Source organism: Telopea speciosissima, chromosome 9, assembly GCF_018873765.1.
Source record: "Telopea speciosissima isolate NSW1024214 ecotype Mountain lineage chromosome 9, Tspe_v1, whole genome shotgun sequence".
NCBI lineage: Eukaryota > Viridiplantae > Streptophyta > Magnoliopsida > Proteales > Proteaceae > Telopea > Telopea speciosissima.
The window spans coordinates 7379759-7523937 of NC_057924.1; the positions used below are offsets into that span (position 1 = coordinate 7379759).

Consider the following 144179-nt stretch of genomic DNA (forward strand, 5'->3'; position numbering starts at 1 on the left):
CTACTTTTCTTACTTTCTTCCAACAGAAGTGGAAAAAAAAAGGGTTTATTCATGGAATGGTTAGTATAATTCAATGAAACTGATGAATCCCCCACAAGAAGTAAAGAGGTTTATTAAAAATTGGGTCCACTGGCTTGGAGTTTCAGATTCTGAAAACTATTTGCTATTTGTCTTACATAGACTGGTATCTATCAACTATAGTACCATTGAAGTGATGCTTGAAGAAGAATGGAGTTTGGAAGAATTGTTTGGAAGCAGTGTCTGCAATAAAATTTCAACCTCACATTTCAAACTTAGTCAAACATATATATGTACAATTACACCCACGTTAGCGTAGAAAAGAACCAGAAGATCCCAAAAGAACAAGAAGAAAATTTGGTAAGAGAGGAAATGGATGAGAGGAGGCCAGCCAGACAATAACACAATCAAACCCCAAATTTTATTTTTAGTTCTTCTTCGTCTTCTTCTACCAAGCAATTCCCCCAAAATCGCTTAACTTGCTAAAAGATTGCTTGCCGAGATACACAAGAAAACCACAATCCGATTCTGCTTCATTCACTACTCGTGGAATATCTTGTAGTCCAGTACTTCTCAATCTCCTCTGCTGTTCTTCCTGGAATTCTCCCAGCAATTAGAGACCATCTGATATCAATGAAACATCAAATTGGGTAAGAAAAAACAGAGGAGACCCATTGGCATCTTTTTTGAGTTGAGAGTTCAGATTTTAGACTCACCTCTCTCCAATCAGATTATACATTCGAGCAATTAGTGTTTCTTCATCTTCTGAGAACTCCACCTTTGAGTCTTGACTACTTTCCTCTGCAACAAATTCAAAACCACAATCCCACATGAAAAAAATTATCAAAAACCCAAAAACAGGAGATACATCACAAAGGACGAATACAGATTTCAGATGGGTATCTTTGAAATCCAAATTAAAATGCCAAATGAGCGAGTTTTACCTCGAGAATCCACGGAAGTATCATCAGAAGAGTGATCCAAATCAGCCATTGATATAGAGAAGAGAGAGAAGGGAAAAATGAAAAAAAAAAACTAAAAACTCTCAAATTAAGCTGTTGGATCAAAAAGAAGAAGAAGAAGAGGTGAAGGAGATGCCGGTGTCGTCAGGGCACTAAGGAACTATTAATAGTGATGGACAGAAAGAGAGATTCCCTAAAGTCTTTATGAGATAAGAACGGAGGGTGAGACTGGACTGAAGACTGGTAGTTGCAAGCAAAAGAAAACAACGGCAGAGAGAGACAGAGAGAGAAGTAAAAGTTTGATAGGTGGTTGGAGCTTGAAACGGTTAGTTGGTAATTAATATATTATTATATAAATAAATGGAATATAATAAACAATAAACGTTTATTCTCCAGGAGACAGAGAGGATTTGTAATCACCTTTTGATGTCGCTCACGTTCTCATGTATTAGATCAAATGAGACAAAAGAGTTACTATGTAATCTAATCTGTACTCTTTATCACAAGAAAAATTTTCAATTACTGTTCATTATATCTTGCAATACCCAATTATAAATGAAGGGAAAAAACAAAGAGGGGTACCTGGTGGCGTGGCCTGGGTGGCTCATGTGCTTGGACACAGAAGTGCATGAGTGTACCACACTCCACTCATGGAAAGGAGGAAATCCCACCTAGGACGATGTTTGTGCGTGTGCATGTAGGCTCCAGAGGCCTAAGCAGCGAACTATTTTCCTAAAAAAATATCTGGTAACTACGATTTTAAGTATCAGTATTGGATTGACCATATATTGGTATCGCTAGTATTCCATACTAATATTTGACTGATTCTATCATGGTTGATCATATGGTATTGGAAACCGGATTGGGATCGGTCTTAGGCAGATATCGATACGGATCGCCCTGAATAGGTCTAGATTGGATGGAATTGTCCTTGTTTGGTCATAAAAATTTGTTTTTATTACTTTTTAATCCTTGGATCATACCAATAGATCAGTATCAGATTGGTCAATATTTGAGATCAGCTGATATCGACTGATCCAAGTGAATCGACAGATCCAATCCTGAGATTACAAACCATGGTTCCAATTAAGGGTGTCAATTTAGAATCAGAATCTAAAATCGGCTGTTTAAAATTGAATCGAACATAAACAACTGGTCATTTTTGTTATGAAAAAAAAAAAAGAAATATAATTAATAATTTGGTTCCGTTTTAGAGTTTAAACCATCAGTTTGAATCAGACCAAAGCCGAATAAAAGCCGATCTCGAATTGAATAAAATTAAATCAAATTGAAAAATCGAAAACCTAATAGGTTGAACCGAAATTTTAGTAGTGTATAAGAACCAAAAGAGCGAATACCCTGAAAACCAAATAAGAACTTGAATCGATTCGGTTATGTTTTAAACTATAATTTTTAAATATATTCGATTTCAGTTTATACATCGAATGAGTTTACCAAAAAAAAAAAATCGAATGAAAAATTGAAACTGAACTGATTGACACCTTTAAATCCAACGAAGCAAATCTAGTGCCCGCTTGATAATCTTACGGGTGTTTCTATTCTGATATGTGCAGAGAAACAACAAAACAGTTTTTTCATTTTCTGTGCTGAGAAATTGTTTTTGACCCGCTTGGTAAACCTAATCTTGGAAACAAGCAAAACCCCTTTTTTTTAAAAAAAAATAATAATAAAATTAACAAAAGGATATTTTTGGCACACTTTTCCAATTTTACAAAGAGCATAGTGAACAAATATAGGAGTTTTTATCAGACACATTTTTCCAATTTTTAGCAAAGAAACGACAGAACATGTCCAACATGTTCTCTCAAAAGTCTTCCGAGGAGCATAAAATTTTGATTTATGTTTCCAAAAATAGTCAAAAAAAAAAAAAAAAAAAACTTCGTTATCAAACGATTTTTAGGTGTTTTTCCATTTCTCAGAACAGAAAAACATCAGAAACTGTTTCTCGTAAAGTCATCAAGCAGTCTCTCTACAATTCAACAACCGGTAAAAAACACTTATTGTAATTTTGAATGTATTTTATACAATAGTACAAAAAAACAAATTATATTTTTTATATGTTATTTTGTATTTTTATTTTTACTTTTTAGAATTTTTCTATTTTTAAAATTAATATTTTTTTACCAATATAATAGTCGATCCCAAAAAGTGATTTAGACTAATCATATCAAACCGATTCAATTGATGCCTCTACCAAATTACCAATACCCACGGTTCTTCATTTCCTGATCGGTCAAGGTCGAAATTGATTTGACACCGATCTGGATTGGTCAAAATCGGCCTGGATGTGACAGATTTATCCTTATGATTTTTGTTACTTTTTTACCCTTTAATTGTATCATTGGATTGGTATCAAATTGGTAGATTTGGGACCGGCCTCAGCCGATATCTATTCGACCCAGCCAATATCAACCGTTCCGATCCAAGATTACAAAACAAACCAATATCTGTCCCGATACTGATAACTACAACCCTGTAAATAATTAAGTACTAAGTAAGTAATAGGGAAGGTTTGATGGCGGTGTTATCCGAGGGTGCATTCACTCTCATGGTAAAAAATTGGAAAGTGACAATCTTGAAGTCATTCCATGCTTGCAAGATCTGGCCAAATCATCGGTGTTATTAATTCAACCAATCATAGACAATATTAAGTATGTTTTCTTTTTCTTTATTTATATATATATTAATTTTCATGTATTCCTAGGGCTGCAAATGATACAATAGATACCTTAGTAGGAGCGCTCAATCTATTACGGATAAGACTGTTTGGCCCAATTCCGATCCTTGTTTTTCTGTAACATTGATTGCAGTCTTACAAATGACAGTTGTGTGATCTACTCCAATCAATAGATTCATTTCCAACAAAATTTTTTTTTTTTTTTTACTATAAATAAGTGAATGCATAATCATATAAAAACAATTTTCTTTAATATAAGGAAAAAGGCCGTTTTTTTCTCCACATCTACAGATCTACCTAACCAACAAAGATTATAAGCTGTGGCTGTGAATTTGTAAGCAATAAATGCCAAAGCGTCCAAATGACATTGAAGCTTCTACTATGGAATCACACCAACATCCCCATTACCACAAGAAATACCAAAACTGTGAATCCATCCAAACACCACCTCAACACAAAAAATATTAAAAAAGAGGTTTAGTGGACTTTGGAGCCCACCTTTGGCCCTTTCAAGTCTCTGCCACAACAAGTTCAAGCTTTGGAAGTATACGCCCACTCTTAATCCTTTTTTTACTTAAAGCCCGTGAGAGACTCCCCGTGAAGGTGTGGGTCCCTTAGAATCTTTAATCTATAAGAACTAATTAGGTTAACGTTCAGTAGGGCCTAGAAGCTCTCAATTCGTGCGTGGTGCGGAGGTCATGTACGAACCCAGGAGGATTTAGTCGGCCTAAAGTCGGATATCTCTCCTGTCTCCCAAAAAACAAAAAAGAACTAATTAGGTTGTTGAACCGAAAATCGAATCAGTCAAACCGATCTAACCTGATAAAAAAAATCTAAACCGAATCAAACCAATTTTCTATTGGACTAGATTAATTTGATTCGAATAGAGATAAAATCCCAAAAGTCAGAATCTCCATAGGACGTTTAAGAACACAATCAAATAAATAATAGAGAATAGGGATAGAATCGCTAACCTTATTTAGCATCCATAGTGACGATGATCGCAATAAAAAATAAAGACCAAAGATCTAGGTGCTTCCCCTCTATTCTCAAAGCACCTAGATCTTTGATCTTTATTTTCTACTGTGATCATCGTTACTATGGATGCGAAATAAGGTTAGTGATTCTATTCATGTTCTCTATTATTTATTTGATTATGTTCTTGAACGCCCCATGGAGATCTTGACTTTTAAGACTTTGTTCCTATTCGAATCAAATTAATCTAACACAAAAGTTCCAATCCAATGGTTATGAAACCCAATTAAAACTTGGGCTTCATTCAATCCTTTCTTTTAATCACTCAACAATCTAGATGGTTGGGTGGGGAAAAACTTCATCCTTTCTTCTGTGGAAAACTTTAAACTTTATCCTTTGTTCTATTATTTTTTTTTTCCTTAAAAAGATTTGAAATTATAATAGTGTTTATCGTTCAGCTACAGCTCTGAATGCGGCTCTGCAATCTGCACGTGGTTACCCCTTCAACACAGATCAGACATGTGGGTTGTTGGCGTGTCCTTTTCCAAGATCTCATTTAAGACATAATATATTGGGAGGAGAGAGAGAGAGAGAGAGAGAGAGAGAGAGAGAGAGAGAGAGAGAACTAGGGTTAGGGTGTTTAATCAGTGATTCTAGAGTCAAATGTTCAGCTAACTGCATTCTTGATTTAAGAATGCTCACATCTTTTAAAAGTATTCTTGATCTAGAAATGAAATTCTTTTGGACATTTCATCGAACAATTCATGGGCAAATCTTAAATGTTGCTGCTATCTCCCAACAAACTCTAGAAGAGATGCGTGATGACTCTGATGCGTCTTGACCTATAATGTCTATGTAGACGGGAGGGAGGTCATGTGTTCATCTTCATTCGGGAACTTAGCTCCCTAATGCATGCTAAAACACTTTTTCGATATTTTAGCATATGTTCTTGATCTAAAATGCATTCCAAAAATAACATCAAATGCAACCCTAGTTATCCACTATGACAGGTTGGAATGTATTATAATACCAACTAGAAGTGGTCCCATTTTACGAATTATTGCCTCTCCTTGATTAAAAAGTGGCACAGATGAAGTGGAGGAAGAATCCACAAATATGTTATAAGTATTGCTTCTAATAAATGCTCATTAATAAATTCACTCGGGTCTATCCTCTGCCCTTGAAGCATAGAAAGGTACAAGTCCAGTGTGTACGTCCACATGTTAATCGTGGAGCCAACTTATCAAATGTAAGTATGTAACCCTAGTTATGTTTTGTGGAAATTTAGTTGACAAGTAGACTCCAAGATCCCCTGTATGTAGGTAAACATGGAATATGTATATCGATATGATAAAGTTTTATGATTGAAATATGACAAATATCCAATCCGGACCATTCTTTAGGTATCCAAGAGTTGTTATTAATTACAACATCATCTTGTCATGTGAGACAACAAGATGTACTATCCAAACAAGAATCTTTGGAGGGCCACTCAAACATGCTTATACTCTTAGGCTGCGTTTGGTATGTATTTTAGGTCGATTTTTTGCATTCTTGAATAATAAAAATAATTGTTTTTATTGCTCGAAAATGTAAAATTGACCTTGAATGCATTCCAAGAATACATACCAAACACAACCTTAAAAGATGTGAAGTTCTAGACACAATTTTATACCCAAAGACCACAAAATAAATTCCCAAAACTTTTAGAAAAAAAAGAAGAAGATATAATCCTAAAACTAAGTTTGCCAATACCCAATTCAATGGTCATCTAGCAAGACTTAAGATAAATGTTTGTCACTTGATTCGCTTTTTAAAAAATTTGATGTCTCGGCCTGATCAGACCTAATTAGGATAAGCCAAGTTTTGTTTATTTTTTAAGTATAATAAATATGTGAAAATTAATTAAAAAATAAAAAAAAATCCATAAAATATGAAAAGTACCAAAAAATGTGGGAATCACATATTCTTTCTCATTGTTTTATGGATTGATATTTTCCACATGTTTTTAACATGAGATAATAATATTATTTCCTGTATGTATTCATTATTTATTTCTGATTTGGCTTTTGATTATCATTTATTTTTTCCATAATGCACATGTTTGTTGAGGACATGCAAATTAAGGGTCTCAAGGGATTAAAAAGAAATGATTTTAGGACTATTTAATTGCCGGATTTTTGTCATTTTTGTAAATCTATCTATTATTGAAATGCTATAACTTATAAGATAACGAATATTATTGATTTATTTTGCTTCAGAATCTCTATTTTATAATATCAATGTCTGCCTTGGGAAGGCAAGATGACTTGTCATCCACTATCCAACCTAACTACATCGATTTCTGTAAAAAAATAAAATAAAAAAATTATATTACATGGGGGGAGAGGGAGAGAGAGATTACATCGATTAAACAAAAAAAAGTTAATTACATTGAAAGAGAGAGAGAGAGATATAGTCAATATGAAATTTATTTTTTTGGTGAATTGCATGAAACAATTTATTTTCTTAAGAAAATTTTTGGTGAATTGCATGACACAATTTATTTTCCAAATTATGCTTTTAAGAAAAAAGAACTTTGCCAGATAGTAGTGGTAGCATGGAACCTGTGCCCAAATACAGGAGTGCGTAAAATTATTACTCCATCCCCATAAATTCTAAAATCCCATCTATCGTTTATATCTCTGCATGCGCTTTTATTTGCCCATTTGTTGTTGCAGGGGCCATACGATCAGACAACGATCTCTTGCCCATGTGACCAATATATAGTTGACTACTTGACTGTTTAGTAATAATCAATAGATGTAATAATTATAATTAATAAAAACATGCTTGTATCAATCAATTTTTCTTTTATTTTTAATAAATAAAAATAACTTTAACAAAAAATGTATTTTTGAAAAAAATGATTAGATTGATTGAGTTTATAGTGATTCAGATAAAAAGACCAAATCTTATTTGATTTGGATTATACATGATCGACTCTTTTCATTTTTCACCTTGATGAATCTACATAACTCTTGACCAGATTTTTCAAAAATTTTACTCCACTTGGACAACTCACTCAAGTAAAAACATGGTTTTCCAACTATGTTTATAACTATTCAAATAAGTGCTTATTTTCTTAAGCAATAAACTATAATTTCTACACCTTATAGGAAACAATAGGAAGCTTTTTCTAAACTCTTACTTGCAAAAAAATAAATAAACTAATAAAAAACCCAAGAGACCAAACAAAATTTGAAATCACACAGGTCAGTAATTTAAATAGGAGAGTTTTCTACTGACACCCCTTAAGGTGCCAAATAATTTATAATTTTACTTTTATGCCTTTTTAATATAATACACTTTGTTTTTAATCAGGGTAAACTCTGTCATGTAACATGTATACTTGAAAAATGTATAAGACAATGATAGATTTTGATAATTACATAAGGGGAAGAGATTCGTGCATGGGAGCAGAGCAACGACAATGTGTTTAATGGGGGGCTTTTTATCATTTCAACTGGGCATTTATGCCCATCGAATGCCCATGCAGTTGGTTGCACAACCATGCATATAACCTTTTGCCACTACATATTGACAAGTAATTTTCAAATAATATTTGAAAATCCTTATTTAAACGACTTTAAGAAGCTTTAGGATGAAGACAAAAGGCAATGAAAATGTGCCAACTTCTAAATACACCTATAAAGGTGACATTTAGGCTACATTTGGTAGGCATTCTTATTACCCAAAAAAAGGTAGGCATTCTCGAAATACCTTTTAAGTCGATAATGCATTCCAATAATTCATACTATAAGATCCTAAATACTTAAAGTATTGTTGGATTGTTCATTCTCTTTAACTATGATTTAGAGTTGAGATCTTCAAGGGTGGGTGGGGTGCCCAACACCCACGAAATGTTGAGGTTAAGAAGATGAGATGATAAATATATGTTAAATAAATAGTGGGACTAATTGTTTTAGATCATGGGTGGAAGACTAAAGCTGCGTTTGGTGTGATTAGAATGCATTATCAACCTAAAATGTATTCCAAGAATACATACTAATTAAAGTCTTTTAACACGCCCATTAAAATAAGTGCTTGTTTTTCAAGCAAGAAACTATATTTTTATATATTTTAGCAAACCATGGGAAGCATTATAATCTCTAATCTGCAAAAACTTTAACTAGAAAGAGCATTTGGCTCTTTTTCCGATAGCTCAAACAATCGGTCTACCGTCTAATTGGTCAACCTTAATGGACAGTGTGTGATAGAGAGCGCAAGCGTACCAGAGTATGTAAGACTCAAAGTTTAAAGAAGGTTGTACTTTTGACTTCTTCCAAGAGATGTGGGTTCTCCTCTTGCCTCGATTACTCCAAGGACTTTAAATTATAAAGACCAAATTGCAATGCACGAAAAAAAGAATAGTCACAAGACCAAATGATAGATTTGAAAGAAAGACCAATAATTTCTATTGATTTCAATACTGGTACATACAAAGGACATACCACTAAAGGAAAATCAAAAGAAGAACTTGACAGATAGAATGATCGCAATGGTCAGATAGAAGATTATACTAAAGAAATAAAAATTAAGCTAAAGAAAAAAAAAAAGATAAGTAAAATAGCGGGTTTTTGATTGATCGAGAGATGCCTTCCTTTGTTGCTGACATTCTTTGTAGTGTTTGGTGGTTCCTGAGAATTTTCAGTAACTTCCACTCCTCATTTTGAATTTGAATTTGAACATTTTAAGTGGTTAACTAACTACCCACAATCTCATACCTTCTTCATTAAATGTAACCATCTTTCCAATTTGTTGTTCAAATTCAAAAAGAGACCCATGCATGATACGTGCAATGCACAATCTTAGAGTATACATAGTATTAACATGGTGTTACATTAGATCATTAGGGTGTAAACAAAGAGAAATAGAGCAACAACTACTTTAAATGGAAGCACCATGCAGATGGACAAAAATAATAAGTGCACAAAAATGGTCCAAACAAGTCTTTATTCAATGAGCACTTATTCCTATAACCTAACTCTCGACCCATATGCCGGCAATTCTCGTTGATTATAACTACTAATCCAATATCACCCATATCATCTTGTCGTCTGAATTTTTTTCCTCTCTTGTCCGTTGTCCGGACATGACCTAACCTCCTACCCAGATATACTGCTCGGATAAGGTTACATCATCATTTCACGCCTTCATGTGAAAGGATATTATGATCCTGTCCAGACAGCGGACCAGAGAAGATAACGAATTCCTTCGCCTACACTCAATTCTACTATTTATTGCTGATGGTCCTCTCAAAAATCTCAAATACAATATGTACGTGTACGCTTCAAGTACAATTAGGGAATACATCTATGATCTATCCTTTTTTTTCTTCCATAAAGGCTCTTTTGTACTTGAAATTGCAACAGATGAGACAGATATCATCACCAAACCTGTACGTATGGGTAGGTCATCCTAGTCTCCGCTAATTAGCCTCCACGTATCATAAGGACGTGTCTATTGGTTTCGGCTGAATCAGTTTCGGGGGTGAGAACAGGATCATAAGGAACCAAACCAACAAGGGATGATTCGATTTTGGTCCGGTTTATTTTGATTTTTTCTTATCGGGTTGTTATGGTTTTGATAACAGTTTTGGTCTGGTTTAATATATATATATATATACACACATAATTATGGGAAAAACCATTATTAATTCAACTAGTTCCATAATACCCCAAACTGAAGCCAACCCAATACCAAATTGATTCGAATTTTAGTTTTTCGATCAATTTGACCGGTTTGTTATAGGGTTTGACACCCCTAACATATCACAATGATTAATAACTCATTATTGAGTAAATTGAAAATTTTCATTAGGAACCAACTCAATCGGATTATTATCTTCTCTGGTTGTCTGTTTGGAACAGTTGTCTAGTTCCTCTCATAGGAGGCTGAAAATGACGACCTAACCTCCTGTTGGAACACATTGCCTGAGTGAGGTTAAGTCGTAATTTTTGCCTCCCTATAAGAGGAACTGGACAACTATACCGGACAAGACAAAAATTCCAACCCAGTCAGCTTAGGTTTTTTTTTTTTTTTTTTTGATATTAGAGTCAACCTAGGTTAAAAACTCGGAATTGGGTATAGATTTCGGCATCCATCCATTTCGACTTGGGATGAGCAAAAATTGACTAAAACAATACAAAATGGAATCATAAAGAAGAGGCAAAGATCTTTGATTTTTCAGAGGTCTTATTCCCAAGCCTTGTAAATTTAGTTACAAGAGGCACGTTTCCTTGATTTAAACTATTTTATTCATTAAAAGAATAAAAAAAATGATCAGAAAGGAAGATCTAAGTAAATTCATGATCAATTCCCTCCCCCCCCAAAAAAAAAATTTAAATTAATAAATAAAATTGAGAATCAAGCATAATCAGAATTAAGAATGGTTGATTCCATTCCGTTGACTCTGATCCAATTTTTTTTAACCTTGCAATTGTATGACCAAGTTTTATCAGGGCGAGCAACTTGAGATCCGATCAATGATAGTGGTGGTTGCTGATCCACTCCCAGATTCCAATCCTAAATCCTTGCTGTATAGACCACCCTCCCTAGTTCCCTTATGAGCATTGGCCTACACTGTCATAGTAGTGTCCTCATTTTTTTTTAAATGTTTCATGCCGGAATTACTGAATTTAGGGGGTGCAAGTTTGGCTTTATGAGTTCAGGCCAACTTTAGCCTTCCCTTACCACGAACAGAGCTTTGGTTGGATTTTTCAGCCTTGAGGGTGAATTATGGTTGGATTTTATAGACACGAGATCAGGGCTGATTCAGGGTTACGGCATTAGGTTAAGCCCGGTTCAACCTTGTTTTAGGTTCTATTTGCAACTTGCATGCATTTTTAGGATAATTAGATGTTTTATCTTCTATTTAAATGTTTTATTAGTGAATGGATTTATGTATCTTTTTTTTTTTCCCTTTTAATAGTAAGGTGAATTGATTTGGGTTAAGAATGAAAAAGGATAATTCTTGAAAGTAGTAGGGTCAACCACGGTCAGGGCCAACATGTTTGGGCCTGAGTTGAGGTTTTTAGGGGTTGAGGTTTTTAGGCCCTGAGTAGGGGCTAAGGCGGGCCTGGGCTAATTTAAAGGGATCCAAGGTTGGGTTGGGATTTTAAAAAGCCCGGTCCAACCTGACCTTGTTGCAGACCTAACTGAATTAGAAAAGTTAGGTTTGTTTGTACATCGCTGGAGTGATTCTTTTGATTTTTGCTCTTCGAGATCAGTTTGGGAGCGGAACTATGTTAGCCAACTCCGATTCAATCTTATGCTCCCACATATCAAACTAGTCCACATATTAATCTTAGAACAACATTTGAAGAACTAAAAATAAAAGCTTTCTACATTTCTACAACAAAAAAAACCTATTGATTTCGAAATATTGATCACTAGCAACATTTTTAGAACAAAAAATGGATGCTCTGCATGTTTCTAATCGATTTTAGAACAAAAAAAAACCTATTAATTTCAATAAAACCTGACCCCAATTCCTTTCTCTCTCTCTCCCTCTTTTTTTTTTTTGATGAAAGTGTAATCACACAAACCACACACCAATCCCAAAAGGTTAACCACTCTCTCTCTCCCTATTGATTTTGATAAAACCTGATCCCAACTCCTCTCTCTCTCTATTGATTTCGATAAAACATGACCCCAACTCCTCTAGCTCTCTCTCCTTATTGATTTTTGTTAATCGGATCCGGGCTTTGGACCCGATCCATGGCGCCCATGTGGGGCAGCCTGACCCAACCCGTGAGTAAGGGGAGAGAGTCGCTCACTTAAAGTGAACGACTAAGTGAATGATTCCCTCCCCTCCTTTCCTATTTAGAGTGAAAGACTATAAAGTGGTACCTTATGGTTTTGGCTATACATAGATGCTCCAACCCTGAGGCCCCATATCATTAACAATGGAAACCAATTTTTCCCTCTCTCTTTACCCTCCAAGTGTTTTCTTGGGATTCCATATCTTTTCAAGGATTTATTGTGTGGAATTCTTCTTCGTGGAGAAACTTTTCTAGATATTCGAAGATCGTGAAGGAGATCGTTTGAGCTGTAAAAACTAGTAGCCAAATCTGTACGAGAACCTCAGCTACTGCGTTCAAAACCTGACCCCAACAACTCCTCTCCTCTCTCTCCCCGCCTTCCCTTTCTTTCTATTATGTGCCCTACACCTCTCTTTCTACTATGTGCCCTACGCATCTCGAACCCCTACCCTCTCCCCTGCCCCCATCCCACTAGGGGTGTCAATGGGTCGGGTTGGGCCAGGCCTCCGTAAACCCTGACCCTAACCCTAGAGGCCTTAACCTAAACCCTGACCCTGACCTAGCCCTGGCAGGGCCAAGAAACCCTCAACTCTGACCCGACCCTGCCGGGGTTTTCCCTAACCCGACCCGACCCTGCCAGGTAGAGGCACAAGAAGAAAATGAAGACCGACAGGACAGTTTGTGTATGCAGACGAGAGGCTGTACGTGAAGACTTCTCATTGACGAAGAGGTAGTGAAAGGGAAAAACTTAGGAGCTGGGTTTCCATCTTGTGAGCAACCAGTGATGCAGAAACAGAGGTTCCTTCTGGTACTTCCAGATTAGATTAGTTAGTCACTGCGACTGTGTGCAGGTTTTGATTTAAGTACTTACTTCCCCATTGATGATGAGACATGGCGAACCCACTGCAGCCATGTCTTGCGACACGAGTTCTGCCACTTGGAAACACCCATGTAACCCAAGCACACCACCCCACCACAACCTCCGACCATCTCTGTGCAACCTAATGCACCCATCGACCACCCACCGTTGTACCCATCAAACTCTCAATTGTGCACCCCAACCCCCACCACCGCTGCAACCTCCGATCACCCTTAGCTCAAGTATCGAGGAAGGAAAGACGAAACACAGAGAGAGAGAGAGAGGGAGAAGAATTTCACTTTCGAACAATTTCGAGCCCTAAAAGTCAAACAAAGGAAATAATCTCCTTTTTCTGGATGCAAATTGGGGTCATTTCTACATTGCATTTTGATCTGTAGATCAAAAGTGGAGCTATAACTTATTATTGTATTTATGGGTTTCAGATTTGATCATTTAGCAATTTTAGAATCTGAAAAACAGAGAAGGGTATAATTCAACGTCCTTATTAGTGGGATAGTAACGTTTCGAAGATTACTATTACCCTGATAGGGTCGGATCAGGGCCGGGCTAAGCCCAGGGTCTTATCCTGAACCCGACACAACCCTACCAGGGTCAGTCAAAATCTCAACCCTGACCCGCCCTTCGGGTTGGCAAATTAGGGTCGAGTCCGGGCAAGGCTCAGGACAGGTTCGGGCCAACCAGGCATTAATGACACCCCTACATCCCACCCTACCCTCTCCCCTCCAACAAGTCCACGCTCTCTCTCTCTCCTAATTGTACAAGAAAACCTTTGGATATTTGGCAATAGCCGAAGATCAAATTCTTCTCGAATATTGCAACAAATGGCATTTGCTTTCTAAATGACATGACAAAGAGCTCAGTATCAAATCCACCCCACCTCTTTATATAGAAGAGCATAAGCAAAATTCTTTACCGTGCATTTATCCAAACATCAACTAAGCTCCTCTTTTTTTTCTTGATAAAAAGGAAAATCACATTAATTGAATAGTTCATCATACATTGTTCCGAAGAGTTAAATAATCTAACATGTAATGCTAGATTATGAGCAGGCCGAATTAAAATCCTAGACTGTTTAATAATAGTTACAGTCCAACATAAAGTTAAAAAGAGACTGAATATTGAAAAGCAGATTAAAAACATCCCCTCACCATGGGTGGATATCCAACTAAGCCCCTTCTTGATCTTGATTCATGAAGACAAAGAGAAAAAGAAACAAAAACCCATTCTCCCCTTTCCAGAACCTGGTTGTAGAAGACAAAAAACAGAACCCAAACCCAATGGGATTTAGTTTTCGGCAAAGCTGGGTTCTGCTTTGTGGATAAACACATTAGTACAATTTTGGAGAAAGGAGAAAATAGAGGAAAGAACAAATCTGTAATTTGTTATCTGTGAAATCAATAAAGATCATCTTCATAATTAGTGCTGGGGGTGGTAGTACCATTGCAGCCGCGATTTCCCTAACCCAATGCTCTCTGGTACTTGCTGTGTCCGCAACCATTCTGGTAGTGCTGCACCTCCGTTAACATTTCCCAACCCAACCATTCCGACAGCGCTGCACGTCGTTACTGACCCTGCACATGTGCAACTATCCAACTAACTCCAGCAGGTATCAGTCAGATCAGATACAGTAGCAGCTGTTTATCAAATTCCCCCCTCACAATTCAATTGTAAAAAAGAACAGCGGTTTATGGGTTTGAACGGCTCTGTTTTTGTTTTTTCGTCTTTACAAACTCTTATAATACCCATTTTTTAAAAATATTTACAATGTTCAAGAGCCATTAACATTGCATGAACAAACAATTGGTTAGTTCGGTACAATTTCAATCCTTCTGTGAATATTCACATGATCATAATGAATGCTACATACAAATTTCCTTCTCCCTCTATGATTAGTTTATTCTCTCCCCCAATTTAACTAGCACACAATAATATGATCGGTGGGTTTGTTACAGCATGGATATGGGATGAAATAGAGAAGACAATCACTTGCTACTGCTTTATACATAAACACATTAATACAATTTTGGAGAAAAAAGATGATAGAGAAGAATAAAAAAGTTTCCAAAACGCTATTATTTTACTCTCAAAGCACAGTCTAGCTAAGCAGAATATATACATAAAAACAAATCAATTCCACAACTAAGGCCTATGATTGACTCGCAGAGCAGAATTGCAACAAATCATAACCTTAAAAAGCCATATGTAGCTACTGTAAAATCAGAAGGATACCAATACTACTTCCTACAGATCGACTGTATCGATCAATGTTAAATCTATCGGTTACTGATACAACCAATTCAGTACCAGTACCTAAATCCATGGTACAAAGCCTCTGTGTTCAAGAAGTACAATTCCCAGAAACATGGATATATGCTCAAGAGCTCATGTCTGTGCGAGTGCATAGTAGACCAGGTTCGGGTAAGAAATTTACATGTCTTGAACAAACCTATACATGCTTGCAATCACTGTTACTTGTGGTGGCATCACAATGTTCTGAAACTACCATGACAATCGCCCCGCCACCACCACATCACCAAAACCATAAACAGGAAAGATATGAAACAATTAATTTGCGAATAGGTGGATAGAAATAACTTGTATCCTCCGATAGCTTGTTATTATAAATATAGACCACGGAATAAACCATAGTTTACACACATTACACAAAGTAGCTTGAGGAAGATGAACTAATAAAGCGTCAAATGTAGGGTACCAAGTCATTTATGAGCACACACATCTAGTAGTATTGTAATATATTCTGAAGTCCAGATACTAGAGTTCTTGCTTGTCATGCAGAAACACATTAATAGATGGGGATTAGTCTGACTGCCAATGCCTGCTAAAAGTTCTGCTCAAAAACCATGAATCTTGATGTGCTCCTTCTTCACAATGCCAGCCTGTTGACCCAAAAACAAGAGAAGGGGACTGATCAGTAACTATCCTAACTTGTACATGTGGCAAATACAGTAGCAGTAACAACAATTGTCCACATGGTGGGAAGGAAGGATCACCTGAACAAGGAATGTGGAGACATTCTTCCTCTGGTCACCTTGGAGCTGAATTACCTGCAGCCACATGTAACAAACTATCCGTAAGATAACAAGTCATCACTAAATCTAACAGAGGGGTAAAGAACCATTAAGGGATCACACCAACCTGGCCTAGCTCTGGGTCCTGGACGACAGTACCATTGCAGCAGAATTCCTTCTTGAGGTCCTTGAGGATCTTATTGTAGCTAAATTCTTTCTTTAAACCCTGCACAGTAGTCAGGCTTTTCCTACCATTTCGCTGTTGTATACGGACATGCACATATTCTTTTGACCCAGCACCTGAGTCCTCAGCATTTGCCTCTGCGAAAGGATCTACCTCGCCACAGGGGGAAAATAGGGGATTAGCTCAAATATATATTTACAAATAAGAATCCTTACATAAAAACAAATAACACAACCCCTAGATATAAAGAACAATGTTAGATGAAGGAGAATACATACCGAAGGCAGTAGGAATCTGGACGTCGAGTTCAGACATGAACTTTGGTTTTTCGAAGTTTAGTAGTGACGAATGAGACTTTCTTAGTTTTCAACTAAGGATTTGTTCCGAGATGGAGCTGTAAAACTAAATCCATCAGATCCCTGGTAAATAAAAATAAAAATAAAGGAACAGGACTATACCACAACTTAAAAATCATTATTTCAAGTTCAAAAGGTTGGAACATCAAGGAGGGAATTTTTTTTTTTTTAATGCTTAAGCATAAATCAAATATAGCATCCACTAGTAAGTGTAGCAAAGCATCGAAAGTAAGTGTAGTATCACAGTATGGAATGGTTGGAAAGTTCTAAACAGCAGGAACGATTTTGAAAGACCAAAATTTGACAAAATTGCCATAGTTAACTCAAGAGTATATCAGTATATGTGTGGGTGGGTTGGGGAACCTAAAAGGTAAGTGAGGATACCAAAAACATACTAAAAAGTATTTTTGTTGATTTTGGTAGTGAAAAAAAAAAAAAAAAAAAAAAAAAAAAAAAAAACCCAAAAACACCAGTACAGTTGTCGTCAGCTATACACAATAGTTCATTTTCAAAAGGTGGGGTGACAAGAACCTATCAAGGAAAGTAGAACACACACACCCCCTCCTCTTCCTTACTGCATAAGGTACAAAATATGGGTGTGTCGAAGTTATATATAACTTAAACCCCACAAAAAATAAAGTAGATTAACGCACACCAAAAATTACACTGAATCAAGAGCACAGCGATCTGAACCAAAAAATATCTGTTTTATATCAGTCAGCAGCAAAAATAACACAGAACAAGAAAACCATAAAAAAAATTTTTGCAAGCAAATAAGATAAAATCTACACAAGGAATCGACCTATGAATACAAATTTCAATGAAAGTAACGAAGATAAATCTCGTGTAGCAGAACAAATAAGATAAAACCTACACAAAGAAGCAACCAATGAATTAAAACCTATTCCAGGAATCAACAGATTTATTTCTAGATGAAACCCAAAAACAGTCAAACGTCTTCAACAAGAAGAACTGAAAAGGAATACACCTACATCATAAAGCGAAAATCCATGTAATGGAACCAAGCATATATCAATTACCTACAAATCAAATATTTAGAAAAGGCTTTGATTCCAGAGAAACCAAACATGGAGAAAAGAGGAAACGATCAACAAGAATAATACTCTCAAACCCTAGAAAACAAAAAGATTAGCGCAAGAAAACCCTAACATACAAGTACAATCCTTACACGTATAAAAGAAAAGAAAACCATAACACAAAACAGCTGAATCGAACAAGAAAAAAAAACATGGATGGAAAAAAGAAATTTACAAGAAGTTCAGAGAAAGGAAGTTCAGATCTTCGAATATTTAGATATAAAATATCAATTAAAAACGAAAAAAAGAAACAACCAAACAATTAGCCCAACGACAATGAGAGTAGAGCGACCGATACCTGAAGCGAACGGGCCGAAAACGAAGACGAAGAACAAGAAACCCTAAATCGTAGAGAGATTCGAGAAAAGAAATTCGCGGAGAAAAACAGAGATAAGATAGGTAAGAGTGGTTGGGGGAGGTTATGGACTTTATTTATATGGTAGAGAACAACTCTCAGGTCCTAACCACGCATCAACTATATTTTGACGGCCCAGATTCGCTTGGATAAGCAGTGTAGATATTTTTGCCACGTGTATATTAGAACGGTTGAGATTGTTTCAAGACAAGAGAATGATATACCGTGCGTTGTACGCACGCTTGGGTCGTTAGGAGTCAAGACTGCGACATTATCTTGTTGGAGGCTTCTGTATCATCGTGATTCACTGCATCAAATGTCATACGTGTCCCACTTAGGCTTTGTCCAGAAAGGCTGGGCCATGCACGGCCACTAAAGTCTAAAAGGTTAAAAGGGCCGTGAACCACATGGCCTGTGATGCATTTTTATACATTTTGACGTAAGGTGCGCTCACCCAACGTTCTACGCCTCATTTCAACGCTATCTTTATTTTGGAATCTCTGGTGTGTACCGTAGATTTTTTTGTTTGGGGAAGTGTTCTCGGTAGGGAGTGTGGCCCTGCACGTACACGGGGGCCAATGAGAGAACGTGTGGAAGCATCAAGGTGGCTGAATGTCTGCCTTACATAGGGGCAGGGAGGTTATGTTGCCATCCACTATGCCTGGGCGTGGGTGATACACTTCTTCATAGAAAAACTTTCTCTTTTTTTCATTTTTAATTTTGTATTTTAGAAGAATCTATATGCTATCGGTCTATATTAGTAAGATGTTAAATATAAGGGAACATGTTTTCTGTCCAAAAACATGGCTTGTGCCAGTGCAGGGGTCAATGGGAGAGGCATGAGGGGCATGCTAACTTGACGTCATTCTCACCTTCCTCCGGCTTATCACTGGTAGTCTGTTCAGCGTTTCAAACTCAACGGTGGCAACTAAACACGAGGGTTTTGCTCGTTGCGAGACTAGCATGCAGAAGCACCATTGGGGGTGGGTGATCATTTTGCCCCATCTTGTGTCTGGTACAAGAACCAGGCTCCCAAACATGCTTCTTTTTTCCTAAATATAAATTGAAATTGTTTATAAAAATCTAATAAAACCATTAAATTGAAATTATCATTTTTGGGCTTGGGTTGGTGAAAGAATGTGCATCTGATTAATAAATGGTATAGCTTGATTTTAAACCGTTTAACCATTGGGTTTGAACCATTTACAAACTGTTAAAACGATTATATTTAATTCAATTCAATTAAATTGTTTACACCAAGTCTTCATAATCTGGTAAGTGCACATAGAATTTACACTAGACAGTACACATTGAACTAAACTGAATAGAACAATTTAACTTGAAATTGAACCATTTAACACCATTGTATATTGAAATCTTAATTACATGCCAACCAATTGCAGACAGCAAAACAATATACTTAATGAGGAGAGAGAAGGGAAGCCATATATCCAAGGTTTAAAGTATCAATATTGTATCGTATCGGAGAGACACAAGATACACTAAAGATACGTATGAAAATGTTTAGGATACATGCAAAATATAGTTTTAAAACATAAAACACTATAAATAGAATAAAATACTATAAATAAGTAATATTTAAAATATATCATGTATAAAGAAAAGAACAAAGTACAACGAGACAAGGGCATTCAATTGATTATGTTTATAGGATGAAGTTTCTTACTCGTAGTAATACAAAAAAATTGTCATTTTTAATTTGGGGAAGATTTAGGGTTTAGATATACACCTCATTGAAACAAAAAAAATATTTGATGCAATCATTCAGGTCGCTTTTAACTAACCTCGTGATCTATTGGAAAAAAAAAATACATTAAAAATCAATATTTGAGTAAAAAATTCAAAGTTTTGACAGAAAATTGTTCTTGAACAAATCTGGTTTGGTTTGGTTCCTTAATTATAGTTTGTTTAATTACCAAATGATGATGAAATCAAAACTATAGAATTGCTTTTGCCAGTAGAAACAAAAAATAAAGTTGATTATACCAATACAAAATTGATTACAATGCCTTACCAAAGTTCTTGGTAAGTATTTTGAGTCATTGATCGAGTTATATAGCTTATAAGAGATGTATCGATCAAGTGTATCAATAATAAGTATCACTCATATCAGGACATGTGTCAACCCTACACAGTTGATACTATTTTTAGGTATTGTATCAGTGTAGTGTCATATCGTTACCCTAAAAATTAGATATGTATCAGCTAGTATTGACGGATACGTTAAAATACTTAAAACCTTACATATATGTAATGAAAGAGACGGGAGAAAAGTATACCCTGACAACATGTATTTCCTTCTCTCTTTGCTTTTTTGACCATGTGACCCATGTGGATTATATCATTTCTCACGCTTCCATTGGTGTGACATGGGATATTTTCCACCACACTACTTCATGGGGGAACCCTTCTCCTTTTCTTTTTAAATTAATCTTGATGGTCTGATATACGTTTCTCAAGATGGTTCATCATCTTGAGAATCACATAGATGTGTGTTTTTCACCAACTGACTAGTTGGTTAATTATGGATCTTATGGATTGGCCATGTAGCACATTAAAGACTCAAATTCAATCAAATAATTTTTTCAGTACAAGAGAGGGGAAGCAAGAGAGGTGAGGGAGGGGAGACTCTTTTTTTTTGCGCAAAGTGAAAGACAGAAAAATTGATCACTTAATCTATTAGGTTCTTGACTAAGACATTATGCCAAAGAACTATACTAGCTGAGGCATTGAGTTAACTATGGAATCACCTCTCTACATGGAAATCCAAACTTTTAAATTTTAAACGGTAGAATGTTTTAGTCCAGCCAGTTTTAGCAGCTAGCCCTATGTACTGGATGCAATGTTTTCTCTTTTCTAAAAATGTTTGTCTTAAACTTGATTCTTCTATTTATGCTCGATTCTGTATACCCAAACATTCTGTTGGTCATGCTACCTATCTTTTTTCAGTATCTTTTTATGTATACTATTTTTCTATTGGCATTGGTTGTGCGTGAATGAATAGCCCTGTTATCTACCCAAAAAAAAAAAAAGGTAAGAAAAAAGGACAGCTTAGGCTATTGCATAGAAGAAAATTTGCAAACCAAAAAATATGGGGGTTCTGGGATTCGATTAACTGAAATTTACAATAAAGCTCTGATAGTTAAGTTGGCTCGGAGGTTTTTGAAGAGTGATAAGGAATTATGGGTGATTGTTCTAAAAGCTATGTACTACAAGTCCATGTTTTCGTTTGGAAAATTATCATCTCAATTTGTTTGCTTGTCAATTTCCTCAATTTCCTCTAATATAGGGAGATGGACCCCACCTAGGCAGTGTGTTCGGACAGGGGGATAAGGTGGTCATTTTTTACCCCTATTAGATGGAATTGAGGACATTGACGAGCAGGTAAATTGAGGGGATAAAGATCCGTCTTTGTTTAGTGATGTTGTCCTTAAACAAAAAGGGTCTTGGGGGTGGAGTAGTTTGGTGAGAGTTATTCATTTACTTTGCAAATGTTGTTTACATTAAAATTGGGAATGGTTTGGAGACTAGATTTTGAAATGACCCTTGGATTCCATTTGAGGGGGACTTGAGCCTACCCTTCTAAGATCAGTCGAATAGGAGAGATGTGAAGGTTAGTGAATTCATAATTCACAGCTAGCTCTTGGAATCAGCTGCTTTTGTGTAGTATGTCAACCTTAAATTTTGTTTCCAACATTTGTAAATTCATCCACTCAAATGAGAATTGTGATGATAGGTGGATATGTGTTCTATCAAGGTCATGGTTCTAAGTATCGATATCGTATTGCCCGTATCAGGTGATACGTATCGGTTTTGTGAGTTATCGATATCGATACCGTGTCGATATCGTATCGATAGCACGGTACAGACAAGAGGTGAAATGGTCTGAAAACTCATTTTTTAAGGAAATCAAGGAGTAATTTTGTCCGATACAGTCGATCTAGGCCGATACCGTATCAGTAGCGTATCGGTTTTCTATGTTACCAATAACCGTTCCGATACCGTGCGCTAAAACCATGATCAAGGTCTTTAGGGATCTATTGACCAACAAGAAGGGGTCAAACAGTGAATTTGATTATCTCTAAATGAATCTTTGAATCTTTGATGCTATTAAAACTAAGGCTGGTTGGGTGAGTTTATTGATTCACATAAAACATTTTTTGTTGTTGGATTTGGTTTTGGTTTCACAGGTGACAAGACAGAAGCTGAAGTCAGGGGCCTTGATCAAGGACTCTTAGGAGCGGTAAGGAAACAAGATGATGTGGTGCAGGTTGTAACGGACTCTAATACTTTGGTGTCTCTTCTTTTGAAGAAAGACTGTGTTGTGTGGCACTGGGGTCTTGTAAGTTTCTTTTAAACATTTCTCTGTTATGTGATAATTTTAAACAAGTTTCTTTAAGGTGTGTTGAGAATAATATAGTTAAGCTAGCTAGTTAGGTTCTTAGTTTCTCAAGCTAAGGATAGGAATCTATTCATGGAGGTAGAAGATGATGGAGGTATCTTACCAAAAAAAAAAAAAAAAAAAAAAAACATGATCCAGGTAATTTTCTTTCATCTTTGTTCAAGTTTAATGAAGTTTTTTCTTCCATTAAAAAAAAAAAACTATGTAGAATCTAAATTGTTGAACCCCTTCCCTCTCAGTACATCCGAAACCGGCTGTCACGATGACAAGAAGTCATTCTTTGAAAACCCTATCCCGACTAATCCTTTGCGAAGCCCCATTTGGATTCATTCTCTTCGTGGAATCGCTACTTCACCCTAGCATTCATCTCTCCCAGACTTATCCTCTTCATCGAATGATTAAGTAACCCTAAATTTTGTCTCACCGGCCCAGACTCATCATTCCCTACAAAACACCCCTAAAGGATGCTCCGTTTGGGGTATAATTCCATATTTTTCTCTCAGTGAAAATCCGTTTATATATGCATCCCTAAATCCAACCATTTGTCATTCGTTGTTTCAAGTTTCAAAAATGAATCAGATGTAAAGACGAAATGGGTGAAGCAGCATTTGGAATCCATGGGCATAAGGTATATGGGAGATTGGCTTTGATTTATAAGTGAGAGATTATTGGATTAGTGTGTCCATTAAACCCTTTTTTATTAATAAAGTGTTTGTTATTAATTTTTTATGCAGGACATATTTTGTTGGGTTTGGGCTTGTAAGTTGTTCCATGGGGTTTTCACCTAAAACGGTTCTTGGCTAGGATTATGATTGGACATCATATTCATACGGCCATCACATTGTATGTCGTTAGGAATGAGATTTCGGTACATAAATGTGAGTACACATATTGTGTTTGTATAGTGATATTCCCAGGTACATTGAGAGGGGGGTGAATCAATGTCTTTAACAACTTTTCATATCACACCCGTCAATTTTTGTTGATAGCACACAAACACATACACTTCCACCTCACTACCATAGATGTGACTAGGTCTACCGGATAGTGCACAACCATTCTGAAAGCCACACACTTCAAGGAAATGTAAAGCATTCACAGGACACAAAAAATTACATTGTTCGGCCAAGATGCCTACGTCCATGGAGGAATACCCTATTAGGGTTTTGTATTTTCCTCAATACTCAACTCAGGTTTTTAATCGCTACAATGATTCAGGAACTCCTATCCCTACTTCGGTTTGTGCAGACAACACAAACGAGAGCAATTACCCCTTCTCCAGATAAGCACCCACTTGAATGAAGTAACAATTTAATAACAATCATAAAAAAGAGTAAATCCCTCCATTACACTGATAAAATATTGGTTTTCAGTTCAATCTAGGTTTTCATCACATAAACTACCTAAAACATTCAAGATAAAGATTTACAATAAAGAATTACCTCTTGCAGAGTAACCCAATAATCAACAACACCTATGGAATGATTTCAGAACATTGCACGCTTCCCCACGTGTACAGAAATCAAGAAAACAACACTTTCTTCCTCTTTTGTGCAAATCATCTTCTTCTTTTTTTTTTGTAGATTTTTATCACGTTTTTCTTCCTCCAAACGTGTTCTACTCGTTTCTCTGAATGCACAACACTTTGCGACTCATAAAACGAAGTCCATGAGATGTGGCTTTCCAAAGTTGGATGATCCAAAACAAGAAACCAATAGTATAATCCATAATTATGAAGATCACTTGTGATAAACCGCTTCACCACATCACGTCAAAGTGCTTTGACAAATCTAACTGTTGCTGACATCAATGCTGCTTCAAAACACGGTTTTTTTTTCTTTTTTATGAGAAGAAAAAAGCACAAGCTTATAAGTTATCAAAGCCAGAATTACAAGCATTTCTAGTCAATTTTCTAGCATAAGCAACACACATAATTGCTTAGAAAAGCTAACATAATTGCTGATTGTCGCGCCCTCCATTCTTCCGTCAACCATCTCTCCTTTGTTCATACATGGAGGGAGGCCATTGCTGATAGACTAGCAACTGTTGGAGCTACCACTCAGACCTCTGGTTTTTGGGATGAATTCCCCCCTTCCTGTATTTCTCTTGATCTGTATGCTGATTCGTCTGGAATCTTGTTCCAGCATTATTCGTTTACCAAAACAACAAGCATTGATAAGAAAATTCTACAAAATGTTTTTTTTTTTTTGGGGAGACAGGAGGGGTATCCGACTTTAGGCCGACTAAATCCTCAATATTATTTCTTCTTTAAATCAGCAACCAACCAAAATGGAGATAATGGAATCCAATTCAACTACGCCCTGTACATGTGCTTTTCTCCGTGAATCGCACCCATATGAGACTTTGTGTACACGGCCAATTAATAGCCTAGCGCGAGCATTAACTCCGCGCCATTTATTGTGCTTCATCCGATTTACATATGACCATTAAATGCCAATCCAAGCATAAAAAAGATTCTAGAATCAACGTTTTAAGCAAAAAACGAGCTGCAGGGTTTAACTTCCAGAGAGCTTATTAAATTAAGATGGAAAATTCGGCTAAGTCATTTAATGTCTCTCATCTTGCTTCTGTTTCGCGCGACTTCACAATAATCGCTGTAACTTCCTCGTCCAAACTCGAAATCACACGATTCAAAATGCATCAAAACCACAACTCGACAAACTACAAATTTTATTCAGATCATTCTGCTTAGTTCTTCTTGTAACCATTCCGAAAATAGCTCTAAATATGATGCAAATGTGTCGACCTATGTAATTCCCATTTTTGAAACACCAAACCATCACCTGCTGCTTCTAGTCTTCACTAGCTGCTGTATAAGGACATTATACATCACCAAACACAGGCCCAGGTTCCTCTGCAACTCTGCCAAATTACTGAACTGCCCTTGCCACTACTATGTGATTGTGAGACTTCACCAACACCTCCGAAACACTTGAGCATCAACAAAACTGATTGTAATTGCAAACAATGACAACCTACACTCCAGTGGACCAACATATGGAAAAGAATCTGATAACAAACTCGCATGTGTTATTGCTAATTGTGAGGACGAGTTTTGTACCTATCAATTGATCTTTGATATGAGAGATCCTATTTGTTGCAATGTAGTATCACCACGGGTTTTGGTGAGCCAATGAGTGACGTTCTATAGACTATATATCGGTGCACTGGACACGGGGTCCCATACTGTTCATGAAAGAGATGCTTAACATGAAATTCACTGTCCTTAATTGTGGAATATCAATAAAAGAGAAAGTCTATGATTGATCACACTGAAATCTGGTACCAGTAACATTTTTTTAAATTGCTTACAAAGTTACTTTCGAGTATGAAAAATAATATTTTATTTATTGAAATTTTTTTTCGATGACCGATCATAATCATAGAATCTCTGATAGAGACTTGTACGATGAGCAGGGGTTGGGTAATATTCATTTACATGCCCTATAACTCCCCCAAAGATCTATGAACTAGCCCATGCTTAACTAGCCAGGTAGACAAAGGACCCTGCATGTTTTTTATTCCTCCCGCATTTTTTTTAAGTATTTCACATTTACGATGAAATTTATGAAGATTTACCAGCAATTTGTTCTTCTGCATAGAAGCATCGTGCGGGATTTAATGATTCCTAGGAGCAAATTTATCCTTTTAACTTTAACTATTCGGTCTGATCATTTTAGTTGGTAATGGTAATAAAGATAATAACAAATAAAAAGGAATTAATGGCTTGAACTGTATATCAAAGGCCGAAGAGAGAAGATATCAGAAAAATTAAAATTATTGTTAACCAAGGAAAAGAATTCGTACGTGGTAATAACAAGATATACTTTGACCAGAAAAACCCATACTCAAAATATTATATTTTTTATTATTTCTATTTCAAATACGGGTTTTATCAGTAAAGCGAAATCAAATGGATTCAATTGGAGTTTTTTTGAAACATATCAATAAGCTAGACCCATACTGCGAGTTGTCTCATGCCGTAAAAAAACCCAAACATTCAAGAAATCTGTTGCCTTGAAGAGGACTCGAACCTACACACTCTTTAGCACAAGATTTTGAGTCTCGTGTGTCTACCATTTCACCACCAAGGCATCTTGTGGGATATTAGTCAAGTGAAAGTCTTATGTGCAAATTAAAGAGTTTAATTGTGCATGACAATTTTGGAAATATTGATTGATTAATTATATTTTTATTTTTGACAACAAATAAAATATTATTGAATTATATGATTGATCATAATTAAAGAGAAAATAATCTAGATTCTTTTTTTTTGGTAATAATTTCTTTTAGATTCTAAATCTTTCCTATTTGGAAGCGAGATTGTTGGGTACTTGGAAAGATTCTCTTCAACCACAATAAATAGATACATACACAGTTTGGGAAACTATGTTGAGCATAGGAATCCCACTTGAGTGGGAATATAATATAAAAGAGGAGGAGAGGGAGGGGAGAGCCAAGTTTTGTCTAGTCCCTTCTCTCTCTCTCTCTCCTCTTGAGTGTGTGTGAGTAGTGAGATTGTAGGGTTTTTGGAAACCTTAGGTTTTGGTGATTGTGATCTTCCCTGTTGTTTTTTGGATTGAAGATTCAATGTCCCTCTCTCTCTCTCTCTCTCTTTCCTCTCTCTTGAGTGTGTGTGTGTGGGTAGTGAGATTAGGTTTTGGTGATTGTGATCTTATCTATTGTTGGATTGAAGATTCAAGGTATTGACCACTCAATCTCTTTCTCTGTTTAAGTTGAAAGAACTATTATCTGGAGAAGGAGCAACATCTGTTATTCTCAGGTAACCTACGTTTTCCGTTTATTTATTTTTTGTTATGAGAAGAGTTCTCAAACTTAAATGCAAAGGTTCATACTCGATCCATTTCCGCTGCGCATTCGGGTAACCCAGTTGTTTCCCAACATATTGATTAGATAACACACACACAAGAGAGAGAGAGAGAGAGAGAGAGAGAGAGAGAGAGAGAGAGAGAGAGAGAGAGAGAGAGAGAGAGAGAGTCAATTTGAAAATAATTTTTTTGTGAGTTACAAGAAAAAAAATTTATTTTCCAACTATACTTTATTTACTCAACAATCAAGTAAACAACTATGTATTTAAAAAAAAAAATGATTACTCACTGAGATTATGGTGACGGGTAAAAAAACCAAGTCTTATTCAACTCGGATGATTCATGATCTAGTCTTGTTAGTTTTCACCCTTACCAAGTCTACAAGATTCTTCACTAGGTTTTCCAAAATTTTAATTCGACATAGGTGACTCACCCGAGTTAAAGACTTGTTTTCCAATTATGGTTCAAAACCTGGTTTCTCTCTCTCTATATATGTATGGAGAGAGAGAGAGAGAGAGAGAGAGAGAGAGAGAGAGAGAGAGAGAGAGAGAGAGAGAGAGAGAGAGAGTTATTGACAATGCCATTTTCCTATCTTTAATCAGATGGTCATGCTCTGTGGTGGCAGGTTGTGATGATAAGTAGCAAGGGAAGAAAGAATATGTGAAGACCCTGTATGCTGTATAGCCTGAAGTGATGATGGCCATGGGCTTCCCCATTTGACACGCTCACATCTAAACTAACTCCCGTAAACGCAGCATACATGACCAGTACTCATCAGTGTTCACCACCACCACCACCACTCCCTTCACCGTCATCATCACCTTCATCACCTTCACCTTCTCCTTCTCTTTCTCATCAAAACAAATCCTTAAAAAAACTTTGATCTCTCTCTCTCTCTCTCTCTCTCACTTCTTATATTTCTCCAAAACAAAAGATTGAAAAAAGAAAGGAAGGAAAGATGAAGTTGATGATAGAAGCATTGACAGGGACACTATTCTACATTCAAGTGGAAGACAATGCGACAGTAGGTGATCTAAAGAAGGAGATTGAAACACAAGAGAAGCTCCCTAAAGATCGTCTCATACTTCTTCATCACTTCCATGACAATCATGAACATGGTAATCCTCATAACAATGATCATCAAAATGGGCTTTTGATGATGATGATGATGATAATGGTGGAAGACACATTTTCCCTTGTTGATTATGGTGTTAGAGATGGATCTCATATTCATCTTTGTTTCAATACCCTTGATGATGATGATGATGATGATGATGATGCCTCATCTCAATATCATCTCTTATTCTCTGTTCCTGATTCCTTTATTTGGTAACTCCATTTAAGAAAGAAAAGAAATTAAGAGCAAATTAACCCTGTAACATTCTTTCTTTTTCTTCCTTAGTTTACCATAAAAAAAAATTAAAAAAAAATAAAAAATAAAAACATATACAAAGTAAATCCCGTAACTTTTTTTTTTTTTTTTGTCAATGACGCCCTACAATATGTGATAGCTTGACTCATAATCACAAGATTTGGATCCATTGAATGGGCTCACTAATAAAGCAACACAATTTTAGCTCCCAAATGATCCTCTTTGCTTTCCAACAGGCCGTACTCAGTGCACAAGGCTCCCGCGTTTAACAGGGTCTGAGGAAGGTCAAATGTACGCAGCCTTACCCCTGTTTCCAGAGAGGCTGTTTCCAAGACGTCTTGGATCCGTGACCAAGTGTTCAGCAAGTGAGCACTTGACCAACACACCAAGCACGACCTTCAACAAAAAATAAAAAATAAAAAAATAAAAAAATAAAATTGATCTTCACCATGAAATGTATTCTTCATGTACTGAAAATTTTTACCAACACTAGAAAATGGATAATATATAGGCACAAATCACCATTAGATGTGTATTTTTCCTTCTCATGATTGGATAATTGATGGAGTAATGAGAATCAAGTATGATCTTTGCCTCTTTTGTACCAATTCATCAGATGGTAAATGCGGATTCATTAGAGTTACCACAATCCAATACATACTTTAAAATCACTTTAGTTGTTCAATTACATATTTTTTGGGAAGCAGTTTTCTGTACGGGAGTGTGGCCTACGCCAGCACTCCCATGTGTCTATCTCTTTCCTCCTTAAAACAAGGGGACAGAAGTGTCTTTTCACATGGGAGGAGAGAGACAGATCGACTCATGGGAGTGCTAGCTTAGGCCACACTCCCGGACAAAGATCTTTTTCCCATATTCTTATAAGTTCAAATATATTAGGAAAAGCACATATTGGAGAGAGATGATAATTATATTAAGGATGATGAAGAAGAAACATGTTTTCATCTAATTATTTTATACCATAATGATCCTAACCTAGTACTAAAATATGAGCGCCATTGAAATAGCTAATCTTTTTTCTAAAAACCTATCAATTAATGTCTTCAAAGGTAACTAGCAAGCAATTGATATTCAATATCCGCGACTCACAGTTCCTTTGAATACGTATAAAGAATCCCCATTTTCGACTCCATGCCAACGGAGGTTGAAACTGTCTCGCATGATCCTTTGTTTGTGGATAAAGAAATAGTCATCTGCGGGTAAAACCTTACCATCCAACAATATTTTCCTCAACTCATTGATAGTAGTAGTATCTTTCATCTCCAATGGAATACTCGCCGAGTTAAGCAAACAAGAAGAAGTTTGGACCAATACACTCAACCGTTTTGAGGCAGGCTCAGTTGTTGAACGATTTGTGGTTTTCAAGAACCCAATGATTTCTGATTGATCACAAATGTTATACTCACTTAAGCTTCGGTATTCGTCTCCCATCTCTATGCCGGAGAAGTACAACATTAATCTTTTGATCGGAATACCATCAATTATATGGATTTTCTCCTTCAAGCTTCGAACAGTTTCTGTTTTGTCCACCATCATATGTATCTTCTTGGATGACGTTTTAACAGTAATTTGGATCATAGTATCAGACTCTGTAGGAGGTGAAATGGTAAGATCAATTTTGGTGCCTTCAAACACAATTGGGTAATCTTCCATGTCAAGCCCATCAATTAGTTCCAATCCATAAACAGATAGTGTCTGGAAAGCAGCTGGAACACCCAAGAGCTGTTCAATCTTTTGCTTCACTTCAAGAATGGTTTCCTTGTGATCCACTTCTATAAGGAACTCCCCTTCACTCGTCGCAATCATGACCCTCATTGTCATGACAGTGATTAACCTGTTCATAAGTTGCAAAGGAAGATGAGAAGTAGAAATGAACAAACATAGTGAGCCAAAGGGAGTTAACAACTTACATAGAAGAAGAGATTTTCGCATTGTTAGTTAAAAAAATGATTATACAGAGTAACTAAGGATTTAGAGGTTGAGGAAAGCTTTAGGAAATGCAGGAATTTCATGGAATTACATTATTAGAAAAGTTTTCCAAGTGTTCATAAGATGGAATTTCCACATTATTGCATAAAATATCAGATACCAATAAGAAATTATTCATAAAAATGACAAAAGAAACTCATCAAGAGATAGGAGGAAGGCCAAATGTGAGATAGAACCTTGAACAAATATGGATGAATCAATTAGGGAACTAAAAATTTACATCCACAGAAGGGTTTTAGGATTTAAATTTTGATAACTAACTCCCCCGCCTTATCTTGTTAGAAGTGAAGAAGGGGTCAATTTGAATGTGAGAATCATGCCTAAAGTATGATTGGTTACTCTGTTTTTGTTCAATTCCTCTGCATGAGAATCGTTTGGTTCATTTATATCTTATGCCTTGTATTAATTAACAAAGGGACTGTATTACATGTGTGATAAGCATGTCGAGAGATCATTTGAAACAGATTGTACTTACTGTCGCTTTGAAAAAATTGTGCTACATTAAAACGGTAAAAAAAAAATGAAGTTACAAATTATTTAACATCTTGAGGAGTGTCAATAAGAAAATCCCATTAAGAAAAGAATCACATGAACATTGTTGCAAAGGGTTCATAATCGAATGGCTGGATTTGAGTAGTACCCTCATACTTTCGTTTGCTTCAAAAGCTTCACCAAACTAAGATTTTCCCAGTTTGAAAGTTAAAAAAAACCAAGTGTAAATTTTGGGCAAGTAAGACCTAAGCTGATGCTGTTGCATTTAAGATTTTAGGTATTGGTATCAGGAGATGATATTGATACGGATCGAGCCGTATTGGGTGTAAATTAAAAGATGGATCACTTTTTGGCTGATTGATGTAGTAGATATCGTGTAAGTTGGCGCAGGCGTGCACACATGCACACACGTGTGTGTGCCAAGTTGTGGCCGAGGTCGGGTGTGGGTCAAAATATATTTTTTACATATTGTCAGTTTTTGACACCGATTTTGCTCTTCTTCCTTTCAAGTGCTCCTGTTCTCTGAAAGTGTTAGAGATACTGTTCTGATTTTGTTTTCGTACAGTCATAGTTTTTGTCTACCAAAATCGGTATTCGTATTTGAGTATTTTACTAAGTATAGCCATTGGTGATTGGACTCCCTATATGTAATCACATTTATTTAGTATTATGCAACCTATGTGATTTGAGAGTTGTTTTATCTTGGAGAGGGTATAGATGCATGGTCAACCTGGATTGTAGAATTGAGGCATCTAAAAACCTTAATGATTTCTACATATGACTCAACTCTACAACCTTCTTCTTCTGTGATACAAGAGGACGTATCTTGGTGCAATGATTCTTTCTACATCAATTTGTACAAGATCATTTCGGTGATGCACAAATTTGCATAGTAAATAGATAAATCTTATACTACTGCCCGTTGTATTATATGGACCAACAATCAAACTTTCCTTACTATTCTTATGCAAAAAAATTATGCCAAATGCCTCTTTAAAATAAAAATTTCTTTAACAGGCACACCTAGTTTTGTCACTTGAACAGTGATGTAGAATGAGACCTAAGCTGATGCTGTTGCATTCAAGATTTTAGGTATTGGTATTAGGATATGATATCGATACAAATCGGGCCAGTATTGGGTGTAAATTAAAAGATGGATCGCTTTTCGGCCAATTGATGTAGCAGATCTTGTGTAACTTTTGGGAAAGTGAGACCTAAGTTGATGTTGTTGCATTCAAGATTTTAGGTATTGGTATCAGGATATGATATAGATATAGATCGGGCCGGTATTGGGTGTAAATTAAAAAATGGATCACTTTGTGGTTGATACATCTGATCCATATCGATCTCCGACGATACCTTTAATGTTTTTGCCCCAGTTAAATACATCGGATTTGCTAGGGTCTTTGCGGGAATTTAGACATCCTTATCGCTAGGTGTTAGGTGTTTGCCCTAGCTAGATTACACCATGTCGGTATCATTTAGCCTTTTTCCAAATTGCAAAGTGACAAACATTGATGCTTCCATGAGATTTAGAGTACATTAAATCCATTTTTTTAAATATTGCACTACACACCTATTTCACTAGTCAAATTTTTACTGTAAATATAAAATGAAAGTGCCTCGGCAGCAATTTGGATCCTCTACTATCGAGCTGCTCGGCAGGACCGTGCTGCCCAGACACGGTGTTGCACGTAATGTCCGCCTTACCCCTGCCCAAACGCCTTGCTTGAGTGGGGGTAAGGCGGTCATTGCACGCAGCACAGTGTCTGGGCAGCACGGTCCTGCCGGGCAGCTCGGTAGTAGAGGATCTGGATCCCCTCGGCAATGACTCCAAAGTGACAAAATTGTGAACATCCCATTAATAACATTCTTATAACTTTATGAAGGGAAAAGTTTGGGTATGCTAGCACCCTATATGTCTATTTCTCTCTTCTCCCCTTTGAAAGGTAAGAGAGTCATTTCAAAGGAGGGAAGAGAGAGATAGACACTATGGGTATTAGCATACGGTATACCGCTAGCATATCTAACCTTTTCTCTCCATAAATTTGATGGGAAAGAGAACTCTACCTGGTTACGTGTGGTGTGCCGCCCTTGAACCCAGAAACAAGGGGGTCATTTCACGTAGCCCTGTGTCTGGGCGCAAGGGCCGCGCACCAAACGCAACCAGGCAGCATTCTCTCACCCTAAAACTAAAGCAGTTACGTTCATAATTGACTCGATAGAACTTTATGGGAAAAGGTTCTTTGAGGCCCAGGGCAGGGTAGGCTAGTACACTATGTTTCTCTCTCTCTCTCTCTCTCTTCAAATGAAACGAATTCGCTGCCCCTATGTATGATTTATTTAATCGCAACTCATTGGTAGACTCCCCTATGCCCCTAGCTCAAAGAACCCTCTCAAGAACTTTACTTGCTCCTCCCAAGGAAAAGAAAGGAAGGGGGGCAAGGGTTGTGAAAAGAGGTCATTGAATGGAAGAAAAGCTTAAGGAAATCTCAAGGTTTTGATGAAAGAAAAACTTTAGTTAGTCGGCCTGATGCCAATCAGCTGGTTGAACTAGGCTAGCTATACTCGAACTGGCTACCAAAACAGTTTCTAGTTCTCCTTCAGACCCATGGGTTCATTAAAACAACAGTTAAATCAGACACTAAAATGGTTAATTGTCAGTTTTGGTTTCCAAAAGCAATGGTCTATCCATTCTTTCAACACTCCTGATTCAAGAGGTTCAGAGCGTTGTTAGATCCAGTTGGGGGACAGAATAAGAGGCTTGATTTTTTTGGGTACAAGCTGCAATGGGAGAACATTGTGATAGGTTACCTTTAGAACAAAAGAAACAAAGTAAGACAAGAGTTCATGTTACACTTCAAGTTGACAGGTTAAGACTCTTGGCTTACTTACATTCAGGGAACATTTGGAAAACAGAGGAGAGATGGGTGAGTAAGAAAAACCAATCAATTCCCTCCCTAGAATGAACCTGAGTAAAAAAGATGCTCCAATTAAGGAGGAACCACTGCATGTACCTTCAGATGAGTATGGTTGTGGAGGGAGCTCATAGGGAAGAAGCAAGAGAATTACTTCACAAGATGAATCTATACTCTGTTTTCCTTCTTAATAGAGATTGTAACCAGTTCTCTTCTGTACCCTCCAGCATTTTGTGATGATTGGCATATAACCTGAACCCACATAAGAATCAGCTTTATACTAGCAAGAATTGAAAGCTCCTGAAAATTATATTAAGATAAACCCTCTTACCTTTGAGGAACCACCATTATCAGTGGAAGATGGCAAGAATAGCACCATAGCTGAAATGATAGACAAAAGATCATCAATCAATAAACGAAAAGGTAGTGCCACAGAGGTTTGTTTGGTTAAGATGGCATAACTACATGCTTAACGTATGTAACATGTCATTATCTGGTTAATCTTCGAAGATCTCAACAGTTACGAAATTGGTTTTACTTCTAGTGTTTCTTCAATTCTTATTTTACTTCTTCACTCACATTTGTCAGATAGGGTTGATGTTCTTTTTTGGTCAAAACTATCAATTTTAGGCTTAACTACATGCTTAAGGTATGTAACATGCCATTATCTGGTTAATCTTCGAAGATCTCAACAGTTACGAAATTGATTTTACTTCTAGTGTTTCTTCAATTCTTATTTTACTTCTTCACTCACATTTGTCAGATAGGGTTGATGTTCTTTTTGGGTCAAAACTATCAATTTTAGTTTTATTTTTCCAAAGAAACAGTAACCCTGATGCAAAAGGAGGCTTCAGACGATTTAAAACTTGGCATGGTAAAAAATTGCATAATCTCTAAGAGGAGATTGTTGCTCATGTTGCATCAGGGTTACTGTTTCATTGGGAAAAATAAAACTGAAAATGGATAGTTTTGAGCCAACAAGAACACGAATCCCTTCTGACAATGTGAGTGAAAAAGTAAAACAAGAAATTGAAGAAATACAAGAAGGAAAACCAATTGCATAACCGTTGAGATTTTCGATGATTAACCAGATCATCACAAGTTCGATACCGTAAGCATTTTAGTTTGCCATCTTAACCAAAAAAAACTCTGTGACACTTCATTTTCATTTATTTGTTGATAATGTTTTGTCCACAATCCACGTAAACTTACTATCTTACTTGAGAAACAATTAGATGACTGATGCATAAGCTTCGCAAGATATCTTACTTGATAATTCAAATCAATCCAATAAGAAATCCAAAGAACAAGAAACTAGAGGAGATTCATCAGTTACTTAAGGAATATCAGCTACCAGACAATTTAGAAAGTTCAAGGCATATAGGATAACAATGATCCTGAATAGAAGGCTAAAAAAGTGTCAGGTTTGAGAATGGGGAATGATTAAACCATTCAAATAAGGAAATTAGACTATCAGAGCAATGAACTAGACACAATATCAAGAAATCAATTAGAAATTATGCATATAATAACAAAACAAATTAACTCATCAAGAGATAGGAGAGGAAGGCCAAATGTGAGATAGAACCTTGACCAATATGGATGAATCAATTTGGAAACTAACATTTACATCCATAGAAGGGTCTTAGAATTTAAATTTTAATAAATAACTCCCCCCAACCCTATCTTGTTAGAAGTGATGAAGGGGTGAATTTAAATGTGAGGATCATGCCTAATGTATGATTTGCTACTATGTTGTTTTGTTCAATTTCGGGTGCAATTCCTTTACATGGGAATCGTTTGATTCATATATACCTAATGTCTTATGATAATTAACAAAAGAATCACATGAACATTGTTGCTGCAAAGAGATCACACCCAAATGGCTGCATTTGAGCAATACCATCCTTGGTTTTAGTGCACGGTATCGGACCGGGTATCGGTTACATGCAAAACCAATACAATACCGATATGGTAACGGCATGGAACAGCCATATCGGATACAGTTACCCCTGAGTTAATTTAAAAAAAATGATTTTCTTTATTGTTTTACCCCTTGTCCATACCGCTTCACCGATATGGTATCGGAATCAGTGACTTGCAATACCGATATGTATCACCATATCCAGCGATACGATACTGATACCTCAAACCATGACACCATCAGACTTTCATTCGCTTCAAAAGCTTCACCAAGCTAAGGTTTTGCAATTTGTTTAAAAAAAAGGTGTAAATTTTGTCAATTGAGACCTTAGGTGGTACTGTTGCATTAAGGTTACAGGTATCCGTATCAGTGTCTAGATTCGTCTTGGCAGATACCAATATGAATAAAGCAAGGTATCGGGTGTAAAGGCGGATACATCCGATACATATTTGGTCTTCGGCGATATCTATCCGGATCTTTGTCCCTTCCAGTTCCCTACCCGGCCCAGTTCCCCTAGTGCTTGTAGTAGGGGGGGTGCAATGATCACCTTAACCTTGCCCGAACACTCCGCCCAAATGGGGTCCACCCCACTTTATTACAGGCATTGGGGAACTGGGCCGGGCAGGAAACTGGAGGAGATAATTTTCCTATCGTTAATGCTCTGCTCCAGTTAAATACACCGGATTTGTTAGGATCTTCTCGAGACTTAAGTTAGTCTTATCGATAGGTGTTAGGTGTTTGTCCTAGATGACACCACCTTGGTACCATTTAGGCCTGTACCAAATTGTCAAGTGACAAACATAGATGGGATACATTAAATCCATTTTTTTAATAATACAGAACATGTCTTACTACTCAAATTTTAGCTCCAAACAAGAAACGAGGATGCCTTAGCAGTGGCTCCAAACTCAAAAGTCACAAAATTGTGAACATCCCCCTTTAACGAATAACATTCTAAAAATTTTATTTTAATGACAGGATTTCCTTCATGGACAATATAAGAAGTAATTTGCATGCCACAACAATGATAGTTTGAAGAATGAAATCGTTCGCATGGAGTTTTACATGATCAGAATAAAGAAAATGTCAGTATGAGTCCCACGGTTGGCATAGAATTTTTATTTGGTCCTGACCTAAATAACACCAACCATGGTGCCTCTAAGACTTTCATCTTCTACTTATCCTTCCATCTCATTCCATACCCTCTCGTATATGTCCATGCACCCCATTGTATCCTGTGCACCCTCGTGGTAATCTCATTGTTTAATTTTCAATTTTTTTATTTTTCCACTTGACAAATTCAGATTGGTCTAAGATTTGGCATATTGAACAAGGGACCATTGGTCTACCTATCTATAAAATTTCTGTCCCATAATGGCAAATTTAGATGCCTGTTAATGATATTCTTTTCTTAACATCCTTAAGAGGAAAATCAGTACTTTTCTTCAAAGACATCTTTTCCCCATATGATCTCAAGGGTTTCAAACATCAAGGTAGGGCTTGAGAACTTGAAAACATTGTGAGAACTAAAACAGATTTTAGCATGAAACGGGTGTGGTTGATGGGAAATGAATTGTTTTGGGTAGGGCTGCAAATGGGAAAGATGTGATTGGTGTAGATAAGATTGGTGTATGACCGCTGACGGGAAGGGTAGGATTGGGTAATGGACTTCCCCTTACAACCAATGACGGATTGAAAAACAGTATCATCCATATAGGATCCACATTTTTTAAATATGAGAGATGTCAAAATGGATCCCACTATCACCATAGACCGGTAAAAAATAGTCTTTGCTATTACTGTACCAGCCTTAGCCTAAATGAAATTAAACAATTACCTTTACCTACAAATGAGTGTGAAGTAAGATAAGCATTAAATTTTACAGTCCTATTTCTGCAAGAGGAAAAAAAAGCGAGAAATTTACACATACCTCCCTAAAATAAAACCTAATTATAAATTCACCCATGAGTTTTGGATATTTACACATACCTCCCCTGAGGTAAGGCCTAATTCACAAGACCCCCTTTTGTTCCATCAAGTTAAAGTTCACAAACGACTCAATAATTTTATGGGAAAAGGTTCTCCGTACCCCAAGGCAGGGTAGGCTATGACATTTTGTGTGTCTCTCTCTTCCTCACATGAAATAACCTCACTGCCCCCTATGTATGATACTATTTCATCACACCTCATTGGTAGGGCCCCTATGCCACTAGCTCTAAGAACCCTCTTCAGAACTTTAGTTACCCCTCACAAGGAAAAGAGAGGAAACAAGGGTTGCAAAAAGAGGCCATTGAATGGGAAATAGCTCAAGGAAATCTCAAGGTTTTCTCCCCATTTTTTATGGAAGAAAATCTCTAGTTAGTCGGATCAGCCGGTTAAACAGGGCTAAAGGAACTGGCCATCAAATCAGTTTCCGGTTCTCATTCATACAAATGGTTTCATGAAAACAACAGTAAAACCAGACACTGAAATGGTTGAATGTCAAGTTTGGTCTCCAAAAACTATGGTCTATCCATTCTTTCCACACTCCTGATTCAAGTGGTTTGGAGCCTCGTCAGACCTAGGTTAGACAGAATAAGAGGCTTGACTTATTTGGCTACAAAGCTGCAATGTAGGTTTACCCTAAAACAATAGAAACAAAGTAAGACGAGTTCATTTACACGCAAGTTGACAGGTCAAGAATCTTGGCTTACATACAACTTGACCTGTCGTGGCCATACTTGACCATAGACATCCTTCTTGCTATATCGTCTGTCCCATGACCAGGGAACATCTGGAAAAAAAGAGGAGATGGGTGAGTAAGAAAAACCAATCAAATCTCTCCCTTGAATGAACCTTAGGGTAAAGGATATGCTCCAATTAATGAGGAACCACTGCATGTACCTTCAGATGAGTATGGTTGTGGAGGGAGCTCATAGGGAATAGGCAAGGGAATTACTTCAGAAGATGAATCCATACTCTGGTTTCCTCGCCAACAGAGTGTAACAAGTTCTCTTCTGTGCCCTCCAGCATTTTGTGATGATCCACAAATAACCTGAACCCAAAGAAGCAGCTGCTTTATACTAAACAAGAATTGACGCTCATGAAAATTTTATTAACATAAATCCATTACCTCTGAGGAACCACCATTATCAGTGCAAGAAAATAGATAGCCATGCTGTTTAGTGGAAGATGGCAAGAATAACACCCCTAGCTGAAATTATTGACAAAAAGTCATAATTCAAAAAATGAAAAAGCAGTGCCATAGAGGTTTGTTTGGTTAAGATGGAAGAACTACATGCTTACTTTATGGAACACAACAGAACTTTGAGAGGCCCCATAAAAGGATGCATAATGGGAGGTGCTTTGTGAGGCCTTTGTGAAATTTAAGGAGCAAATAGGGCATCCCAACTTTTTTTTTTGTGGGGGGGGTGGGGTGGGGGGGGGGGAGGTTAGAACAATAGAAAGAAAAAAAAGGAAAATAGCAATAGAAGCAAATTATAGCCATGTTTTGGGGACATAAATTAGTTGCTCAAGGCAGTAATGAATGCATACAGAGAAGGGGGGGGGGGTTAGAAATGAAATTTTAGGAGATGCAACGCTGTCTGATTTCTATAACCTAAATTTACAGTATTACCATCTAATCAAGAGGTGATATTGATTAGATCGAGATACAGGAACCAAGCACATCCAAAATTGCATTAAATGAAATTTTGGAGCTAATCTAAAACGACCACTACTCAATGCTGGCCCCACCCATGCGGGGTCCTGGGAGGGGTGAGTTTGGAGTCGATCCTAACCTTTGACATTTTTGCCCAAAGTGGCCACACTCAAGACTCGAACCCCGGCAGCCTGAACCTTTTACCGTTGCTCCAATGATTTAATCCGGTCCATCTGAATGCTAACATGGTGTACCACCTCTTGAATAGTCAATGGCTCCAAGGTCAAACTACTTAAGTGTTACCATCTTAGCAAGAGCCTGACATGGCAGGCACACACACACAAAGAGAGAAAGAAAGAGCAGGATCTTGGAATTCTCCAGCTCTCTATCACTTGTTTATAATATCACAATCTTTAAACCATCTGATTTTATTGTTTTCTGCATATGAGGAGTTTAGTAGGGCTCTTTGAAATGGTCACCTCTTTAAGAGGGAAAAAATGAGTATGTACAATTCCTTCCCCCCCCCCCCCCCTCCCCCCTCCCCCCTCCCCTTTTTTTTGGTTAATTGAAGGGAAGAGGATGGGACCATCGCTTCTGTGATGGTAAAGGCTCAGGCTGCAGTATGAAGGACGCAGGTACAAGTCTAAGGATTGTGCAAAAATTGTGGAAACTAGGACTGACCACAGTCCACCCCCACCAGAGGAAGAGAAGTGGAGGGAATCAATCAAGTAAAATGCAAAAAATAAATAGACGAATCAATAAAGAGAAAAAGGGGGGTTTTGGGCATGTCAAACATGAACTGGTAGAAAGTTGAAATCTAATGTGTCAAAACATATAATAGTTCAGAAGAATTCATGCACTATGGCTTTCAGACATGTCAGCACTTTGCTCTTGATTGTCCGCTTTCAAACATTATTGTCATGGATATCTTTTATATTTTTGGGAGGGTTTTAATGGTGAAAGAGGAAGTGAAGTGGAGGGAATCAATCCCATGTACGTGCTGTGACAAGCAACAACAGACTTTACCAGTAGGACAAGCTGGCACCTTCAATTGTCATGGATATCACATTATTAACATTAAAGTCAATCACGGTTGACAAAAATATCATTAATTACAATGCACATTGAAGATCTGTGGACCAAATATGCAAATAGTCATACTTAGCTTCAAACTCCATCTGGAATCAGAGAGCGGGAGAAAGTTCAAATTGCATAGGAGTGCCTAGTTTGAAGGAAATACCTCGTAAGAACGGATCATGAGTTGTGAATTATTCTTCTGCAGTGCACCCCATGCTGCTTTGCTGAGATTTGCTGAAGTAAGTAGAAACCAGCTGTTGCAAAGTCAAAATTCAAAACTTGCATGATTTAGGAGTACCATCCCTGCTGAAATGTAAATATGAAAAAACAAAAAAGGAGACGGCAGGTTAAAAATTTCTTACGCAATTTTTTGACCACTGTATCGCGTATATGTCTTAATATGAGGCATTGCACGACTGTGACATCAAATAAACGTAGTAGTAAGTATCATTATGCAAGGATAAGCCTATCTAACAAATTAGAAATGCTGCATTCAAACTCTTAGTCACTGAAAATTAAGGACAAAGTCAATCCAATTATGAATGAAGCTTCACCTATTTAAGAAATTAGAAATAATACAAACTCCCTACATCTTCCACTGCAAGGATATGCCAGAGTGACACATGGCATTTATACCAAATTGCTAAAACAAAGTTGTGTGTTCAAATTCCCACCACTTTTTGGAATCACATTCCTAGAATTAAATTCACAAGATATAGGATATGAAACAAATGGATTTTTAAAGGTGTTGAACAGAGGCCCTAAAACTGCAGAATTCAGAAATTCAGCCAAAATGTCAACTAAATTTGGAACACCTCCAACTAAATGCAAATTTGTTTTTTCAAGCACTTCATGGTGGTTGAAGGAGAAAAATAAATAAAAGATGCTCCGAGATGCTGGCCATTTAGGAGAAGAACCCTTGAGTTTGAAGTCGAATGGAGATGGGTTCAAAGGAGTTTCAGCGGGAAATCTTGTTGTAACACTTTGGGAAAGCTAGCCTTTTCTACAACATCTATCATGTTTGGATGGAAAGGGACTTAAGAAGATGGTCCAGGAACTCTAGAACATCAACAGAGCTAGGATGCCATCTCCTTTGATGTCTGGGGACAGCTTGATCTCCATGTTGGATCTTGCATGGATACCCCAAGGAATAGGCATGGTGTTCTCTCTTGGGATCTTCCTATCCGACTTTCTGCAGTTGGTGATTGCTTGTAATTTTTCTCTTCTTTCCTTCTATGATTCCCTTATTTTGGGGATCTTTTCTGTATTCTTTGAGCACATTGAACATAATTTATAGGGAAAATATCATCCCCCTCCCCTCTAAGTATCCATAATATCAATCCAATCCCCAAGTTTTGAATAATGATAACGCCCTCCCCTACTATCCCAAGATTCTATCAACCGTATCCTAACTGTTAAAGAAGGCCGTTAAGTGATGATGTGGCATGTACAAAATTTCTAAAACCCCAAAATACCCTTAATATTATTCTATTCCCTTTTTGCCCTCCCCTACTTTGCCTTTTGCATCGTCTTCTCCCATTTCCTCTTGTTCCTCTGTGCTACTGCTTCTTCTTCTTCATCCGCCAGCAACTCGATCGATCCTTATGCTGAAACTAGGGTTAAGGCATGTTCCGAGCAATTTCTCACCAACCTTGATCGTATTGGAATCACACTGACCGATCCAGATTCCGATTCTGGATCAAATTCTAAGGGTTGATAAAGGAATCACATCAATTCGAAGTTTTTAACTTTTAAACCATGGGGATTGAAGAAGAAAATGTGGAGCCCAAATGGAGCAGGTGGGAGCGTAAGGAAAATTTGAGGGAAACATGTATTGAATCGATTCATAAAAAAGATGAGGCAAAAACAGAAACCCCACTGAAACCCATTTCCATCCATTCCATTTCTAGTCGAACCTGAAACCTCTGCAACGCATCTCTGTTTCCTATTTCTTGAAACCCATTTTGATTCCACTACCACCGACCCACTTTCTCCTTCATTTTTCTATTTTGTTTTTCTGTTTTTCTAAAAAATCCCACCTAAACCCCACCGAACCCTCTCCCATTTTCCATATTCTTCTTCTATTTTCCGGTCGTTATCATATCCCATTCTATTTCTTCTTTTTTTTTTTCTACTGAAATCACTTCTCCCACTTTCTCTTCCCATCCTGGTTTTTTTTCCTTTCTTCCATCTTCTCCAGCTCTATTGACCAAAACCCTTAACCAATTTCTCATCGTATCCCAACCACGACATAACCAATTCCTTCTTCTCTGTCACCGCCAACAACCGCTTCACTCTGCTCCACAACTTCAGCGCCTCATCGCCAGCGTATCAACATTACTGAAAACAGAACATTACCTATAACCAAGAACAAAGAAAGTAAAGGAAATTTTGAGGGAAACATGTATTGGATCGATTCATAAAAAAGATATTAGAAGATAATCCGCATCAGTGCATCACTTTCTTCCTCACACTCACACGCACAGAAGATTTGTGTTCGTAAGAGACGCCACAGGGTTTTAGGGCTTTATGAAGGAATGAATGAGGAAGGAAAGGGGGAGTGAGTTGTTTGTTATACATACGAACTAGGGTTAGGTTTTCCGAATTCTTATATCAACTTCCCACTTTTGCCCCGTGGTGGTGGTGGCGGTGGAAGAGGATCGGAGGCGGCAGTGGTGGTGCTGGCGGAAGGAGAAGAAGAAGAAGCACAGAGGAAGAAGACGACGGAGGGCAAAAAGGGAATAGAATTTTAAGGGTTTTTTTTTTTGGGTAAACATATTAAGGGTATTTTGGGGTTTTAGAAATTTTATACATGCCACATCATCACTTAATGGCGTTTTTTAACTATTATGGTAGGTTGATAGAATCTTGGGAAAGTAGGGGAGGGCATTATCATTATTCAAAACTTGGGGATTGGGTTGATATTATGGATACTTAGAGGGGAGGGGGATGATATTTTCCCTAATTTATATTATCCGTCGGGGAAAAAAAATAAAGGAATATTTTAGGAGAAGTAAACAAAGATGGAAGCTTTTATATTGGAAGAGGAAATAACAGAAGTATTCACTGCCTATAATGAACCATGATCCATTCTCAAGCAATAAACAGTTATTTGTGTTGGCTAAATTCAATGTGAATGCACCCCATGACAAATCTATTCACAAAGTATTGGTCAAGACTTAATGGCAACTCCTTCCAGAAAGTTCGTTAATTCATTAAGACCTCACTGGGTCTATACCAGAGGACTTAAAAGTCAAAAAAAGAGGGGGCACTATAACCATATGATGTTAGACTGAAATCTATTTGTCCAGCCCTAGCTGTGGAAAAATAATTAATAATTACAGTACCTGCGGCCAGTGTGAGTAGCTTTCCATTTTGCCCAATACTTTTTTAGGAAATCTTTCTCCACATTCTTCTGAGGGCTCGGGATAGCGTTACCAGCTGCATATCCCTGAAGACCAGAGATCTAAACTTCAATGAAGAGAAGCCAAGACCAAAGCAAAGAAGAGATTAAAAAACCTAGGTACATTGCATGCATAAGCATATAAAAGATTCAAACCCTATTAAGCCATCACCAACAAAGCATTACTGCTACAGATGAAAGAACCTGATTCACTGAATTCCCCGACTATGATGTCCAACAACTACTTCATAGACCCTCACAACAATTTTGTCTAAGTGAAAGCAGAAATATAAGGGACAAAACAGGACACAGTCACTAAAATTAAAATAGCATCCTGCAGCCTATCTTAAAGATAACTGTGACTGAAGTGATTGCATTGCACCAGTGCGCCACAGCCAGACAATGTATACCAAATGATCTACAACAGAAGCTAGCTTGTCCCTCCAACTACATCAATCTAAACAGTGTCTGACTTCTGATGTTACAAAGCATTACAGATCATCCATCATCCATCCACACACCCAAATAGGGATAATATAAAAGCATCATTGCCAAATTAAAGCAGACTACCCTTCATAAAGTTAATGGTTTTGGCCAAGAAAAATATCTAATATCATATAATGAAGTCAATTCAAACTTAATATTCAGTTCTTGTTAGCCCATAATGCCAGGACTCTTTACCACATAAATTAGGGCTCCATATAATCAATATCTTTTAAACAAACAACATTATGGTATCCAATGGTATTTTGCAGAGCCAAATTATTTCCATGGTTTACAGCTAGTGATTTATACCTTCCAAGATATAAGTTTATAAGAATGTACTAATGTATTGAAATCTGTCCATCCATACATTCATCTAGACATACATTCCCTATAACTAAATGACTAATTATCTATCACCAGTTTGACTGTAGGCAATGGTAAGTCAAGTTACTGCAAGTGCATGTAAAGTAATTAAGTTATGTAACCATCACTATAACTCATTTTACCAAAATACCCTCAGAAAAATGATGCCCTCCAATACATTTATGTTTATTTGAGTCCAAATTTTATTTTAGTTTTAGAGTTCGAATAGGTTTGGGTTTCTTGTTTACAAATGTATAAATAGATACTTGCTGTAGTCCATAGTTGTGCATATTTGGAGAATTTAATGAAGAAAATTGATAATTGCTTACCTGCATTGTGTGACTGTGTGCTCTTTCGCTCTGTTCTCTCCCCTCTCCTTGATCAATTCAGTTCTTATTTCTCCTCCCAGGTAATCCTGCTCCTTTATTCTTCCCTTCATCTCTTCTTTCTTTATTTATTATCTTCTGTTCTTTTTTCCTGCTACTGTTTCCTTACCGGTTGTAAAGGGCTTGATCAATCTCCCTCATGTTTAACCCGTTTGGACCAAAACTTTGGGCGAAAAATCCTCTGTCCTAGCGAACTGATACCTAGGGTTTCGTCCCCAACAACCACTCCTGTTGTGAGAGGTTCTGACCTGAAACTCGTCTTCCCTGTTCTACCGCCTGGCCTGGTTTCAGCAAGCTTTGCTTTCTTTCTGGTACTTTGTTTAGGCCTGCTACTGTATTATTTTAAGAGAGTTGGGGTTAGAAATTTCCCCTTGAAATACCACTTTGAACTCTCACTTGAATCAGATCAGGTTCTACCGCTCCTTTCTGTTGTTCAAGAGCTAAAAGAAGATAGATCCAGTTATTCTCACTTGAGGCCATATTACTGAATAATTATTAAGCCCCCTGCCTTAAAATTGCATCTGGTTTATCCCCAAACCTTCCTAAAATACCAGATTGAATCTGCCCTTCAAGTCTAATTACGGTTCAGTCCCAGGATTAACTTTTCTTTATTTCAAGAGGTCCTAGGCTTCATATTATTTACTGTTTTGCCACTGAAATCATAATTTGTACTACCTAGTATTCTTGTGGGCCCACAGTGATCCCATTTAAGGTTTTCAGAACCCGGGACCATATCAGATGTCCTACCAAGTTTTCATCATAACCATTATTTTACATGATTTGATAGAGTTGAAAGCCAAAACAGGATCCATGTGACCTCCTTAAGGAGGGATAAGGCTTAATTGAGTTGAGTAATTTGATAGAGCACTGACTTCGGACTGACTGAAGAAGAGAGGCTTTCATCTTACCAATGGATGTTAAATGCACTGTAAAGAAAAAGTGTCAAGTATTTCATTTTCTCATGACTAGTGATATAGCAGATCTGGTTTTGTATCTTCAACTGGTGTGTTTTACAGAGTTCTGGTGCATCTGCCATGGCCAAAATGATCTCTACACCCTGATAACAAGCCGATCGGATGCTGGAGGCAAGATTTCACAAAATCTTATTCCTCTTACAAATTACATGGGGATTATGGCAAGAGAAAATCAGTCTAGAAGCAAATTACATGGGGATTGTGTCAATGTGCGGCATTTCTTAATATACTGGGATATCATGTCAAAGGAGTTTGAAGGGATGGGAAGATCTTTTGGGAATCTATGGTGGGAACCGTCAAATTCTTGATTTTTTTTCAGTTCGATTTTTCTTTAAAAAGTGCCATATAGCGAAGCTATGTGTGGCAAAGATGATGATGCTAAGATGGATGTGTGGCAAAACTAGGAAGGATAAAGTGAAGAACGAACGCATTAGAGCTGATGTGAGAGTTGCCCCGATCAGCGACAAGCTACGAGGATGTCGCCTGAGATGGTTTGGCCATGTACAATGAAGGCCTGGGGATGCCCCAGTAAGGAGGAGTGATCTGATCCTGATTGAAGTAGCTAAAAGAGCTAGGGGTAGGCCTAAAATGACCATAGGTGAAGTTGTGAAGAATGACATCATGGGGCTTGTGCCAAGTATGACCTCAGATAGAGCCTATTGGAGGGCAAAGATCCACGTTATCGACACCATTTAGCTGAGATTTTCCTGTTTTCCAAGGCTAGCCTCTTTCCTCTTACTCTCATTTCTCATTTTTCATTTTCTTTTTCTAACTTTTCGTATCTCATTTCTTCAGTTTTAATCTTCATTTCTCTTACTTCCCTTTCCCTTGTGAGGACCTCAGTTTTCCATACTTTGTCTTGAAAGGATCCATGTAGCCGACCCCATTTAGTTGGGATAACGCTGAGTTGTAGTTGATTTTTCTTTAAATACTCCTCTATGATGAGATGAGGATACAAATCTTGCTTCAGCTTTTCTGTAAAAGAAAGGGAAAAAGAAGTTGTAGAACTAGTAAATATCTTTCCACTATGATTATGGGGGCCCCTCACTTGGTAGCCCATATTTGACCATCACAGATGCATAAACTGCAAATTAGGCATGGACAACCAAAAAAGGAAATTATGAATCAAAAGTCCATTTCTGTTATTATGAGATTACTATTTCAACTTTTGCACCTTCGAAGTTCTTTATTTTGGAGTAAACTAATTTCATTTTCCTCATCTTACAGCAAGCCATGTAATGAGAGAAAAACCTTTTCAGTTACTTATAAAGCACATCCAAGCTACTTAAGCACCTCTGTTTAGTAGGAAGCTTCAACATTCTCACCAGAGTCAAAATTCTATGCCAAAATTGTCAGATCAAAGTACTGACTGTAAAACAACCAACTATGCATATGAGTGTTAATTCAGTTCCAACAAAATTTGAACCAATGCTCAACTGAGATATGAACTTGCTGGTCAAACAGACAGCCTTGTTTCAGATACAAAAAAAAAAGGGCATGAAGCTGAAAGAAATAAAAAAATCTATCAAAATTAAGTAAAATTTTGGGGAAAAATATACGTAGTTGTATCAAGTATTGGAAAGAGAGGTGATATGTATCATAAATTATCCAAATCCACCATTGGGGGGGAGGGAGAAGTGAAGGAGGAGCCCAGCTGATAATGTTACCTCCAGAGAGCATCTAACATCTTCCACACTGGGCCAAATTATCAATGGCTGCCCCAAACCCAGAGGGGTTTTATCATCTGAGAATCCTGCAGACATTGATGATGCTAACTCAGCCATCCACTTCTCATCCAAGGAACCAAGGGAAGAAAACTGCAGTTAAGAATAAGAACTAAAAGTTACTTCTCAATTTAAGACTTAATACTAGACCAACTCAGAAAGAATGTGCAAGATAGAACAAGTTTAAAAAGGTAGCAGATTATGACTGCACCCAAGAGCAATATCTACACCCCAAAAATATAGTCGATACCGGAGGGGGGGGGGGAGGCAGAATATTTTTCTAAAGATGTAACTTACAGTTTGTGGTTTGGACAGCTACTGTATTTCTCATTTAAAAATCCAATATTAGACTGCCAATTATTAAATGTGCAGTCAGTCTTGTTCCCTTGACAATCTCAGTCTGTTCGAGCTTCAATCAGTTTGAATTCTGTCTGAAAGCAGCTAAGGCATTGCAAATGCCAGTTTAGGTCTCCTGATACTGAGTCTTGCAAAAGAAATAGGGGGCAGGGGGGTTTGGTGCTTTGTTGCAGAAATAAAAATTAAGACCAATTGCACTTCCTCTGTAAAATAAATCGAAGGATCGGAAGGAATTTGTGCTTCTTCATGACCTACAGATCGGTAGTTCTCTTTGGAAATTCAATGATTTTGCCATCCATATTCTGGCAACCACAAGCAAGGCAAGATCAATGTTGATCTGGACATTGGAATTGAGAGGTGGGAGTGTTTTCTCTGCCATATTCTGATCAACCTGAAGAGCAGTTTGTGAATGCCCGAGACTTGAGAGAGAGAGTACATCTGTCACTGACCTTGCTGGAGTATATGGGAGTTGGAATTGCAGTTTTTCAAATCAGACTGCTAGGTGGAGTGTTTTCTCTGCCATATTCTGATCAAGCTGAAGAGCAGTTTGTGAATGCTTGAGACTTGAGAGAGAGAGTACATCTGTCACTGACCATGCTGGAGTGTATGGGAGTTGGAATTGCAGTTTTTCAAATCAGATTGCTTCATTGCCGTAATCCTTGGGATTATAGACGACAGCAAAGAACGATGAAGGGTTTGGGTTACAGTTAGACTCCATTAGAGAGCTCTGAGTTTTATTCGAGAACAAAACCCCAAACATGTAGCAAGCTGAAATGCTTAGGAGAGCCTCAGGAATGATGACATATGCATACAATACAAAGCCTTGGGAATGGTAAAATATGCAATAATTTGAGTGTTGTCTTAAATAAAATAAAACTCCAAAACCTTGTGAAATGGAAATTTTGAGAAATGCATAGAAAGTTGAAACCCAAAGAAATAGGACATGTTCCAGAATTTTGGGTTTATTGCAGGGTATTTGGTCCCAGTGAGCAAGACTGAAGCCAACCATACATGGAACATTTCAAAGCTGAGACTGAAACTGAATGACGCAGAAAGTATTAGAGATGTGTGCTTCTTTTAGAGGAAATAACCCTTGGGTTAGGTTCTATACATGTTGGACCTTTAGTCCAATGAATTTTAATTATAATTGGGCCACCTTTTTTGGATGAATAAATAAATTCATTACCAAAGGAAAGAAAAGGGGGGGGGGGGGGAGGGGAGAGAGAGAGAGAGCGTACATGGGCACAAAGAACGTACAAGCCGCAAACAAATTACAATGTCCTGCCTGAAAGGAGGCTAGGGCCTGCAAAATTCAAAAGCCCACATGGGCATACAGACAAGAGCAAAGAAGCCCAATAGAAGGAAACGGGCAGCCAAGACAATTCCAGGTAGGGAACCACAAACCCTAAACAATTATCTCAACTCTCCATCATCCAGCCGCCAAGACGATAGTCGGAGCATCGCCGGCAAACAAACAGCCACAGATGAGGGGCGCTGGCCTGCTGAGGGCCACGGCCAAGCAGACAGCTGGCCTTGCGGAGGGTCACGACCAAGCAGGCAGCTGGCCTAATGGAGGTGACAGCCACGTCGAAGGGGCACCGGCCTTGCAGAGGGCAACGGCAAAGCAGCTGCCGGCTGCCGGCTGCCGGCCGAGCATAGCTGGCAGCCTTGCAGGCTGCAGGCTATGCAGCTGGCAGGAACACAGTGTTAGCCAAGCAAGCCAGGCCGATCAGGCAGAAGGCTCACCAAGCGGGGCTAGCTTCCAAGCAGCTGCAGTCCAAGCAAGCTGGTGACCGAACGGAAACTGAGAGCGGCGGCGATGCAAGACAACGACTGATGAACGAGCAGGCGAACGGGGCTGGAGGCGAAGAGACGGGCCAGCAAGCCAAACGAGGAAGGCAGCCAGCGAAGGCGGAGACCCAACAAAGTGAGCGGCTGTCGGAGATGTAAGCCAAGCGAAGCAGCGCAACCGGGCAAGAGAGACCCAATGAGCCTGGAGACAGACCTAGCAGGAGGGCGACTTGCGAGGCAGCAAACCAGGCATGGCAGACGACCACGAGAACAACAAACCAAGAGGGCTGTCAACTAGCACGACTTCAGACCAAGCAAGGATGGCGGCCACTAGCACTACGCTGATCCAAATGAGAAGACCAAGCTCCAAGTCCCGAAGAATAAGAGGAGAAAGTGGAGGAGGAAGAAAGGGAAGGTGAGAGGGGGAATGAGAGAAGGAGAAGGGAGGAAGAAGGGGGAAGGAGCAGCCTGGCCTCACGGCCAGACTCTGAAACCCGATGAAGAAGAGGAGAGAATGGAGGAGGAAGAAAGGGAGGGCGAGAAGGGGGGAAGATGAGAGAAGGAGAAGGGAGGAAGAAGAGGGGGGGGGGCGGCTGGGTTTTTGCTTTCTGTTGCTAGGGTTTTTTTCTAGAGACGAAGAGGGAAAAAAATATAGAATCATAATTGGCCACTTTAATAGGCCTAAAATATTAGTAGGTAGGAATACAGGATTTACTTTATTAGTTTAGTTAAAGCCCTGTTTCTTTATTTATAATTCTTATAAAAGTGTTTTAGTTGGGTTGGATTAGGTCTCTCTGAGTCCAACTATGTTTAAGCTGTTTTCCTTTATTTTAAGATGAGTTTTAGTAGCAGTAGACTACCTACAAGGTAAGCTATTGGCTAGATGAGTTTTAGGCCTAGTTTGATTCATGTTTTTAGTTTTCTTATTTATTACTTAAGATATGGTAAGGGCTATGCCTTGTACGCAAATTTGAGTAATAAATTTGGCTTGTTGCCTTTGGTTCTGTGGTGATTCAGAATGCTCCCTGCTGAGGTGATTCAGTAGGCATACTAATGGTGATTTTAGGAACCCTTGGTGGTGATTCCAAGGTTGGGTACTGGTAGTGAGGCCAGCCCTGCAGATAAGGTGGTGATTCCTGATCATATCATTTCTATTTTCACTTTCAGTTTCAAAACCCAAATACTTGAAATCCTATTGCAATTAGGATTTGTTAAATCAGATTTCTATTATTAGTTTTCTTTTCAAATCTAATTTGTCTTTTTTTCCTTGCAATCCTGTCGTAAGTTAATCTCCCACTGGATTTCACTGGTTCGGGATTAACACTATTACCGAAGCACTTAAGTAAACGGTCAGCCAGTCTTGGGTTTAACCAGTCGGTTTCGGTTCTGTTACTCAGTCCACTCTAGGTTTTGACACCCCTGATATCAGACATTAATTAAATTAAAATTTTGCACAAAAACAACATAGTCCGTCAGCTGGGAGACTGAAAAGGAAGAAAAGCCCACAACCACCATTGATAAAAACAAAGACCATCAGTTGGGAAAGCCATAAAAATATTTTTATCACGTAAAAATATTTTATCCACAACCCAAAAAGAAAATAAAAAAGAATTAAAATATCCAAGTAACAAAGAAAATTCTGTTTTACAACAACAGATCACTCAGAACTTCCTCAAAATGTATAATGGTATTATTTTTTGGATGAATAAAAATTATATTAAAAGAGACAGAGAGAAACTTTCCCCCCAAAAGAGGAGAAAGAAAAGAAAATACAAGGAGAAAAACTCCACAACCTACAGCCAAGGCAAGCTAAAGGGAAGCAACCCAAAGAACTAAAGGATACAATCAACCCCAAACAATAAATTATGATATTATAAAGTTAACCTTCTTCCCATTAGGGTTATAGGGAGGAATGGGAGGAACTGTCCATCTCCCACCATGGTTGCTTGAGGCAATGGAAGGACTTGGCGGATCAATAATGTCGAAACCACCACCATCTGCTCTTGGATCTCTCCACAGAGTATTGATGACATGGTCAGGCCAAAGGTTTCCTATAGGAGCACCACAACCAGAGACAACACCCTCAGATCCAACATCTCCTTCATTCCCAAGGACTTGGCGCATCAATAATGTATAATGGTATTGTTTGTTGATAGCATGAGGCTTCCTTTTATTTGAGAAAGGACCACAAAGAATGGTACCAACTTAATCAAATTCTTCATGTATGTAATGCTTCGATCGCTCAAGCGTAAGTTCACCCATTACGTTGTAACTTCTTTCAAATGATTATGATTTAGGGTGCATGCTAACAGCCTGAAGTATGATATAGTGTCTTCTTTTTCAAAAGGAAAGGACAAATAAAATAAAGGTAGCAGCGCAAACCCAACCACCACATACCATCATCCTTCATCCACCACATCCACTGATCATGTATCACACCACACACCAAGTCCTTATTTCAACTGCTTGGTGTTGGCTACAGAAACACTTGTCTATCTAGTGCCATATCGATGGCTAAAAAACACAGATCCTATAGCTGAAGAAGATGCTGATTCCTTCCCCCTTGTATTCTCTAAATGCTTTCATCTCCAATGAAAATAGTTATTTGCACTAAACTGATAATTTCCCCCTTTAAACATGAAAAACTTTACAAATGACTTCATGTTACTGGCTCAAGCAAAGACCATGTCTGCTGGGCATAGTTTAAAGGACTTGACAGCTGCTTGTTTTACTCCAAGTTTTTTATAAAGTGGGGGAGAGAATTTGTACAAGTTAAACATAGACATTGATACAGGCACACTACATGTTGTTTGAAGTGTCTGTACTGCTCACAAAGAAAAAGAACAGTTTGGAACCAGAGGCACAATCAACAAGCCCATATTATCTTGAAAGACCATGTCTGTATACGATTTTTATTTGCTATTTCCTCTTGGCTGAGTTAGCTAATAGATTTTTTAGTGATGTCTAACTAGCCAATTTCCAGCTGCTTAACCATTGAATTTGTAACAAATGATGACGTTCAATGTCATTACGAATCTTTCTTCTACCACATGGTATTGTAACATTTCATGCTTGCATGAGTGTCAACACTAATACTCATGTTGCAAGAAAAAGCACCACACACATCAATAAAGAGGGCAGATCATACCTGATAAACAAGAGGGGATTTTTGAAATTCTTTGTCGAAATAAGACTCCTGCAGAACAGTACGTAATTTCATATGCCCCCACTTTTTTAGTTTGGGACCCATATGATATCCAGGGACAGATGCAATCAGCCTGACCTGAAAATTAGAAATAAAACTAAAAAATGAACAAGAAGAAAACAGATTGACAGTAACGAGCACTAAAAGTAAAACAGAGAAAGATAAGGAATAGAAAGTTGATGCAGGAGCATAGTTGTCATGGCGTCTATGCGAACCAAGGCGTTGGAGGGGGTCTGGACCATAGTTCAAGAACTCGCTGAAATCTTAGTAATATCTCGGTTTTTGAAAAAAACGAGACAAGATTGAAGGCGAAATGGAGAAATACAATGTCTTGGCTGAGATCTCGGTGGGAAACCTTGGTATACAAACACTTATTTATGCAAGCCTTGATATACAGACACTTATTTATACCAGAAAGTAGGACAGAGACTAATTTATACCTAATATCATTTAAGTAAATGTTTTCATTTACTTAAGATATTATTCATAAATAAGCAAATACCCCCTATTTGAATCCAATAAAAATAGTTAAAAAATCAAATTTCAAAAGGATAAAAAGTCAACCCCCCGGGTCAAGAATAAAAAACTGGATTTTCGGCGGTAGGTGCAATTTTCAACTTTCTAATGCTGGGGTTTTTCTCAAATCTAAAAATTACATAAATCTTAATGGTAAAACATTGATAAAAACCAAAAGTGCGGTAAAATATTCATTTATTTTGATGTCCGAACAAATATTTTCATTCAGAGCAAGACAAGATAAGAAGTTCATTAGCAAATAGCAATGGCCTCTAACAGATATAAAAGGGGGAACCTCCAAAAGCTCAGTACCACAACTGATCCTATCTAGGTTCTGGATTTTAGTTTTCTCATATGATTTGGCCTGATCAAAGCTTATTATTGAAACGCTAGTTTTCTATTAATTACTTGTTAAAATATCCATCAGCCTCTTCTATGCATTCCATGAGAAAAACGAAGTTTTATATCCTCAAGGTGATCAAATATAGGCATCAACAAAACAATCATCCACAAAAGGTCTTGCACAACAAAAGATGTAGGATGCTAGTGAAATGGGAGGTTAGTGAGACAAGGATGAATCAAAGAATAATTCGGAAAGAAACAGGATTTAAAAATCAGAAATTAGATTCTTTCATGATTCTATTGTTAACAAAACAGGAATTTCGTGAATGGCTTGAATGATCAATGAGATCAGTCAAACTCTCTATTTATAATAATAATAATAAAAGAGATTACAAAGGAAAACACTGTTCACGATACTGTTCACGTGAACAATGTCACAGCCCAAATTACAATCCTACCCTTGTTCAAAAGTACATAAATAAAGCATAAATAAAAAACCCAAAATACCCTTATAATATCAAGTAACACATCTCAACACTCCCCCTCAAGTTGGGGCATAGATATCACACATGCCCAACTTGACTAGACTAGGATAAAACAACTTCCCACTCAACCCTTTGGTGAAGACATCAGCCAGTTGATCTCCAGACTTCACAAAAGGAATACAAATCTGCCCACTCTCTAACTTCTCCTTGATGAAGTGTCTGTCAATCTCCACATGTTTGGTATGGTCATGCTGCACTGGATTGTGGGCAATGCTAATCGCTGCTTTGTTGTCACAGTACAACATCATTGGAAGATGAACAGAACCACGAATATCAAGGAGTAAACTCTGAAGCCACAGTAACTCACATATGCCTTGGGCCATAGCACGGAATTCAGCTTCAGCACTAGATCTTGCCACAACATTTTGCTTTTTACTCCGCCATATGACTAGATTTCCTCCAACAAAAGTACAATAGCCGGAGGTAGATTTCTGTCAGGGTTACCACCCAATCAAGATCTGTGTAAGCCTCAATGCGAAGATGGTCATGAGGAGACAAAAGGATCCCCTTTCCTGGAGCCGACTTCAAGTAATGGAGAATACGAAGAACAGCAGCCATGTGAGTGGAATAAGGATCATGCATGAACTGGCTCACAAGACTCACAACAATGGCAATATCTGGTCTGGTGTGGGAGAGATAAATTAGCTTGCCCACCAATCGTTGATAGCTGCCCTTATCAACAGGATCACCATCCTTCTCTTGCAGACGGGTAGTAGCTTCCAAGGGAGTGTCACAAGGATGACAACCAAGCAAACTAGTCTCTGATAGTAAATCTAGAACATACTTTCTCTGGGAGAGAAAGATGCCTTTTGGAGAACGGGCAACTTCAATCCCAAGAAAATATCTTAGCTGTCTTATTAGATCTTTTATGTCAAATTCCCGTCCCAAGAAAGCCTTCAGGTGAGAAACTTCATCTGTATCATTACCAGTCACAACTATGTCATCAACATAAACTATGAGAAGAGTGACCTTTTCTCCCTTTCGCTTGATGAACAGAGTGTGATCAGCATGACTTTGTTTGTATCCACAGGAGACCATGGCTTTATGAAACCTACCAAACCATGCCCGTGGAGATTGCTTCAACCCATAGAGTGCCCTTTTGAGCCTACAAACTTTCCCATGGGTCTTGTCAGAGGAAAAACCCGGAGGAACATCCATATAAACCTCCTCTTCCAACTCCCCATGAAGAAATGCATTTTTACATCCAATCTGTAGGTCCCAGCCAAAGTTGACAGACAAGACAGAAGACCCGGACAGTGTTCAACTTTGCAACAGGGCAAATGTCTCCCGGTAGTCGATCCCATAAGTCCGAGTGAAGCCTCGGCCACAAGCCTGGCTTTATATCTATCCACTGTTCCATCCGGCTTCTCGCTGACAACAAATACCCATTTGCACCGAGTTTCTTACGAAGGAAAACACTAGCTCCATGTCTCATTTTAAGTAAGGCCGTCATTTCTTCCATCATGGTTGCTTTCCACTTTGGATCTGCAATCACCTCCCGCCATTTCGAGGAATAGAAACAGAGGAAAGAGAAGAAACAAATGCACGATAGGAAGGAGATAAAGCATCATAGGAAACAACATTGGAGATGGGGTGTTGGGTGCATGACCTAACGCCTTACGAACAGCGATAGGTAAGTCAAGAGAAGGATCCTTACCGGATGATGTAGTAGTAGGTCCGGATCCGGATCAAGTGCAGGCGATTGTGGAGGTGGTATGGTGGTGGTGGTAGTCTCAACTTGTCTGTGCGCTCCCGGTATATACCTTATCAACAAGGATTTGACGATCGGTCTACGCTCCCCCGAATAGGAGCCACTATAGGAGCCGAAGTTACAGAGGGCTCCCCGAATAGAATCCGGAAGAATAGCGGACACATCTTCAAAACCCCGATCTTGCTCCCCGAAGAGGTGTCTGGGAATAATATGACAAGGACTCATGGAAGACAATATCCATGGAGACAAAAGTACGACGAGAAGGTGGATGGTAATACTTGTATCCTTTCTGGGTCGCAGAATAGCCCAGAGAAATACACCGAATGCTCCGTGGATCAAATCTCCCATGAGGATGATGATTGCGGACATAGCCAACACAACCAAAAACTTTGGGGGGAACCACAAAGGAGGAGGAACCCTGGAGGAGATCAACGGGGGAACGACCATCAAGGACACGGGTAGGTACACGGTTGAGGAGATAAGCAGCGGTAAGAATGGCATCACCCCAGTAGTGAGAAGGAACCTGCCGTGCAAACATAATGGCCTGAGCGACCTCAAGGAGATGTCTATTTTTCCTTTCAGCAACCCCATTCTGGGCAGGTGTGTCAACACAGCTGGTCTAATGGACAATACCATGTGCAGCCAAATAAAGTTGGAACTGACCCTCCATGTACTCTCTGCCATTATCACTGCGTAAAATGCGCAAGGTGGCATTGAATTGGGTCTGAACCATACGATGAAATAACTGAAAACAGCGGAAGACCTCACTTTTATGGCTCATCATGTACACCCAAGTGGCACGAGTATAACAATCAATAAACGAGACAAACCATCGATGACCAGAAAGGGAAGTACAACGGGCAGGGCCCCACACATCAGAATGAACCAAAGCAAAAGGAAACTCACTTCTTTTATTTAATGAAGAATAACTGGAACGAGTCTGTTTGGCCAAAACACAAGCCTCACATAAAAACTCATTCCTATTACAATGCTTAATCAAGCTCGGAAACAAAAGAGACAAAGTACTAAGGGATGGATGACCAAGTCGACAGTGCCAGAGATGAAGGTCAGGGGACGAGGTGGACTGTAAATGATGAGCTGTAGAGGAAGCCGAATGCAAAGTAGAAGGCTGACCCGGGTCAAGTAAGTACAAACCACCCTGCATCTTACCACCCCCAATCGTACGCCCCGTCTCCAGATCCTGTATGACACAATGAGAAGGGAAAAAAGTCAGTTTGCAGTTCAGATATCTAGTGAGACTACTAATAGAGAGAAGGTTGGTAGAAAAGGACGGAATATGCAAAACAGATTTTAATGAAAGGGTAGGGGAGCAGCGTATGGAACCCTTCCCATTAATAGGAGAAAGGGAACCATTAGCTACTCGAACACTGTCTTTGCCAGAAGATGGAGAATAAAGATGAAATACATGGGAGGAGCCAGTCATGTGGTCAGTGGCACCGGAATCTATAATCCAAGGACTGGATATAGCCGATGCACAAAGACTACTGACTGGAGTACCTGAGGAAAAATTAGAACCAGGAGGGGCAGCAGGTGTAGATGCCGTAGTGGAGGCAGCGGAAGAGGCTCTGTAGCATGCGACGGAAAGCTAGGAGCTCATCCTGAGTAAGCCCAATGTCAAATGAAGGGGCAGCAGCAGCAGGAGTAGGAGAATCAGCCATATGAGCCTTGGGCTTAAACTTCCCACGGGCTTTCTTTTCCTCAAAATCAGCAGGCTTCCCATGGAGCTTCCAAGATTGAGCCTTAGTATGATAGAGCCATTGCGGTGTTCACACCAGACGGGACCTTTAGGGACAGCAGTATCACCATCGGTAGTGGTAAGAAAAGGAGTCCTGGAAGCAACTTGCAAGGCGGAGCGATCAACGATGAGAGGAATGCAAGCATAGCAGCCCGACGAGATTCCTCATTATGAACCAAGGCAAAGGCCTATTCTAGGGATGGAAAAGGGGACTACCCAAGTACTTGCACCCGAATAGGATCAAACTCCATATTTAGTCCAGCCAAAAAATCATAGACACGTATTTTGTCAACGTGTTTGCGATAGGCAGCCAAATCGATGCTGATGGAGGGTGATAGTCGAGTAATGATCAATTGCTGCCACATGTTCTTGAGGGCAGCATAGTATTTGGAGACAGAGAGCTCCTGTTGGGTAGTGGCATTAGCCTTCTTTCTAATCTCATAGACCTGTGCATCATTCCCCGTGCGACCATAAGTCTCTTTGGCACCATTCCGGATAGTATGGGCAGTGTCCAAGAGAAGAAAATTGTCCGAGATATCCCCTTGCATAGAATGGATCAAGTAGGACATCACCATCGCATCATTCGATAACCACTTGTTGAGCTGAGAACCCTTTTCCACTGGTTTAGTTGTTGTCCCAAGAAGATGGCCAGTGAGGCCACGGCCAGCTACTGTCAAATAGGTAGACCGAGACCACTTCAGGTAGTTAGAGCCATCAAGTTTGATTGGGGCAGCAAGGGGAAGAAAATCAGTCCGGGGCTGGCCATCAATGCCAGAAGAGGCCGAAGAAGAATCTGAACCAGTCATTGCAGCAGGTAACCAATCTTCAATGAAGCAGCAAACAGAAAAAAAATATCCAAAAAAATTCTAGAATCGACCCCCAATAGAAAAGGGTTGTATTGGAGCAAAAAATTTCAGATATGTAGGCTGGGAATGATGTCGAATGAAGGCAGCAAGGGTGCCAATCAGATGCAGCAGGAACCAACAGCCCAACCCCAAGATCGATTAATGTCAGGGTTTTAAAAAAAACCCTGAGAAGAGAGATCGATAAGGGGCTGGGGTCTTCAACCAATCTGATAAAGTGAATAGGGGCTGAGAACAATATCAAATAAAGATCCCACAATAGAAGATGCAGCCGAAACAGATGTAGAGGCCTGATCTCCAAAAAAAATAGGAATCTTCAAATTGCAGACAGTGCTTCAGCTCCACTCAATCCAAAAAAGAGGCATAAAAAAGGAGGTATATTGGGGCAGCAGCTAGATCATTACGATCACCTCAGTAGTGCTGCCCTAATGGGAGAAGAAGAACCAAAAGAAAGGAAGAAAAAAGAAGGGAAGAAGCTCGATGGAGGGAAGGAGAAAAAAATTGAAGGGAGGGAGGTGGGTTTTGAAAACCTAGATCAGAGTGTATTTGGCTCTGATGCCATGTTAACAAAACAGGAATTTCGTGAATGGCTTGAATGATCAATGAGATCAGTCAAAGTCTCTATTTATAATAATAATAATAATAAAAGAGATTACAAAGGAAAACACTGTTCACGGCACTGTTCACGTGAACAGTGTCACACAGCCCAAATTACAATCCTACCCTTGTTCAAAAGTACATAAATAAAGCATAAATAAAAAACCCAAAATACCCTTATAATATCGGGTAACACATCTCAACATCTATAAATGCAAAAATGGAAAATATCAGTAAACATTAGGGGAAAAGAATCATAAGATAATACTGATAAAATCATTAATGTCAAAACAACTCCTAATTAAGGGAACAGAAAAATACCGCAGCACTGCTATAGTCGAACTTCTTAAAGAAAGATGAATTGATGGTGGCATTGCCAATATCTGGCAAATTAACACTGAATTCAGGCCACTGCAAAGAATTTAAAGGTAAACATTATTTCTCCTGAATCAGTAAAAGGAACAAGAAAAAATATATTCAAAGACCACCTACACTGTTCTGTTGTATTCAATACCATCATCAACATCTTTTTCAAGGAAAGTTTTCATGATGAGGAATTATAAGATTTCCACCATCTTACTGTTCAGGATTTAATGTTTGCTACAGGAGCATAGAAGATTTACTGATCAGATATATGCTTATTAATCATCCTCAATTGTTTCTAGAATCCGTAAGAATGTTGCATATGGAAACAATGTTGCAAACTCAAAATTTTGATGTAAAAGCAATGATCTTGAATGACCAATACCAAGTACCCAAAGTAGAACAGTTCAGCAAAACTTCAAGAAAATCAATGGTTCTATACGGATGGAACTTTTGAGTTTAGGTTGAATTATGGGAATACTTTCAAGAATTTCAAGTCAAATTACTGAACTGAAAATCCAAAAACTGAGTTATAGGTTACTTGAGAGTTGAGAGGGAAAATTAAGGGGTTAGGATTAACAATAAAAAAAAAAAAGGACGTAAGGTAATTGGGCATGGACGAGGATTCGGATATGTAGTTGATATACTAAGAAATGAAGCAAAAATTAGGGATTTCAAGAGAGGCCATTTAGAGTTGAGATTAGGCTTTCGGGAAGTAGAAAGCTACACCAAAGGTTTGAGGGCCTAGAAAAGACATCAGCTGTAATGAAAGAAGAAGAAAACCTACCTAAGATTTCACAACGTGGAACTTTATCTTAAAACATCAGTCAGATCAAATAAAAAAAAATTGATCACAAGCCTAAAATAAATAGAGAGTCCCCTTTCTTCTTGGATCTAAGGACATCAAACTATTAAATAGACAGTGACAAATTGGTTCCTGTGACCATCTGTCACAAGTACAGATGCAGAATCCTTAAGAGATCCCTTCCAGTTTAATACTAATTAAAGAACCCAGTTATCACTCAGAAGATTTTAAGAATTACCAAAATTTTAACTGGGACCTGTTGCAACACACCTCATATCTCATTATTATAAATAAAGGTGGGCTGGTGTCTCATAGACACAAGTCACAATTCCCAAAACCATCATGGTATCAGAGCATAATCGACCTAGGGATTCCAAACCCTGATCGAGTTTCTTCTCTCCTCTCTTCTCTCTCTCTCTCTTTCTCAGTTTCTCCCTAGCGCTGCCACCGCCGCCACTCTCTACCGCATCCATACCTCTCAGTCTCTCTTGGCGACTCTCTCTCCCTCCTTTCTACCGCCACTGAGTGGCAGAGTTTGGAATATGAAGAACAGATTCAAGAAAAATAAAAGAGGTAACATGTACACTACCCTTACCAGAGATAGAGGAAAGAGAACCATCAGCAACTCTAACCTTATCCCTACCAAAGTAAATAGATATGAATCATAACAATGAGACATACTAGTCATGTGATCGGTGGCTCCAGAATTAATGACCCAAGAAGAGGAAGTAGCTGTGGTAGAGATCTGCGAGGCTAAAGCCGAAGGATCTAACATGGTGGTTGTGGAAGAGGAGCTACCCAACTGTGACATAACCCATCAAAAAGCTGCAAGATCTTCCCTTGTGAGGGAGTTGTGGTCATGGACCGAGAACTCGCGAGATCTCGCCGAGATTCTCGGTTTTTTGAAATACCGAGCCGAGATAGCCAGCGAGTGTTAAAAGTACAATATCTCGCCGATCTCGGTTCATATCGGGTCTCGGGTGAGATGGAAAATAAGTGAAAAAAAATTCAATATCTCGCCGAGATCTCGGCGAAATCTCGGGTCATGGGCATGGTTTCGGGTCTCGGGCCATTTTTTTACCCATTTCACTTACAAATAAGGAAGCCATCTCGACAAAACTCGCTAACCTCGGCGAGTTCTGTCAAGAGGCCTCTTTAGCTCTCTCTTCTCACTTCTTCTCTCAAATCCTCTCTTCTACTCTTCATTTTTTCCATGGATTGAAAGCTTTGGAAGGTGATTTTGCTGCCAAACTGAAGATTGAAGCTCACTTTTGCAAGATTGATCAAGTTTTTGAAGGATTTTTGAAAGGTAACCCATTTTCCCTAAATCTATTTTTTTCAAAAAAAATTGATGAAACCTTGATAGATTCATGTGATTTTGAGTTATGTTAAACAACTTTGGCCGATCTATCACTTGATGGAGTCCGAAATTTTTTTTGATTATTAAATTTTTTATTATACTTTCTGGAAAAAAAAATGAATTTTTTCAAAAAAGAAATTGAAAAAAATAGGATAAATACTTATTGTTTGGATGTGATTTTCATATATGTTAGACAAGTTTGCATGCTCTACAGCCTCATGAAGTCATTTTTTTTTTTTCATCCATTAAAAAAATATTTTATTTTTCAGATTTAATAATAATATTATTAAAATGTTTAAAAAATATATAAAATTAAGGAAAAATACCTGTTTTTGTTAAAAAATTATGCGCAACATATGTACATAATGTCCAACTTCAAATGGTATCAAATACATCATTATGTTATAATATTTTATACTTTTAAGGTATAATTATTTTTAATAAAAATTGTAAATATTATTTTTAATTAAGAAATAAATACTAGGGTTAGGGAATAAATAAGAGATAGGTATTTGATTGTTCTAGTAGCTTCACATTATGTTTAATAGTTATGAATACAATACTCTAAGTATTTAATAATTTACTTTAAGTCTGTAATAGTTACTAATACATGTTTTTTTATGTAACAATGGGGGATATAGCATGGCTACATGGAGTCCCGATGTCTGAGGACAAAAAGAAGTCGAAGTGTAACTACTGTGGAAAGATTCTAAATTCTGGAGGAGCAACTAGGTTAAAGCAACATTTGTCTGGTACAGGCAAAGATGTTGCCTCATGCCGAAATGTTCCGAGCCAAGTGAAACTGGCAATGGCATAAAACTTGAGAGGAGTACGAACAAAGAACACTGAGAGGGAAAGACAACAAATAGCTTTTGATGAGGCAGTTCTAGAGAGGCCTGGTGTAGAGATCCATGGAGGAGTAGGAGATGATACTGAATATAGGCCTACACTTGGTGAGTTCGAATCAGAGGTTGAATGGAAGATTTACCAGCAGACTTTGGCAAAGAGTAGACAAAGTTTTCATTTTGAGAATATAAGAGCATATGAGCAAGCAAGAGGAGCTGGTGGATCTGGCTCAGCTGCACCAGTACAAGAAGATGAGAGGAGGAGAAGCACTGGCACAAGAGATATCCCACGGCCCCAAGCCCGACCACGAGCACGTTCCCCAGATCCCATTTTTTAGCAGGATCCATCTACCTTTAGGCAACAAGATGCCTACCAGCCAACCATCCTGCAAGTGTTTGGTGGTAAACAAGAGGAAGAACGGAAAGCCTTCAGCAAGTTCATACTATACAATGGCATTCCAACTAATATAGCACAAGGAACATACTATAATGCATTCTTTGACGCTACAAGGAGGGCTGGCCCAGGATGGAAGGGGCCTACACCATATGAGTTATATAATGTATATTTGCCTCAAGAGGTATAGTAGCTGAAAGAGTACATAGAGGGTCTGAAGCCAAGGTAGGACACATATGGGGTTACTCTTATGGCTGATGGTTGGACTGGACCTACTAGGACAGTCCATTATAAATTTCATAGTGAGTTGTAATGGGAAGACTGTATTCTTGAAGTCTGTTGATGCATCAAAGCATGTAAAGGATGCATCATACTTGTATCAGCTACTGAAGCAAGTGGTGGAGGAAGATATAGGAACAAAGAACGTTATCCAAATTGTGACGGATAACGGCTCTAATTTTAAGAAGGTTGGAGAGAAATTGATGAACAAGATGAGTAAGAGGATCCGCCTCTTTTGGACTCCATGTGCAGCACATTCCATTGATTTAATGCTGAAGGACATGGGGAAAAAAGCTTTGGTGGCTGGTGTGGTCAATAGGGCAAGGCAAGTGACCAACTTTGTGTATAACCTTGGTTATGCTTTAGCCATGATGAGGGAAAAATGCAAGGGGGTTTTAGTGAGGCCTGGTGTCACTCAATTTGCCACCAATTACATTGCATTGAAGAGCTTTCAGACGAAGGTGATAGGTCTAAGGTCTATGTTTGCAAGTGAACAATGGTTTGGTTGGCAAGATTCTAGGACAGAAGAAGGGAAGGCAGCACAACAGACCATTGCAAGTGATCACTTTTGGAAGGACTTGTATAAAGTTGTTGCCATATTAGAGCCAGTGGTGGCAGTACTAAGGATGGTTGACACAGAGAAGAAGCCTACCTGGCCCCACATATAAGCTGCCCTGGAGAAGATGAAGGAAATGGTCCGAGCTGCAATACCCCGAAGTGCTCGGTCATACATTAACATCATTGATGAGCGGTGGGAGAAGCACTTGAGTCATCCATTGCATAAAGCTGGTGAGTTCAACACTTCAACATACTTTAAACTTTATATGAGTTTTTACATTTACATATCAAAACTCAAAAGTATTAAATCACTAACAAGTTATATTTGTGGTTTCCCCTTTACTAGCATACTATTTGAATCCAAAGTACCAATACTCGCATAATCTTGGGCTAGACACAGATTTGTTAGTGGCAGCTCAAACTGTTATTGAGAAGTTGGAGCCCAATGCCAAGACACAAGCTGACTGCAATGATGAGGTGAGAGTATGGGACTTTGGTACTTTGGTAGTAAGTAAAGGAATGTAATTACTAAATAGCAAATACTAATGCCTCTAACAATGTTTGAAATTTAAAATGAAAATAGATCAAATTCTTCAGAGAGGCCTCAGCAAGTTTCAGTCGAAAAGCTGCAGTAGAGGGTAGACAAAAGTCAAACCCTGGTAGGTGGCAATGTGGCATGACATTACATTTATGAATTATAATTTTATCCCTTTAGAATGTACATATTCTTAATATTCTATGTTTATAATGCAGCTGACTAGTGGGTGCTTTATGGTACAAGTTCACCCAACCTGAGGAAGTTAGCAGTCAAAGTGCTCTCACAAACTTGTTCATCCTCTGGGTACGAGCGCAACTGGAGTACATTCGCATTGATACACTCAAAGAGGTGGAACAGATTGGGTAGTCAACGACTGGAGCAGCTGGTGTATGTGCATTATAATATGAGACTAAGGATGAGGCACATACGTGAAGAATTTGAGACCAATGACAAAGATCCCATCGAATTAGCCAACATATTCCAGGAGGACTCTGATGATGATGAGGATCCCCTATTCCAATGGGTAAGGGATCGTGGTGCACTAGAGATCGATGAGCCTAGAGGTAGGCCCGACTCCACCATTGCGTCCGTAACCGATACAGATGTTGACGACTATATGTCACAAGAGGGGCGTGCACATTCAAAGTCACCGAGACCTTTTGAGGCTGCAACAGGAACTGCTCCTGATGATGATGATGATGATGGTGGTGATGGTGATGACCCTGTTAGTGGTGATGCTGGTGGTAGTGGTGGTGGTGGTGGTGGTGGTGGTGGCAGGCAGAGTGGTGGTTATTATGATGATCATTATGAGGGGATGCGCGAGCAATACTAGCATGAAGTGGGAACGCAGGAGGACCCTGTGCGTTTCACAGGTGAGTCTCAGTTTACACATGCCGTACAAGATTAAGACCATGGTAGCCACAGAAAAACGTACAAGAGAAGGACGGGTCGCAAACACAACCAACCTCAGCATGATGACACGAGTATGAACACCATGCTAGCAAGTTTTGGAAGCATGAGTATAAATACTGGTAGTGAGCATCAGTCATGGCATTCATCTCAGCCTCATCATCACTATGATTATGGCCAGGAGAGCACCGGTTCTGAATATAGTGCCTATGGTCAGTTTGGCCAGTCAACACACGAGTATGACTATCAAAGCACTGGGTCTGGCATTGGGCCCACATTCCCAGTCCCATACATGCCTCAATATAACAGTAGCAGAAGCAATGGATCTCACACTTCATGGCAACCGTTTCGCGCCACATGGCAACAGCTATACCCTAGGATAGGGGCCTTGCTATATGTGGATGACAACTCTTATATGAATGTTGTGGAGAACTATATGCAACAGTGGAGCAACAATATGTCATGGGAAGACTATGCGGGACAAGTGGGGAATGAATACGTGATTCAATCTCATTTTATGTGATGATAGTTGTAACTTGTAACATTATTAAACTTGAGCAATTTGATGTATCACTTTAACATTTGTAATACTTATTAAGTTGTTTTACTATTAATTGAATGTTTTGCTAGCTTTCTATTACTAAATTATGTCATTAATGTATATAGTATGGTATTTTAGTACGTCGTCGCCTACCAACTTAGGGTCTTATGTAAAAGTCCTATTTGGACTTTGTTTTTGCAAAATTTGATAATGTGATTGTGTTTAAATGGCCTAAAATAGGCTGAATACCAATTTTCAAACCCAAAAGAGGTCTAAAACCCACCGAGATGGGCTTCTGAGTCGGGAAAAAAAAATTACACAAACTCGCCGAGATCTCGGCGAGATCTTGACTCAACTCGGTTTTGGGCTGGGCCGAGATGGCTCCGAGACCCGAGTTTTCGAACCTTGGTTGTGGTTGGCCTACAGTCTAAATGGATACCCCATGGGTTCAGTTTCAGCCATCACGGTGTGTGCTCTAGCTCCTCCTCTCCTACCACCATGCATACCAGTAGGTGCAACTCTAGAAGGACGCCCATGAAGCACCCAACAAGTCTCCATACTGTGTCTGGATTTCCCACAATGGTCACATCTAAGCCTATCTCTGTCATCCCCACGGTTTGACCCTTGGCCTCTTTCTCTACCACGCTTATCTCTATGGGAGCTAGATGAAAAGCAGATCTCTCAAGTGATAGTCTCTAATCTCTTCACTTTGCAAGTAGCCACAAACTTCATCTAAAGATGGAAGAGGTGCTCGGCCCAAAATTTGCACCCGGATTGGTTCATATCCAGGTTCAGCCCACCAAGGAGAATAAAAACACGCTCCTTCTCAAGATTTTTATAGACCTTTGCTTCATCCTCAAGACTAGACAGCTGAAGATCCCTATATGCCTTGTTTGTTTGACGGAAAAAAGTGGAAAAGGTAAAAAGGGGTGGGAAACTTGTACTTGTTTCCCACAAACTACTACAAATGTGACTGTTCGGTTAGATGGGGTGGGAAACTTCCAGACAACCTCATTAAATGCATTTATTCTTGTTTGGTGAGGTGGCACCCCTCTTTTTCCCACCTCTCTATTTCTCTCCTCCTCCCATTTCCTTTCTTTCCCATGGAATCCCACCCCATCTCCATTTCCTCTCTCTCCCACCAAATCCCACCCCACTATAAAGTGCATATTCCATTATTTCCTTTACTTTCCTTTCCTTGTCAACCCAACCCACAACATGTGGGGCCTACCCTCACAAGTTTCCTACCCCTTTTTATCCGTCAAACAAATGGAGCCATAGTGATCATACTCCTCCCAAAAACCAATAACATTTTTATAGTACTTAGAGATAGTCTTGTCTCACTGCTTCATTGTCATAACCTTTTGGAGGAGTTGGTAGACCTTAGCTGAGTCACCTACTCGGTCAAAAGTCTTAGAGACACTATCCCAAATATCCTCAGCAGTCTCCTTTCAAAGAAGCCTCCTACCAATCTCTGTCTTCATAGAAAAAATAACCAAATCATAACGGTTGAGTTCTCGATCTCCCATTTCTGATACGTTGGATCACTTGAATGAGGAGTCTTAATGGTACCAATAATGTACCCGGACTTCCCCATACTCCGCAAGAATAACTTCACTGAGTGAGGCCAATCCAAGTAGTTGGTGTTGTCCAACTTCACAATGGATATCTGAGAATAGGAATTTTTCAAAGGCAATCATACTGAAGTTGGCACTACTTTAACCACCAACTGAGGCTTCCATAGGTCCACTGACCTCTGAGATCATGTGAGAACTTCATAGGAAGCTGTTTGGATACCCAAACCAGATGGGGAGTTCACCCTCTAACCTAGATAGTAGATACTCCTTCCCGGTACTTCACACAACAATTCCAGCAAGCAACAGTTCACAAAAAATGGAATATACTTCCATCAAATGTGCATTTCAGAGCGTGGGTTCATTCTATCACATCACAAACCCCAAATGGTAGAACTAACACACACATAGCAAATTAGCAAAATAGATAACCTTGAGCTAAACATTCAAGAAGAAAAAACAACCAAAGGCACAAAGCTGGCGCTACTGTAGGCTTTAGAAAAAGAGTTGCACGCCTATAACATACTTCCCTTGTAACCCAGATCTCAGGGCTTTGAGAAAGGACCCTTGGGTGACTCCAATGGGCCTGGCCTCACCTCCAATGGATAATTGATGAGAGGAGAAAAAAAGGAGCTGGAAGACAAGGCTGGTGGTAGTTCTAGTTCTGGTTTATCTTTTTTCTTCCTCTGTAAATCTTTGTCTTCAAAGCTTTAAGACCCCATCAATGTCTTCTAGATGATGAAAGAACAACTCGAACAAGTCTTCTGAGATGGTGCAGCCTCTGTTGGAGCTCTCTACTCTTCTAGGGTTCCAAACAAGAGGTACAACGGAGAGAGTTGCTCAAACCACGCTCTGATACCAAGTTCAAATTTAAAGTAATGGAAGAGAGCAAGAGCAAGAGAAGAGAAGAGAAGAGAAGAGGAGAGGATGAGGATGAGCGGTAATGCCTTGGGGAGAGATTCTATTTCTTTCCCCCATATTCACTTACTTTCTTATAATATGAGCAATTACAAAAATACCCCCATACTAACATAAGGTTGCCTAGGGGGGGGGGGAGTGAAAAATACAATACAAGATAAGTGCCCTTATTACATGAACTCTAACAGGGGGGAGGGTACATAACAAGAAAGCATATGTCAGCGTAGGACATGTAGAAAAGAATCCAGCAGTATGACAAGGCCTCAGGATGGTGTATTCCATGGTTGGCATGTGTCTGACTGACGAAGATATAACCAATTTTTTTGGAAAATAACATCCAAAATATTTAACTTTCCACATTTCTGCATTGCATTCCAATAAAGTAATTTTTATTCCTTGTTCATATAAAATTTCAAATTTTCCTTTAACGCAATTCTCGTAAAGTATTTTCTATTGAAACAAATGCTTTATTAGATTCCTCATACACACACACACCCGGCCAAAAAATAAAATAAAATACACATAAACAATGTATCATTCAACTGTCCCGTCCCATTGAGTGGAAGGGGGTTGATACGCCAGTGTGGCAAACAGCGTGCAATTACACTTGGCCAAACTTTTTAGCATGAATCTTGAAAATAGCTAAGGTGAGGATGTCAAGATGAACAATTGGCCAGACTATAAAAAAAAGAAAATAGAAATGAATATATTTGAGGGAGGGGTCCCACCCAATAGGCAAAGAGGAGGTCAATTAAGATGAACGTATGCAATGTGAAAGCCAGTGACTGCAAAACTAAGAAATGATATAGTGTGAATCTGAAAATGGTAAAAGGACAATGGCAACACCAAAGTTGGGCTGATAGAACTGGCTACCTAGGACATGAGTGCTTATGAGTTGACAGCAACTATGGGTTTTAAACAGAGTGGAATGGCTAAAAAACATAAAAGAAGGATTCACATAGCCAAACCCAATTAGTTGAAAGAAGGTTTAGCCGAGTTGAGTGTAGAATTCCCTCCTTCAACCTGTCGAAATATTAGGATTTTGTCAGGATGAATAAGCTGATAAAGTCAGTATGTAATACACATGAAAAATTAATTTCTCTTCTTTTTTATTAAAAAAATTAGAAAATGAATGAATTAAAGATAAAAAGTAAATAAGGAAACCAATTTGAAGAGAATAGAAGCAGCCCAAATGGCCTCCAACAATAGAATCTAATTAAAAAAAATTCCAGTCATCTGATTGAAGACTCAGCAAATAGCAAGAGATGAAGTTGTTCACGGATATGACTTGAAAGTTGGAACACATAAATAATTATAACAAAGAAAGCTAGGCATGCCCTCAGAAACACCATCCTCTACATATCTTACTACATATAGTAATACCTTTAAAACACTGAGATAATCGATCAAGTCATTTTCAAACTCATGTCCTTTCTTCACATCCTTTTGATCTTTCCAAGGGAAATCTTGCATCCATAAACCTTGACTTTTGTTGTTCCAGTCAACATTTATTAAATTTGCAGTATGTACAATAATTCGCACCCCTCGAGGATAGACAAGAAGCATGGCCTTTGAATGGTGTGTCCCATATGAAATAGGTAGAGGGGGCTTGTGCAGAATCCAGTTTGCAGGCTTGACCTTCTAAAAAGAATAACAAATGACAGAGTTTAAGACGTTCAAGTGTTCAAGAAGAAACCCCAAATGAATAACTAAGAAGAGCGACAAGACCTTCAAATGATCCAGCGTTCCATCACCTTCTCCATGAATAATAAGAACATGTGGGATCTTTCTGATTGCTGGGCATGCTACAGAACAAAACCACAAGAATTAGGTGATAAAGAATTGAAAGAACCATGTAAAGGTAAACATAGAATTGGTCATGGATACATATATCTTCTGCCAGTTGACATCACGCATTTCAGCTCATTCCATTGTCCCAGCTGAAGTGGTTGATTATATTAAAGGTATTCATCCCTTTTCTGTTCAGCCATAGGTGAAGGACAATAAAAGTTGACTCCAAATTCAGAAGAGTTAAATCAAAATCAGCTTGAGAGGTATTTTAGGCACATTATTCTGAGGCTACTTGAGCAAAGAAAAGACTATTACAAATAATCTCCAACAAAATATCAATATTTATTTGGAGAGCTATATGAAGGAAATTCCCTGTTGATAAAAACATCCAGAAATTAGGTATTCATTCCCTTCAGCTTGCAAATGTGGCATTTGAACGTGGAAGACACCTATCATCTATTTTCAAAAGCATTCTTTCCCTGTACAAGGTTAGTTGGGGGTTACTCAGGTCTGGTGGCTCTTTGGAGTTGACTTCATGGGCCCCACCAGCAATAATATTGCAGGGACTATCCCTGGCCATCTTAACCCACAGCTGGGCTTAATTGAGGCTGGTTGTTGGCCCTGCGGTTTGGGTCTAGTTCTAATGTGGACCAAAACAGCATGAGGGATCTTCTTCAGGCTTGATACTGCATCAATTCCTCCGATGTTAGAAAAAACTAATCTACGAGTTTTGCAATGGAGGAGGATCAAGACCACAGAATAGGCTGAGTTTTCTAGTTCTTCCATCCTAAAGGCACTACACCCGACAGAAAGTTCTACCTCATCCAAGGTGCCAGTTGCTAATTCTAATGTATACTTTCTGATTCTGTAATCTTGTCATATCTCAGCAGCCAACCATCAGATTGGGCTGAGGTTTTGAAGAGTTATTCAACACTAAGAGCCCTACCTTTGATTGGGACATCAGTCCCATCAGGGTAACTTAGTTTCTAATTCTGGAACTTGGGTTTTTGTGCTGTTAACCTATTTTCTGTACAGCCAATAGGCCAGAACTGATGGTTCTTTATCTCCTCTATGGTGAAACTTCATCCTGCTGTACTGTTTTAAGTTGTCAAGGGTTCTAAGAGTTGAAACACCTTGCTTTTAGGGTGTACTGTTAGTTTCTGTTACTGGTTTATATGCTGTAATCTGCTGAAATCATTATGGAATGATTCTACGTGAGATTAGTTCTTTTTCTAGTTAAGGACTGGTCTTACATTAACAAGACCCGTAAAACCCTTCCACAGGACAAAATAAAGTCTTTCTAGGCCCAATTGAACAATCTTAACTGCATCACCTACTCTAATTTCAAGCCCATTAATATTGCCTATTACAATAAAAATCCATTGGACCAAAGGCCCAACATGTATAGAACACCCAACCCAAGGCTTATTTTAAGCCCAATTCTGTAATTTATCTGCATCGTACCTATATGTTGTACTTAATCTCATCATACAAAACTTCATATCAACAAGTACAAGAACGCTTTAAAACACCACAAGGATAAGGTCTATCTTCAGATCTACAAGGATCTGATCCAAATTCAGCCCACTTATATGCTCATTCTAACACAACTCTGGAAGAGGCTACTCCTCCAAACTTAAGGGCCAGTTAAACTCTTAGCAGAGGGCAACTCTGAACCAATTTGTAGGCAAAATAAAGAACATGCTTGCTGTTGAATTAGGATGAGAAAATATTCAAATATACAAACAAGAGAACAATATAAAAGGCCATGTCCTGTAAATCTATTCTAACACAAATACACAATCAAGCAACTACTTATTTTAGTGATCCATTTCTTTTTGGTTCTTTTTTTTTTTTTTTTCTCTTCTCTTTTTCCCTTTTTTCTTTATAAAATTTGCCTTCTATACCCCAGGACTGTTTATAAACCCATCCCAAGAGCATGGAATAGATGAAGCCATTTTGAAAAGCAGGAAAAGAAGACACCCAAATAAGAGTCCAGATGATTGTTAACAACTCAAACTCACCAGATATCAACCAATCTATATCCACCATGTAATTTGAAAGGATAGCAACGAGCACATTTCCCTATCAACAAAACTCAGAGGTCAGTTTCTTCACTATGCATTTCAAAAATACCTTCAGTACAGGGGGGGGGGGGGGGGAGGGAGCTTTTGATGAAGACCAAATTTCTTAGCAATTTCATAATGTTCATGTTGTGATTTGGGGAAAACTGAATTTTGTCACATTGACACTAGCCACCCTTATTTATAATAAAGCAATAGAGAATACAAGTACAATAATGCCCCTAAGGACAAATCTACCATTATACCCCATATTACGCACTCCCCCTAAAGTTGGTGCATGGATGTCACACATGCCCAACTTGCACAAAACTAGATGAAAAACCTTACTACTAAGACCTTTTGTAAAGACATTTGCTAACTGACCACTAGATTTAACAAAAGGAATACAAATAAGACCATGCTCCAGCTTCTCCTTAATGAAATGTCAATCAATCTCAATATGTTTCGTATGATCATGTTGAACTGGATTATGAGCAATACTAATAACTGACTTACTGTCACAATACAACATCATCAGCATCTGTACAGGAACACCCAAATCATGGAGAAGACCCTGAAGCCATAATAACTCACAAATGTCGAGCGTCGATCATCTGGTGAACCAGCCCAATCTACATCTATGAATGCCTCCACACGCATGTAAACAAAAAAGAATGTTTTTCCTTGGAGCAGACTTCAAGTATTGTAAAATACAGAACACTGTCTCTATGTGAGAAGGGTAGGGATCATGCATATACTGGCTCACCAAGTTAACAACATAGGCTATATCTAGTTGAGTGTGGGACAGATAAATAAGTTGTCCAACCAACCGCTGGTATCTACTTTTATCAACAGATTCACCATTTTACTCTTGAGAAGAGTATTGGCCTCAAGAGGGGTGGGGTGTCAACAGGCTTGCACCCTAACATTCCAATCTCTAAAAGGAAATCTAGAGTATACTTTCGTTGAGAAAGAAGTATACCTCTAGTAGATTGAGTCACTTCAATGCCAAGGAAATACCGCAACTTGCCCAGATCCTTGATCTCAAACTCCTTGCCCAACTTACTCGAGTCCGGATCATCTCCATATATGAGGAGAATAAACACTCTCCACATATGTTGGTTATTCGACACATGTGCTTTTAACAACCTATTACCCATTGAACCCATCTCCTTCCCCCCCCCCCCCTTATTTTTTTTTTTTGGGGGGGGGGGTGAATAAATAAATTCATTACCAACGAGAGAAAAATTATAGCAGCTCCCTTAGGGAGCAAAGAGGAACAGAAAAGAAGAGCCAAATCCTCAAGAGGAGGAGGATCGGAGGGAGGTAGAAGAGAGACCCCAGGAGACAACAATAAGCCTATTCCTTGGGAAGTCATTACAAAAAGAGGGGGGAGCCGAAGAAAGCCTAGCATTAATCTCAAAGGAAATAGCGTCCCAAATATGCTGATGAGTTCGCAATTTGGAAGTCCATTTCCTTAGGTTATGCTCCATCCAAATGTGATTGATGGTCGCACAAAAAGCTAACTTTCCAACAGTGTCGCAAATAGAAGAACCAACAAAAGTAATATCAATCCAAAGCCACTCTCTACTAAAGGGAAGAATTCTTCGACTTCTAGGCCAGCATTTAGCTCAGACTCCCTTCCAGATAGCCGAAGAGAAAGGACACGCAAAGAAAAGATGGTCAGTATCTTCAACATTGTTCCAACAAAGGCCGCATGAAGGGGGGACATCAATCTGACGATGACGGAGAAAGGACTGCGGTGGAAGACAATTGGAGAGCCTTCTCCAGGCTGTGAAGCAGTGTCGGGGGATGTGATGCTTGAACCATAGAAGATTTCTCCAAGAGACCAAAGTATTTTTGTAGCGGATGTGCTCCCAGGCAGCTTTAGCACTAAAGGAACCTGAGGAGGAATGCACCCAAAATACAAAATCACCTCTCCCAGATGGGCTTCTAATGATGGAAGGAAGAGCTGCCCAAATGCTGATAACCGACTAATGAGAGGAAGGCGGCGGAGTCCAACCATTGATACCAAGGATAGCAACAACCTTCGACTGTCTAAAAAGGCCCGATATGTATATAGCTCTGGGTCTAACAAGGTGGAGAAAGTTGCCCATAGGATGCCAACAATCCAGCCAAAGGGAAGTAGAAGTGGCATCCCCAATGCGGGAGCAGATAGATCCTTGAACTAGGGAGCGAGCAGCTAAGATCTTGAGCCAGACCCAAGAAGCATCAGAGGACGGAGATACAGTCCAGAAGGAATCTTGCTGCAGGTGCCTCGAGTAGATCTAGTCAACCCAAATACTTCTCTTTTTAGAGACAATCTTCCATCTCTTCCCCCTTTCTCTCTCTTTTCCAACAATTTTGTTTTCTTTTATTATTCTTTCTTCTTCATCAAACACCATCGTCCCACCACCTGCAACCGCCCAACCCATCCCCTCACCCTACTCTGAAACCCGACTCTCATCCCCACATCATCATCTGCAACTCCCGCCTCATCCCTCTACTCATTCCGGTGCCCCACCCTTGATCTCCCTTCCTAACCCCCATCTGCTCCCACCCAACCTCTTCCCTATCACTCCCTAACCCAATTCCGACATCGAGTACAACAAATGTTGTCCATGGTGGGGATATTTCCTCTCTCCGGACTAAACAATAAACATATTTTTTTTCTCTTTTTAATCAACAACTTCAATAGTACCTACATTTGCCTTGAGCTCCATTAGATAGTATTCCAATTTTGAATTCTCTGGGATTCTACACAGTGACTACAATTAAAAACATGAATACAATAAAAAACAGGAAATGAAGAGAGTAAAAGGCTATTCTAGTGGGCTGGTCTCTGCAATTGTTCAAATCTAGAGGCTTGGCCTCTGCAATAGTTCTCTCTGGTTGAGAACTGAGGGAAGGAAGAAGAAGAAGAAGTATAGGAGGAGATCAAATAACTGGATACAAATCGAGACGACAAATCTCATTAGGCTTCTATCCGAGATTGAACCAAGGTCTAGGAGGAGGATCTGAAAATCTGAGTTGTGGGATTAAATTTTAGAAGCTTTGAATAAGGGAACAATTTGCAGAGAGTCAGAGACTCATAAGAGTGCAGAAATAAATGGAAGGAGTGTTTCAAGCAGGAAGAGAGAGAGATGGCGTAAGGTTTCAAGCTGCGAATTTTGCAACTAATCTCCAACAATGACAACTCAATGCCAACCAGATAAATGCGCTTGGGCTGAGGTTTCGGTTCTTCCACCATTTCCGACATGCATCAGCATAGGGAGGAAAGAGGCAGCAAGAGCTCGTCATTGTCAAAGAAGCCGGAGCTTCAACGATCCTACTGTGAAGAGGAAGTAACGAATAACTAAATACAAAGTCTATGCCATCGAAAGGGAAGGTCAAGGCGTCTTTCAAAAGAGGCATTCGTTAGATTTTCGATGAAGCAGCAGCTGTTGGGTTTCGGATGGATGACATCGGGTGGAGGAAGAAGATGTGGGTCCCATAATTTAATTATGTTCAAAAAAACAATAACAATGGTATCTTTGAGAAGAAGGTTGCCGGTCAGAGCATGGTCACGTGGAAGCTTACCACCATATGTGGTGAGTAAATGCTGTCCACATATGTGGAGCTGATCCCGACTCCTATTTCAGCAGGATCACTCCCAGTGACGACAATGTCATCAATATATCCTATAAGAATAGTAATATGATCACCAACACGCTTGATAAACAAAGAGTGGTTAATTTTGCTTTGGTTATAACCCACTGAAACCATAGCCCTGTGAAAACGGACAAACCAAGCCTTGGGCCAATTTTGAATTCTCTGGGATTCTACACAGTGACTACAATTAAAAACATGAATACAATAAAAAACAGAAAATGAAGAGAGTAAAAGGCTATTCTAGTGGGCTGGTCTCTGCAATTGTTCAAATCTAGAGGCTTGGCCTCTGCAATAGTTCTCTCTGGTTGAGAACTGAGGGAAGGAAGAAGAAGAAGAAGTATAGGAGGAGATCAAATAACTGGATACAAATCGAGAAGACAAATCTCATTAGGCTTCTATCCGAGATTGAACCAAGGTCTGGGAGGAGGATCTGAAAATCTGAGTTGTGGGATTAAATTTTAGAAGCTTTGAATAAGGGAACAATTTGCAGAGAGTCAGAGACTCATAAGAGTGCAGAAATAAATGGAAGGAGTGTTTCAAGCAGGAAGAGAGAGAGATGGCGTAAGGTTTCAAGTTGCGAATTTTGCAACTAATCTCCAACAATGACAACTCAATGCCAACTAGATAAATGCGCTTGGGCTGAGGTTTCGGTTCTTCCACCATTTCCGACATGCATCAGCAGAGGAAGGTAAGAGGCAGCAAGAGCTCGTCATTGTAAAAGAAGCCGGAGCTTCAACGATCCTCATGTGAAGAAGAAGTAACGAATAACTAAATACAAAGTCTATGCCATCGAAAGGGAAGGTCAAGGCGTTTTTCAAAAGAGGCATTCGTTAGATTTTCGATGAAGCAGCAGCTGTTGGGTTTCGGATGGATGACATCGGGTGGAGGAAGAAGATGTGGGTCCCATAATTTAATTATGTTCAAAAAAACAATAACAATGGTATCTTTGAGAAGAAGGTTGCCGGTCAGAGCATGGTCACGTGGAAGCTTACCATCATATGTGGTGAGTAAATGCTGTCCACATATGTGGAGCTGATCCCGACTCCTATTTCAGCAGGATCACTCCCAGTGACGACAATGTCATCAATATATCCTATAAGAATAGTAATATGATCACCAACACGCTTGATAAACAAAGAGTGGTTAATTTTGCTTTGGTTATATCCCACTGAAACCATAGCCCTGTGAAAACGGACAAACCAAGCCTTGGGAGATTGCTTCAGCCCATATAATACACGTTTCAGCTTGCAAACTTTCCCTTGAGTCTCCTTATCAGAAAAACCAGGAGGTATATCCATAATCCATATAAACTTCCTCCTCAAGCTCACCATGGAGGAAGGCATCCTTGACATCCAGTTGTTGTAGCTCCCATCCTAAGTTAATTGCACATGAAATGATAACTCTGATGGTATTCATTTTGGCAACTAGTGCAAAAGTCTTTTGATAATCAATTTCGTAAGTCTGAGTAAACCCTTTGGCGACCAATCTGGCTTTGTACCTATCCACTGTTCCATTAGCGTTCTGCTTAAAAGTAAACACCCACTTGCATCCCACAGATTTACCAATTTGTGAAACCTTTCATGATGCAAAGAAGAATGGAAATCGCAAACACAATCACACAATGCGCACAAAGATTTACGTGGTTCGGCAAGGTTGCCTACGTCCACGGTGAGATGAGATCTGTTTCACTATCAATGGAGAATAGGGCTACAGTTGCTCGTTCCTCACACCTCTCTCAGATTTTCAATACAGAGAAAGAACTCTCGCTACAGATTTATAGTGAAACCCTATACAGGAAATTTACCGAAATACCCATATAGTCAAGACACCAAAATCTCAACAATCTCCACCTTGGCTTGAATTGTGACCAGCCACCTTGAAGATAAGTTGTAGATGCCTCCATCTCCTCTTGTACCTTCCGAAAGAAAGATACAACACCACACCCCACAAACATTCGAGGTGCACCCATCACTCTATCCTTAACGGCTAGCTTTTGAGGATGAGACCCAAGTTCCTAACAAGTGGTATCAGAGCCGAGGCGTGGAAATTCCCGTTTGGCCGAGGATTCTCGAGGTTTGATCTCAGGCTCCACGTCAGCTCCCGCGTGGAGAGGGAGATCGGGATCTCAGGCTCCACGTGTTTGCCATCCGCGTGGAAGGAGAGATCGTTGAGATATCCACACATAAGGCAGAAAAAATAGTCTCACATCGAATATGAAGGGGATGTGGGTGGGTTAATAGGTACTTGGGCACCCTCTCCTTAACGGCTAGCTTTTGAGGATGAGACCCAAGTTCCTAACAAGGTTTCTTATGTGGTGGAAGAGGAACCAAATCCCACTCGTCATTCTTTCCAAGTGCTCTCAATTCTTCATTCATAGAATTTCCATCGAGGATATGCAAAAGCCTCCTGCCACTTTTGAGGGATAGAAACAAAGGACAAGAAAGACACAAAAGCCCGATAGGAAGGAGATAAAGATTTGTATGACACGACATGGGAAATAGGATGTTGTATACAAGTCCTAGTTCCCTTACGAACAACAATAGGTAAATCAAGAGAAGGATCACTATTACTGGGAGGTGAGGAATTACCTGACAGAGTGGGATCCTGGATCAAGGGTAGACGATTGGCCATACATAGTGATCGTAGTGACGTCAACTTGCCTCAATAGGACTGCGAGACTTCAAAATTCTAGATGGCATCCGGTTGATGAGATAGGCGTCTGTAAGGACTAAGGACAGCTTCACTCCAATAATAAGCTGGTACATTCATCTCAAACATAAGAGACCAAGCCACTTCCAGCAAGTGCCTATTCTTTCATTTAACTACGCCATTCTGTACAGGAATATCAACATAGCTGGTTTAGTGAATAATGCCATGATCAGCAAGGTAAGATTGAAAAGCACCATCCACATACTCCCTTCCATTATCAGTGCGAAGTACCTTGATCTTAGCATCATACTGAGTCTGAACCAAACAATAGAACATCTGAAAACATTGAAAAACTTCATTCTTATGTCGCATTAGATAAATCCAAGTAAACCGGGTATGACAATCAATAAATGTGACAAACCAACGAAATCAAGTCACATAAACACAATGGACGAGGCCCCGCACATCAGAATGAATCAATGAAAAAAGAACTGAACTATTATCTGAACAGGAATAAATACTTCTAGTTTGCTTGGCAAAGACACAAGCATCACAAAAAAAGTTGTTGGGATTACATTTGTTTAAAAAAACAGGAAAAACTCTAGCTAATGTACCCAGTGGAGGATGACCCAAACGCCGATGCCACTGGTATAACTTAGACAACACAGAAGAAGAATCAGTGTGATGAGCCTGAATAGAAACAGCAGTGGGTGAATCAGTGTCAAGCAAATAGAGACCACCATGCACTTTACCACTGCCAATCGTTGTCCCTGTCACCAAGTCCTTAAAGACAGAATGTGGAGGAAGAAAGTTACTTTGCAATTCAAGTCCCTAGTAATACTACTAATAGATAAAAGACTAGTAGAAAAATTGGGAACGTGTAAGACGGATGGCAAGGGTTACAAGTAAGAACACGAAATAGTACTCTTTCTTGAAAAAGAGGAGAGGGAACCATCAGCAACTCATACTTTGTCTTTACCTAAAGACGAAGAATGCTGGAAAAAATTATTTGAAGAACCAATCATATGGTTAGTTGCACCTGAGTTGATTATCCAAGGAATGGACACAAATGAGGCACAATAACCACCAAAAAAGGTACCTGTACTTGGCAGCAGATGAGGGCTCTAACTTGGTCATCAGACGATTCAGAATTGATAACTCATCCTGGGATAAAGAAGCACTAATGGGGGCAGTAGCATCAGAAGTCTCAGTATGGTGTGCATGGGACTGATTTGATCAACCACGACCATATCCACGAGTACTGTTAGGCCACCCATGAAGATTCCAACAAAATTCTTTGGTATGACGCTCCTTGCCACAATACTCACACTTCACAGGTTCTTTCTCTGAAGTAGAATGATCACCTGACCATGTAGAACCACCACGAGACTGAGAACCAGTACCAGAATATAAGGCTAATCGTTCCTGCGTTACAGGCTGAAGCATGGCAGTTTGACGACTATCTTCAGATTGAACAATAGAATCATCTTGTTCTAGTGATGGGAAGGGGTCACAATTAAGAACATATGCTCAAATCTGATCAAATTCCACGTTTAGACCAACCAGGAAATCATACACCCGTAGCTTGTCTTCATGCTTCTTACAGTTGTAGCATCAGTAGAACAAACAGCCTGAAAATCATCACAAAAACCCAGTTCTTGCCACATACCTCCTAACTCGGAATAATACTGACAAAGTGTCATCTCCTTCTGCTTCATTTCATGAATCTTCTATCTCAATTCATAAACTTGTGAATCAGTCCTTACTTGGGAGTAGGTGTCCTTGGCTGCCTTCCAAATCTTGATAGCAGTGACCATCAAAAGTTAACCCTTGTAATGTTAGGGTTCATCGAATTCAGCAGAAAAGACATGACAAGGGAGTTGTCAGAACTCTATTTCTTCAGAGAGGGACCAGCAGTTGTAGATTCACTTGTGAGATACCCCGAAAAACCATGGGAATCAATTGATAGAAAGCAGGATCTAGATCACATCAAATAATTGCTCCCATCCAATTTGATGGAGCCAATAGGGAACGAAGGGAAATCACCATGAGTTCCACAACTTCCTCCGTCCGAAACAGTTGATGCTGTAGAAACATCTGTCTGCCATGACTGCTGATGTCAAGGATTTCACGAACCAATCTTAGAGAAAATCATAAATTCATGCTACCTCAACCGCAGCATACAGAAACTAACAAACGAACACCAATCACCAGATCACCAAACACCAGATCTGGTTTAGATCATGGAGGAACAACCAGGGACAAACCCTCAGTGAGAAAAAGCACCACCGAGGGTGGGATGGAGATAGCAGCCCCAAAAGAAGGGCCACGAGAAAGAGAGACAAAAGTGAGAGAAGCGAAAGTTGCGAGAGAGAGAGGCGCTAAGGCATTAAGGCAGAGATCCCATGATGGATCTCAGCTCTGATACCATGTTGTGATTTAGGGAAAACTGACTTTTGTGGCATTGTCACTAGCCACATTTATTTATAAAATAAAGCAATAGAGAGTACAAGTACAGTAATGCCCCCAAGGCAAACCCCCAAGGACAACTCTACCCTTATACCCCATATTACAACAGTTTAATACAGCCGAAACCCATCAGCGATAAACAAACTAATAAATGTATGATTGCTTCAGAAGTCCAAACAGGAAGTTTCTGTGAGCAGATATTGAGGTACTAATCATTTTAAAAGAGTTCCCATTTCAAAATAACAAAATAACCCACATCTAATTCCAAATTCTACCCTATAAAACAAGTAGTAGTCTTACCTGGATGACATCACTTATAGAAACAGAGTTGGAATTTGCCCATGGAGGCAGCCCCTTAACTTGCAAAAGTCTAAAGGTTAAAGGTTGTCTATTTTTATGGACACTAAACTGACGAATGGCTTCGGCTTCCAAGACCTCATGCGAAGCAGGACAGGTTCCCCTATGAGATTGGGAGTTCTCAGAGCCTTCAACCACCAGAGAACGTTCTTGTACAGTAGAGTTGTTTGCTAGCTCAGCCTGTATAATAATGTAACAAAAATGTCAGATTGTCAGTCCGTTGAAGAAAGCCATTGAAATGGATCCATAGTTGATAACAAAGCAAACTGTTAGTTTAACTTGGGGGGGATTATGTTTCATTTTTTCCACTCTTTAGCTCATCATGGTTTAATGAAGCTTAAATATTATAAGCAATAATGGAACAGTAAAAACTATTGCAAATCCATAAAGAGTGACTTTTTTAATGACAAATTGGGCAAAGACACTAAGTGTTAGTAGAACCGAGAATGGGAGAATGGCGTGAATGATCAATGAGATCAGTCAAGCTCTATATTTATAATAATAAAAGAGATTACAAGGGGAAACACTATTCACGACATTGTTCATGTGAACAGACAGCCCTAATTACATTTCCACCCTTGCTTATAAATACATAAATAAAGAATAAATAAAACATCCGAAAGACCAGAATACCCCCATGGTATTCTGATGTACATATTCCAACACTCCCCCTCAAGCTGGAGTATACAAATAAATAAAGAAGCTCCAGCTTGAACTAATAAGAAAAAAATGCTAACACTCCAACATTCTAACACGCCCCCTCAAGTTGGCGCATATACGGCACTAATGCCCAACTTGAACAAAATAGGGAGTAACAAAGTTGTAGCAAATTCCATTCCAGCTTGACACACAGACGGATGAATGAAGCTCCCAAATAAACCTTCAAGAACTTGAAATAATTGATATTCAAAACCTAGGCAAACTTGATCAACAAAGTTTTCACCAATCTTCAATAGCTATCCAGTGATGAATCTCAGAGTGTCCTAGTGACATAAAATCTTAAAGTAAAAAACTAGGGCAGCAAGCAGCGGAAACAACTGAATCAACCCAACTATAAATCCTCAAATAGGCATTGTAATCTTCAAATAGGTAGGCAGCAACCAAATATCTTCAATACTCTCAATACTTCAATCTCCCCCTTACGGCAAACTCAACCCAATAACAAAGAATACCCAATGGCAATGGTGGAGAAACATTGATCTTCTATGTTTTGCACCAATGTTCCTGCAACGGCTGCAAGTTTTGCGTTCTGCAATGTCTGCAGGTATATTGTACATAATCCACCCCTCACGTGTAGTAGTACACGTGGACAAATAACGGAGATGATGTAAGAAATAGGGCAAAAGTATAATGTTTCAGAATTTTTCCAAATGTGCTATGGGTAATTAAAAAAGAAGGAATGGCAAATTTTAGAGTATACCATAAACTTTCAAAGTGGTTATGGATAAATGCCAAAGGTATGATATGGGAGATGAATAAGTAAAAAAGGCAGTGGGATAAAGAATCATGGAGAAAAAACAATGCAACATAGCAATTTTCAACCTTCTTCAATCAATCAAACAAACTTCTTAGATGGAAACTCCTGCATGGGAGAAACACCAAACTCTAATTTGCAGATCTTATAAGAAAACAGATCTGATTTGAAACAAGGACAGGCTCCAATCTTCAAGGCTTGAGCAATCTTCAAACAAGGAAGAACCAGTGCGCAAAACTCCAATCTATAAACTCCCATATGCTGAATAGAACTGATGAAGATATCTAGGCAGAATTGATGTAATAAGCTTCTAGAAAAACTTGGACCAGATCTGAATTAGAGAACAATGCTTGGATCAAGCTCTCAAAGTAAGCTAGATATGAACCAGTAGAAAAGCTTCACACAACTGAATAGATTCGTAGTCGCAACCAATAACCATGAACGCACTATTGTAATCCCAAATAAATTGATCTCCAAGGTAGTAGATTCAACTCTTCAACAATGTAAAAGAACTTCGATCTCCAATAGTAGGATATTCAGTCTCAAAATCAGGGAAGCAGTAGTCCTCATAAAGGCAGCAGTAACAGGTTAACCAGTCATGCTTACAGAAGCCAATCAACAGAAGCAGCACGAGATACAGTAAAGCTCAATAGAACCAGCAAGTAGAAGACAATAAAAGTAGATCCAACAGGAATTGATGTAGCCACTCACAGAGGAACCAGATAAATATAGGTTGATAGTTGGACAAATCAATCATAAGAAAGAAACCTGAATTTGTTCAATAAATACTCCAAGGATAATGCTGAAATTTGGGTCGAACACTCCTCCAATATGTATAAGACTCCCCTAAAAAAATCAGCTTGATAGGACAGCCCTAACCCTAGGATCAATTATAGTCAGGGTTTTGGGAAACCCTGAAATTGAGATCGATATAGGGAAAGGGGGCTTCAATTGCTGATGTAGACTTGCAATAGATGCTGATTAGTACTACTTGAATGGGACCTCCAATGCGAACAACCAATCTCCAGTTAGAGGGAGAGACACCAAAAAGTTGCAGAAAATTAGGGCAGCAGCTATTGCAGTAAATAGACCTTCTTCAAGCCATGAATTGATGAAGTAGAGTATCTCCTTTAATGTTAGAACCACCTCCAAAGCACTACAGCAGCAGCAAACATCCCTATCCCAAAAAATCGATTTGTATAAGGGTTTTGGAAAACCCTGAAAAGTAGAGATCGATTGGGATAAGGGTCTTCAAAAAAGCTTGGAAAGATGCAATATTGAGATCAATTGATCCTTGTAATGGAGAAAAGTAACCCACAAAAAATCAGCATGAGCAGAGAACTGTAACCCTAAATTCGATTAGAGTCAAGGTTTTGAAAAACCCTGAAAAAGGTGAGATCAATTGGATGATTCAATGCTAGAAAAGAAAAGAAAGGAGAGTAGATGGAAGAGGGTAGAAAGGTGCTAGAAAAGGTTGCATAGGAGGCTCCAACAATGGAGGATCAACCTTTATGAGTGAGAGGAATCTGACCTTCAAAAATTCTGGAAATCTCCAAGTTGCAGGTATGGTTCCAGCAGAATTCGATTAGAAAAAGTAAAGAAAAAAGGTAGATTGGGAGGAGGGCAGCAACTAAATCATTGGATGCTTTGATTACCTCATTAGTGCTGCCCCCTTACAAGGATGAGAAGAAGAAAAAAAGGAGGAGAAGCCGAGAAAGAGAGAAAGGAGGGAGAAGTTGATTGAAGAAAAAAAGGTTTTTTTTTTCTTTCTTTTCCTTGATCAAAGAATTGGCTCTAATGCCATGTTAGCAGAACCGAGAATGGGAGAATGGCTTGAATGATCAATGAGATCAGTCAAACTCTATATTTATAATAATAAAAGAGATTACAAGGGAAAACACTATTCACGACACTGTTCACGTGAACAGTGTCACATCCCTAATTACATTTCCACCCTTGCTCATAAATACATAAATAAAGAAGAAATAAAACACCCGAAAGTCCAGAATACCCCATGGTATTCTGATGTACATATTCCAACACTAAGCTTCAATACTCTCAACCCTTTCAGTATCAAGTGGTGTCATTATCACAACCATCAACAATAGTGTGCATTTAATATAAGGCCTCACAAAGAATGGTCAAATGTAGGACTGAAAGTCGTTCAGCAGTGAGCATGAGTACCTCAACTGGTAAGTGATATACATTCAACCCCATTCCTAAGGAAGGGCAGATAATATCAAAGAATTTAATCCAATAAGCAAAATGAAGCACCTAAGAAAACATTGGAAAATTTTTGCCAACGGGGGAGGTTCCAGATCCAATCATTCTACAATCTCAAAGAGCTGTTATAAAAGAATGCATCTAGATGAGTAAACTAGGAAAAAACCTAGTACCAACTATATGAGGTCAGCTACACAATTTTGTTCCACCAATGCATTCTATTCAAGACTAAAACCTCTGCTTAGGTTAAGAGAATGCCCCAGCATCAGCTTTAACCATGGAATAGTGATTCATTAAATTGCAGGAGGAAAAATTTTATGCCAGCTGCTAACCTGATGTAACCCTCCATCTAGGGGTGGGACCAAAAATACAATTAGAGTTTCTTGTCTCACATAAGGTATAAAGAAGGCACATATAAGTCAGTACATTGGAAGTGCCCAGGATTTAAAGCATCGGTCTGTATTGTATTGTATCGTATCGTATAGGCCGATACATATCTGTATCGGTCGGTACCAATACATCTCTATTTTAAAAAAAAAAAAAATTTGGACTGTCTCGGATGGTATCGAAATGTATCAGCCGATACAGGCCAATACGATACGATACTGCTGAACTTATCAATACCATCGATACGTCCGGTGAAGGGTTATGTGGGTGCTTTATTACGTATTGATATATATCGGCCAATACAGCTCGATACATAATACCATCGGTACAAACCATAAAAAAGCCATTTTGAGTCACAAACTTGATACAACGCACATTCTGGAGGAAAAAAGAAGGGAAACTCTCAACCGAGAGCTTGAAATCTTCCATTTAACCAAGTCTTTTCACACTTTTGGAGTTGGGGCATCTCATCTACACTCAAAAAAAGAATCAAGGAGTGCTACAACATCATCCCTTGCATCATCCAACAAGCAAAGATCGAAGATTGAAAGAGATTTCACAGAAAAAGGTAGGTTTTCTGAAATATGTTTAAATCATGGTTTATAATTCTATTTTTTGCTATGAATCCATAGATTTAGGTAAAAATAAGTCAGCTGATGCATCAAACTCTTCATGGCAATAAACTATTACTACATGTAAGAAACCTCATCCTTTTTAACAATTTCAATTTAATGCACTTGCTTCGTTATATGTTGTTCTCCATTTTAGTGTTTATGCATGATACATGTTATATATTGTTTGTTGCTCCAAAAATGTATTTCCATGTGTATCTTGACCACCATTTGTAGGTACGCCCGACCCTGAGCCCGCACTCTACCTACCGCAAGCACTAACCATTCAAAGGATTAGTTTGTCCAACATTTATATTTACTAGAACCTTTAACAACCACAACTTGTTATACCCGAGACACGTGTACTTAGAACTGATTGGGTGATTCACAACCATTACCATTAAATAGAATGAGGATTGCTACAATGGCTTCTCAAATCTCAATCCCAAATCAACCCTGTAAGTCTAGACAAAAGAAGAAACCGAAGGGTACCAACTCCCAAATCAGAATGTTCCAACTCTAAACAAAAGGTTAGAGTTCTTCATGCAAAAACCCCATCTTGTAAAGAAGTTAAAGTTCCTCAAAGGTGGCCATGGCGTTTTAGAGAGCAAAAAATCAAGGTGACACCGCCATGGCGGCAAGGCGCTCAAGGCATCCAAGGCGACCAAGGAGCCTGGACGCCAAGGCCACGCCTTGATAACTATGCCAATATGATACCCGATACCGATACTTAAAACCTTGGGACTGCCCAACCTTCTTAATTCTTGTCCAGGCCAGTGGGTCTGAAAACAATACCTATTTATTTTAAAGTTTTTTTTTTTTTTTTTTTGGGAGGGGGTTGGGGTGGGGGATAAGTTTTAAGCTAAGTAGAACAAAGAGGGAGTATATGGTGTGTAACTTTGGTTACAATAGGATGGATAATGAGGTGGTGACAGCTATGATGTATGGTGCGGAATGTTGGCAGTTAAGAAGCATCATATAGATAAATTCAGTGTAGCGGAGATGAGGATGTTGAGATGGATAAGTGGCAAAGCTAGGAGGGATAAAATAAGGAATGATCATATTAGAGCTGGTTTGGGAATAGCTCCGATACATGATCAGCTACGAGAAAGTCGTTTGAGGTGGCATGGCCATGTTCAACGGAGGCCTTTGGATGCTCCAGTATGGAGGAGTGATTTAAGTTACATTGAAGGAACTAAAAGACCCAAGGGCAGATCTAAAATGACCTTAGGCGAAGTGGTGAGAAAAGAAATGGATAGCTTAGGCCTTGTATCAAGTATGACCTTGAATAGAGCTGATTGGAGGGCAAGGATCCATGTAGCCGACCCCATTTAGCTGGGATAAGGCTGAGTTGTTGTTTTTGTTATTTCACAGTTACTTGCTATTTGCTAATTAGTAGCTAGTATTTTCAATTCAATAAAATGACATAATATGTGTCCTCAACAAAGTTATTGTCAAATCAATTGTCTAACGGTTGAATCTGTCCCTTAAGAAGATGTTCAATTTTAAGCAACGGAATAAGTTTAGGTTTTCATCTACTTCCATATATCTTACCAGAATAGGCAATGTCATTTATTCTTGATACAATTTACATCCTTCTCTGTGTTTAAGAAGCTATAAGCAATTTGTTATACCAGGGATTACTGAACATTACTCAACCTTTGAAGGCCAATCTAAAGAGGAGATAACAGGAAATCCTTGCCATTGCAATATTACCTCACAATGGCGCTCTTGAAAAGACAAGAATGTAATTCTACTCAAAGGGATCAAAGTATGAAGATGGAATTAAAACCATTATCAGAAATGCATAGTTGGATGTTATCATTAAAAAAAACAATAAATACATAAAACAATCCAAATATTGCAAGAAAGTGAAATAGAATTATCTAAAACACCTGTAAGTTTCTTGCAAAAGCTTCATCTTCAGCGATCTGTCTTTTCTTTTTCGCTTGTATCTCATCTTCATTAAGCTTTCCTCCTTCCTTTAAAGACCTTTTATGTGTTTGGGGTGAAGACGTGTCCTTCGCACCAGCCGATGTCACATACTTAAAAACATGATGCCCAGGAATTAACTCTAGAATATTGCCATGAGCAATCGTAGCTTTGTCTTTAGAATAGAGCTTCTTTCTTTGATCCCCAGCTCTAATAACAACCGGATTTGATCCCTCCTACAAAGAGATCAAAATCCCAAACAATTACCAATTTAAATTCCTATTTCGAAATAAGGATTCGCACACCCAAAATGATCACTATGCTCGCAGTCAAGTCTCAAAGATATCGAACTGAACCACAATTATCAAGGCGGCAAGGAGACCATGGCGTTTGAGAGGGTCTAAAATCAAGGCGACACCAACAAGACGGCAAGGCGCCCGCCTAGGCGACCAAGGAGCCTGAACGCCTTGATAACTATGAATTGAAACATGCACGAAATCACCAAACGCAAACTTGCGAATAAACTCCGAAATCTATCCATACCATACACATTTTCGGTTCAAAATTCATCATAGGGCATAAATAATATGAGACATAATCCACGAGCAATAAGAAATTACGTACCACAACCACTTCAACAGAACCATCAACCGAAGCTTTCAAACTGATATGCTTGCGGCTCACTCTTTTATCAGAAACGGAGATATTATCTCGGCCGAAAACATTGACTCCTTCCAGAATCGGTAACTTGGGGATTGAATCATCTTCTTCCGAATTGTTGTTTAGGGGAACCAGAAACCCAATCTTCATGCAAAATTTTTTTAAGTAAAGAGCAACCTTTAGGAAGCTGAGTTCTATTTATATAGATAGAGAGTTTAACAATGAAAACACAATCACGTAAATAATACAAGTTAAGCGGCTTGGTTTCTGAACTTCCGAAAGAGAGAACTGTTACGGTCCGAACGAAAAACCAAAGGCGAAGAGAAAGTACCTGAGAATAAGGCATCGACGAATGTCTGCTCGAGTTAGAGCTGAAGGATTTGAATGAAGTTAAAGACCTAAGAATCACAGAGCCATTATCGAAATTCAGTGGACACGAACACCAAAAGTCTGTTCTTAGGAGCTGATGATGCTTCAGGAAATGGTGGGAGAAGAACAAGTAGACTGAAGGCAGGTTCCTTAGAAACCTGGAGAGGATTTTAATTTGAAACGATCGAGGGAATTGAGAGAATTGCAGCACTCGGACAGGATTGGAGCAATGGCCAACAAAGCGTCTCTCTCTTCTCCGTTCCCAATCGGTGCAAGCTGCTGTCTTAGCAATGAGTACACATATAGAAGCTTAATTTGCCACTTGGACCTTGGGCTCTTAAACACGTCCGATTCACACAACCTGAACTCGGTAAATCCCATTCGCTAAATTTTTTTCCCCAACTATCTGTTGTAAGAGAAATTAGGGAAAGGAAGTGGTGCCAATCCATACCAAGAACGGAAACGAATACCGAATACCGAAACCATTTTCGTACTGAATTATCGATACCGTATCGTACCGAATAAATTCGGTATAATATAGATACAGGATATATATACTAAGTCAGTATTTGGTATGATACTGGTATGAGCCATAATACTGAAAATACACCATACCAAACTGAAAAACCTAATTTAATTTGTACCAAATAATATCGAATCCTTACAGTATCGGTAAGAGATACATGTACCAAATTGATATTCAGTATGGTATCAATATGGGCCATATTTGTAATGTATCGAATCCAAACCGTACCGATATCCTGAAACTATATCGATTGACATCCTTAAATAGAAGGGTGCAAGTTTGGCCTACAAACCAACAATGAGCCCGACAGAGCTTGGGTTGAGCTATTCAACCAGTATGGTGGGCCATGGTTGAAATTTTAAGCTTGAGATGAGGCATCTGGTTGAGCCTAGTACAGCCACGCCTGTATATATGAATAGGGGCAAAGTTCTCTGCGGGGGAATGTACCGCCCATGCCTAGACAAATTGAGGGGGCAAAATGACCATCCCATCCCCTGTGAAAAAGGAAATCCTACCCCCTAAGATGCTTTTGCACCCTCTCTCCGCATGCAGGGCCAGTCTATACACAATATTATTCTCATAAAAAAAAATTATGGGTAGGAGATCTCTGTCTAGGCCTGTAGCGCCTGCACTAGTGCATGTACCAATGAGTGTGCACACAGAGGCATGAACACAAATGCCATTTTTTGTTTTCATGGGAGGCAAGAAAGTACTTTCGTGTGCTTCTGTGTCTAGGAGCAAGAGCCATGCCGGTTACACTACCAGGTAGCGTTCTTTTTCCCTATCATGCATACGATCAGGAAAACAATGATAGCCCAGCCTTGAAATGATAAAAATAAAGGTTATCAAAGTCAAACAGGGCCGGGCTGGGCCTCGGCTATGATATCCCAGCCTTACCTCTGGCTGGGTTGGGCCTAGGTTGAGCTAAAGGGACCTAGGATTGGGCTACGTTTATAAAAAGCCGGCCCAACCCAGCCACCTCTAAATGTAATGGTGCAACCCTTGATGAACCTGCCTATTTCAATTACTTGGCACATGCTTTGATCATTTGGAGAGGAGGAAAATGTGTCACATCTCACTTTTTGGTACCCTATCTCAACAATATAATCACTGAAGAAAATGGGAGGGACTCCTTCCCCTCCTCTTTTCCTTTCTGAAACTCTTTTTTCAAATAAATATTTGAAATATTATCCTAATACTTGATAATGTTGAGTTGGATTCAAAATACAACCAAATGATTTGTGGATATTATGTCTACAAATGGTAGTTTGCATTGCCTATCCAACATGGAAGCTATGGACAGCACACCTCATTGAATTACATGACAGGTGAGATAAAAAGATTGAATTTAAATCTGAAATTGACACATGTTCAAACTAAATCAATCCTTAAATATCCAATGGTCACAACTCACAAGTCACAACTGCCATGCCATCCCATCTTTCCACATAGCAAAACAAAGTATGCAATCTATATATTCTATGATTAAAAAAGAAGACGCAGTGGGGTGTCACTCCCAAGTGAAGGGGCATTCCAGGAAATTGCCACATCAAACTTATGCTTCATCTGATTGCAAGTAAACAGAAGGGAAGGGAAATTAATTTTTTCTTTTAATTTTTACTATATTTAATAATTACTTATCATATGTAATTTTATTTTACTTTTCAAATTCAAGGGATATGAAGTGAAATTTAATAACCAAATTTGAAATGATTTAGAGTTAGTGATATAGTCAAGTAAAGTAATAATTATAAGAATTTATTTCTAAGGTTTTATTTGACTTCACTTCCAATTCTTTATCCAGACTGAGCCTCTGGGAAGCATTGGGGGTGGTGAGGGGGGGGGGGGGGGAGCTTAAGGCTTTAGGTGTATGCATAAAGGAAGGACAAAAAGAGCAAGTGCTATCAATCTTCTCACCTTTTGGATTCAGATTCAAAAGGGATTTAAATCGTATTGAGAGGAAAGAAATTTAAGTTCCAACCTAACAACCCCAACAATACATCATTGCTGCAAATTCGTACTAAATCAATGCCAATTAAGAATCCTGGGTAGCACACCACCATGAAGTGAAATAGTAATATGAAGTGGATCTACAACTACTATTCCATTCTATTTGGGTTTTGGTTGTGCTTCAACTAGAGTTTGTTGCTTCCACTGACAGCAATCTTTGTGCTATGTGCAGACTACTAGCGCCGTGGCATGCTAATTCTAGTGCAGTATTCATAAAACAAAATATCAAGTTACAATGCAAACTAAAGCTGTAAAAACTCCACTACAACTGTGCGATACTCAATATTTTAATCGTTGAAGCACAAAATGGAAGCACTAGTTTAATACTCAATATTTCAATCATCGAAAAATTAGTTTAATTTGTCTACTTTAATTCACCAAAAATTATTTCTCATAGGAAAATTTTAAAATAAATAAAATGACAGAAAAGAGAATGTGGAAAGCAAGAAGAGAAGCAAGACTTCTGTCTCTCATTAAATAAATTCTTATCTCCTACGCTTTGAGTCTTTGCGCATCTCAACCATGTACTTCTCCATGTTTGGTTTCTCCCATAATCGTCTTTGAATAAGATCATCCCTTGTTGATTCATCTGGTAAAAGCCAATCCTTGAATTAGGCAGATGAAAAATGATAAAGGATCCAAGGCACAGTAGTACATATGAAGCACATGAGATTAACAGTCCACTATTAGAAGTCCCAAACCAACAGATTTACAATTTAATGAATTGCATGATGATCTGAGTATCATAAACCTAAGGTGAGTCTAGAAAGCTCAACAAGGTCTTAGTCAATCAAGGACCTTATATTAATCAGGAAATTAAAACAAGAACTGGATAGAGAGAAGTTAGTATCATCCAAATGGGAGACCCTACACCCTGTAAAAACGCTTCACATAAAAAGCTGTGCAATTCAACCCCCACACAAAAAAAATGACGATACTTGGGACATGTTTAAAACATGTCTTCACCAGAAAACTACAAACCGTCATCACACAGCTCATAAAGATTAAAGATTAGAAGTTTAAGCGAGAGAGAGAGAGGAAGAGAATCTTAAACTGGAATTGCAATAGACTGGGTTATAGGGAATACCGATATTTCTCCAAGCATCAAGTGGAATTCTGAGGCATCTTTGTGTCATGTAGCAGGCATCATCCCAACTATACGGAGCTCTTTTCACCTTGTATCTCCAGAACCAACAAATACTCCACAACAATAGCTGAATGGAGTAATAGAGATTAGGATTCCTCACATTCCATGCACAATATAAACATCTAAATTTTAACGTAGGCATATTTTTCAAAAGCTAATTACACCAATAGTTTCCATAATTCCAGCTTGATGAAAGAGTATTCTTACCTTGCCAATAGTGTAAGGAAGGAGTAGAAACTGGACAGCAAAAAGTTCCCACAAGGAGGGTTTTTCAGCTCCCTTTATCTGCAGATCAAGTTCTTTGCTGAGCTCCTCCTCCATGTTCCTGACATAAGCAAATGAGACCTAGTCTTATCTACAGCTGAAGAAAGAAAAAGAATGAGCCTGCAGCGAGGCAGACAAGATTGAATGGAAACAATAATAGCAGAGCACAGTGGAATTTTTAATGGACATAACTGCTTCATCAGTCAAAATGAATATTCAACTGATGGCCAAGATCAGTTAAAATGTTGTCATCTTGCAGTTTCTTTTAGAAAGAAGATTTGGACTATTCTTATTTTTTTCCCCTTTTCCCTTAACTAAATAGACATAAACTGAATGCATACTTGTCCCTCTGCTTCAGAGCCTTCTTCTTGTTTGTCATCCCTCCGCTGCGTTCAAGTTCCATGGCTCGTAGTCTATTCTTGTAAGCTGGCGTCTTCTTAACCATACTGATAGCCTGCAACATCAAGGAACAAATAAATTGCACAGTCCAACAAATTTGAATAATTCATATAAATAAAAATTAAGTGAAAAAAAATGTACGGCTTAGAGAGAGAGAAAGATTGAAATTTGGAAGAAAAGAAAATCAGAAGGCAATATCAAATGAATGATCTATATGACCAAGTAAAACTTCTATGGGAAACCATATCCACAGATCGGTCAAAAAAACCACACCTTGCCAATATATATATACTCGTAATAAATACAAGCAACCCAACTGCTAAGCATCGGATTGATGATCAACAAAATAGGATGCCTTTTAACAAAATTATGAGTATAAAATACAAAATAGGATGCCTTTAATAAAAAAATGATTCTAAATTAGAAAAAAAATTTGCCAAAGAATCCCTGAGGTCAGTGATATGCCCTGCCCAGTTCTACTGCTTGAATCAACCATGGAAGAAACAATATTACTACCACTTAGAAATCCAAAAATCATGAAACCAAATGAATAAAAGTACCCAAAACATATTTTGCCAACCAACTGTATTAGGTAAGAACATTGGATATATTGTTTTCTTATTAGATTATATTGGTACCTGTGTATACCTTGTCCACTGATTGAGATATTGAAATGCTGAGAGAACCAAAAGGAGGCCCACCAGGACAGCACGAGCATCCTGCAAGTAAAAAGGAAAGGAACCATTAATAGTTTTATCTTTCATTTGTATAGCTTCATCCATCTACTTTAGTGGGAAAAAAATTAGGAACATCAGAAGTAGAAGAAAAAAAAAAAGAACTGACCGTCTTGTGCCCATAATATGCCTGATAGTAGCGTGCCGTATTGTAAAATACCTAAAACAGGAAAACAAGTAAAGTAATGGTTACAGCATTATCACCCAACATTTAAAATTTCAATCTTGATGGCCTGGGCATTATGAATGTTTCCTGGAACTTTGAGTGTTTCAAAGGAATAAAGACTTTGAGGAATTATAAAATATAGGCAAAACCATCAAAAGGGCATGTTAACCTTTTTTATAAAACTACAGATAATTTAATATAAGCACAATTATGATTAAAAAGACCTGATCAGTACTTCTCCAAGAAGTACTCTGGAAAGGGAGGCCAGCCCAAGTCCAAGACCAGACCCACGGCCTAGCCTGGCCTGGTTCAGATCCAGCCCTTCCCAGCCAAATCGTGGACTCCTAGAGCAGTCAAAATTCTGGCCAGAAGATTCCATATCCTAGCAGATTCTCTTTGTGTCTTTTCATATTCCAAGGCAGCATTAAGTACCTTCCCATTATAATTTTTCAATATCTTGATTGTAGTTTTCAGTGTCTTGGGGAGAGATTTCCATGTCTAGGAATTGTTATCTATGTTTTGGGGAATTCAAAAGGGGTTTTAGAATTCTAACTGTTTCTTTAATGTTATTTTGCTGTACTCAAGACTTCCACCTCAACATAATGCAAATCCTGGCTGCTCTCAAACGCACCCACCAAATTTACAGCATCCAAAACTTTGTGAAAATCCTCTCTTTGAGAACTTACTTGCAAGAATCAAGTGTGCCTAGGTGAAACTCTTATGGCTGGGCAACTAGTGGGACTCTAGGCTGCCTCCTATCTATCTTCATCTTCAATTATCATCATCACCATCACCATCATCCTCATCATCTCCATCATCTATTTTCATCACACCATCGCAGGTATTTTATTTTAGATCCGGATAATATTCTCTACCAGAATCGGTCCTGACATGATAGCCTTTTAGGGTACACCAGTAACATTGATTTTTAACTGAAATAAGGCATTATATCATTGATTTCACTTCAGCTTCAAATATATAGGATTCTTGATTTTTATTCCACGTGCCAAAACCAGGGACATTCTGCTCAAAATTTTGAAGTTTCTCCGAAATTCTAGATCATATACTGACAACGGCCTAAATACCAATAGAACTGAGTCTTGGAGCCTGGAAACTCAATTCGATCAACCTCCCACAAGGTAGTACACTGGTGTTTGCTTCTAATTTAAACAATTAAACCATATGGTCTCAAGACCAATAAATATTAAACATGTATTTTTTCATCCCCAATTTCTGAATTTCATTCCTTTAATTTGGCATTGTATGAAGCCCCAAGTTTGTGGTATCCATAAGGTTTTAGGAAGCAGAGGAAAGATTGAAGAACTTGAAAAAGGTCTTCCTCTGGTGACGCTAATCATAGAACTGATGAGCAAACTTTAGGGCTGATTCAGATGGAACTTGATTATGAAATACAGATCCTTTAGTGATCCTCTTGAAGCAAGAAGGCCACAGCATGGATATGTTACAGTCCTTTCAGACAACAATCCTACCGTTGAACAAAATGTAGGGATGATTGGCTTGTTCTAGAATATTCTAATTCAAAATTGTTCTACATAGTTCAAAATCTCGCGAAATCTCGATCGAGACTTCGGAAATTTCGGATATTTCGAGCTGCTCGAAACGAAATGCTACTTCGACTCGAAAAAATACAATATCTCGAGTGAAATTCTCGAAATTTCGTGATATCTCGAGATTTTGGAGGATTTCGAATTTTTCGTCAAACCCCTTTATATAAAAGACCACATTTCGTCAGTCTCGGTCGAAACGAGACTTCAAAACAGCTCTGGTTTTTTGGTTTTTGCTCATTTCTTCTCCATTCTTCCACTTCCCATTTGAATCCTTGCCGCATCTACGCCGGAACCACTTGGAGAACACAAGATTCAAACTTCTTAGCACATCTATGAAGCCTTTCCACTATTCCAGGTAAAACCATATTCTCAAAATTGGTTTTTTTTAGGGAAATGCACGATCAATATGTTTGTTTGTGATGAAATAAATATATGTTAGACACCGGAAGCCGATCTACAACTTCACGGTGTCGAAAACACCATTTTGGGTGACTATTTTTCCAAAACACCATTTTGGGTGACTATTTTTGCAATTTGAACATTTAAATGTGTTTATATAGCTTAAAATAGGGTTTCCATGAAGTTTCAGGCCTTAACTTGGCCTAAAACCCACCGAAATGACCTACCGAAACATACCAGAAAAATACAATATTTCGGTCAGTCCGAAATACCGAAACAAAACGAGTTCTCAAACAATGGTTCTACTATGCTTTGCATTCCATAAGGAGCAGCAAAGTAGCTTTCTTTCTGGTGGAATTAGCATGTGTAGTAGAGTTCCTGCATCTAGCACTACTAGCTTTTGTGCTGGAGTAGCATTAGCATGTGCAGTAGTTTTCTTCCCACTAGTGATAGATGAGCAGAACCTAAAATTCATAGGCTCTTTAGTTAAAAGCTCAATGCCATGAACTGAACCATATACCCAATAAAAGATGAATAGTAAAACAGAATCAGTTTCATCACATACCCCTTAAGCACTTAGCTCTATGAAAGATTATAGTAAGAATACAACATAAGCCTTCAGCATGTTCGGGCCTTTTGATCCTGTTTCTGATCCCAATTCCCAAAAGAGGAAACTACTTCTTAGTGCACAAGAAGCTCTCTGCTCTAGCGGTCTAGCCTCCGAGGCATAGTTGTCATGGCGTCGCCATGGCGCCGCCATGGCGTCCTGGCGTTGGGAGAGGTGGCATATCGAGCTACGCCATGGTGGATGTCAATATATCGTTCGATATGGCTTCCATGGCGACGCCATGGCGTCGCCATGGACGCCATACCACGATATGTTGGCATATCGGTCGATATTTGTACATATAAAAGTTAGATTAAAATTTTTTTTTTTTAAACCATTTAATAGCTTAGATGCTTTGCTCCAAATCACATACACTAAAGAAAGACTATTGCTATCAAGCTTCAGTAAACAGGTTAGCCTATCATTTGATTTTTACTATTACTTTCAATTATTTGATAGGTTAATCTATATTTTCAATTTTTCATACTTTCATATACACTAATGGATATTAGTTACACTTTCATGAATTAAACCATAGTGGCATAGTATATTAGTAGTAGTGTAGTACACTTTCATGTTGATTTTTGATGTTATAGGACATATATTATAGCATACTAAATGACATTAAAAATACAGAAAATAAAAAATTAAACATGGTCGACATGCTCGCCATGGCAACGCCATGGCGGGCGACATGTCGATATATCGACGTGACACCCTTCCACCGACTTGGATCGCCGTGACGCCGTGACAACTATGCTCCGAGGAGGTAACTGGGAAAGAAATTTTTGACACGCGGTAAGCCATGACCAAGTGGTCACGGGTTCGAGTCTGGAAACAGCCTCTCTGCGAAAGCAGGGGTAAGGCTGCGTACATTATAACCCTCCCCAGACCCCGCAGTGGCGGGAGCCTTGTGCACTGGGTACGCCCTTTTTTATTTCCGGTAAGCCATCACCTGGCACCAAGGGCCTACCCAATTTTATTAAGGTTTGAAGATAGATTGTAAAACAATGACCATGATCGTTTTGGGTTAAGAAAGAAATCTTTCAAGCTAAAACTAGAACTTTTTGGAGAACCTAAGAAAAATTGACAATTATACATCCATGTTATAGTTGTCACGGCGTTTAGGCAACCAAAGGCGTTGGAGAGGGTCCAAAATTAAGGCGACACCAACAAGGCGTCCAAGGCGCCCGCCTAGGCGACGCCTTGACAACTATGATTTCCATGTACCAGTTTACTTTGGAATTTCATTTTCTTGGGGAATGAGATTTCAGCATGCCAACATGAATATGTGTGCACATTAGACACAACATCTAGTTCTACTTTGTAATTTGGAGCTGCCTAATGTGAACATGTAATCAACCCACCAAATCTAATGAGAAAAAGTGATTAAACTCATAATGGAGGGGAGAATCTTTCTCTCACTAAATGCATTGAGCAGCTTATAGTGAATCGGAAGGAAAAAATGATCAAGGAGGCAAAACATTCTAAATATGTCATGAAGGATTCAGGTTTTCACATTCCATCATTTCTTCAACATTAACATCAATATGGATGTACGGATTCCATGATCTAAAATTGAATATTGACTAGGTAAAGATAGTTAATTGATTAGTATGACTCATTGTGTAGTGAACACAGCTGATGCAAGTAAAGATATTTGTTCCACATAAATTTTTTGAAAAAAGTTAGAAACTAGTCTACAAATTCTACTTCACTAAGCCTCATCTTAAGTATTTGGAGTCCGCTAACGAATATTGCTCCACCATTACACTCCATTTTAGGTCACATTTGATGTTGTCCTCCTATTAATTGATCATCTTCAGCCTCACCCTTGTCTTTTTACTGCCTCCAAATTGCACCATAAATTTCTGATTCGTGCATTCAATGGACTTCATTGCACATGTCCTAATCACCTCAAGCGACTTTCTCACCTTATCACCTATTGGTACTTCTCCTAAGTTTCCTTGGAATTATATTCACTTTATTTTCCTCTTCCTACGCTTCCTGTTAAACCATCTCAACATCTTAATTTCAGTTACACTCTATAATATGTATGTGTCGCTTCTTTATTTCCTAGCATTCAACTCCATACAACATTGATTGGTTAATAGCAACTGCTACTGTTAATTTGATCAGAAAACACTCTGGAAGCTCCTCTCACTATACCCGCCATCCTCTGACTGCACCCAAAATCACATTAGATAAAGAGTGTAACTATACCTCCTCTGGATGTGCAATTGCATAATCATACTGCTCTCTAGTGGCTTCATCCTTTAGGATCTGCAAAGATAGATTCAGCTTCTTATTAAGTAAGAAAAGGAAAGGATGTCCAGTTGAATGGAAGCAAAAGCACTGCAAACAGGGCACTAAGAGGAAGAAACATCATTATACTAGTATAGACTATGAAAGAATTATAATCTCTTAGGCATATATCATCTAACATTGCAAGTAAAAATAAAAAACTTTTGTGGTATAAAGCAATCAATACATATCAAAGCTTAGTAACATTAATCATCAAAATATATTCAAAGGGTCCAAGCAAGGTCAAAAAATATAGCTAAAGAAGTTCTTGGCAAATCTAAAGGAATCTACAACATTCATCTAGGCAAACTTGTTGGTGGGATGACAAAGTTCAAGCAGCCATTAAGATTTAAGACTAAGAAATCTAGTTTTAAAACTTAACAAAGGACTAAGGATGAGGAGGATTTAAAACGGTATACATTTGCTAGAAATTAAGCTAACAAGATAACAGGAAAAGCAAGGACTAAGAAATATGAGGATCTCTATAACAATTTGAGCTCAAAAGAAGTGGAAAAAGATATCAGTAAACTAGCTAAAATGAAGGAAAGTAAGAGTAAAGATTTCAACCATATTAGATGCATTAAAAGTCAAGATGATAAAGTATTAACAAGTAATGGGGATAACAAAGAGAGATGGAAAAATTATTTCTACAACTTAATAAAAAAAGAGGAAAAAAGGCTGGGTATGTTACCGGTATACAGTAAGCTAGCACCCTATGTGTCTATCTCGCTCTTTCCTCCCTCTGAGGGGTAAGGGAGTCATTTCAAAGGGGGGAAGAGAGATATAGACACATAGGGTACTAGCTTACGGTATACCGCTATCATACCCATCCCTCTCCCTAAAAAAAATACAAGTAAAAATGATTTAGAAGGTTGTAATAACCATCAAGAATCCACAAATATTAGATATTCTATGAAAAATTAGGGCGTCTAAAGTAAAGGAAACTTTAAAGAAGATGAAAATAGGTAAAGCAATAGGTCCAAATAATATTCCAATATAGGTGCGGAAGAGCTTAGAAATCTGTTGAATAACTTGGTTCACAAAATTATTTAATAAGATTATGACCACAAGTAAAAAAGAAAACCTTTTCCCTTATCAATACAAGTGTTTCCCTTGATGTTTAGTAAAGGTGGATTAGGCCACAAAACATTAAAGAAGTAGATCGAAATTAGTACTTGATTTGGATATAGATCATGGAATCACCAAAAACTTGATCCAATAAACAAAATTATTCTTATAGGAAATCCTATGATATCCGCCATGTCACTTAAGAAAGAGGTAAAAAGGGCATACCCAATGCACAAGGCTCCCGCCACTGTGGGGTCTGGGGAGGATCATAATGTACGCAGCCTTACCCCTGCTTTCGCAGAGAGGCTGTTTCCAGACTCGAACCCAAAGCAACCTTACTATTGCACCAAGGCCCGCCCTCTTCTCACTTCAGAAAGAGGTAGAAGATGAAATTACTAAAAAGGTCCAATAATGTATTGTTTAAGAGATTTGGTGTATCCTATCACCAAATCTTTTAGCACCTACAATATTATTTTTTAATTCTTACTCTACTACTACTACCACTCCACTTCTATTATTATTGTTCCCAGTATACCAAAGGTTATAGTCGTTAATATCTTTAGCTTCTTTACCCTTCCATCTAGTCTCTTGTATACAAGCTATATTATTTCTTCTTCTTCTCATTACATCTAGTAATTCCAAACTCTTACCCGTTAAAGTTCCTATATTTTCTGATGCTAATCTAATTCTACGATTATGGACTATCTTCTTTACCTGCACTCGTGCATTTTCTTAGGAGACTAATGGAAAGGCATAGAGAATGTAAGAACTAAGAAGGATCTCAATATGATCTTTATTGACTTAGAAAAAAGCTTGCGATAGATTCCCTAAAGAGTTAATTTGGCAAGTATTAGAGAAGAAAAGTGTTTCGAGTAAATATGTGCATATAATTAAAGATATGTATAACGGTGTTATGACTAGCATAAGAACTGTGGCCTGTAGGGGCTGGGGTAGGGTAGTGAATTCCAATTACATTTGGATTACATCAAGGATCAGCTTTAAGCCATATTTGTTTGCACTAATCATAGACAAGCTAACAAGAGATATTCAAGATCAGATCCTTTAGTGTATGCTTTTTGTTGATGATATTGTTTTGGTGGATAAAACAAAAGCAGAGATAAATGCAAAGTTCGAATTATGAAGATCAACCTTAGAATCAAAAGGTTTTAAGATAAAAGTAAAATGAAAGCATAATATATGGTGTGTAACTTCAATAACAATAGGACTGAAAGGGAGGTGGTGAAAATTGATGATAGGGAGATACCACAAAGTGAAAATTTTAAATACCTAGGTTCAATCTTAAATAAAGAACAAGAAATCGAGAGTGATGTTCCACAAAGAATTAGAACAGGTTGGATAAAGTGGAGGGGAGCGTCCAAAGTGTTGTGTAATTGACGTATTCCTTTAAACCCAAAGGAAATTTTATAGGATAGCTATAGGACCAGCAATGATACATGAAGCTGAATGTTGGGCAGTCAAAAAACAACATACAAACAAACTTAGTATGGCTGAATAATCACCATGAATTGCAATTATATAACCATGTCAAAACCACAAGAAAGGATGACATTGAGTACATTAGACAGATATTTATTAACATGTTCTTGAATAACATGCAATTAAGAAATGAAATATTGTTCATATCATGTTCTACGAGAAACTTGATGTGTCCCTGGATCTGTGAAATTAAAGTTATGAGGACTATAGAAATATATGTTAAACATTTTGTAATCAAAAAAATCTTTACTACCAGAGTTCAGATGCCTCAAGGTAATGTTATGAATGTACAGAACATGAGACGGAGACTGTTTCAACTTAAACACAGATACACATTTTCAAAATATCAGGCAATATTGTATTGCTAAGTTGCAATCCAGTATCTCCACAAAGTTCCTTATTAATTGAGACCGAACATACAGAACAAGAGACAGACTGTCTTCAACTTAGACAGGGTTACATAGTTTGAAAATTAGACTTAGTATTTTATTACTAAGTTGCAATCCGGTGTCTACACGAAGTTCACAATAAATTGGGACCAATCTGATGAGACAATTATCAAATTCCAGACTAAAAAGAGCCAAAACTTTTAAAACAATCGTCAGATTGTAACTTTTTTTTTTCGCAAACAATTTTTGAAATGTAACTACTAATCCATCGTATGCCACGATAATGAGAAAAAATTGGCAATAAAGTAATTAAGTCAAGCAAGGACAAATCTAAATCAGCATGATTCAACATTGAGAAAGGAAAAGATTAGTACCTCGTAAGCATTGGCGACTTTAACAAATAGCTTTTTCGAGTCCGGATCGGAATTTTTATCCGGATGACTGAAAATAGAAACAAAATAGAGAGAAAAAATTAGGAGCTAAAGATCAAGATACATGCATGCAGATGCTGAAAATTAAACAACAAGTTCAGAACTTACTACTTCAAAGAGAGCTTGTAGTAAGCTTTCTTGATCTCTGATGCATTGGCGCTCTGAGAAACACTGGAGAAAACAGAGAAGAGAGAGTGACTTGACGTGAAATAACGTAAACAGAGGGTGGGGAAATACGCAGTATACGAAAAAATAGACGAGAGTGGGAAGAGAATTTGAGAGAGTTTAACCCTAATAGATCGTAACAGTCGTCCTCATCGCAGTAAATGGCCGAAGATGGAGGAATAAGAAGACAAACTAAGAGTACAGCGGTCGCAAACCAGCGAATCGCTGGTGGCGCCATCGTCGTCTCTGATCGTCGTTCCCGTCGTCGCTCAAAGAAAAAGGATTTTGGTTATTGTCTGTTGCAATGTTTTTAACGTTGTCCGGACTCCGAATCGAAGTGTGGGGCGCCCAGACACAGTGGGACGAAATGACCACCCTGCCCCAATGAAAAGCTGAAATTCCATCCCGAGATGCAAGCGCATTCTCATTCACTGCCGTGCACTCCCCCCCCCCCCCCCACCCACCCCCCCCCCCCACCCCACCCCACCCCAAGGTTTAAGCCTCCATTGATTCCCATCCGATTGGTCTAGAATCATGGTTTCAGGAATCGGTATTGGATCGTTGTATCGGCCATGATTGATATCGCTACTTGACTGATACAGATCTGCCAATATCGTGTGGATCTAATTGTTTTTTTTTATGAACAAATGGGTTTTTTATCTAGTATTGATCTGATACATATTAATATTGATACTGGTGGTTATCGATATCATGAACTGAATCCATGCCCAAAATCGATTAAAACCCTAAAAATTGGAATAAAAAAGAAAAAAACAAAGATTTCTCAAAATATACACTTTTTTGAGTTTTTAATTTAATTCAATAAATATAGGGATTTTACTTAAAGTGGTAAGATATATTGATTTTTTTTTTATAAATGTAAGTTTTATTGATTTTTTGCTAATTTATTGCCCGAAGAAAATATAAAAAAAATGAAGATCAAATATGAATAATGAGCAATTCAGAAAAGGGGTTGCAAGAATGGGCTCGAGCTCGAAATGTTGCACGAATCAATTGGAATCGGGCTTGAGTTCGGACTCTGGCGATTCTAATTTGAGGGCTTCACCCACGATCTGATTCCGATTACCTAAACTATGAGTCCAGCCCATGGGTTAGTCATGTTTCAAGTTACTTCTTCTTTCCACAAAAAAAAAAAAAAAAACAATTACTCTTTTTCTTGTGATCACAATGTACATTTTCTTCTCCCAGTGCAAACTCAGTCGAACCAAATTTTTAGTAAAAATTCGATCCCACCCTTCCCTGCTTAGGTGTCATGTTTGCTTCGTTCGAATCTAACCATGCCAAGTCTCATGATAAAGGAAAAACATACAAATGAAATTGTGCAATACAAGGTTAGCCATATGTTTGAAAAAAAATAAGGGAAATTTACACATACCACCCCTGAGGTTTGACGAAAGGATATTTTCACCCCCCAGTTTTGGAAAATTCGCTACCCCCTTGAGGTTTGCAAAAGGTAACAAATAGGTCCATTCCGTCAATTCATGACTAACATGTTAAAAAGTAGACTTGAACGACGGAATTGCCCTTGCCATTGGGGTTTCAAAATGAATTGACCGAAATGCCCTTATCACTATGGGGTTTCTAAAATGACTAGAACGATGAGGGATTTTAGGGTTTGAAATTGGGGAAAATCCCAAATCCTGCAACTCGTCTTCTTCCTCCCAAATCCTGCAACTCGTTCCCTTTATCGAGCCACACCGGAAGAGAGAAGGGGAAGAAATGGGAAGGGCCACCATTGTTGGAACGGATTGTTTAAGCTGCAACTTCTCCAAGCTCGGTTGGAGCACCTGCAACTTCTCCAACCTATGTTTGTGACCTGCAACTTCTCCTACTCTCCTACTGCGGTTCGACCTGCAACTTCTCCAACTTTGGTTCAACCAGCAACTCCAAGCTCTGTAAGTATTGCTTTTTTCTTCATCCATTCTCAATCGTTTCTGATATTGGAAAAACTGAAATAGCTTGTGCAATCGTATATGAGTTTTGAACTCCAAAATTGAAATATTTGTCCAACCCATGACCGTGAGTAAAGCTCACTGCTCGCTACTCACTAAAGCCCAAAAATGCTGTCCAAAATTGGATATAAACTATACAATTTTATGGTTCTGCTTGTGAAATATCTCTTACACATTGGCTGACTTTCTTCGCACCACATGGTGAGCAATTCTGGTCTTTGCACACTGATGAAGTTGGGTTGGCACTCACTAGTAATTTTCTTTGCAAGAAGGGTTTTACCACATCCACAAGGCCCACAGAAGAGAACTCTAAATGGAGAAATGCCAAACTTCTAAAACATATATGGATGCTTCACTGTGTATCGGACAATCTGTCAAGAATCACAAAGTAGTGATTCTTTTAGGTTGGCTACAAATAAGAAACTAAAAAAGATATGGGTTTCTATAGTATAATTACAGAGCAATGCTAAGGAGAATGTCCCTAGCTTCAATCTCTGCAGCAGGAAAGGGAGCTGTCCATGGTATTTCTAACAATTAAAGCCAATTTTTATCGTATATGGAATGCCAATTTTGGCTAAAGTATCATCAAACCGGATTCTTTACTGGATGATGGCAATTATAACTTTTTTATTGGATAGCAATAGGTTAATCTTGCAGATTACAGATGTAGGGAGTCCAATTTCCATCATTATTAATTGGATTTAATCTTGTTTAAAATATGGTTCAAGAGGGGGCCAAGCCAATAGAAGCTTCTTGTAGATTGGTGTAAAATGGCCTATCCTTGAAATTAGTGATTCTGATGATGGTTTGTGTACAAATGTTGAGGGCAATTGATTGGTAAGGAAAGACATGGGACCAATTGCGTGGGAGAGAGAGGGAGAGAGATGAAGTGGACCACATGAGAATGGGTGTATGAATAGTCTTCATCAGCATCATCATGGGTTCATTCATGTGAATTATTTTGTCTTGGATATGGTTCTACTTGCTTAATATGCTTTTGCATCCCTGTTCTCTGGTAATTCATTATCAGTTGTTCCTGGAATAGATCATTTGATTCCTTGATGGGACTATTATTAATGCTTAGATTCAATGTAATGTTTGCAGGTACAATATCTTATGATAGTGTCAATGAGAGCCATTCAGGGTACCTTAAGTTTGAGAACAAGCTGTGCTTCTGTAGGAAAAGAGCTGTTGTGAAGATCTCAAACTCAACAGATAACTCAAATAGGCTATATTATAACTGTGCAGACAAAAATAATGGTGGCTGCAACTTCTTCCAATGGTGTTGTACCATGAGTGAACCAGGTCAATGTAGCCTCACCAATGTTCCAGCTCCACATCCAGGTCCAACAAATACTATGGGTGTAATTAGTGTAGAAGAACAGCAGAGGATGGAGCAACAGAGGATGGAGCAACAGAAGGAGGAAGAATTCTGTAGGTTTAAGAATAGAGTGATTGAGTTGGAAAAGTCAAATGCTACAATGAAGATGTTTTGTCAAATGATGGTTGCTTTGTTTGTCTTGAACTTTGTTGTAATTGTTCTGAAAATATGATGGAGTGTATGGGGTATGGCACTTAATGTATGGAAAGGGGAGTTTCACCTAATGTATGGGAAGGGGATGCTTGGTAATTTGAATGAACAATTTGCTTTCAATGAATGCATTTGGAATTTTAGTGTATTGTATTTGGAATGTGATGGTATTTTGAATGTGAAAAATATATTGCGGGTCACTGCTTAAGTGTTGGAATTTTATGATTAGAGAGTATCTCAACAGACTACCTGCTCCATGACCTCTGCTATGATGGCTCATGTGGGTCAATGGGTCACTGCTCAAGCATTGGTAGCCATCTAAAGATATGACAAAGCATCACAGGGTACTATGTGAGGGTCTTTAGAGGCCATTAGCCCACATGAGCAGGGGCAACAACAGTAACATAGAGGAATTCTACCAGTGTTATTCACATATACAATAACTGAGCCTCTAATCCAATGCTCCTAAACATTTTGTGATTTAACCCATTAGTATTAGCATGATGGTTACATGATGATGGTAATTGGTTAACCCATTGCTATTACCATTATGGTTTACACACTGAGGGAGCTAGGAGACAGCATCATCAACATGAAGATATTTAGCTAAGTAGTGATCTGCAATGCTCAATGACCAAATTTTAGGATTAAAAATTAGATCATTCTCAAACCATTACATTGGTAATTGTTTTCCAAGCACATTGGTCCATACATCATAACAGCATTTGCATAATACCAAATGCTGATCCAAATCCAAGTCAAACCATTAAAAATCCAAGTGAAACTATTAAGTTACAATATGTTTTCCAAATAAATCCAATAGAACTTGCTGAATCATAAATCAAGCCATAGCCTCCACTTCAGCTCCAACACTGCAACTCCACTTCAGCTCCATAACACATCAGCTCCCTGAAATGATGCACATTCTTGAATTCTTGACCAACTCTAAATGTGACATTTTGGTCCCCACCCCCTACTCCATCACCCACATTATCCCCTTCTTTTGATTGACATTCAGGTATGTCATCATTACTGTTATCCTCTTTCTCCAACTCTTCTTCACTAACATCATCTTCACTACTGCTTTGACTCTCACTTATTTCATCTGACTCTCCAGCTTCCCATTCATCATCAGATGTATCACTAATGGTTTGATTTTCTTCCACTTCCTTGTCAGGCAGCTTGGTAGGTGAAGCAACAGGTTCAAATGCAATACTGGTAGCACATGTGGTAGATGCCCTGAGAAAACCACGACCCCTACTTACATATCTAGTAGACATCCCAACCTCTTGCAATGTCATACCACAGCCACTCACATTGATAGTACTCTTGTTGTAAACAGTCACACCAATAATATTTCCATCTCTTGGCTCGAGAACACAAGTGTTACTATTGTCATTCCTCACAACAGGATTCATTTGTGAGGTACTACTATTACCAACATTCCTTCTTGCAGTGGTTGTAGTACCAAGGCGTGTAGTACCAGTGGAAACACTACCAATGGCACCACTCATTAACTTGGGTAAACCTAAAGTACCACCACCCTTCCTTACAGTTGCTTTTGATCTCCTACTACTTTCTTCAATTTCTCTTGGAAAAGTCTCAATTTTTGTTGGAGCAGTCTCAATTTGTCTAGTTAAAGCACCACCAAATAGCTCTACAGGTGAAAGTAGTAGCTCTCCACTTCCTGGTCTATCAATGGCAGTATCACCACCAATCACTTGAAGTGTGTGTCCATTCACATAAGTACATAACACTGGATCATCCACTTGCACATCATAAACATATATGTTCAGTTCAGGTTGGTCCTTCAAGACATCAAACATCTTCATCATATCTGCATCTCCATCCAAGTTTATATTTTCACCCGTATCAAGTGTTATGTATTTCACACTAAAACTCACAGACCTTCCCTTGGGTATATAACTCAACAATAAGTTATATATGTCACCAATCATTTCCAAGTACCCAAATATGTCCACATCTGCAATTTTGGATCCAGACTTCACATAATGATAGACCAACTTGCATACAGTTTTCTCCATTATTCAAATCCTGCCATGTAATCAACAACATTGTATAAAATACATAAACAGAACATATTACTGCATCAGCCAAGTATATAAATTTTGGATTATCATCAAACATGCCAAGAAATACAACTACATCTGAAGATTATGCAGGGGCATGGGGAACAGGTTGCATGTAGCTTCTCCAAATAGGTGGGATAATGCTTTCTGAATGCCACTAAAACAAACAAGGACCCATCCAATCAATAGACTCTTCACAACTCTAACAGTTTCAGTGTTTGGTGGAAGTCATCAAAATGGTGATAAAGATTAACAGAGTTACAAAACAAAATAACAGAATTTTTTACAAAATGAAATGTAATAGAAGCATCATCTCACTCGAATTCAACCGAATAAAAAGTGCTCATAAACCAATAGTATGTATTTTATAACTATTTTATCATCATCTCAAGCTCGGTGAGATGAAAAACTCAATCAGTTTTTTTTTCAATGCATCTGTAGACTCAGACATGTCATTTGTATTTCAGATTTTTCTTGTTTTTTCCCTTCATTTTATTGTGAAGTAGAGAAATTTATAGACTGTTGGATATAACCAGAAAGTCCCTTGAGTACCCAATGGCCAGGCAAGGACACCCAATCGACAAAGAGCAGGAGAGGCATTTTTATGCTAATCTTGGTGCAGCATGAAGAGCATATATACAATGTATCCTTTGTCACACTTTGATCAGCCATCATTTATTTAGCATACAAAGTAGCATCAGATTACCTCTTCTAATGCATAGTTTGCTATTATATATGAACAATATGCTTGGATTCAAGAGAAGAAAACAGCAAATTATCCAGAAATCAAAGAATGCAATGTATCATTCACATAATCAAACAGAGCAGCCTAAATTTCCAAAATGAAGATTCCATTAAAGGTTTCTCCATCTATTATCTAATTAAGGTCTAAACTGAACTACTGTATGTTTTAGGTTATATAGTTTCGATTTTTAGATTCAAAAATTCCTAACTTGATCCACGTATTGACCACTTAACATTTCTTAGGTATGCATATGTAGGACAAAAAAAGAAGCTAATATGCCGAGATGTCAATGGACCAGAGAATGGATGAAGAAATTCAAAGCAATACTTACAGAGCTTTGAGTTGCGAGTCAAACCGGTTGGAGAAGTTGGAGACGATGCGGTTCGAAGTTGCAGGTCCACTCCAACAGAGTTTGGAGAAGTTGGAGGTCTTCGAACAGAGCTTGGAGAAGTTGCAGCTTGAAGAATAACATCCAACAATGGTGGCCCTTCCCGTTTCTTCCCCTTCTCTCTTCCAGTGTGGCTCGATAAAGGGAACGAGTTGCAGGATTTGGGAGGAAGAAGACGAGTTGTAGGATTTGGGGTTTTCCCCAATTTCAAACCCTAAAATCCCTCATCGTTCTAGTCATTTTAGAAACCCCATAGTGATAAGGGCATTTCGGTCAGTTCATTTTGAAACCCCAATGGCAAGGGCAATTCCGTCAGTTCAAGTCTACTTTTTAACAGTGTTAGTCATGAACTGATGGAATGGACCTATTTGTTACCTTTTGCAAACCTCAAGGGGGTACGCAGAATTTTTCAAAACTGGGGGGTGAAAATATCCTTTTGTCAAACCTCAGGGGTGGTATGCGTAAATTTCCCAAAAAATAAAGGCTTCTAGTTTGATAACCAAAACATTGTCTCCTATTGCTATTCAATGATAAGTGTGCAACTTGGGCCAAAAACGACAAGGTTGCCTAAAAGATTCGAGTTTGGGCTGGAGTTTTCAGCCCGTGGGCTAGGCTCAAGACCAAAAAGTCCCAACCAAAGGTCAGGTTGGGCTGGGCTTTGGGTTAAGGCCCAAATCTAGACATGGGCCGGTCTAGCCTAACTTGAAGCTACACATATATACATACGCTACCTGGTCCAAATAACCAGAAATAGGCAGGTACGAATGACCACCCTGCCCCCATTGAAAGGCAAAAATCTTGTCCCCTGGTGTTTGCATGCATGCTCCGATTGGTCCCCATGCTGGTGTAGGGGCCACATGATCAGGTAGAGTTCTATTGCCCTAAATTTTAATTTTAGAAGTTTAAAATTTTTTACAAGTTCCAGCCATGCTCAAAGCCCAAGCTTGGCTCAAGCACCACCCAAAACTTAATGGGTTGGGCTTTGGCTGAGTCTATCCCAACTTGACGTCAAGTCAGGCCTACCATAGACATTTCATTTTGTTACCACGAGAGCGTTCATAGCAATGACGAATAGATTATTTGAGGAACAAGTGAAGATTCTATATTAAGGTTTGGGAAATTCCCCATAATCTGGAAGACGCTGGAGAACATTTAGTTAATTAACCTCAAATTCTAAATAAATTGATTTTCATGTAGAATTTTCACATACTTAAATTTGGTTTGAAAACGAGTTTATTTGAACCCTTTATTCAGAAAAGATTCAATTTTAGACCTGTGAGACCCGCTTTGAAGATGATTTTTGTTGACCAAAATAGTCACTAAATTTCATACCATTAAAAAGTATTTGAAAAATGCTTCAAACAAAAACGCCTTTTGAATCACTAAATTTGGATTTTTGAGCCACGGTTATGAGCTTTTAAAGTTTTAATGAATTTGGACGAACAAAAACCTTCACATTAAAATTTCACTTTGACTCCGAATGGACTCTTGTTGACATGCAATGAGCTTAATTGAGTCGACAAGGAGTGTCACTTTTTCGACACCTGCTCGACATCAACAGATCTTCCTAACATCGAATAGAGGCCATCACAAGTCGAAAATCCCAAAGCCTCGTATCGAAATACACTATTTTCACCCTAAGGGGTCAGTTCAGTTGGCAAAAGACCAACTCCTCAAATAAGAGGTCATGAGTTCAAACCACCTTGGTACCTATCCCCATCCCCTAATTCCCCCCTCTCCCTCATATCATACAAGCTCTTAATCCAAAAAAAAAAAGAAAAAGAAATACACTATTCTCTATTTGACACCAAACTTGGCCGTGTCGACGTCAAGTGGGGTTTCATAGACCTGTACATTCCACTTTGAAGTTCATATTGTAGACGTCCAATAGAGATCATCTGACGTCAAATTTTGAGTTTTTACCGCAAGTTGGACTCTTTGTCTTCATGTAATCCACCACTTCTATCCCTTTTGGAGGACTCTTCGGGGTCCAAAAGCCATCCGAGTACATTTATTAGACCCTGAGGGAGTCGTGATTAACCATGAAACAACCTTGATTTTCATTGGGTAAAGAATTTCATTCCATTCTCAACCCTTGATAAGAAACCACCTGGTTTTTATCCAAAATCCAATGGTTTTTCATTGGTTGAAGGATTCCATTCCATTTTCATCCTGTTGATGAGAAATCACAGTCTTACCTAAACTCTTAATTAGCCAAATACTCACGAAATGTGGGGATGTTTAAACTATAGTGCACACTATGGGTTGACTTAAGAAGACGTAGGAAGTGATCGAAACCACTTCTGTTAAGAGTTTTAAGGGTGAACCCTTTTGTTTATTCATGATATTGAGATAGGAATAAGGTCAAAATATTTATAACATTGATAATTATGCAATATATTGTTAGGTCATCTCATTGCATACTTACAATGTAGATTTAAAAGTGAAGTGAAAAAATAGTAAAATATTCCATTGAGGGGTAACATAAGTATTCTTAAAAAGGGAAAATCAAAGTTGTAACCAAAATTGGTGAAATAGAACTAGTAATGTTTTCAATTTTACTTTTGTCGTTTTTTTATAACACATTTTTTCTCTTATTAAAAGTAAAATCGTATCATTTCATTTGTGTACTCAAAAATTGTGCAAGATAGCAAAAACTCTTGAGATTGATATAATGGTAAATTATGTATTTTGAAAACTCTTTTCACCCGAGCTTAAAGAACTTTTGATAATAAGACAAAGAACAATTAAAAAAAGTTACAATTTCTCAATTAACCACTTAATTACAATGAAAATTAACTTCTTTGTGCATAGAAATATTAGGTGTTGGAATATTAACATTCCCATGTCAATGGAAAGGGTTATTTCAGAAATATTGACCCCATCATTCCCTTTTGCCTTCCTTTGAAGGAGAATGGAGATGAATTAAAAAGTAATTCAGGGGCAACAAGATGGCCTTCTATAGTGGGAAATAAACAATCTGAGGTAGTCTTTAAATATCTTCTCATACATACGATGAAATCTAGAGGTCCATTGACTTTGAGATTAAAACTAGGATTAATCATCTCTAGGCTTGGGCCTCTAACTATGTCAAGAATTGCTACATTGTCTCCTCTTGGGGTCTTCATATTAGGCTACTTTAATTAGCTTTGTCACCATACTTGTGTCTCCTCTTTTGTGGGATGTAAGATAGGCAATTTACCCATCACATACTTGGCCGGGCCTTCCCAATATCTCCTCTAAGCTCTTGGTGCATCATTGCACCCCAATCCTAGATAGGTTGAAAAAGAGGCTTCAGATTTGAACAAAAATAGACTTCTTTCATATGTTGGGAGATTGGAGATGATAAGATCTGTCATGCATGCATCTTATATCTATTGGACATGTGCGTTTGGAATCCTAGGTTCCATCATCAAGAAGATTGAGGCTATCATGAGTGCTTTCCTCTGGAAGAGGGGAGATAACAACAAATTCTTTCATATTGTTAGTTGGGCTTCGGTTTATCTTCCAGAGAAAGAAGGAGGTCTGGGACTAAGAAGGGTGAAAGAAATGAACAGAGCGGGTCTCTTAAAGCTCATTTAGAGGATTGCTTAGAAGAAAGAAGGTTTATGGATCAGGTGCATATATTCCTAATATTTGAACACTTATTCCATATGGATTATTGTAGACACTTGATTTTTGTCACCCCCTCTGGCGATGACGATACATGGAGGATCGGCGACTTCCGTCTCAGACACATCAAAAATAAGAAAGATGTATAGGCTTGGCCCATACAAAGCCCAAAAAGAAACTAATGAAGAGAGTGTGTGGACTTGGCCCATAGAAAAGCCCATTGATGCCAAGTCCATAAGAGGGTGCCACATGGCATCTAAAGGGAACACCAAAAAAGAATATAAAAACGAAAGAAAATCTAAACCTAAAAAAGGGGAGGGTAAAATAGGAAAACCATCTAGAAGATATAACTAAAACCTAAAAAATAGGGGTAAGATGGTAAGAACACCTAAACCATAAAGTGGAAGGTGGAAGGTTTACAAGAAAAAAGATTTTTCTACATGGTGGGGCGGGGGGGGAAGGGGAGCCGTCATTGACGAGGGGAGAGAGACATCAAAAAAGAAAAGAGAAGAGAGTGAAAAGGGTAAACAAGCCCGTCTTTCAAGGGGGGAATTTTCCAAAAAGGGAGTGGGTCCAAAAAGAGAGGAGAGTCAGTGAGGCGGAGGGAAAACAGAGAGCAAACAGAGGGAGGAGAGTGAAGAAAAAACGGATTTCAGAGAAAAGCAAAACAGAGAGGGGTCATCGTCGTTGGGAGAAAAACCACAGAGACCAAAAAAAAAAACCGGAAAATGCAGAGAGAATAGGGAACGGCAGAGAGGAAAAAGGAACGCAGAGAGCAAAGGAGACAGAGAGTGAAAAACGGAGAGAAAAGAGAGATAGAGAGGAGAGAGGAAGAAGGAAAGAAAAGAAACAGAGAGAGATGGAAGAATCCATCTGAGACAGTGAAGCCGAGACTTCTCTGAGCAGGAGAAGACGCCCAGCCAGTGTGATTCTTCTTCTTCTTCTTCTCGATTTTATTTTTTTTATTTTCTTCTCTTTTGCTTAAACTCCAGCCATGGTTATCAGCCTTCAGTGGCTGTTGTGACCGAACCCCCACCATCCCATCTCCATCTCCCATTTTCCATTTGATTTCAAAAGGTTCATCCGAATTTTTCCCATTTTATTTCTAATTTGTTTGCTGCCAGTGCTGCTACAACAATGGTGAAGCTCATCTTTGATATTTATTTTCTCTTATTCTTTTGTTCCATTTAGTTTTGTGTAATGGGATTGTAATAATTTTATTTTTATTTGATCTGCAATTAAATCCCCTCCCACTATAATCCTTGGTCTGTAATAAATCCCTCCCCCTGTTACATTGATCGATCATCCATCGAGTTGCTCAGTCCATGATAAGTCTCCACTGGAATCCATCATACTGCCGTGAGTCCCCAATCTCCTTCTCAGGTAATGTTTTCTATTTCCCATATCTTGCTTTTGTTTATTTCGTTCTCTTGTTATGTTATTATTACTATGTCTAGCATGTGTATTCCCTTGATTTCTATATCCTACTTGCGTTTCATGTTGTCTGCTCAATTGCTGATGTGAATACCTTGCTATGCTGTCTGCAACTCTATGATATGGATGGTATTGATGCATGATGGAATTTTGTTCTAAACCCTATGTTTAAAATCAATTCCAACCGTAGATTTTAAGGTTAATGTGTGACCCATTTCAGTTTTGGAGTTCGAAGCATGGTTTATTGGCTGGGATTTGATCTAATATGCTTGCAAACAAACTGTTGAATAGAATTCCATGGCTTTTAGGTTCCAATTCAAGTAAGGTTATATAGCCTGATCTTCATTTAGACCATGAGTGGCAGTTTTGGGCCTGAATTGGATTTAATTATTAACCTTTGGCCCATATTAGGCCGAGACCTTGATCAAAGGGGGAAGGGCTTTGGTCGAACCATGAATTACTGTAGGACCGTTTCTATTTTTTTGGGTTATTTGAAGCCCGTTGTAATGAAAGATGATGGGACGGTTTGGTTTTGATTTTGAGTGTGGGCCATATTTCATATTTGGTCCCTGACCGATGGGCTTGGGCTTAGGGTCCCATTTGAAACCAACATAGGTCATCGGATTTGGTCTCAAGACAGATTCAGTTTGTACATGGGTCCATAGGCCAGGCCCATTTGGCTCGAAGCTCTTCATTGGCTTCCTTTTTATTGAAAAATGTTTTGGTCAAGCAATGGTAACGTGAATTGGACTTCCTAGGGTCCATTTGATGCTCATTTATTAAAGCAATTGACTTTAGATTTGGATCGGCCCATTGTGAATGGGAATGAGCATTTTTTTGGATAATGGAGTATGTGGACCCAATTTAGGCCCATATTGATTTGGAGCCAATTGGTCTTGATGTCAGTATCTACCAAGGTTAGATTGAGTGGGGGAGTTGGAGCCCATGTGTTAGGCCCATGAGTGGACCCCATCTAAGAAATCGAGCAATTGTTCAAGCTTCGACCCTTGATTGATCGTAGAATTAGGACGTGTGAGAAGGAGTGAGGATGCCCATCTAGTGGCTCGAGTTGAAACACGTTGCATGTTGGGACCCCGTGGGATGTGGATGTGTAGGACGGGATTTGGGCTAACCTGTCATCTAGCTCGTAGTTGTTTAGCAATTCTTTCTGTTTACTTGACATGAATAGGATAAGTAGATTTGCTTTCATTGTGTGAATTCCATGCATGCTATGTCTAGCCAAGTTAGAATAATTTAGCCATATGTTGATGTGATTAGATTGTATATATATTCATCATTTTCTAATTAGCTTAATTGTTTGTTATGTCAATTTGATACCCTAGGGTAGAATGATATAGGAATTAGGTTTAGGTTGTAAATCTTCATACATAGATACCTAGCCTTAGGTGCCCAGTTTTAAGATGACGTAGATCTAGAATAATTAGTTTTAGGGTTGCAAGCAAGACTTATTCAAGCAAATGGTCAAAAGAAGGATGACCAGCTCTGGGCCGGGCGGACTGGGTGCCTAACACCTTCCCAGTCCGTAACTTGACACTTACCCAATGATCTGGGTGGACCTCAGCCTTATCCATTGAGTCATTAGTCTTTCCCCGGGTGGGAACATTTATGGGTCCTAGACCCTTTCTAGGTGGCGGCTCCTATTTGCCCGTTTACCCTCTTTGGAGGGATCAGGGTCATTGCTTTAGGGTTCACCGGCGAGATCCGATTCGCATCGAGATCGAGACTCCAATCCTTGTCGGGAAATGTGGATTTTTCAGAATCCATGGTTCTTCCAACTATATCCTGTGCCTTAGACACAGGTAAGTCTTGGAGAAAGTTGTTTAATCTTAGATTTGTGGCTATTGATGCAATCAAAAGTAGGCTGGTGATGGTTGCTCCACTCAGATTTGGCTTGATAACTAGCACCCAAGTGGTGTCCTCTTAGAATATGGGGAGATAATCAGATATGATGCAGATTCAGATAGAATGGCTTTTGTGTCTTCCATTATTTCTACTGGCTCTTGGAATCTACAACCTCCGGCTTTGGCTAATCTTGATCATGTTTGGGATCAATTGCATTCTTTGCCTATCAATGCTTCGTGTAATGGGGATGCATGAGGTTCATAATTGGGTTCTCTCTGCTTAGAAGGAATTTCTCTTCAGCTTCTTCTTGGGAGCTGGTTTGGCCCAAAGGTAACCTTGTCTCTTGGTGCAAAGTTGTGTGGTTCAAGCATTATATTTCAAGGCATAGCTTTATTACATAGCGTGCATTAATTAACTTGTTCATTTCTCACCCAAGATCTTCTAAGACAAGGGAACACATTACCAACTCAAACTATTGTCAGCTCTATTGAAATGTTGTTGAAGACATAGATCATTTATTCTTCAAATGTCATTTTTCTTTGCATATTTGGAAAGGTGTGCTTCTGAAATGCGGGCCTCGACATAGCCCTTTGCCTTCCTTTGGAGATGAATAGAGATGGATCAAGAAGGAGTTCAAGGGCGACACGTACTGTCTATGACTATGCCATCAAGATGGCCTTCTATGCCTCTATTTATCACATTTGGTGGAAAAGAAACATGCGAAGGTGGCCTTCATCTTCTCGTTCTTACAACCAAATCTGAAGCTCAATTGACTTTAACATTTTGACTGTGTCAAGAATCATCACATTGTCTCCTCTTGGGATCTCTAAATTAGGCTCTTATAGTAGCCTTGTTTCCCTTGATTGTATTTGTTTTCCCTAGTTGTATTTGTTCTTTGTTCCCTTTAGGTGTTGACTCTTTGTTCTTCTAAAGTCTATTTGTTATAGCAAACACCAACAAAATCACGAAAAGAAACAAGAACCAAGCAAAAGAACCCAGAGATATAACGTGGTTCACACACCAGTATGGTGTGCTACATCCACGGGCGAAGACAAAAATGATTCACTATGCAAATCGGAGAAAAATTACAATGGAAACTCTCAAGAACACCCAAATCGGTGCTGCTGCTCTCTCTCTCAGAAACCCTAGAACGAAAACCCCAAAATCTTCCTCTTTACAATAAAGCGGGTAAGGAACATAAATACTCCTCTATTGGATCCGAGCAGGGGTAAGGCGGTCATTGTGCTGTGCCCTGTTTGTGCACCGCTCAGACCGCTACGGGCAGGGAGCCGTAGAAGATCTGGATACTTTTCCCAATGACTGTCTACAATTCTTTCTTTCTTGCTTTTAATGAAGTTAATTTACCCAAAAAAAAAATCAATTAAAAAAGAAATAGGGAAAATTCCATAGAAAATATAAGTTAAATATATAAAAATTAAGTTTAGAGACAGAATTTTGCCTAGTAGCCAATAACGTTTGTTTTGTCATCTTTTATCCACGTCTCTCTCAATGTCGCCTCTCTCACTCTCTAATCGACATATTCACCCACCCACCGCCCTCTCTCTCTCTCAAAAAGTCCCGTCGATCTACATTTGCATCCATAAGAGGTGAAGTCACTACTGAAAAAAGATTCCAAGAGATCGAGCATTTCTCTGATATCATTAAGAGACGCGTGTTCCATTCATTAACCAGAAACTCTCAATCCCCACCGTATGCTTCCCTTCATCATTAATTCGTTGGTTCTCGATCTTATATCGTCACCAATGATTGATGACCCCCTGCTTGCTCCTTCATCCCCCTTAATAAATGCTCCACAAATACCTCTCAGCCAATCCTCGATCACTTCACTTTCACCAAAAACCCTTCTCTCCTTCTTCTTTCTCTTACTTTGATCAGTTTTCTTCTTTCCTTACAAAGTTTCAAGCCACAACGTTAATTTGGAGTTTCCTTTTTGTTATGTAAGTGTTATACATCTTTGTATCTCTCTTATGACTTTATTCTTTACAATTGCCATAACCATACCCCATGGGCTATAGCTAGCTACAGTTCTAGTGCAGGTTAATGTTCTAGCTCTCTTTGTTTTACTATCTCTTGCTTGCTTTGGATCATGGATCTTTGAAATACTAAGCAGAACTTCTGATATGGATCTTCATGCAGGTAAGGGAAGTAGCACACATATATATAGCCGTCTTTTTTTTTTTTTGGGTGAATGATTAATATATTCAACGAAGCTCGGGATTCTTCCCCATAGACGACAGAAAAAGAAAGAATAAGGAGGAGAAAACCCCTCAACAAAACCGCGGTTTATCCTTACAGCAGAATCAGGCTGTAAGGAAATCAGAAGGAGATACATAAAGGATTACTAATAAATGTCAAGCGCCAAGGCCAGAAGATAGGACTGAGCTTCCCTCCACCCACGGTGAAAGAGATCCCATTCACCGAGGGGTGGGAGAGGACGGGAATGGGTATCGAGAGGGTATTTTGAAACATACTAAAACCCTAGGAGGGGTTTGTGAATCCTATGATGGTGGGTGAACCATCCTCTACGGGTGGAGGAAAACTTTGTCCTAAGAAGGTATATCACATCCTTTTTATCTTCTTTTCCATTGGTTTTTTAAAGGGCTAAGCTTTCCCCTTATTGAGTTGTAAAGGATCAATCTTGATTCATTTCCCACGCAAGAAGATGAAAAGATGAAATTGTTCTTATCATCTTAAACTTCAAAAGAAAAAAGGTGATGTTTAAGATAAAACTCAACAGAGTTAATTGGTGAATTTTGAAAACTAATTGCAGTTTTGGTTATTTATACTTGGTACTTAACATGAAATACTTATGCTGGATCCATGCAGGGATCATATTAAGTACATATGAAGCTTTGTATTGAAGTCCCTTCTTGATTTGATTTCCACAGATTCTCAGTAGATAGCTTATGTAGGAGAAGTGCATCCAAGAAAGCAGCAATGGAATTTGAAGATGAACTGACCCAGGTATTCAGCAATAAAGTTGTTCATTTTACTTTTACCTAGATAAATGGTAATGACAAAAAGTTCTACCAAAAAAAAAAGACAAAATGTTTCGTGCACAGCTGAGCATGGTGTATGACCGTGCCTACAATCGTTGGATGGGGATGAGGGGCAGTGTACTGAACATGATCATGCCCATCCAATGGTTGAAAGCATGATCATGCACCATGAACCATGCACGGCGTGTGCAAAAACTCTCCCCCATTGGTAATCATTATTTTTTCTTTTATAAATTAATAGCTTGTTCTAGTACTACTCTCTGATCATCACAAAATTCTTTTTTCGTAGGCTCCCACAAGTCTTTTTTTGGGTGAATAGGGCCGATGTTCACTGTGTTGAAGTGCACGCTGCGCGCTTGCGCCAAACACATGGGAGTGGTTTTTCTATCATTCAGGGGACGGGACCGCTCATTTCTGTCGGGGTTCCAGACGAAAAAAAATAGTCTCACATCGACTATGAATGGGGATGTGGGTGGATTAATAGGTACTTGGACACCCTCTCCTTAAGGGCTAGCTTTTGAGGATGAGTTCTACCCAAGTCCCTAATTAACAATTTCTCTCATTCCCCATGTGTCTGGGTGCAGCTTGCGTGCCCACGGCATAGAGAACATTTGCCCCAATTGGGGTGCTCCCACAAGTTGTTTGATGGTAATTAAAATTTTCAAATAGATTTTTTAATCTAACTATATAATTTCTTAACATGTCAGGAAAGTAATTTTAATTTTCCATCACTCCTACTTATATTCCAAGGATACCTTGTAAAAAGTAGATTATATGGCTATACTTCGACTACTTGAATGGTGAGATCTTACAGCCACCAACAGAATTCTCCACATGGGTTCTAATCAATGAAATGATATCAAATGCATGCAATAGAGTCTTGATAGATAAGAATGTACCGGCTCATAATATTGCAAATTGGGCCCTTTCTTTCCCGTGTCTAGGTTATGAGAGTCTTCTGTTCATGAGGACTTCTTACCCATTGCGGACCTCTGAGGCATAATAAAGTTTGGAGAAAGTTTTCCCTCTACAAAAAGTATATATGGATATATTTAGGGTAGCAAGCAACCTCAGAGAGGCCATTTCTATGGGGTTATCAAAACCGTTTCTTTTTATTCAAATCAACATAATTTTGTTGAAAGTGAAGTAATTTTTTTCACTATATTGAAGTTGGTGAGTTATGAACAACGTCAATATATGGAAAGTTGTCCTTAGAAAGAAGAGTACAAGGAAGAGATAGTCAAGAAGTAATTTTTGTTGAAAGTTAAGTATCTTTTTTACTATTTTGAAGTTGGTGAGTTATGAACAACTTCAATATATGGAAAGTTGTCCTTAGAAAGAAGAGTACGAGGAAGAGATAGTCAAGAAGTAATTTTTGTTGAAAGTTAAGTATCTTTTTTACTATATTGAAGTTGGTGAGTTATGAACAACTTCAATTTATGGAAAGTTGTGCTTAGAAAGAAGAGTATAAGGGAGAGATAGTCGGGCTAATTATTGTTGAAAGTGAAGTAACTTTTTTTATATATTGAAGTTGGTGAGTTATGAACAACTTCAATATATGGAAAGTTGTGCGTAGAAAGAAGAGTACAAGGGAGAGACAGTTAGGGCTAATTTTTGTTGAAAGTGAATAACTCTTTTTCACTATATTGAAGTTGGTGAGTTATGAACAACCTCAATATATGAAAAGTTGCGCTTAGAAAGAAGAATATAAGGGAGAGACAGTAAAGGCTAATTTTTGTTGAAAGTGAAGTAACTCTTTTACTATATTGAAGTTGATGAGTTATGAACAACTTCAATACATGGAAAGTTTTGCTTAGAAAGAAGAGTACAGGGAGATATAGCCGGGCTTCAGATGCCCTAAAGTAATTTTTATTGAAGTTCAGTAATTCGTTTACTAAATTGAAGGTTGGTGAGTTATGAAACACTTCAACATATGGAAAGTTGTGCTTAGAAAGAAGAGTACAAGGAAGAGATTGTCAGGGGTAATTTTTGTTGAAAGTGAAGTAGTCTTTTTAACTATATTGAAGCTGGTAAGTTATGAACAACTTCAATATATGAAAAGTTGTACTTCTATAACGCCTAGTCATCCTTCCTCTTTGGGCTTACAAACCAAGTCCCAAGCAATAAAATGGGTCTTCTGTTCAAAATTTGGCTTGTCCAAAGTAGCCTAGCAAACATGGATTCGAGTTTGTTTATAACAAAGCTGGGAAGACCAAAGATACCTGACCAATAGATATAGCTGCCTTGGAGAATAGAGTTGATCAACTGCAGACGACCAGCATAAGATAGAAGAAAATGACTCTACCACCCTTCCAACTTTCTTCTGATAAGCTAAAAAATGGGGCAAAAAACCACCACTCTTAATTTTCCTGAAATGTGGGGGATCCCAAGTACCAAATAGGGAGATGGCCTTTAAGGAAGCCTGTTAGATGTAAGAACTGAGTGTGACACTCTTAGGAAATACCCCCTAAGAAGATAGAAGATTTGTCTATGTTAATGTGAAGACCCGAGCAGGAAGAAAAAGTCCCAAGAATGGTCAACATAGCTAAAACTGGAGGTTGATCTGGGTTAACAAAAACCATAAGATCATCAACAAACGTCAAATGAGATAAAAAAAAGCAACTTGCAATGGGGCATCAACTGAATTTTCTTCTCAATAGCAAGACACTTCAGCATAACTGATAGAGGCTCCATAATCAAAGTGAATAAGGGAGAAATAGTCAGGGTTTCAAATACACTGAAGTAATTTTTGTTGAAAGTTGAGTAATTTTTTTACTATATTATAATTGGTGAGTTATGAACAACTTCAGTATGTGGAAAGTTGTGGTGAGAAAGAAGAGTACAAGGGAGAGATAGATAGGGTTTCAAATGCACTGAAATAATTTTTGTTGAAAGTGAAGTAATATTTACTTTGTTGGAATGCAATGGAGAATGTTTTGGTGGTGTGCTTCGCAACCATGAATCAAGAATTATCTCATGTTTTGGTGATTTCCTTGGAATAGAAACAAACTATGAAGCGGAATTCCAGAGTTTGATCAAAGGTATTCTGACTGCAAAGCATCTGGGAATCTAAAATCTTTGGATTGAATTAGATTCGATAGCTTTGATGATTGCAGTCTTCAGTGGTAAGATTCCTTGGTTTATCTTGCAAAATTGGCGGTTTCTGCAGCCTTACCTTGCTGATATTTGTTGGAAAATTACTCACTGCTATAGGGAGGCAAATCCCATTGTAGATTTTCTAGCAAAACAGGCTGGTCACAGTGGAGCATGTACCCTCTCTCCAAGGTTTCCCCCTTTGATTCAAGAAGAGTTGCGGGTTGATGCTCAAAATAGACCAAGTTTTCGCTTTCTTTAGTTTGTCGTCTGTGAGTAGATGAATCCTCCCGTTGCTGATGGCCTTGCCCATAGGTGTGGGGTGGCCTCATTTTGCTTGCATTTTTGTTTTTGTTTCTGGTGTCTCACTGACCCGGCTTGTACTTTCTTTCCCCCCTTTTCTTTCTCTTAATACAAATGATCTTCTAGCAAAAAAAAATGGAGAATGTGGAGCATTTAGGAAAAGACTTCTCTACTTCCAAGGCGGGCTGTACTTCCATGCGCCCAACTTTGCCCCACATACAAGGTGGCGGAAAGTACCGCCTTGCCCCTGCCCGAGCGCCTTGCCGGAGTGGGGGTAAGGCGGTACTTTTCGCCCGCCTTGTATACTGGGTAAAGTTGGGCGCACGGAAGTACTGCCCGCCTTGGAAGTAGAGGAGTCAGATCCGGAACATTTATGTTTAGTTGCTCTTTTTCTTCTCAAATCTAGAAAATTGTGCTCAGAAAGAAAAGTGCAAAATGGAGATAGTCAAGGCTTGAGATACAATGAATTAGTTTTCTTAGAAAGTGAAGTATTTTTCCTCTGTTGGAATGCAGTGGAGAATGTGGACCATCTATTTATAGTTGCCATTTCTCTTCTCATATTTGGAAAGTTATGCATAGAAAGTACTGGCCTTCTTGCTTCCCTTTGCACTCCTTTGAGGAAGAATATTGGAGGCAGATTAATTTGGAGTGCAAGGGCAGTTCTCTTTGTCAAGATAGTCTTGTGTGCTTCAATGTATTAACTTTGAAAACAAAACAAAGTTCAATCACCTCCATCTTTTGGACTCGAACAATGTCAAGAATCATCATATTGTCTCCTTTTAGGGTTTGCAATTCAGGCTCTGTTAACTAGTCTTGCTGCTTTACTTGTATCTTGTTTTGTTCTTTTCCCTCTTAAATGAGATTGAGATTGAGATTGAGAAGATATGATAAGATGGGTCTGAGATCATTCAGGCTTCTTTTCTTTCCCCTTTCTTTTTTTGGGGTTTTTTCTGATTGGAGTAAGGAAACAAAGCAGAACAAATTCTGTAGCAGAAGCTGTTTGGTCGTATACTCTCTATTTACATTTTTAGTAACTTTGTGCTTCACAGCTTTCTAATATGGACTCAGAACCTCCGTTTGAAGAGGCTTACAAGTCCCTCTTGGTCAAGGAGGAGAACTCCACAGAAGTAAAACTGAGCAATTTACTTGAAGATGAGTGCCAGCTTCCTGTAATTGATCTCAGTCGTTTACATGGAAGTAGTGAAGTTGAGAAAGAAGAGTGTAAGAGAGAGATAGTCAGGGCTTCAGTAGAATGGGGTTTCTTTCAAGCTGTGAATCATGGAATATCTCAAGAAGTTCTGAAGAAGATGCGGCATGAGCAGGTGAAGCTATTCCGGCAATCGTTCGAGAAGAAGTCCGGCAATGGCAGTGGAGAGAAGGTTTCAGGTTTACCGGGTGATAGCTACCGGTGGGGGACTCCAACAGCAACATGTTTGAATCAGTTCTCTTGGACTGAGGCTTTTCATATTCCTCTTGCTGATGTTTCCAAGTCTATTAAAAGCAGCAACAATACTACTCTCAGGTATGTATTCAATTTCAACCAATTAATCAATCACAAATACAAGGATCGTGATCTTCTATGGCGTCCTGCCCGTAGCGGCCTGTGCGGCTCAGATAGAGCGACACGCACAATGTCCACCTTACCCCTACGCTAGCGCCTTGCTCGAGCAGGGGTAAAGCGAACATTGCACACGATGCTCTGTCTGGGCCGCATAGGCCGCTACAGGCAGGGCGCCATAGAGGATCTGTATACCAAATACAACCTTACATATCACATTTTATGCATTCTAGTTATCTTTCTACTCTAGACTCTATACCCCAAACTGATTTGATCACTTTGATGCTATTAGGTTGTTACACTAATGTTAGAAATCCGTGGCCTAGGCCACATAAGCGCCAATTGGGGCTGATGTGGGGCCCATGGCCCATTAGGGTTAAGTTTGACGGGGGAGGAACTAGGTGGTCCCTCCCTGTATATAATAAGATGGAGAAAAAGAGGCAACAAGTAATACGCGATCACAATAGCCACCAAGCTCTCTCTCAATCTCTCTCGTTCTCTCCTTCCCTATGTCTAGCGAGGTTTCTTAGGAACTCCATCTTCATCTTTGGACTTTGAGGGTGGACAATTGTGAGGGATCATTTTCACACAAAATAGTGAGATAGTCGCAAAACGTTAGTTGTCAGAATTCGTGTGGATCAACGCGTAGAGCAACCGAATCTTTTTTGCTGTGTGGGAAATATTGACGAGGTAAATCCCTAACCCGTGTTGTTTCTGTTTAATAATTAGTTTTACGACCAAACTTTCACTAGAAGAACCCTAGTCTCTCTCTCTCTCTCATATACTTGGTGCAGATGCAAACATGCAACTTGATCTGGACCATCGCAATGATCAAAAGGGGACAAAATTTTGTTGTTACCCGGGTTGCAGGAACTTTCCTGCTGCTACGGACTCGTAGCCAAAGAAATGGAATCTCAAAGGGTAATTTGGAAAATATAAAAACCGAGGAGAGTATTTGTGAACCAAAGGAAAAGTAAATTATTCCATTTCTTTGGCTACGAATAAGGGTGTCAATCGTTACGGTATTTGGAATTTGGTACGGTTTTGGTTCAGTATAGAAGGTAAAAAGTAGAAACTAAAACCATATCTAACGACTCACAAGATTCTAAATCTGTTCATTAATCAACTCTACAGTTGTAGAGGTTTATATAAATACAAGACTTTGATTTCTATATATACTAGGACTATATATGTAGACACAATAACACATATAGCCTTGATTCGGTAGAAAAACATATTATTCGGTACAGTATTGGTAATTCGGTATGGCTTCGTCTTAGAAATCAATATCATAATAAACTAAGAAAGATTCTATTTTTACATGCCAAAATTGTACCGAATCTTTTTTTTTTGGAGACAGGAGGGGTATCTGACTTTAGGCCGCCGACATCCCCCCTGGGCTTGTACATGACCCCCGTGCCACACACGAACCGGGAGCTTCTGGGCCCTAGTGAGCCTCAGGCGGGTGGCCCCAAGAAATTATGCAACGGTGAAGGTTTGATCATGAGACCTCGCTTCCTGAGGTGGAGTCTCATGTCCCCTCCAAGCCAGCTGCGCTAACCCCTTGGGGTTGTACTGAATCTTCTTCAGTACAGTTTTAAACGATTAGTTTCAATTTCGATTCCAAATTGACACCCTTAGCTACGAGCACACGTAGCATGAGAGTTCCTCCAACCAGGGTAATAGTAAAATTTTATGCGAAAGGGTTAAGAAAAAATCCCTACTCTATTTTTTATTACAAATACTTAATTATCACATAGGACATTTTTATGCAAGAAAACAAATTATACTGGTAGGACTTCCTTCGTCTAGAGCAGTTCCAAGACAAAGACGGGCAAGTCTTTGGCTCTATCGCACAGAGCTGGATCATCACATTATAGGTGAAGACGTCGAGCTTGACGCCAAAAAAGGGTTGGGGAGCCAGAGTGGGGCTGGGAGTTGTAGTGGGAGAACTGAAGAAATGGTGGCTACCTTCTTCATACTATCCCTTAATATTATTTTCTCTACAAATTCAAACTCCATTAATGGTGAATATAAATGTTTCCATTCTTCCTACCCTATAAACCCCCCAGGTTATTTCATTCCTTAATCTTCTTGTAGATTCTGTGTTTCAACTTCTTCATTGAAGTTGAGAGGGTTTCGATCACTGCGATGGAATCAGGGAGGAATAAAAGGATAGGGATCCTCTCCAATGAGGGCATAGTCCAATGAGCATCCAACAGCTCGGCACACACACATCTCATACCGAATAGAAAAACAAGTTTCCAAGGTCTTTGGTGTTAGGGTTAAGTGAATCTTGTATTTTGCGGGTCTACATAATTATTATTTGTTTGTATTTACAATTGGATTGAGTTTTAAGTTTCTAGGGTTTCCTATATATTGTCTTTGTGGAAAAACCCACACACAAGCAAGAGAGATCACTTTGTGAGGTGGAGTATTGGTGTACAGAGTTTTTTTTCTTGGTCTTGTGAAAAATCTTTAGTTCTCTTGGGTAGATGTAGCTCATATCAAACCATATTAAATTCCTCGTATTTTGTGTGGTTGTTTGCTTGGTTTTTTTTCTTCATGGTTGCACATTCGTCCCCAACAAGTAGTATTAAAGTGATGTTCGACAGATTGTTGCAGGGTGTGCATAAAGATCTAAGAAAAAGAGGGTCCACTAAGGGATCAAAAAAAGGAGAAACATGTGAATTATATGAATTATTCAGAAAAGGAGCATTGTGTGTCGTTAAAAAAAAGTTATGTGCATACAGTAGAATGGTTAGAAAAGAAAAAGAGATGTACGTGAGCCATGCCAGTTGGGTATGATGCCAGTTGGGTATGGTAGACAAGCAAGAACACCCCAAGTAGGGGTGTAGGCTATACTAGTTGGGTATGACAAATAAATAGAGATAATGATAGAATTTGTAGAATTGACATCAACACCGATCTTCTTATGGTGGCTTGCAAAATCCAAACCAAGTTGGAGGTTATTAGAGTTGGATGTATCTTTCATGTTGTATTTACCCTAAACGAAAAAAATAAAAAATAAAAAATAAAAATTCTTTCTATGTTGTCATTAAGTGGCATAGGAAGACATTTATGAAAGTTAAAAAACACATGCAAAGAGGTGGAAAAAGAAAACCATGCAAAAACAGCCAAAGCAATTAAGACACTTTCGTCCTGCTTATCAAAGACAAAAATATGGTCATTGAATCAATCAAAATCAGCCAATCCATACATCTGTACCCTTAGAGGGTCTTTGCTCATGTAGGGACAAGACAACATTTCAGGGAATAGCTTTCGTCGGCCTTCCCTCCATGAAAAGCTTTGGTGGGGGGCATCAAAATCAGCTTAATTGATAGCTATGTGGGAACCCCCCAATTGTTATCTACTTTTATGAGAGTTTGGTTTGACATGAGAGCTCATCATACTCATTGTGACACTGGCACTCCCTCGAACCCAAATCAGCTATCCACATGACGACGGGTGAAGACAGATCTGACCCCTCCATAAAGCGTAGGTCCTGCAGCCTCTCTTGTTCTTTTATTCCTATAATTGGTGAGGTTTATGGTGCCAGGATTTTGGAGGTCACGAGACTTTAAATCATTAGGGAAAGAAATAGTGAAATGACATGACAACACTGAGTAAAATGGTACGATATCTTTTACTAGTCTTAAAATGATTTAGAAAAACAGAATCAAAATTCAGAAATCAAAAATCAAATATCGAATTAGACAAAAGAGTCAAATCAGAATAATCTGTGCCCAATCTTGATTCCAGTTAATTCTTACAGTTTTCATCATTATTCATGTTTGATTTACATTTTTATTCCAAAGTTTATTCCTTGAAGCAGTTACTTGATATCCATGCCCTTAAAACCCCAACAAAAAGCCCAGAATCAAATTAATTAAGTGTTTTCTTCAAATGCCCCTCTAAAGTTTCACTAATTCAAATGCATTCCTATTTTCCAAACTGTGTAACACTCTAGTCCTTCCCTTCCCATTAGTCTGGGACGTTATGTTCTAACGTGTAGCATTTTTTAAACATGATTAGACCATTCTACCATAGATAGGGCAAAATGGTCTAATCATGTTAAAAAAATAGCAGACGTTAGAACATAACGTCCGAGACTAACGGGAGGACTAAAGTGTTACATAATTTGGAAAGTAGGGTGCAATTAAAATTAATGAAAATTCAAAGGAACATTTGTACATTTGGGCAATTTGAGGGAGGCATTTAAAGAAAACCCATTAAATAATTGGGGAAAGAATGAGTATGACAAGAGTCCAAATCATATATATCCCACGTGTAATAATTTCTCATGTTTCTGTCTTTTTATTGTTTCTGTCCGTGGGCCTCTGCTGTTATATTAAGGTGTCGAATATTCTTCATATGTAACTTCATGCATAGTTTTGTTATGAATTCTTAATATTGTTCGATCTGTATTTTATCATATTCTTATGAATGAATAAGTATTGGGTGTACCTTGCTGTCATCAAGGTGGTGAAATGAGAAGTTGTAACTTTCTTTTAATTGTCCTTTGTTTTATTCTCAAAAGTTATTTAAACTACAAGTAAAAAGGATTTTTTAAATAATTTTGTGATTTTAAATAATTTTATGATTTATCATTATGTCATTTTTAAGAGCTGTTATTGTTCATGTGAAATGATAAGATTTAACCTCGTTGAAAAAAGAAGTGTGTTATATTAAAAAGAAAAAAAAGTACCTTGTTTTTTTATGAATGAAAAATATATTCAACAAAACATTAAAATACAAGGTCACCAAGGAAGGGCAGAAGAAGGAAGGGTGGACCCCTAGGGGGAGTTACAGGAAGAAAGGAGACAAGAATGCTCCAACTAGACACAATGAGACGGTTCCTACAAGAATTTGGGACAATCGAATTTCCTTCCCAAGTCTGCCACTAATTTTGAACTTGATGCAATCCCAAATCTATTGGTTGGTTCTGGAGTTTCCTGATCAAATTCTCTCATCAAAACACACACACACACACTCTCTCTCTCTCCTTTCTTCAAAATCGTCCAAGGCTGTCTATGTGGCATGGATGGCGGCTAGGTTTCCTTGTGAAATTCGTCCAAGCTAGGTGTCCTTGTCTAAATGCCTAAATGCTTGAAAATAGAAGTTTCAATAAATTGCAACTCCTAACTTGTAGGAATTAGAATAGGATTGAGGATCTTGAATTCTTGACAAGCTCTCCAAAGATAATACGTGAACTTGGTTTCCAATAAAGTAGAAAACTCCTCCAAAATAGGAAAATATATTTCTTTAATAATCACTAATTTTCCCTTAAAAATAGGAAAATAGTTCTTTCCTTGCTAACGATTTCTAGCCCATTAAAAAGCTGAGTTAGCCTCCACTTGTGGCTGGTTGTGTTCAAACTTCTTAACAAGTTTTGGCTGATGTGGCAATGCTGAACCAGGCCTGCATCACAAGTTGTCTGGCCCTTTCTCAAGATGATATTTTTGTATAATTAGTTCTTTGTATTATCAACTCAAATGACTCAAACCTTTACATAGGCAAAAAATTAGCTGTTAAACTAACCATTAGAGAATATATCATGGGTTTTTTGAAAGATAAAAAATATTCAAACTATTTTAGTCGTCAAGAAAACAATATCTTTGCTAACTGTTGGAGCTCATTAACATCAACGAAGATGTTTAGAGTTCCCACTCAGTTGGTTAGAGTCCAAATGATGCACTTAATATATTCAAATCCAGGCAAAGATCAGTACTGTAGAACTTTAAATGTTCATACCATGGAAGTCCGCGTAACCTCTACGGAAGTTTGTGGAAATAGGGACTCAGAAACTATGCTCTCTGTTGAGATGGAAGCAAGTCACAGAAGTCCGTCAAGACTATCTGTCGACACTCAATATAAGATACGGTCGTCCATTAGAGATATCTTAATTTAGACTTAATATGTCATTGTAAGCATGGATGACCGTCATTATTCACGAAAATCCGTGAACAATAAGTCATATAGTTTTTCTAAGTCAAACCACCTACTTTCTTCGATATATTCATTTAGGTCTTTAGTTGACTTTTACTTGGGCTTTTTCATCTTGTGGACATAAAAAATAGGATTACATGAATATACAAATAATAGCAAATCCTATGTCTTTAGATGTCTCCAACGTGATCCACTTCCTTCTTGATTTATCCTTCAAATTGATCTTTAAAGCTGGATCAATCTTTTTCTTCACAGAAGTCCATAGTTTTATCATGGAAATCCGTTGTCAGCAGATGTTCTTCAATCAACTTGTGAAATGTTACACTGCAAAAATTAAAAAGAAGAAGAAGATGTAAAGGGGGAAAAAGTGATAAAGGCATTCTAAGATCCGAAAACAAGATCATTTAGTTTGTAAATTTGCATCTTTTGTAGATTTGATGGATTCAAAAATTAATATCATGCGCCAACTTACATGTTTCTTCAAGATATGGAAAAATTTGCATAGATGATCATGAATTTTTTTGGTCATATTGGGCTGATGTTCTCTATGCCGCAGCACAGCCTGCGCCCAGAAACATGGGCCTACCATTCAGGGGGTAGGGTAGTCATTTCTCCCACCCCTGGCATAGAGAACATTTGGCCATTTTTATATTTAGAAGTTTTACCTCCTTTATTTAATTATTTTTTTTGTTAAAATGGTTTTACCCATGGCCATTTAATGGGCAGCTATATAAATGTTTCTGTCTAAATTAATTTTTTGTCATTCTTCCAGCTTGACCATTAAAGAGTTTGTTACAAAAGCTTCCTCTTTGGCCCAAATAATAGCTGAGATTTTGGCAGAGAATTTGGGTCTCAAGTCCTCTTTCTTCAGGGAAAGCTGTTGTCCAAACACTAGTTATCTTCGAATAAACAGATACCCACCATGTCCCTTACCCTTTACAGTCTTTGGATTGATGCCACATACTGACTCCGATTTCCTCACAATACTGCATCAAGATCAGGTTGAAGGGTTGCAGTTGGTGAAAGATGGAAGATGGATAACTGTTAAACCCAATCCAGAAGCTCTAATAATCAACATTGGTGACTTGTTTCAGGTAATAATAAGCTTCTAAGAGTTCTGCCAACTGGAATAGGTTACTAATTAACTAAAAACTAATTAATGTTAAAACATTCCTTAATCATGTATTGAGATGCAGGCATGGAGCAGTGATGTTTACAAGTCTGTGAAACACAGAGTAATGACCAATAGGTGTTTGGAGAGATTTTCCATGGCTTATTTCTTCTGTCCTTCTTATGATACTATAATACAGAGTGGAAGGGAACCTGCAATTTATAGAAAGTTTAGCTTTAGAGAGTACAAACACCAAATCCAAGAAGATGTTCGAACTACTGGCAGCAAGATTGGGCTTCTCAGGTTTCTCCTCTGAAGCTAATAGTTGTAATATAGCTTCTGTGATGTAAGGTTCCCACCCAAGCTCATGTAATAGATCCCAAACACTCTCTCTCTCTCTCTCTCACACACACACACACATTGTGTTTGTGCTAGCAAGATTGCTATCTGTACAGAAAGGTTGAAATTATTGTTACTGCCAGGGGAATGAGTCAGTGATGGTGAGCAGAGGAACATTAGGATCCAGATCATGTACTGCCGAGCTGCCCGGCAGGACCGTGCAAGGCGTTTGGGCAAGGGTAGGCGGACATTGCACGCAGCACCGTGTCTGGGCAGTACGGTCTTGCCAGGCAGCTCGACAGTAGAGGATCCAAATTGCACTAATAGAGAGTGGTCACAGTTACATGTTAGAATATTAACAGTACTCAAGTGGCAGAGATGAATACAAATAAGGGTGGAAGTCAGGCAGCAAGCTGGGCCTGGGTTTCTAGCCTGATAATCTTTGGTTGTTGAAATCTCAATCTTAGGCCAATGTGTCTGGGCTCAATCCAATTTGCTAGACTAGAGTGTAAAATAATAGTAAGGGAAGAAGAACACTGCCTGGTTGCGTGGCTCTTGCACTAATACAGGAGGCCAATAAGGGGACACGCAAGGGAATCAACTAAGGGGGATTTTTTCATTTTGTAGAGGAGCAGGGTGGTCATTTCAGGATGGCTATGTCTGGGTAGGCTGCACGCAACCACATTATTTTTCTCTAGGGAGAATGTCTTCTGTGCCAGGGGCGTAGGCTGCACGCACCTAGACACATGAGGGTGGGCGAAATAACCACCCTACCCCCCTAAATGGCAGGCCCATGTGTCTGGGAGCAGGCTGCGCTGCGGCACAGAGAATATCAGCCCTTTTCTCTAATATAAATAGGGGAAAAGATCCCTGCCCGGTTGCGTGGTACATGTGCCCAGACACATAGGGGATTAAAATGACGACCCCGCCCACGTGAAATGCGAAAAATCTCACCCTTGTTGATGCCTTTGTGCATGTGCAACATGTGCAAGGGCCAAACAGCTTGGCAGCGATTCCCAACCCTAATAAATAAATGGGGAAAGCGCTATGTACATCTCTCTCTCTTGTCATAATGTATGCAGCCTTACCCTGTTTTGTGGAGAGGCTGTTTCCAAATTCGAACCTATGACCGGTCACAATGGAGCAACCTTATTGTTTCACCAACACCCTTTTAACACTTTTTCTTTTTATATATAAGAAAAACCGAGGTGACCAATAATAGACTGACAAGGGACAATTATAAGAAACTATTAATGGACCAAAACCAAAATTTTGATCACACCCTTCCCTGCTAAGGTGTCATGTTTGCTTGGTTCGAATCTAACTGTGCCATGTCTCATAATAAAAGAAAATGATACAAATGAAATTGTGCAATACAAGCTAAGCCACATGATTAAAATAAGACTTCAAGTTTGATAACCAAAATATTTTATCTTCTTCCTACTCAACGATAAGAGTGCAACTTAGGGCCCAAAACCCCAAGACTGCCTAAAAAGATTCAAGCTTGAGCTGGAGTTTTCAGCCCGTGGGCCTGGCTCGGACCTTGAAATCCAACCCAAGGTTGGGCTGATTTAGGCTTTGGGTTAAGGCCTTGGGCTAGATATGGCCCGATCTAGCCTGAGTCAAAATACACATATATACATACCTAAGGGTATATATATATATATATGTGTATTAAAAAAATTTCATATTATATATAGGGGCAGTTTTCATGGACAGCCGCATAAGGCGGGGAGGGGTTATGATGTGCCAAAAATAGGGGGCATTTGATTATTTCAACCACCTATTGTGAGAGGGGACACGACCGTATACGAAACTATATATATTTATAAGAAGAATTTTATTATTGCTAGTGTGGATTATGGTTATGCAGGGAAACGCAAGAGGCCGAAGCCAAGAGACTGCTCCAAGGATTACAATGAGTAGCCGACATGAGAGACATGTATCAACACATCTGGACTGATTGTGCGGACTTGGTGCAATAATAGATCCAACCATCTTTTTTTTTTTTTGAGTGAATAATTTATGGGAAAGAAAACGCTACCTGGGTGCGTGTGGTGCACTACCTGTGCCTCCAGACACTTGGACGTGCAAAATGACCGCCGCACCCCCAAGATTTTCCACCTTTCCATGGGGGTGTGGTGGTCAGTTTGTGCACCTCTGTGTCTAGGTGCAGGGGCAAGGCACTGCACACACCTAGGTAGCGTTCTTTCTCCCATAATTTATATATTCAACGAAGCCCACGAATTCTCCCCCCCCCCCCTCCCCCTCTAAAATTTTTTTTTCAGGAAAGAATAATATAGAAAAAAAAAGAAGGAAAAATTAAAAAATAGATAAAGAATAATCCACATCAAAACCAACGGCCTATCCCTACAACTAAGCAGAGCTATAAGGGAAATTCAAAGAAGATACAAAAGAGAAAAGAGAACTCAAAACCACTAGGCACTAGGTCCAACTCCAAAGAGATCAAAATTACAAGCCCGTTACACATGAGTTAATGGGAGGCTATTGTTTGCACCCCAATTTCACAAATTGGGATTTGTTTATACGTGCCATAAGATCGTGCATTGCACGCTGTCATCAAGGAGTTATCCTTTTAAATTTGAACAACCAAGTGGAAATATGGTACCCGCCATGACTATAGATGGTGGGAGGTTACAAACCCCACATGGCCACATGGCACATGAGGCTATTACTTTGGAATGAAAGGGGCCCACCACACTAGGAAGCAATCTGAAAAGTAGGAGATGCAATAGTGGGAATTACTTCACAAAGGGGTCATGGGCAAAAGTCAAGGACATGTGGCATTGAAACAAGGGATTGTAGGTACATGGGTGCAGTAGTTATGATAACTACCAAGTAGAAGCATTTATGGGATCCATCTATAAAAGGGAAAAGTCTCCATTGAAGAAGGGGGCACTCAACGGATCAACAAAATCCATCTGCACTTTATCTTTATTTTATCATTTCTAGTTTTTATCTTTCAGGATGTAATCTTTCATCCCTTCTGTAATTTTTGCTGGAGTTGGGTTCCAGCCACCAATGCCTCATTGGCTTGTATTTTAAGGGGCATTCATGTAGACCTTGCTTGGAGAATAACTCCAGCAACCATGTCTTTTGGCCCGTGTTTCAGAAGACAACCATCATCAGAATCAAGTTTGCAAGCTTCGACAAATCATCGCTAAGCAAGATGTGGGAACTTCAACGGATACGCTACTGGCAACAAGAGATTTGGTGTGGTTAGTGTAGTTTAACACCAAGTTGTACATGTTCAACAGTCCATAAACGGCAAGTATAAGTGTCTTCAATGGCTATGTAATTGTCAGGCAACAATTTGATTTTCAATCATCTTCCTTGCTTTGTCCATCGTGATTTGCTTTCACCCAGAAGACCTTAAAGCTACTCAGGCATGGAAGGATCCCCTTCTCGTCCTGGTTTGAAGTCAGAACGGGCCGTTTCCGACCTCTTAGAACATGTCATTTCGCTAGTCAGGACAGGACGTTTTGTCTCGATCTGAAGGTAGAACAGACCGTTTCGTCCTGGTCGAAAGCTAAGACAGGCCGTTTCCAGTTCCGTTTGGGCCTGCGTCAAAGGCCTTGGCACGCCCGCGCTACCTCCACCACGTGCGTTGTGCTTCTGTGTGTAGGTGTTGGATTTTTCACCAACAAATATCAAATCTATTTTGAAGTCATATGGTAATTAAGGGTGTCAAAATGGAGTCGAAACCAACCGTTTACGATCGAATCGAACCGCACCGTATAAAAATGACGCGTTTTTGTTTTCATAGGTTCTATTATCGGTTCGATTTGGTTCAAAACCAGAAAACCATCGGTTAACCGAATAGAAACCGGATAGAAAACCGAGATTAGGAATGTTCTTATTTGTTTAAGAATGGGGTTAAGCGTTCTAAAATATTAGGACTCCTTACTGAGATTTTTTTGAATCTCAGTTTGAGTGCCAAATTCATGAAGGGACGAAAGGTTTTAGTATGAGCATGTGTTAGTGGACTTTGTTAATGAATTGAGTGGGGTATGGATTGGTGATGTCCTCAGGTTGGTTTCCTTTATTGTACTTTGCGGCCATGAGTAATCACTTAAAATTATCATTGCAATTAGCATATCTAAGTGAACTTTACCTAGAGTTAGATGTGTATGATACAATATAATTTCTCCCACATAACAAGGATATAAAAAATAAAATTAAAAGATACAAAGGTGAAACCGGTATTATAAACCGCATGTAAACCGGATAACGAAAATCGAATAGAAACCTCTAAAATTGCACCGCATATAAAACGATTTTGATTTGAGGTGATTCTTATCCGGTGTGGTTTTGATTTCTACCTTGCAAAATGTGCACCCAATAGGAACCGCACCATTTGACACCCTTAATAGTAACTATTACATGTCTAGACATTGGTGGTTGAGAGGTTTACATGCAAGTGGTTGCTTCCATGGCAAAATGGTATTAGTTTTTATGCATTATATTATGTAAGTTAATTAATGTAAGTTGTAGTGTGTTGTAAGTAGTTAATTAGTAGTAGTAAGTACAAAATAGATTTTTTTTTCTTTTTTTGAAACTAAAGGTGTCTGGCTTTTGGCCAACTAATTTTCCTAGAGCTCGTATACGACCTTGCAATACACATAAACTAGGAGATATTGGGGCCCCCATATTCACCAAGGAGATTCCACTCAGATGGATTACTCCAAGAAGATAGGTGGAATCGAACTCAAGACCTTCAACTTTCTTAGGAAGTGTTTCGTTCGATTTTAAGAAGAAGAATACGTCTTGTATTTTCAGTTACAATGGCCCTGATATTGTTGTTATACGTAGTCGGTACTCGGCAACGTAGTCGGCAGAGAATTCTTAGGGAATGCCGACTACTCTTCGAAGATGGTGTATTAAAAAAAAAAGAAAAAGATTTCTGTTTTGTCATCTTTTGTCCACGTCTCTCTCACAAAAAGTCCCGTCGATCGGTAGAGCCACGGCTGTAAAAGATTCCAGAGAGGACAGAGGATTTAATTGATAACAACTAGAGACGCGTGTTCCACTCGTTAACCAGACAGAGACTCTTCGTTGGTTCTCATATAGTCTAATAATGATTAAAGATTTTTACCCTTCTAGCTCCTTTCCCTTCCTTTTCCTTAACAAAGTTTCAAGCCTCAACGTTAAGTTGTCATTTCCTTTTATTCTGTAAGTGTTATAAATCTTTGTATCTCTTCATATATTGATGATCATTTCTGTTACCACTATCTCTCTTATGACTTTATTCTTTGCTATCTCTTGCTTGGTTTTCATCATGGGTCTTTGTTGGAAGATGCTCTAGGGAGATCTCGATTTAGATTTGAGTAGTGGGGGATTCACTTGATTCCTTTCATTTGGAAGGTTCGTGAGGCCTTCACTTTGTTTTCTGTAATCGTCTGATATGCTTGGACGTTAAATAATTGTTTTTCTCTTTTTTCTTATCAATATATTCTTTGCTGCCCTTTAACCAAAAAATATATATATGAAGCTTTGTATTGAAGTTCCTTCTCCATTTGATTTCCACAGAATCTCAGTGGAAAGCTTATGTAGGAGACTTTCAGCCTTTGCAACATTCCATAGAGAAAACGGCAATGGAATTTGAAGCACTGACCACCCAGGTATTCTGCAATAAAAGTTCTTCATTTTACATTTTTCCCATATATATGGTAATCACTTCTTCTATTTCTCCTTCATCATCACAAATTAATTGCTTTTTTCTTCGGCTCCTACAAGTTGTTTGATCGTAATTAAAATTTTCAAATAATGTTTTTAATCTAATTATATATGTTTTCTTATGGAAAAGTGATGCCCTCACAAGCAATCTCAGAGGCCAAAAAAAGTTTTCCCTCTGCCGGTTTGTTGAAAGTGAATTAGTAATTTTTTTACTATATATTGAAGTTAGTGAATTATGAACAACTTCAATATATGGAAAGTTGTGTTTAGAAAGAAGAGTACAAGGGAAAGATAGTCAAGCTAGGTTTAGATGCGTCGGGATCGTCTATTGTCGAGCTGTCCCTACTGTCGTGTGAGCCCCAGACATAGCAAGGTGGCAAAAAGACCACCCTACCCCTGCCTGAGTGCCTTACCCAAGCGGGGGTAAGGCAGTCTATACTGCCATGCTGTGTTTGGGGCGCACGATTGCTGGGGCAGCTTGGAAGTAGAGGATCCGGATTCAGGTTCAGATGCACTGAACTAATTTTTGTTGAAAGTGAAGTTACTTTTTTACTATATTGAAGTTAGTGAGGTATGAAAAACTTCAATATATGGAAAGTTGTGCTTTGAAAGAAGAGTACAAATGACAAATAGTCAGGGCTTTGGATGCATTAAGTAAATTTTGTTTTGTTAAGCAAATTTATTATTAGACAAAACATTTTGGCATCACAAACACTAGCAGTGAAAATACAAAGAAAAGACATGATTATGGTTCAGAGGATTCTCCTTGATTAAAATCATTTGATTAAGATTGGGAGGACTGTGACGATGAGTGGGGTAAGGCCAGGGTAGTGAGTTTGCTTCTTCATTCAATAGACTTCATGTTATTTGAATCACAGAGAGCACCCCATCTAGCGTAGAATTGCTAAGAGACACCACCAGTGTTTCCCAACAATTAGATAATGAACTGAGAAGTAATAAGGCTTATAACTCATCTTCAAACACCATCTTCATGGAGGACAAGTGAGTCACAATACTTTGCGCCTCGTTCAAATGTTTTGCAACTGAGCTTCCTTCTCTGTAATTCAAGTTCACAAGCTTTCTTGATAAGAAAGCTTTGTTGATAATAGTCTTTCTTTCGTACAACCCTTCTAATTTCTTCCACTATGAATGCAATGACATCTTTGTGGATACGTGATGGAAAACGGTACCATCCAAAAATTGAGGATTAAACCAACGGTTTTCTGATCCATGGTCTTCCATTCGGCATCAGTCATCTTTTTCATGTTTTGTCGTATCACCGTGCATACAAATCCTTGCAATATAACAAATCTTCCATCTTCGATTTTCATATCATCTAGTTGCTTCCTTTCAAGCTGATAATCTGTGTTGTGGTGTTTCCCTCCATCTTTTATATACAATTCAAGAACCTCTATTTGATACCACTTTTTGGGAAAAATAACCCTTTAACACCTATGTATAATTTAACGGAGAACCACAGCAATAACCAAATATGTGTAAAGTAATAACACACACAAACAAATCAACCCAACCACATAAACAAACACCAATTTTAATATGAAAAACCCTTACAAGATGAAAGGGAAAAACCACGAAACCTCGTTCAGATAAAACTTCCACTATGAAATAATAATGAGATTACAATATTCCTTTCTATATAAACTAGAGGTAACCAACTATCAAGAGAAATAACCTACTCTTGGATATCAAAATATCTCACCAAATAATAAGATATGCACAAGAACAATAACACTCTCATCTCAATATTGGGAATGAAAAAAATAGAAAGAACCGACAACTTTCCTCACATTGTCACACCATCAGGTACATCACAATTTGTGTACGAGGAACAATAGGATTCAAAATTCTATTTTATTTTCTTGTTAATATTCTCAAGAAAAACTCGACTTTGGAAACCAGAGACCGAAAGAGAGAATGAGAGGCATGTTCTTAATTCATCACCTTTTTTTTTTCATCCTTCTAGATAATCATTTTTTTTTATCCCAAATATTCCATGGGACCTGGGCTGGTCCTAAAATTTTATTAAAATCAAACTCCGCAAAAAATAAAGATTACATGGAGGGGACATTCCACTCCAATGATGCCTCACTCCCATATATACAAAGGCCCCATGAAAGATCAAAGCTAATTTCTCAAAACTGGAAGCCCAATAGTTTTCTCTCTAGCAATACGCCAAAGTTACAAGGGAAGATCTAATTTTGAACTAAATAAAATGTTAGCCGAATTGCACGCATAATTTGCCAACCAATCTGCTAACCTATTCCCACCTCTATAAGTAAACGAAATCATCGACTGATACACGTCAACTAAAACTAAAATTTTGAGAAACTAGTACTACCTTTTTCAACAATCGCACTTCTTTTGAGAATACCTTGCACAGCATTGGTAGAATCCGAGTTTACATGGAAATCCGAAAACCCTATCTTTATATAATCATTGAAGTAGAGGGAGAGAACGAAGGGTGGAAGCTGGTTTGTGATTACCGCCAAAGTCATGTGGGCTCTCTCTCCACGTGAGGCCACGTGAGAAGGTACCCAACATGTTTTTCTCATAGTCTCTCTATATGCATTTTTAGTAACTTTCTGCTTCAAAGCTTTCTAATAAGTGAAATTCATACGATCACCAGCTGCCACTAAACATGGACTCAGAACCTCCGTTTGAAGTGGCTTACAAGTCCCTCCTGGTCATAGAAGAGAACTCTAAAGAAGTAAAACTCAAGAGCAATGTAGTTGAAGAGGAGTGCCAGCTCCCTGTAATCGATCTCAGCCGTTTACATGGAAGTAGTGAAGCTGAGAAAGAAGAGTGTAAGAGAGAGAGAGTTAGGGCTTCAGTAGAGTGGGGTTTCTTTCAAGCTGTGAACCATGGAAAATCTCAGGAGGTTCTGAAGAGGTTGTGGCGAGAGCAGGTGAAGTTATTCCGGCAGCCGTTCAAACACAAGGTCGGCATTGGCAGCGGGGGGAAGGTTTCAGGTGTACCGGGTGGTAGCTACTTGTGGGGGACTCCAACGGCAACATGTTTGAAGCAGTTCTCTTGGACCGAGGCTTTTCATATTCCTCTTGCTGATGTTTCCAAGTCTGTTAACACCAACAGTACTCTCAGGTACGCGTTCACTTATTCTTTTTATTTCCCCAAACTGATTTGATAATTCCAAATAGATCCTGTCCAGCGCTCTGCCCGGGCTGCATGTACAGCGCGGGACTGAGTGAGGCGTGAAAAGACCGTCTCACCCCTGCTCGGGCAAAACGCTCGGGTAGGGGTGAGGTGGTCTTTTCATGCCTCATTCTATCTAGCAGTGCATGTGCAACCCGGGCAGAGTGCGGGACAGGAGCCAAGTCCTTCATAATTTTGATACTAGCTATTACTCTAGTTTTAGGACCAAACTTTAACTTGAAAAATAACTCTATTATCTCTAGGTTTACGATTGAACTTTTTTTTTTTTTAATGAATGAAAAATATATTAACGAAGCAGAAAAGAAATGAGGCTGGATCGTTTCCTTGTACAAGTACCGTCCAATGCTCTCTAGGACCAGTCACATGAAATCCACTCTTCCTATGGGTCCCACTGTGGATTCCATGTGACTGACCCTGGAGGGCATTGGACGGTACTTGTACAAGAACACGATCCGTGCTCATCAAAGACTCCGTTCTGTATAATAGTTTGAGGAAATTATAAACCCTTGATTAATGCATGTAAGAGTTCTGCATAATTGATCTAATTAGTTCCAAGCACCCAACATAGGAGAGGAGTTTGTCTTTCCAAAGTTGGAAGACACTCCAATAGGGGTGCGGGATGGCGAGATAGCCTAGCCAAGATAAGGAGACGGCCTAGATATTTGATTGAAAGTAGCCCTTCCCGGAAACCCAAGATAACCCTCAATCTTTCATTTTCCTCAACTGGAATACTATTCCATTCAAGAAGATCAAAGACTAATATCTATTAACCTAAAGCCCCAGTAAGATAGCAAAGGAGTGAAAGAGATCACTCCTTTGCTACCAAAGAGGATTAAGTTGCTCTAGTAAAGATCATAAGGTCATCACTAAAGCCAAATGCAAAAGTTTGATACCTCTACACTTGAGGATAAGGTCAATCCGCTTCAGGTCCACTTGGATTTGAATGAATCTAGAGAAGTCTAGCTTCCATAATTAGTGCGAAGAAAACAGGAGAGAGTGGGCACCCTTGACAAATACCCACCGAATTGTAAGAGAACCTTGCAGGTCTCTCATTCACAGCAATGGAGAAATGAGCCACAGAGGCACATTAAATCATCCATTGTACAAAGACCGGGGGGGGGGGGGGTGGAGATCTCATCTAAGTCAACACCTTTCTAAAGGAACTCCCATCTTATAGAGTGAACACATTTTTTTGCTAACAGCAAAGATTAAATTAATAGGAAAAAAAAACAACTATTTAACATCCAGGCATATCCAGACGATTACAAGAAACAAAATAAGGCCTCACAAGAGCACCTTACAACAAACAGAAGAGCAAGGCCCCACCCTACTCAAATCGAATTCTAGATCTCCCTAGAGCATCCTCCAACAAAAGATCACTGACCACTGTGGGGAAATCAGACACCATTGAAATCGACGCACCACTTTTAACAACAGCCTTAGCCAAGTGATCTGCAACCAGGTTAGCTTCCCGATAACAGTGGGAGATTTTCCAAACAATAGACTGAAGGAAAGGGAGCAAGACAATCCACTGCTATCGAACAAACCAAGGTATAGATCCCCACCTTTCTATGGCTCAAATTTTAACTATCGATAGACCTATATTTTTTTTAAATGTCAAATTTGAGTGCAAATAAATTTCAAAAGTTTGTCAAAATTAAGGTAATAATTTTTTTAACAAAATGAAATATTTCAAATTAAAAAAAAAAACTACTTTTTTGGTTAAAAATATAAGAGAAAATTACACCATAGTAAGCCATATGATTCATTATAAGACTCAAAATTTCATATGTCATGAAAATAAAAAAATATATATTAGCATTATGATAACATAATTTATGAATGTCGATTCATACCATCCAACATAGACATATAGTTCTACATATTCTATGAGGTGATTAATATGTCATGTGGCAAATATAGTTGATGTGCCAGAATGGCTTCAATATTATGAACTCTCGTAAATCAATTCTTAAAAACGATATAATGATAAGTTAGTATCAAATTATTTTAAAAATTCTTTTTTATCTTTGACTTAAATAAATTTTGGAAGTAAGACAACAGACAATCAAAAGAATGTTACAACTTCTCACTTCACCACCTTAGTGACAACAAGACACACCCAATAAATATTCATACATAGAAAAATGATAAAATATAGAATAATATTAAAATTTTATAACAAAACTATGCATCTTTTTTTTTTTTTTCAAAATGCATGTATTATTATTTTTTCACAAAAACAAATGCATTTATTAACTATTTGATTATAATATACAAATTTTTTCAACTAACCCTATTCATGTAGGAATATTCGTAACTTATTATAAAAGCAAAAGTCCATGGACAATTTAGTTGCTAAGAAAAGAAAAGAAAAAATTCAAAAAAAAAAATGAATTTGAGGAGAGAGATAGACACAATAAACAATCATTGCACCATCATGATTTTTATCTTATTATGTTTTTCTTTTCTTGGTATCCAACCTAAAAGGACTGGAGCATGAAATATTATTAAACGTGGGATATGATTTGGATTCACTATTATACTCATTCATCTGTCCTCAATTATTTAATTTGACTCTAGGCTTTTTGTTGGGGTTTGTAAGGGCATGGATGTCAAGTAACTACTTTAATGAAGAGATGCGAAATAAAAATAAGGAGAAATGATTTATGTGGAGATGCGTGGCCCCAATGCCAGATATGGGGTGAAATGGCCACCTTGGCCCCATGAAAGGCAGAAACATGGTTTTAGTGCACTGTATCACTGATCTTCAAAATTGATACGATATTGATATAGTATTAACATG

At 38.6% G+C, this 144179-nt stretch overlaps 8 protein-coding genes across 12 annotated transcripts; 3 read left to right on the forward strand and 5 right to left on the reverse strand.

Annotated features, from left to right (window-relative positions):
• Positions 1-262: 262 nt before the first annotated feature.
• LOC122640474 (transcription factor CPC-like) lies at positions 263-1081 on the reverse strand. The gene is made up of 3 exons (XM_043833679.1): positions 963-1081; positions 735-819; positions 263-642 (listed from the first exon to the last, which is right to left on the reverse strand). The coding sequence occupies exons 1-3, from the start codon at positions 1009-1011 to the stop codon at positions 552-554; spliced, it is 225 nt and encodes a 74-aa protein (XP_043689614.1). The 5' UTR covers positions 1012-1081; the 3' UTR covers positions 263-551.
• A 14814-nt stretch (positions 1082-15895) lies between these two features.
• LOC122639936 (protein translation factor SUI1 homolog) lies at positions 15896-16952 on the reverse strand. Its single transcript, XM_043832987.1, has 4 exons — positions 16830-16952; positions 16495-16700; positions 16350-16403; positions 15896-16235 (listed from the first exon to the last, which is right to left on the reverse strand). Exons 1-4 carry the CDS (start codon positions 16864-16866, stop codon positions 16191-16193), a joined length of 342 nt encoding a protein of 113 aa, XP_043688922.1. The 5' UTR covers positions 16867-16952; the 3' UTR covers positions 15896-16190.
• Positions 16953-28590: 11638 nt separating this feature from the next.
• On the forward strand, positions 28591-28965 carry LOC122640332. Its single transcript, XM_043833492.1, has one exon. It carries the CDS (start codon positions 28591-28593, stop codon positions 28963-28965), a length of 375 nt encoding a protein of 124 aa, XP_043689427.1.
• A 1099-nt stretch (positions 28966-30064) lies between these two features.
• LOC122639935 (ubiquitin domain-containing protein 7SL RNA1) lies at positions 30065-30856 on the reverse strand. Its single transcript, XM_043832986.1, has one exon. The coding sequence runs from the start codon at positions 30841-30843 to the stop codon at positions 30094-30096; it is 750 nt and encodes a 249-aa protein (XP_043688921.1). The 5' UTR covers positions 30844-30856; the 3' UTR covers positions 30065-30093.
• A 3321-nt stretch (positions 30857-34177) lies between these two features.
• LOC122639934 (tyrosyl-DNA phosphodiesterase 1) lies at positions 34178-90077 on the reverse strand. 5 transcript variants are annotated; one of them, XM_043832982.1, is made up of 17 exons: positions 89764-90077; positions 89397-89576; positions 88736-89008; positions 82089-82325; positions 72981-73041; positions 70894-70970; positions 70549-70803; positions 60403-60492; positions 53695-53829; positions 48342-48491; positions 44410-44513; positions 41425-41478; positions 41226-41316; positions 39458-39538; positions 39229-39379; positions 39018-39118; positions 34178-34317 (listed from the first exon to the last, which is right to left on the reverse strand). In XM_043832982.1, the coding sequence occupies exons 1-16, from the start codon at positions 89776-89778 to the stop codon at positions 39021-39023; spliced, it is 2052 nt and encodes a 683-aa protein (XP_043688917.1). In that variant the 5' UTR covers positions 89779-90077; the 3' UTR covers positions 34178-34317; positions 39018-39020. The 5 variants fall into 5 exon arrangements, 4 of the variants coding, with proteins under 4 accessions (XP_043688917.1, XP_043688916.1, XP_043688920.1 ...); XM_043832981.1 differs by having other exon boundaries at positions 70549-70806; XM_043832985.1 differs by lacking the exon at positions 82089-82325 and having other exon boundaries at positions 70549-70806.
• Positions 90078-92623: 2546 nt separating this feature from the next.
• Positions 92624-103780, reverse strand: LOC122640866 (dnaJ protein ERDJ7). Its single transcript, XM_043834128.1, has 10 exons — positions 103601-103780; positions 103419-103481; positions 103254-103320; positions 99845-99904; positions 94991-95041; positions 94786-94866; positions 94090-94202; positions 93692-93809; positions 93425-93551; positions 92624-92926 (listed from the first exon to the last, which is right to left on the reverse strand). The coding sequence occupies exons 1-10, from the start codon at positions 103711-103713 to the stop codon at positions 92823-92825; spliced, it is 897 nt and encodes a 298-aa protein (XP_043690063.1). The 5' UTR covers positions 103714-103780; the 3' UTR covers positions 92624-92822.
• A 20796-nt stretch (positions 103781-124576) lies between these two features.
• Positions 124577-132461, forward strand: LOC122640878 (gibberellin 2-beta-dioxygenase 8-like). Its single transcript, XM_043834147.1, has 3 exons — positions 124577-125049; positions 131807-132128; positions 132231-132461. The coding sequence occupies exons 1-3, from the start codon at positions 124586-124588 to the stop codon at positions 132459-132461; spliced, it is 1017 nt and encodes a 338-aa protein (XP_043690082.1). The 5' UTR covers positions 124577-124585.
• Positions 132462-140840: 8379 nt separating this feature from the next.
• Positions 140841-141344, forward strand: LOC122640334 (gibberellin 2-beta-dioxygenase 8-like). Its single transcript, XM_043833493.1, has one exon. The coding sequence runs from the start codon at positions 140841-140843 to the stop codon at positions 141342-141344; it is 504 nt and encodes a 167-aa protein (XP_043689428.1).
• The last annotated feature ends 2835 nt before the right edge of the window (positions 141345-144179 follow it).

What these genes read in the sequence shown, in the direction of transcription:
- LOC122640474 (XM_043833679.1), bottom strand. Translation starts at nt 1,011, where the DNA reads ATGGCTGATTTGGATCACTCTTCTGATGATACTTCCGTGGATTCTCGA. An exon ending in TACTTCCGTGGATTCTCGAG is followed by an intron (nt 820 to 962) that starts GTAAAACTCGCT and finishes AATTTGTTGCAG; the next exon opens with AGGAAAGTAGTCAAGACTCA. An exon ending in TATAATCTGATTGGAGAGAG is followed by an intron (nt 643 to 734) that starts GTGAGTCTAAAA and finishes CATTGATATCAG; the next exon opens with ATGGTCTCTAATTGCTGGGA.
- LOC122639936 (XM_043832987.1), bottom strand. Translation starts at nt 16,866, where the DNA reads ATGTCTGAACTCGACGTCCAGATTCCTACTGCCTTCG. An exon ending in CCAGATTCCTACTGCCTTCG is followed by an intron (nt 16,701 to 16,829) that starts GTATGTATTCTC and finishes GTGGCGAGGTAG; the next exon opens with ATCCTTTCGCAGAGGCAAAT. An exon ending in TCTCCACATTCCTTGTTCAG is followed by an intron (nt 16,236 to 16,349) that starts GTGATCCTTCCT and finishes TTGGGTCAACAG; the next exon opens with GCTGGCATTGTGAAGAAGGA.
- LOC122640332 (XM_043833492.1), top strand. Translation starts at nt 28,591, where the DNA reads ATGAAGTTGATGATAGAAGCATTGACAGGGACACTATTCTACATTCAA.
- LOC122639935 (XM_043832986.1), bottom strand. Translation starts at nt 30,843, where the DNA reads ATGACAATGAGGGTCATGATTGCGACGAGTGAAGGGGAGTTCCTTATA.
- LOC122639934 (XM_043832981.1), bottom strand. An exon ending in TATAGATTGGTTGATATCTG is followed by an intron (nt 70,971 to 72,980) that starts GTGAGTTTGAGT and finishes TTTGTTCTGTAG; the next exon opens with CATGCCCAGCAATCAGAAAG. An exon ending in TACAGTGGTCAAAAAATTGC is followed by an intron (nt 41,317 to 41,424) that starts GTAAGAAATTTT and finishes ACTTTGCAACAG; the next exon opens with CTGGTTTCTACTTACTTCAG.
- LOC122640866 (XM_043834128.1), bottom strand. Translation starts at nt 103,713, where the DNA reads ATGGCGCCACCAGCGATTCGCTGGTTTGCGACCGCTGTACTCTTAGTT. An exon ending in CAATTGCACATCCAGAGGAG is followed by an intron (nt 95,042 to 99,844) that starts GTATAGTTACAC and finishes TTCCTGTTTTAG; the next exon opens with GTATTTTACAATACGGCACG. An exon ending in TTCCTTACACTATTGGCAAG is followed by an intron (nt 93,552 to 93,691) that starts GTAAGAATACTC and finishes TACTCCATTCAG; the next exon opens with CTATTGTTGTGGAGTATTTG.
- LOC122640878 (XM_043834147.1), top strand. Translation starts at nt 124,586, where the DNA reads ATGGACTCAGAACCTCCGTTTGAAGAGGCTTACAAGTCCCTCTTGGTC. An exon ending in AGCAACAATACTACTCTCAG is followed by an intron (nt 125,050 to 131,806) that starts GTATGTATTCAA and finishes TCATTCTTCCAG; the next exon opens with CTTGACCATTAAAGAGTTTG. An exon ending in ACATTGGTGACTTGTTTCAG is followed by an intron (nt 132,129 to 132,230) that starts GTAATAATAAGC and finishes ATTGAGATGCAG; the next exon opens with GCATGGAGCAGTGATGTTTA.
- LOC122640334 (XM_043833493.1), top strand. Translation starts at nt 140,841, where the DNA reads ATGGACTCAGAACCTCCGTTTGAAGTGGCTTACAAGTCCCTCCTGGTC.